Source organism: Callionymus lyra, chromosome 13, assembly GCF_982586985.1.
Source record: "Callionymus lyra chromosome 13, fCalLyr1.hap1.1, whole genome shotgun sequence".
Classification (NCBI taxonomy): domain Eukaryota; kingdom Metazoa; phylum Chordata; class Actinopteri; order Syngnathiformes; family Callionymidae; genus Callionymus; species Callionymus lyra.
The window spans coordinates 1,189,839-1,334,017 of NC_141830.1; the positions used below are offsets into that span (position 1 = coordinate 1,189,839).

Genomic DNA, 144,179 nt, shown 5'->3' on the forward strand with positions numbered 1-144,179 from the left:
GAAGCCGCAGGTGAGACTTCCGGAAGGAAGAGTCTACTCCACCTGCTTGACGGGCGCGTGCGCTCCTCCGGGTCCTCCCGCGAGCTCCGGCAGCTTCCGGCGGCTCAGCAGGTAAACCATCAACACGCACACGCACACGCACGCGCACACAAACACACACCTGCACACACACACCAGCGGCAGCCGCCGACACACGCGCTTCATGGTCGTCAGGAGGAGCCGCCGGCGCGCGCGCGATCCCTCCGTCCCATGATGAAGAAGAGAAGGATGGAGGGAGAGAGAGAAGGATGGAGAGAGAGAGAGAGAGAAGGATGGAGAGAGAGAGAGAGAGAGAGGAGGAGTCCGCTGGATGGATCACCGGAGCAGAGCAGCACCTGCTGGACGCATAAGGTACTGCAACTAGAGCGCGCCACAGAGAAACATAACAAAGACACAAAAAACACGAACGCAGACACAAAACAACTATTGAAGACAAACAGAAAAATCATAAACAGGAACACACACAAAAAACACAAACAAAGATGCAAAACAACAAAGAAGACACACACAAAGAACACAAATTAAGACACAAACAAGGACACACCAAAAAACACAAATGCAGATACAAAACAACAAAGAAGACACACACAAAAAACACAAACAAAGACGCAAAAAAACGAATGAAGACACACACAAAAAACACAAACAAAAACACTGATAAAGACACAAAACAACAAATGAAGACACACAAAAACACTGATAAAGACACAAAACAACAAATGAAGACACACAAAAACACTGATAAAGACACAAAACAACAAATGAAGACACACAAAAACACTGAAAAAGACACAAAACAACAAATGAAGACGCACACAAAAACACAAACAAGGACACACACAAAAACACTGATAAAGACAAAGACGCACACAAAAACACGAACAAGGACACACACAAAAACACTGATAAAGACACAAAACAACAAATGAAGACGCACACAAAAACACAAACAAGGACACACACAAAAACACTGATAAAGACACAAAACAACAAATGAAGACACACAAAAACACACACAAAAACACTGATAAAGACACAAAACAAATGAAGACGCACAAAAACACAAACAAGGACACACACAAAAACACTGATAAAGACACAAAACAACAAATGAAGACACACACAAAAACACAAAAAAGGACACACAGAATCACTCACAAAAAAAAACACACATAAAACAGCGACAACACACACACAGGTCAAGAGGAAAGTGTTTAGAAGGTAAGTTTGCGCTGATGAAGTGTGACGTCATGACGAAACCTCTGAATGTGGTGAGATGGCGCCCCCTGCTGTCGTCACGTTGTTAAACTAAAATATGAAATCACTTCATGAAATAACGAAACACAAAGATAAACAACAAACACTATAAAGACACAAAACAACAAATGAAGACGCACAAAAACACGAACAAGGACACACACAAAAACACTGATAAAGACACAAAACAACAAATGAAGACACACAAAAACACAGATAGACACAAAACAACAAATGAAGACACACAAAAACACAGATAAAGACACAAAGCAACAAATGAAGACACACAAAAACACAAACAAGGACACACACAAAAACACTGATAAAGACACAAAGCAACAAATGAAGACACACAAAAACACAAACAAGGACACACACAAAAACACTGATAAAGACACAAAACAACAAATGAAGACACACAAAAACACAAACAAGGACACACACAAAAACACTGATAAAGACACAAAGCAACAAATGAAGACACACAAAAACACAAACAAGGACACACACAAAAACACAGATAGACAGAAAACAACAAATGAAGACACACAAAAACACAGATAGACACAAAACAACAAATGAAGACACACAAAAACACAGATAGACACAAAACAACAAATGAAGACACACAAAAACACTGATAAAGACACAAAACAACAAATGAAGACACACAAAAACACAGATAAAGACACAAAACAACAAATGAAGACGCACAAAAACACAAACAAGGACACACACAAAAACACTGATAAAGACACAAAGCAACAAATGAAGACTCACACAAAAACACGAACAAGGACACACACAAAAACACAGATAAAGACACACAAAAACACAGATAAAGACACAAAACAACAAATGAAGACGCACAAAAACACAAACAAGGACACACACAAAAACACTGATAAAGACACAAAGCAACAAATGAAGACGCACACAAAAACACGAACAAGGACACACACAAAAACACAGATAAAGACACACAAAAACACAGATAAAGACACAAAACAACAAATGAAGACGCACAAAAACACAAACAAGGACACACACAAAAACACTGATAAAGACACAAAACAACAAATGAAGACACACAAAAACACAAAAAAGGACACACACAAAAACACAAACAAGGACACACACAAAAACACTGATAAAGACACAAAGCAACAAATGAAGACACACAAAAACACAAACAAGGACACACACAAAAACACTGATAAAGACACAAAACAACAAATGAAGACGCACAAAAACACAAACAAGGACACACACAAAAACACTGATAAAGACACAAAACAACAAATGAAGACACACAAAAACACAGATAAAGACACAAAACAACAAATGAAGACGCACAAAAACACAAACAAGGACACACACAAAAACACTGATAAAGACACAAAACAACAAATGAAGACGCACACAAAAACACGAACAAGGACACACACAAAAACACAGATAAAGACACACAAAAACACAGATAAAGACACAAAACAGCAAATGAAGACGCACAAAAACACAAACAAGGACACACACAAAAACACTGATATAGACACAAAACAACAAATGAAGACACACAAAAACACAAAAAAGGACACACACAAAAACACAAACAAGGACACACACAAAAACACTGATATAGACACAAAACAACAAATGAAGACACACAAAAACACAGATAAAGACACAAAACAACAAATGAAGACACACAAAAACACAGATAAAGACACAAAACAACAAATGAAGACGCACACAAAAACACAAACAAGGACACACACAAAAACACTGATAAAGACACAAAGCAACAAATGAAGACACACAAAAACACAAACAAGGACACACAGAATCACTCACAAAAAAACACAAACACACATAAAACAGCGACAACACACACACACAGGTCAAGAGGAAAGTGTTTAGAAAGTAAGTTTGCGCTGATGAAGTGTGACGTCATGACGAAACCTCTGAATGTGGTGAGATGGCGCCCCCTGCTGTCGTCACGTTAAACTAAAATATGAAATCACTTCATGAAATAACGAAACACAAAGATAAACAACAAACACTATAAAGACACAAAACAACAAATGAAGACGCACACAAAAACACGAACAAGGACACACACAAAAACACTGATTAAGACACAAAACAACAAATGAAGACACACAAAAACACAAACAAGGACACACACAAAAACACTGATAAAGACGCAAAACAACAAATGAAGACACACAAACAAGGACACACACAAAAACACTGATAAAGACACAAAACAACAAATGAAGACACACAAAAACACAAACAAGGACACACACAAAAACACTGATAAAGACACAAAACAACAAATGAAGACACACAAACAAGGACACACACAAAAACACTGATAAAGACGCAAAACAACAAATGAAGACACACAAAAACACTGATAAAGACACAAAACAACAAATGAAGACACACAAACAAGGACACACACAAAAACACTGATAAAGACGCAAAACAACAAATGAAGACGCACAAAAACACAAACAAGGACACACACAAAAACACTGATAAAGACGCAAAACAACAAAAGACACACAAAAACACAAACAAGGACACACACAAAAACACTGATAAAGACGCAAAACAACAAATGAAGACACACAAACAAGGACACACACAAAAACACTGATAAAGACACAAAACAACAAATGAAGACACACAAACAAGGACACACACAAAAACACTGATAAAGACACAAAGCAACAAATGAAGACACACAAAAACACAAACAAGGATACACACAAAAACCCTGATAAAGACACAAAACAACAAATGAAGACGCACACAAAAACACAAACAAGGACACACAGAATCACTCACAAAAAAACACAAACACACATAAAACAGCGACAACACACACACACAGGTCAAGAGGAAAGTGTTTAGAAGGTAAGTTTGCGCTGATGAAGTGTGACGTCATGACGAAACCTCTGAATGTGGTGAGATGGCGCCCCCTGCTGTCGTCACGTTAAACTAAAATATGAAATCACTTCATGAAATAACGAAACACAAAGATAAACAACAAACACTGATAAAGACACAAAACAACAAATAAAGACGCACACAAAAACACGAACAAGGACACACACAAAAACACTGATAAAGACACAAAACAACAAATGAAGACACACAAAAACACAAACAAGGACACACACAAAAACATGTGATAAAGACACAAAACAACAAATGAAGACACACAAAAACACAAACAAGGACACACACAAAAACATGTGATAAAGACACAAAACAACAAATGAAGACACACAAAAACACAAACAAGGACACACACAAAAACATGTGATAAAGACACAAAACAACAAATGAAGACACACAAAAACACAAACAAGGACACACACAAAAACACTGATAAAGACACAAAACAACAAATGAAGACACACAAAAACACAAACAAGGACACACACAAAAACATGTGATAAAGACACAAAACAACAAATGAAGACACACAAAAACACAAACAAGGACACACACAAAAACATGTGATAAAGACACAAAACAACAAATGAAGACGCACACAAAAACACTGATAAAGACACAAAACAACAAATGAAGACGCACACAAAAACACGAACAAGGACACACAAAAAAACTGATAAAGACACAAAACAACAAATGAAGACACACAAAAACACAAACAAGGACACACACAAAAACACTGATAAAGACACAAAACAACAAATGAAGACACACAAACAAGGACACACACAAAAACACTGATAAAGACACAAAGCAACAAATGAAGACACACAAAAACACAAACAAGGACACACAGAATCACTCACAAAAAACCACAAACACACATAAAACAGTGACAACACACACACACAGGTCAAGAGGAAAGTGTTTAGAAGGTAAGTTTGCGCTGATGAAGTGTGACGTCATGACGAAACCTCTGAATGTGGTGAGATGGCGCCCCCTGCTGTCGTCACGTTAAACTAAAATATGAAATCACTTCATGAAAGAACGAAACACTATAAAGACACTCGTTTATTTAATAAATAACCGATGACATCACGGCGCCATGACATCACAGCTCCTCGGCGAGACGGTCGGTGTGAGGGCGGCGAGGGAGAAGGCGAGGTCACATGACGACCTGAGGAGCCGCTCGTGGGGGTCATCGGAACCCCGACTGTTCGGCGCCACTTCCTGTTCCGCCCGTGGAGGGGGCGGGGCTAAGGCCGCTCGTGTCGGTCGACGCAGGAAGTCGTCACATCCAGAGCCGCCCCCCCTTCAGAATCCTCCTCCGTGATTGGACGGTCAGGAGCACTCGCGACCCGCCTTACGGTCCATCTTGACCATCTTCAGAACCGCCTCCTCGCGGCCGCGGCGCTGGTGGTCGAACACGCAGTCGTGCTGCTCCGGCAGACGGTGCTTCGGGCAGAACACGTGGCCTGGAGGCAGCGGCTGAGGTCAGTGGCCGGGGTCGGGGGTCAGAGGTCAGAGGGTCACTCACCGCAGCGACACGAGCCCAGTTCCTGCTGGACCAGCACCAGCCGGGTCTGGCAGCGGAAGCAGCGCCGGCGGTTCTTCTGCTTCGGCCGCGACTCCTCGACGCCTCCTGCTGGCTCCTCTGTGCACTGCAGCTTCAGAGGAGGCGTCTCACCCTCCAGGTCTGAGGGAGAGACAGAGGCTGGTGAGACAGACAGACAGACAGACAGACAGACAGACAGACAGACAGACAGACGTACCAAACTCTCCAGGTCTCTTGTTTGACGTGCAGGCTGAGAGGTGAGACAAGTCTGTTGGAGATGAGCCTGCAGCAGACAGACAGGTGAGAGAGACAGACAGGTGTGAGAGACACAGAAAGGTGAGGGAGACAGACAGGTGAGGGAGACAGACAGGTGAGAGACAGACAGGTGAGGGAGACAGACAGGTGAGAGAGACAGACAGGTGAGAGAGACAGACAGGTGAGGGAGACAGACAGGTATGGGAGACAGACAGGTGAGAGAGACAGACAGGTGAGAGAGACAGACAGGTGAGGGAGACAGACAGGTATGGGAGACAGACAGGTGAGGGAGACAGACAGGTGAGAGACAGACAGGTGAGAGACAGACAGGTGAGGGAGACAGACAGGTGAGAGAGACAGACAGGTGAGAGAGACAGACAGGTGAGGGAGACAGACAGGTATGGGAGACAGACAGGTGAGAGAGACAGACAGGTGAGAGAGACAGACAGGTGAGAGACAGACAGGTGAGAGAGACAGACAGGTGAGAGAGACAGACAGGTGAGAGAGACAGACAGGTGAGAGACAGACAGGTGAGGGAGACAGACAGGTGAGAGACAGACAGGTGAGGGAGACAGACAGGTGAGGGAGACAGACAGGTGAGGGAGACAGACAGGTGAGAGAGACAGACAGGTGAGGGAGACAGACAGGTGAGAGAGACAGACAGGTGAGAGAGACAGACAGGTGAGAGAGACAGACAGGTATGGGAGACAGACAGGTGAGAGAGACAGACAGGTGATAGAGACAGACAGGTGAGAGAGACAGACAGGTGATAGAGACAGACAGGTGAGAGAGACAGACAGGTGAGGGAGACAGACAGGTGAGGGAGACAGACAGGTGAGAGAGACAGACAGGTGAGAGACAGACAGGTGAGCGAGACAGACAGGTGAGGGAGACAGACAGGTGTGGGAGACAGACAGGTGAGGGAGACAGACAGGTGAGGGAGACAGACAGGTGAGAGAGACAGACAGGTGAGAGAGACAGACAGGTGAGGGAGACAGACAGGTGAGGGAGACAGACAGGTGAGAGAGACAGACAGGTGAGAGAGACAGACAGGTGAGGGAGACAGACAGGTGAGGGAGACAGACAGGTGAGGGAGACAGACAGGTGAGGGAGACAGACAGGTGAGAGAGACAGACAGGTGAGGGAGACAGACAGGTGTGGGAGACAGACAGGTGAGAGAGACAGACAGGTGAGGGAGACAGACAGGTGTGGGAGACAGACAGGTGTGGGAGACAGACAGGTGAGAGAGACAGACAGGTGAGGGAGACAGACAGGTGTGGGAGACAGACAGGTGAGAGAGACAGACAGGTGAGGGAGACAGACAGGTGTGGGAGACAGACAGGTGAGAGAGACAGACAGGTGTGGGAGACAGACAGGTGTGGGAGACAGACAGGTGTGGGAGACAGACAGGTGAGAGAGACAGACAGGTGAGGGAGACAGACAGGTGTGGGAGACAGACAGGTGAGAGACAGACAGGTGAGGGAGACAGACAGGTGAGGGAGACAGACAGGTGAGGGAGACAGACAGGTGAGAGAGACAGACAGGTGAGAGAGACAGACAGGTGAGAGAGACAGACAGGTGTGTGAGACAGACAGGTAAGGGAGACAGACAGGTGAGAGAGACAGACAGGTGAGAGAGACAGACAGGTGAGAGAGACAGACAGGTGTGGCTGTGTTGGACTCTCAGAGGTCAGAGGTCGTCTCACCTTCTCTTGACGTCACTAATGAAGGTTCTTGTGGTTCATCGTTGATCTGTTGCTTCTGGACGTCTGTGGATCAGAAGAAGAGTCACTGAAGGAGTCATGACTCGTGACTCAGAAGTGACTCAGAAGTGACTCAGAAGTGACTCAGAAGTGACTCAGAAGTGACTCGTGACTCACCAGTGTAACACTGTGAGCAGAGGTTCCTGGTGTCACTGGAGCTGCAGAAGAAAAAGATTCAACAACATATTAGATGTGTGTGTTGATCTGTGTGTTGATGTGTGTGTTCATCTGTGTGTATATGTGTGTTTTCATGTGTGTGTTGATGTGTGTGTTAATGTGTGTTTTCATGTGTGTGTGTTCATGTGTGTGTATATGTGTGTGTTGATGTGTGTGTTCATCTGTGTGTATATGTGTGTTTTCATGTGTGTGTTCATGTGTGTGTTCATGTGTGTGTTAATGTGTGTGTTCATGTGTGTGTTCATGTGTGTGTTCATGTGTGTGTTAATGTGTGTGTTCATGTGTGTGTATATGTGTGTGTTCATGTGTGTGTTAATGTGTGTGTTCATGTGTGTGTATATGTGTGTGTTCATGTGTGTGTATATGTGTGTGTTCATGTGTGTGTATATGTGTGTGTTCATGTGTGTGTATATGTGTGTGTTCATGTGTGTGTATATGTGTGTGTTCATGTGTGTGTATATGTGTGTGTTCATGTGTGTGTTCATGTGTGTGTTCATGTGTGTGTATATGTGTGTGTTCATGTGTGTGTTAATGTGTGTGTTCATGTGTGTGTTAATGTGTGTGTTAATGTGTGTGTTCATGTGTGTGTTAATGTGTGTGTTCATGTGTGTGTTCAACTGTGACATCATCAGTGCCGTCGTCAGTGACGTCATCGGTGCTGAATGTAGGACTTCTTAATGTTCGCTCCATTACTAATAAATCCTTTTCTCTGAATGATCCGTTCACAAGAGTTCGTTTGGATTTATTATGTCTTTCTGAGACTTGGCAGAGAGAGGAAGAGTTTATTCATCTGAACCAACTCTGTCCAGTAGGGAGCGCTGTCCTGGGGAAGCCTCGCCTCTCTGGTCGTGGAGGAGGTCTTGCTACAGGTTTTAGGGAGAGTTGTTCTTGCAAAGTGATTCAAACACAGGAATTCACTTCTTTCGAGTCTCAGATGATCTTGGTTCTACAAGACCTTTCTATTGTGTGTCAATCTACCGCCTGGTCCTTCAGTGTTCTTGAAAGACTTCAGTGACTTTTTATCTTCCATTATTCAAATGAGATGTTTGAGGACCTGAGATGTTCCTGAGATGTTGGAGGACCTGAGATGTTCCTGAGATGTCCCCCCCCCTCGGCCTGCAGCAGCAGCAACAACAACAACAAAGACCCCTGAACCCCCGGCGGGCGAGTCTTACCCCCAGAACCCGCACTGGCAGCGGGGCGGCAGGCTCGGAGTCTTGCTGCGCTCGCTCGTGTCTCCCATGACTTCACAAAGGTCCGCGTCCTGCTCGCTCTCCGGGGACGAACCGGCGACCCGGGTGTGACCAGGAGGTGACCCGGAGGTGACCCGGGTGTGACCAGAGAGACACCAGACCAGCAGGTTCTAGACTGAAGCTCTGGACCCGCTGAGGCGACGAACAACAACGAGTCCCTGGAACACGAGATCAGCTGGACGGACGAGACCACTTTTTTTGGGGGGGGGGGGGTTGGACCGGTTCATTGACGATTAAAACGATCCGCGATAAACCGTAAATATCGCCCAGAAAACTAGTGAAAGAAACACGTGACCAGGTTTAGATCAGCGTTATCAGTGTTATCAGTGTCATCTGTGACCCCCCGAGCTAGAATGGAACAGTCCGGAAACACGTCACTTCAGATCGTTTTCAATATAAAAGTACATCAATAAATAGATCGAACTTTATTGATCCTACGGAGGTAAATATTTATTATACATTTGTTTATTTAAATTATTTTAATTCTTTATTCAATGTCCTTCATATGTGCGTCTTTTAACTTTAATGTAAAGTTCGAACTACTTTCAGCCAATAGTGCGACGTGCAAAGATCACGTGACGACAGACGCACGTGATCAACCCTTTTCGAACGATGAGAATTTTCAAAATAAAGTTTGAAACAAAACGGAAACGAATCAAAAACGAAACATTAAAAACGTCAAACACGGAGTTAAAGACAGAAGAACAAACTTTTTTACTTCAACATACAAAAGTCAGTCACAGGAGAACCTTCCGCTCGCGGCTCCCCCTGCTGGTGGAGCAGAGATGACAAGCCATGGCCAAAACCCTTCAGTCGGTCACAGGTGAAGGTCGCTCAGGTGTGTCCGACCTTCTGAGGTAGATTTCTTTATTATTCAAAACATGCTCAATCCTAACACGATTTTTACCATCTTTGAATAATGAAGAACATTCTACCTCACTGCTGCACCTCCACCCGCGACCACCAGGTGGCACCAGACTCACCCTGGGAGCTCTAGTCACGTGTTCTCCGGACCCTCGGGGTCAGACCAGGACGTAAGTGCTAAGTGGCGGACGAGTCGTGGACCAATGACCCGAGGCGTTCTAGGGAAAAGATCCGCTCCACGACCGACGCTGGCTCCGTCCTCGGGGCGGACGAAGACGTTTTGTTGTGCAAAGATGGCAGTGATCCGGTTGGTCAGGGCTGGACGCTCAGGGCGACGAGCTCGGCGCCGGGACCAGGCTGTGCGAGCGCGCCGGCCGCGGCGGTCGCGTCTCGAGCGGGCCCGACTCGGCGCCGTCTGGACCCGGGCTGCCCTCCCGGACCTCCGAGTCCAGCTGGGCCGGACACTCGAAGTGGACACAGTGGAAGACCTGCGGGGACATCATCATTATCACGTGACGGATCGGTGGCTCGGATGCTCTGTTGCTTTTATTATTGTGTAAATAAAACACGTATACAAGTATTTAGTTACACATGGAGGTCCAGAGACAACACAACGGTTCAAGAAAAGGTGAATATTCTGATGACACCGATACACTTCTGTCCCTAAAGCATCAAGTGACCTCAGCGTGACCTCAGCGTGACCTCAGACTGACCTCGTTAGCCGTGTTGTGAGTCCCGACGATCCTGATGAAGGAGGCCGGCTGTTTGTCGAACTTCAGCGTCTGCCACGACCTGCAGTGAGACGAGTGTGAGGCGAGTTGTCGTCGTTTAGATCTAGCGCTTGTCGAGTTTAGATCTAGCGCTTGTCGCGTTTAGATCTAGCGCTTGTCGAGTTTAGATCTAGCGCTTGTCGAGTGTAGATCTAGCGCTTGTCGTCGTTTAGATCTAGCGCTTGTCGAGTTTAGATCTAGCGCTTGTCGAGTTTAGATCTAGCGCTTGTCGAGTTTAGATCTAGCGCTTGTCGAGTTTGGATCTAGCGCTTGTCGTCGTTTAGATCTAGCGCTTGCCGTTGTTTAGATCTAGCGCTTGTTGCGTTTAGATCTAGCGCTTGTCGAGTTTAGATCTAGCGCTTGTCGAGTTTAGATCTAGCGCTTGTCGAGTTTGGATCTAGCGCTTGTCGAGTTTAGATCTAGCGCTTGTCGAGTTTAGATCTAGCGCTTGTTGCGTTTAGATCTAGCGCTTGTCGTCGTTTAGATCTAGCGCTTGCCGTTGTTTAGATCTAGCGCTTGTTGCGTTTAGATCTAGCGCTTGTCGTCGTTTAGATCTAGCGCTTGCCGTTGTTTAGATCTAGCGCTTGTCGCGTTTAGATCTAGCGCTTGCCGTTGTTTAGATCTAGCGCTTGTTGCGTTTAGATCTAGCGCTTGTCGCGTTTAGATCTAGCGCTTGTCGCGTTTAGATCTAGCGCTTGTCGAGTTTAGATCTAGCGCTTGTCGCGTTTAGATCCAGCGCTTGCCGAGTTTAGATCCAGCGCTTGTCGAGTTTAGATCTAGCGCTTGTCGCGTTTAGATCTAGCGCTTGTCGCGTTTAGATCTAGCGCTTGTCGAGTTTAGATCTAGCGCTTGTCGAGTTTAGATCTAGCGCTTGTCGAGTTTAGATCTAGCGCTTGTCGCGTTTAGATCTAGCGCTTGTCGAGTTTAGATCTAGCGCTTGTCGAGTTTGGATCTAGCGCTTGTCGTCGTTTAGATCTAGCGCTTGCCGTTGTTTAGATCTAGCGCTTGTCGAGTTTAGATCTAGCGCTTGTCGAGTTTAGATCTAGCGCTTGTCGAGTTTAGATCTAGCGCTTGTCGAGTTTGGATCTAGCGCTTGTCGTCGTTTAGATCTAGCGCTTGCCGTTGTTTAGATCTAGCGCTTGTCGCGTTTAGATCTAGCGCTTGCCGTTGTTTAGATCTAGCGCTTGTTGCGTTTAGATCTAGCGCTTGTCGCGTTTAGATCTAGCGCTTGTCGCGTTTAGATCTAGCGCTTGTCGAGTTTAGATCTAGCGCTTGTCGCGTTTAGATCCAGCGCTTGCCGAGTTTAGATCCAGCGCTTGTCGAGTTTAGATCTAGCGCTTGTCGCGTTTAGATCTAGCGCTTGTCGCGTTTAGATCTAGCGCTTGTCGAGTTTAGATCTAGCGCTTGTCGAGTTTAGATCTAGCGCTTGTCGAGTTTAGATCTAGCGCTTGTCGCGTTTAGATCTAGCGCTTGTCGAGTTTAGATCTAGCGCTTGTCGAGTTTAGATCTAGCGCTTGTCGAGTTTAGATCTAGCGCTTGTCGCGTTTAGATCTAGCGCTTGTCGAGTTTAGATCTAGCGATTGTCGAGTTTAGATCTAGCGCTTGTCGAGTTTAGATCTAGCGCTTGTCGAGTTTAGATCTAGCGCTTGTCGAGTTTAGATCTAGCGCTTGTCGCGTTTAGATCTAGCGCTTGTCGAGTTTAGATCTAGCGCTTGTCGAGTTTAGATCTAGCGCTTGTCGAGTTTAGATCTAGCGCTTGTCGAGTTTAGATCTAGCGCTTGTCGAGTTTAGATCTAGCGCTTGTCGAGTTTAGATCTAGCGCTTGTCGAGTTTAGATCTAGCGCTTGTCGAGTTTAGATCTAGCGCTTTTCGAGTTTAGATCTAGCGCTTGTCGAGTTTAGATCTAGCGATTGTCGTCGTTTAGATCTAGCGCTTGTCGTCGTTTAGATCTAGCGATTGTCGAGTTTAGATCTAGCGATTGTCGTCGTTTAGATCTAGCGCTTGTCGTCGTTTAGATCTAGCGCTTGTCGTCGTTTAGATCTAGCGCTTGTCGAGTTTAGATCTAGCGCTTGTCGAGTTTAGATCTAGCGCTTGTCGAGTTTAGATCTAGCGCTTGTCGAGTTTAGATCTAGCGCTTGACGAGTTTAGATCTAGCGCTTGTCGAGTTTAGATCTAGCGCTTGTCGAGTTTAGATCTAGCGCTTGTCGTCGTTTAGATCTAGCGCTTGTCGAGTTTAGATCTAACGCTTGTCGTCGTTTAGATCTAGCGCTTGTCGAGTTTAGATATAACGCTTGTCGTCGTTTAGATCTAGCGCTTGTCGAGTTTAGATCTAGCGCTTGTCGAGTTTAGATCTAGCGCTTGTCGAGTTTAGATCTAGCGCTTGTCGAGTTTAGATCTAGCGCTTGTCGAGTTTAGATCTAGCGCTTGTCGAGTTTAGAACTAGCGCTTGTCGCGTTTAGATCTAGCGCTTGTCGAGTTTAGATCTAGCGCTTGCCGTCATTTAGATCTAGCGCTTGTCGAGTTTAGATCTAGCGCTTGTCGAGTTTAGAACTAGCGCTTGTCGCGTTTAGATCTAGCGCTTGTCGAGTTTAGAACTAGCGCTTGTCGCGTTTAGATCTAGCGCTTGTCGAGTTTAGATCTAGCGCTTGTCGCGTTTAGATCTAGCGTTTGTCGTCGTTTAGATCTAGCGCTTGTCGTCGTTTAGATCTAGCGCTTGTCGTGTTTAGATCTAGCGCTTGTCGAGTTTAGATCTAGCGCTTGTCGAGTTTAGATCTAGCGCTTGTCGAGTTTAGATCTAGCGCTTGTCGAGTTTAGATCTAGCGCTTGTCGAGTTTAGATCTAGCGCTTGTCGTCGTTTAGATCTAGCGCTTGTCGTCGTTTAGATCTAGCGCTTGTCGTCGTTTAGATCTAGCGCTTGTCGAGTTTAGATCTAGCGCTTGTCGCGTTTAGATCTAGCGCTTGTCGAGTTTAGATCTAGCGCTTGTCGTCGTTTAGATCTAGCGATTGTCGTCGTTTAGATCTAGCGATTGTCGTCGTTTAGATCTAGCGCTTGTCGAGTTTAGATCTAGCGCTTGTCGAGTTTAGATCTAGCGCTTGTCGAGTTTAGATCTAGCGCTTGTCGAGTTTAGATCTAGCGCTTGTCGAGTTTAGATCTAGCGCTTGTCGAGTTTAGATCTAGCGCTTGTCGAGTTAAGATCTAGCGCTTGTCGAGTTTAGATCTAGCGCTTGTCGTCGTTTAGATCTAGCGCTTGTCGAGTTTAGAACTAGCGCTTGTCGAGTTTAGATCTAGCGCTTGTCGAGTTTAGATGTAGCGCTTGTCGAGTTTAGATCTAGCGCTTGTCGAGTTTAGATCTAGCGCTTGTCGAGTTTAGATCTAGCGCTTGTCGAGTTTAGATCTAGCGCTTGTCGCGTTTAGATCTAGCGCTTGTCGAGTTTAGATCTAGCGTTTGTCGTCGTTTAGATCTAGCGCTTGTCGCGTTTAGATCTAGCGCTTGTCGCGTTTAGATCTAGCGCTTGTCGCGTTTAGATCTAGCGCTTGTCGAGTTTAGATCTAGCGATTGTCGTCGTTTAGATCAAGCGCTTGTTGAGTTTAGATCTAGCGCTTGTCGCGTTTAGATCTAGCGCTTGTCGAGTTTAGATCTAGCGCTTGTCGCGTTTAGATCTAGCGCTTGTCGAGTTTAGATCTAGCGCTTGTCGCGTTTAGATCTAGCGCTTGTCGAGTTTAGATCTAGCGTTTGTCGTCGTTTAGATCTAGCGCTTGTCGCGTTTAGATCTAGCGCTTGTCGCGTTTAGATCTAGCGCTTGTCGCGTTTAGATCTAACGCTTGTCGAGTTTAGATCTAGCGCTTGTCGAGTTTAGATCTAGCGCTTGTCGCATTTAGATCTAGCGCTTGTCGAGTTTAGATCTAGCGCTTGTCGAGTTTAGATCTAGCGCTTGTCGAGTTTAGATGTAGCGCTTGTCGAGTTTAGATCTAGCGCTTGTCGAGTTTAGATCTAGAGCTTGTCGAGTTTAGATGTAGCGCTTGTCGAGTTTAGATCTAGCGCTTGTCGAGTTTAGATCTAGCGCTTGTCGAGTTTAGATCTAGCGCTTGTCGAGTTTAGATCTAGCGCTTGTCGAGTTTAGATCTAGCGCTTGTCGCGTTTAGATCTAGCGCTTGTCGAGTTTAGATCTAGCGCTTGTCGAGTTTAGAACTAGCGCTTGTCGAGTTTAGATCTAGCGCTTGTCGAGTTTAGATCTAGCGCTTGTCGAGTTTAGATCTAGCGCTTGTCGCGTTTAGATCTAGCGCTTGTCGAGTTTAGATCTAGCGCTTGTCGAGTTTAGATCTAGCGCTTGTCGAGTTTAGATCTAGCGCTTGTCGAGTTTAGATCTAGCGCTTGTCGCGTTTAGATCTAGCGCTTGCCGTCGTTTAGATCTAGCGCTTGTCGAGTTTAGATATAGCGCTTGTCGAGTTTAGATATAGCGCTTGTCGCGTTTAGATCTAGCGCTTGTCGAGTTTAGATCTAGCGCTTGTCGAGTTTAGATCTAGCGCTGTTGTCGAGTTTAGATCTAGCGCTAGTCGAGTTTAGATCTAGCGCTTGTCGAGTTTAGATCTAGCGCTTGTCGCGTTTAGATCTAGCGCTTGTCGAGTTTAGATCTAGCGCTTGTCGAGTTTAGATCTAGCGCTTGTCGCGTTTAGATCTAGCGCTTGTCGCGTTTAGATCTAGCGCTTGTCGAGTTTAGATCTAGCGCTTGTCGCGTTTAGATCTAGCGCTTGTCGCGTTTAGATCTAGCGCTTGTCGAGTTTAGATCTAGCGCTTGTCGAGTTTAGATCTGGCGCTTGTCGAGTTTAGATCTGGCGCTTGTCGAGTTTAGATCTAGCGCTTGTCGTCGTTTAGATCTAGTGCTTGTCGTCGTTTAGATCTAGCGCTTGTCAAGTTTAGATGTAGCGCTTGTCGAGTTTAGATCTAGCGCTTGTCGAGTTTAGATCTAGCGCTTGTCGAGTTTAGATCTAGCGCTTGTCGCGTTTAGATCTAGCGCTTGTCGAGTTTAGATCTAGCGCTTGTCGAGTTTAGATCTAGCGCTTGTCGCGTTTAGATCTAGCGCTTGTCGCGTTTAGATCTAGCGCTTGTCGAGTTTAGATCTAGCGCTTGTCGCGTTTAGATCTAGCGCTTGTCGCGTTTAGATCTAGCGCTTGTCGAGTTTAGATCTAGCGCTTGTCGAGTTTAGATCTGGCGCTTGTCGAGTTTAGATCTGGCGCTTGTCGAGTTTAGATCTGGCGCTTGTCGAGTTTAGATCTAGCGCTTGTCGTCGTTTAGATCTAGTGCTTGTCGTCGTTTAGATCTAGCGCTTGTCAAGTTTAGATCTAGCGCTTGTCGAGTTTAGATCTAGCGCTTGTCGAGTTTAGATCTAGCGCTTGTCGCGTTTAGATCTAGCGCTTGTCGAGTTTAGATCTAGCGTTTGTCGTCGTTTAGATCTAGCGCTTGTCGCGTTTAGATCTAGCGCTTGTCGCGTTTAGATCTAGCGCTTGTCGAGTTTAGATCTAGCGATTGTCGTCGTTTAGATCAAGCGCTTGTCGAGATTAGATCTAGCGCTTGTCGAGTTTAGATCTAGCGCTTGTCGCGTTTAGATCTAGCGCTTGTCGAGTTTAGATCTAGCGCTTGTCGAGTTTAGATCTAGCGCTTGTCGAGTTTAGATGTAGCGCTTGTAGAGTTTAGATCTAGCGCTTGTCGAGTTTAGATCTAGCGCTTGTCGAGTTTAGATGTAGCGCTTGTCGAGTTTAGATCTAGCGCTTGTCGAGTTTAGATCTAGCGCTTGTCGAGTTTAGATGTAGCGCTTGTCGAGTTTAGATGTAGCGCTTGTCGAGTTTAGATCTAGCGCTTGTCGAGTTTAGATCTAGCGCTTGTCGAGTTTAGATGTAGCGCTTGTCGAGTTTAGATGTAGCGCTTGTCGAGTTTAGATCTAGCGCTTGTCGAGTTTAGATCTAGCGCTTGTCGCGTTTAGATCTAGCGCTTGTCGAGTTTAGATCTAGCGCTTGTCGAGTTTAGATCTAGCGCTTGTCGCGTTTAGATCTAGCGCTTGTCGAGTTTAGATCTAGCGCTTGTCGAGTTTAGATCTAGCGCTTGTCGAGTTTAGATCTAGCGCTTGTCGCGTTTAGATCTAGCGCTTGTCGAGTTTAGATCTAGCGCTTGTCGCGTTTAGATCTAGCGCTTGTCGAGTTTAGATCTAACGCTTGTCGAGTTTAGATCTAACGCTTGTCGAGTTTAGATCTAGCGCTTGTCGCGTTTAGATCTAGCGCTTGTCGAGTTTAGATCTAGCGCTTGTCGAGTTTAGATCTAGCGCTTGTCGCGTTTAGATCTAGCGCTTGTCGAGTTTAGATCTAGCGCTTGTCGAGTTTAGATCTAGCGCTTGTCGAGTTTAGATCTAACGCTTGTCGAGTTTAGATCTAACGCTTGTCGAGTTTAGATCTAGCGCTTGTCGCGTTTAGATCTAGCGCTTGTCGCGTTTAGATCTAGCGCTTGTCGAGTTTAGATCTTGTGGTTGCAGTTAGTCCTTCAGGGCCACCGTACTAGTCTCACCGGCAGGCGACGCGGGTGCGGTCGACGACCTTGGTCCACTGCTGCTGGTTGGTGGAGACCTCCACGTAGTAGCTGTAGGATCGCTCGTCACAGTCCCACAGCAGCAGCCTGCGGACGGAGAAGAGGTCCAGTGATCCGGCGCCGCAGCCTCAAGTCTACGCACCTCAGCGAGGACACGGAGAAGGGCTGAGCGAGCTGGATCACGATGGCGCCGGAGCCCAGCTGGTGGCAGGTGTAGCCCGAGTCCCAGTCGTAGTTCCTGGTGTCACCGTTGAGCAAAGCGTTCCTGCTGCGGCTCACGCCCTCGATCACGCTCGCGCACGCCAACACCGTCGCCACGTTCTCCGGAGGAACTGTAGACAGAGGAGGGTGAAAGAGAGGAGGGTGAGAGAGAGAGGGGTGAGAGCGAGAGAGAGAGGGGTGAGAGAGAGAGAGGAGGGAGAGAGAGAGAGGGGTGAGAGAGAGAGGGTTGAGAGAGAGAGAGGGGTGAGAGAGAGAGAGGAGGGTGAGAGAGAGAGAGAGAGAGAGAGAGAGAGGGGTGAGAGCGAGAGAGAGAGGGGTGAGACCGAGAGAGAGAGAGTGGAGGGCGAGAGAGAGAGAGAGGGGTGAGAGCGAGAGGAGGGTGAGAGAGAGAGGGGTGAGAGAGAGAAGGGTGAGAGAGAGAGAGGAGGGCGAGAGAGAGAGAGAGAGAGAGTGGAGGGCGAGAGAGAAAGAGAGAGAGAGCGAGAGAGAGAGTGGAGGGCGAGAGAGAGAAAGAGAGAGAGAGCGAGAGAGAGAGGAGGGTGAGAGAGAGAGAGAGAGGGGGGTGAGACCGAGAGAGAGAGAGTGGAGGGCGAGAGAGAGAGGGGTGAGAGAGTGGAGGCAGGAGAGCGAGAGCGAGACAGAGAGAGAGAGAGAGGGAGAGCGAGACAGAGAGAGAGAGAGAGGGAGAGCGAGACAGAGAGAGAGCGAGAGAGTGAGCGAGAGCGAGCGAGAGAGAGAGAGAGAGAGAGCGAGAGAGAGAGGGGTGAGAGCGAGAGAGAGAGGGGTGAGAGCGAGAGAGAGAGCGAGAGAGAGCGAGAGAGAGAGCGAGAGCGAGAGAGAGCGAGAGAGAGAGCGAGAGAGAGGGCGAGAGCAAGAGAGAGAGCGAGAGAGCGAGCGAGAGAGAGAGAGAGAGAGACTACAACATACCCAGGAGTCCAGTGTCGAGGGTGTAGCTGCTGCGGGTGAACATACACTCGAACGCCACCAGGTGGAAAACCTTGTTGACCGTGTTGTGTGTCCCCACGATGCGGACATACCTGAGACACAAGAGGGCTCAGGTGAGCTTATGATGATGATGATAAGAACAGTCCATGATGACGTCATAATGGCTTCACTCCTCCTCCAGCTGTCATCACGCTTTGTTTATACAACGAGTCCCTTGGAGATGGAGACCACCCTCCATGCTCGACCAATCACAGCAGAGTGGGCGTGGTTATGGTCGACACGATCTCATCTCCAGAACAACAAAGTGCTTTCAGTGGGCGGGGCTTAGGATCAGACGAGGTTCTGTACCTGCAGACGCGGGGCGTGAAGAAGAGGTTCTGCCAGGACCGACAGAGGAACTTGGAGTGGTCGACCACGCGGACCCAGTCCAGCTCGTCCATGGAGACCTCGATGTAGTAGGAGTAAGACCTTCGGACACGGACGGGTCAGAACGCGTCACCAGACCGAGCAGGAGGAGGACCTCACCGGCTGTCCCGGTCCCACAGCAGGAGGCGCACGTGGTTGACGATGGACGGCTGGCCCAGCTTGACCTGGATCCCGGCGCGCCCGTCGTCCTCGATGGGGTGTCTGGAGAAGCCGTGGTCCAGGTCGTAGTTCTGCGTGTCGCCGTCCAGCAGCGCCGACTTCAGCTCGCCCTTCACCACCTGAGCGCCGAACTTCATGGTGGCGATGTTCTCCTCCGGGACTGGATCCAGAGCAAGATATAGAAGAACAGACGCCATGTTTGTTGTGACGCAGGAGCACTATCACTACACCAGAGTCAAGTACTGGACAATACTACACATATATACTTGTTACTACACTATCACTACACCAGAGTCAAGTACTGGACAATACTACACATATATACTTGTTACTACACTATCACTACACCAGAGTCAAGTACTGGACAATACTACACATATATACTTGTTACTACACTATCACAACACCAGAGTCAAGTACTGGACAATACTACACATATATACTTGTTACTACACTATCACTACACCAGAGTCAAGTACTGGACGATACTACACATATATACTTGTTACTACAGTATCACAACACCAGAGTCAAGTACTGGACAATACTACACATATATACTTGTTACTACACTATCACAACACCAGAGTCAAGTACTGGACAATACTACACATATATACTTGTTACTACACTATCACAACACCAGAGTCAAGTACTGGACAATACTACACATATATACTTGTTACTACACTATCACAACACCAGAGTCAAGTACTGGACAATACTACACATATATACTTGTTACTACACTATCACTACACCAGAGTCAAGTACTGGACAATACTACACATGTATACTTGTTACTACACTATCACAACACCAGAGTCAAGTACTGGACAATACTACACATATATACTTGTTACTACACTATCACTACACCAGAGTCAAGTACTGGACAATACTACACATATATACTTGTTACTACACTATCACAACACCAGAGTCAAGTACTGGAGAATATTACACATATATACTTGTTACTACACTATCACAACACCAGAGTCAAGTACTGGACAATACTACACATATATAGTTGTTACGACACTATCACAACACCAGAGTCAAGTACTGGACAATACTACACATATATCCTTGTTACTACACTATCACAACACCAGAGTCAAGTACTGGACAATACTACACATACACTATCACTACACCAGAGTCAAGTACTGGACAATACTACACATATATACTTGTTACTACACTATCACAACACCAGAGTCAAGTACTGGAGAATATTACACATATATACTTGTTACTACACTATCACAACACCAGAGTCAAGTACTGGACAATACTACACATATATAGTTGTTACGACACTATCACAACACCAGAGTCAAGTACTGGACAATACTACACATATATCCTTGTTACTACACTATCACAACACCAGAGTCAAGTACTGGACAATACTACACATATATACTTGTTACTACACTATCACAACACCAGAGTCAAATACTAGACAATACTACACATATATACTTGTTACTACACTATCACAACACCAGAGTCAAGTACTGGACAATACTACACATATATACTTGTTACTACACTATCACAACACCAGAGTCAAGTACTGGACAATACTACACATATATACTTGTTACTACACTATCACAACACTAGAGTCAAGTACTGGACAATACTACACATATATACTTGTTACTACACTATCACAACACCAGAGTCAAGTACTGGACAATACTACACATATATACTTGTTACTACACTATCACAACACCAGAGTCAAGTACTGGACAATACTACACATATATACTTGTTACTACTCTATCACAACACCAGAGTCAAGTACTGGACAATACTACACATATATCCTCGACTCACTCAACATGCCGCGGTAGTTGAGGTCCATGTTGCGACTCTCCGAGCGGATCTTGATGGCGTCCAGCAGGTGGTCGGGGCTCAGCAGGCCAGACGGACGGACCACGTTCAGCATCTCCGTCAGGGTCATGAGGGGCAGCCGCACCGCTGACATCACTTCCTGCGTCTGCGCGTCCTCGCCGTGCTGCCGGCACCAGCGGCACAGCGCCTGGAAGATTTCCTTCTCGCTGGCGGCGAACGAGTCGCGGCGCACCACGGTCAGCAGGGCGGACTGGACGCGGGGAGAAGGTCAAACAACATTTAGAAATCAAGCAGAACCGCGGCGTCGCATGCCTCTGCCAACGTCCTCGTTTGAGCAACTGTAACAATGACGTTTGAAAGGCTCCTAAGGAACAGAAACACAGACGGAGAGTGAGGCAGAGAGACCTTCGAAGTCATTGAAACACCGTTCTAGGCTGGAGTAGAAGAGCAGGTGAAGCGACCTTCAGGTGACAAACCTTGGAGAGCAGCAGGAAGCTGTCGGAGCTCAGAACCTCGGGGGCGTGGCGGTCCATGTAGGCGCAGCAGGCGGTGATGAGGGCGCTCAGAGAGTACAGGCTGGCCACGTCGAAGACCAGGCACACGTTGTTGGTGTGCAGGACGGTGCGCAGGAAGTCCGACGTGGAGTTCTCCAGCAGCTGCAGACCGTAGCGGTGAGCCAGGCCCAGGAAGTCCAGCAGAACCTCCTCGCGGGCCGAGCTGAGGCTGGCCCGACCCGTGTACAGGTAGTTGAGCAGCATGGAGAAGGCCTCGGCTCGCGTCTCCTCCAGACACACCTCGGCCTGAGGCTGCGACTCCTTCATGCCGCCGTACAGCAGAGCTCTGCAGCAGAGGTTCATATGCGTCAAGAACTCGCAAATAATACATTGAATATGAAAATGTACAAATAATTGTAGGATCGCGGAGATAATGTCTTGAATATATTCATTCAACTTTTCCTGAACAGAATCAGTCGATAAAGCGACGCAAGAGAGTCACAGTTACACGTTTTGTCAGGTAGTGTCATAGAGTACCTGAAGTAGTGTCATAGAGTACCTGAGGTAGTGTCATAGAGTACCTGAAGTAGTGTCATAGAGTACCTGAGGTAGTGTCATAGAGTACCTGAAGTAGTGTCATAGAGTACCTGAAGTACTATCATAGAGTACCTGAGGTAGTGTCATAGAGTACCTGAAGTAGTGTCATAGAGTACCTGAAGTAGTGTCATAGAGTACCTAAGGTACTGTCATAGAGTACCTGAGGTAGTGTCATAGAGTACCTGAAGTAGTGTCATAGAGTACCTAAGGTACTGTTATAGAGTACCTGAAGTAGTGTCATAGAGTACCTAAGGTACTGTCATAGAGTACCTGAGGTACTGTCATAGAGTACCTGAAGTAGTGTCATAGAGTACCTGAGGTACTGTCATAGAGTACCTGAAGTAGTGTCATAGAGTACCTGAGGTAGTGTCATAGAGTACCTGAAGTAGTGTCATAGAGTACCTGAAGTAGTGTCATAGAGTACCTGAAGTAGTGTCATAGAGTACCTAAGGTACTGTCATAGAGTACCTGAGGTAGTGTCATAGAGTACCTGAAGTAGTGTCATAGAGTACCTAAGGTACTGTTATAGAGTACCTGAAGTAGTGTCATAGAGTACCTAAGGTACTGTCATAGAGTACCTGAGGTACTGTCATAGAGTACCTGAGGTACTGTCATAGAGTACCTGAAGTAGTGTCATAGAGTACCTGAAGTAGTGTCATAGAGTACCTGAAGTAGTGTCATAGAGTACCTGAGGTACTGTCATAGAGTACCTGAAGTAGTGTCATAGAGTACCTGAAGTAGTGTCATAGAGTACCTGAAGTAGTGTCATAGAGTACCTGAAGTAGTGTCATAGAGTACCTGAAGTAGTGTCATAGAGTACCTGAAGTAGTGTCATAGAGTACCTGAAGTAGTGTCATAGAGTACCTAAGGTAGTGTCATAGAGTACCTGAAGTAGTGTCATAGAGTACCTGAAGTAGTGTCATAGAGTACCTAAGGTAGTGTCATATAGTACCTGAAGTAGTGTCATAGAGTACCTGAAGTAGTGTCATAGAGTACCTGAAGTAGTGTCATAGAGTACCTGAGGTACTGTCATAGAGTACCTGAAGTAGTGTCATAGAGTACCTGAAGTAGTGTCATAGAGTACCTGAAGTAGTGTCATAGAGTACCTGAGGTACTGTCATAGAGTACCTGAAGTAGTGTCATAGAGTACCTGAAGTAGTGTCATAGAGTACCTGAAGTAGTGTCATAGAGTACCTGAAGTAGTGTCATAGAGTACCTGAAGTAGTGTCATAGAGTACCTAAGGTAGTGTCATAGAGTACCTGAAGTAGTGTCATAGAGTACCTGAAGTAGTGTCATAGAGTACCTAAGGTAGTGTCATATAGTACCTGAAGTAGTGTCATAGAGTACCTGAAGTACTATCATAGAGTACCTGAAGTAGTGTCATAGAGTACCTGAAGTAGTGTCATAGAGTACCTGAGGTACTGTCATAGAGTACCTAAGGTAGTGTCATAGAGTACCTGAAGTAGTGTCATATAGTACCTGAAGTAGTGGCATAGAGTACCTGAAGTACTGTCATAGAGTACCTGAAGTACTGTCATAGAGTACCTGAAATAGTGTCATAGAGTACCTGAAGTACTGTCATAGAGTACCTAAGGTAGTGTCATAGAGTACCTGAAGTAGTGTCATAGAGTACCTGAAGTAGTGGCATAGAGTACCTGAAGTACTGTCATAGAGTACCTGAAGTAGTGTCATAGAGTACCTGAAGTAGTGGCATAGAGTACCTGAAGTAGTGTCATAGAGTACCTGAAGTAGTGTCATAGAGTACCTGAAGTAGTGTCATAGAGTACCTAAGGTAGTGTCATGGAGTACCTGAAGTAGTATCATAGAGTACCTGAAGTAGTGTCATAGAGTACCTGAAGTAGTGTCATAGAGTACCTGAAGTAGTGTCATAGAGTACCTGAAGTAGTGTCATAGAGTACCTGAAGGAGTGTCATAGAGTACCTGAAGTAGTGTCATAGAGTACCTGAAGTACTGTCATAGAGTACCTGAAGTAGTGTCATAGAGTACCTGAAGTAGTGTCATAGAGTACCTAAGGTAGTGTCATAGAGTACCTGAAGTAGTGTCATAGAGTACCTGAAGTAGTGTCATAGAGTACCTGAAGGAGTGTCATAGAGTACCTGAAGTAGTGTCATAGAGTACCTGAAGTACTGTCATAGAGTACCTGAAGTAGTGTCATAGAGTACCTGAAGTAGTGTCATAGAGTACCTAAGGTAGTGTCATAGAGTACCTGAAGTAGTGTCATAGAGTACCTGAAGTAGTGTCATAGAGTACCTGAAGGAGTGTCATAGAGTACCTGAAGTAGTGTCATAGAGTACCTGAAGTAGTGTCATAGAGTACCTGAAGTAGTGTCATAGAGTACCTAAGGTAGTGTCATAGAGTACCTGAAGTAGTGTCATAGAGTACCTGAGGTACTGTCATAGAGTACCTAAGGTAGTGTCATAGAGTACCTGAAGTAGTGTCATAGAGTACCTGAAGTAGTGTCATAGAGTACCTGAAGGAGTGTCATAGAGTACCTGAAGTAGTGTCATAGAGTACCTGAAGTACTGTCATAGAGTACCTGAAGTAGTGTCATAGAGTACCTGAAGTAGTGTCATAGAGTACCTAAGGTAGTGTCATAGAGTACCTGAAGTAGTGTCATAGAGTACCTGAAGTAGTGTCATAGAGTACCTGAAGGAGTGTCATAGAGTACCTGAAGTAGTGTCATAGAGTACCTGAAGTAGTGTCATAGAGTACCTGAAGTAGTGTCATAGAGTACCTGAAGTACTGTCATAGAGTACCTAAGGTAGTGTCATAGAGTACCTGAAGTAGTGTCATAGAGTACCTGAAGTAGTGTCATGGAGTACCTGAAGTAGTGTCATAGAGTACCTGAAGTAGTGTCATAGAGTACCTGAAGTACTATCATAGAGTACCTGAAGTAGAGTCATAGAGTATCTAAGGTCGTGTCATAGAGTACCTGAAGTACTTTCATAGAGTACCTGAAGTAGTGTCATAGAGTACCTGAAGTACTGTCATAGAGTACCTGAAGTACTGTCATAGAGTACCTAAGGTAGTGTCATAGAGTACCTGAAGTAGTGTCATAGAGTACCTGAAGTACTGTCATAGAGTACCTAAGGTAGTGTCATAGAGTACCTGAAGTAGTGTCATAGAGTACCTGAAGTAGTGTCATGGAGTACCTGAAGTAGTGTCATAGAGTACCTGAAGTAGTGTCATAGAGTACCTGAAGTACTATCATAGAGTACCTGAAGTAGAGTCATAGAGTATCTAAGGTCGTGTCATAGAGTACCTGAAGTACTTTCATAGAGTACCTGAAGTAGTGTCATAGAGTACCTGAAGTACTGTCATAGAGTACCTGAAGTACTGTCATAGAGTACCTAAGGTAGTGTCATAGAGTACCTGAAGTAGTGTCATAGAGTACCTGAAGTAGTGTCATAGAGTACCTAAGGTAGTGTCATAGAGTACCTGAAGTAGTGTCATAGAGTACCTGAAGTAGTGTCATAGAGTACCTGAAGTACTGTCATAGAGTACCTGAAGTACTGTCATAGAGTACCTAAGGTAGTGTCATAGAGTACCTGAAGTAGTGTCATAGAGTACCTGAAGTACTGTCATAGAGTACCTAAGGTAGTGTCATAGAGTACCTGAAGTAGTGTCATAGAGTACCTGAAGTAGTGTCATGGAGTACCTGAAGTAGTGTCATAGAGTACCTGAAGTAGTGTCATAGAGTACCTGAAGTACTATCATAGAGTACCTGAAGTAGAGTCATAGAGTATCTAAGGTCGTGTCATAGAGTACCTGAAGTACTTTCATAGAGTACCTGAAGTAGTGTCATAGAGTACCTGAAGTACTGTCATAGAGTACCTGAAGTACTGTCATAGAGTACCTAAGGTAGTGTCATAGAGTACCTGAAGTAGTGTCATAGAGTACCTGAAGTAGTGTCATAGAGTACCTAAGGTAGTGTCATAGAGTACCTGAAGTAGTGTCATAGAGTACCTGAAGTAGTGTCATAGAGTACCTGAAGTACTGTCATAGAGTACCTGAAATAGTGTCATAGAGTACCTGAAGTACTGTCATAGAGTACCTAAGGTAGTGTCATAGAGTACCTGAAGTAGTGTCATAGAGTACCTGAAGTAGTGGCATAGAGTACCTGAAGTACTGTCATAGAGTACCTGAAGTAGTGTCATAGAGTACCTGAAGTAGTGGCATAGAGTACCTGAAGTAGTGTCATAGAGTACCTGAAGTAGTGTCATAGAGTACCTGAAGTAGTGTCATAGAGTACCTAAGGTAGTGTCATGGAGTACCTGAAGTAGTATCATAGAGTACCTGAAGTAGTGTCATAGAGTACCTGAAGTAGTGTCATAGAGTACCTGAAGTAGTGTCATAGAGTACCTGAAGTAGTGTCATAGAGTACCTGAAGGAGTGTCATAGAGTACCTGAAGTAGTGTCATAGAGTACCTGAAGTACTGTCATAGAGTACCTGAAGTAGTGTCATAGAGTACCTGAAGTAGTGTCATAGAGTACCTAAGGTAGTGTCATAGAGTACCTGAAGTAGTGTCATAGAGTACCTGAAGTAGTGTCATAGAGTACCTGAAGGAGTGTCATAGAGTACCTGAAGTAGTGTCATAGAGTACCTGAAGTACTGTCATAGAGTACCTGAAGTAGTGTCATAGAGTACCTGAAGTAGTGTCATAGAGTACCTAAGGTAGTGTCATAGAGTACCTGAAGTAGTGTCATAGAGTACCTGAAGTAGTGTCATAGAGTACCTGAAGGAGTGTCATAGAGTACCTGAAGTAGTGTCATAGAGTACCTGAAGTAGTGTCATAGAGTACCTGAAGTAGTGTCATAGAGTACCTAAGGTAGTGTCATAGAGTACCTGAAGTAGTGTCATAGAGTACCTGAGGTAGTGTCATAGAGTACCTAAGGTAGTGTCATAGAGTACCTGAAGTAGTGTCATAGAGTACCTGAAGTAGTGTCATAGAGTACCTGAAGGAGTGTCATAGAGTACCTGAAGTAGTGTCATAGAGTACCTGAAGTACTGTCATAGAGTACCTGAAGTAGTGTCATAGAGTACCTGAAGTAGTGTCATAGAGTACCTAAGGTAGTGTCATAGAGTACCTGAAGTAGTGTCATAGAGTACCTGAAGTAGTGTCATAGAGTACCTGAAGGAGTGTCATAGAGTACCTGAAGTAGTGTCATAGAGTACCTGAAGTAGTGTCATAGAGTACCTGAAGTAGTGTCATAGAGTACCTGAAGTACTGTCATAGAGTACCTAAGGTAGTGTCATAGAGTACCTGAAGTAGTGTCATAGAGTACCTGAAGTAGTGTCATGGAGTACCTGAAGTAGTGTCATAGAGTACCTGAAGTAGTGTCATAGAGTACCTGAAGTACTATCATAGAGTACCTGAAGTAGAGTCATAGAGTATCTAAGGTCGTGTCATAGAGTACCTGAAGTACTTTCATAGAGTACCTGAAGTAGTGTCATAGAGTACCTGAAGTACTGTCATAGAGTACCTGAAGTACTGTCATAGAGTACCTAAGGTAGTGTCATAGAGTACCTGAAGTAGTGTCATAGAGTACCTGAAGTACTGTCATAGAGTACCTAAGGTAGTGTCATAGAGTACCTGAAGTAGTGTCATAGAGTACCTGAAGTAGTGTCATGGAGTACCTGAAGTAGTGTCATAGAGTACCTGAAGTAGTGTCATAGAGTACCTGAAGTACTATCATAGAGTACCTGAAGTAGAGTCATAGAGTATCTAAGGTCGTGTCATAGAGTACCTGAAGTACTTTCATAGAGTACCTGAAGTAGTGTCATAGAGTACCTGAAGTACTGTCATAGAGTACCTGAAGTACTGTCATAGAGTACCTAAGGTAGTGTCATAGAGTACCTGAAGTAGTGTCATAGAGTACCTGAAGTAGTGTCATAGAGTACCTAAGGTAGTGTCATAGAGTACCTGAAGTAGTGTCATAGAGTACCTGAAGTAGTGTCATAGAGTACCTGAAGTACTGTCATAGAGTACCTGAAGTACTGTCATAGAGTACCTAAGGTAGTGTCATAGAGTACCTGAAGTAGTGGCATAGAGTACCTGAAGTAGTGTCATAGAGTACCTGAAGTAGTGTCATAGAGTACCTGAAGTAGTGTCATAGAGTACCTAAGGTAGTGTCATAGAGTACCTGAAGTACTGTCATAGAGTACCTGAAGTAGTGTCATAGAGTACCTGAAGTAGTGTCATAGAGTACCTGAAGTAGTGGCAGCGCGCCGCCAGGATGACTCGGTGCGCCGGGAAGCGCTTCCCCTCCACGACGAAGGTGACGTCACTGTACTCCTCCCCGAGCACCAGGGCTCCGAGCTGCTCCGACAGCAGGTGGATGTGATCGATCTCTGACACCGAGGCCGGCGGGCGCAGCGAGTGACTGTCGGACATGGCGGCTCGGGGAGCGGTGACGTCACACCTGCGGGCCGGAGGGACAACAAGAGGTGATGCTACATGCTAACGGCTAACAACACGGACTCCCATCGTTCCCCGTCTTCGTGCTCGAGGTGACGTTTACACCGCGACAGGTGACGTGTTGCTGACGTCAGACTCCGGAACCGACACCGGCCAGGGGTTCGGTCGGTACTCACCAGACTCGTCCCGCCAGCTCCACACGCGTCCTGCGGAGAAAGTCCGACTGTTGTTGTCCTGCGACGAGAAACACGACAAAACCCGAAGCACAGCCGAGCGCCGGAAACAGATGCTGCTCAGACACAAACACTTCCGGGTCATTACCGGAACTTTCACAACAAACGTTCCCCACAATAATGTGATTTATAATAATATTAAATAATATTAAACGCTGACGGAAGTCTTGGTCCAAACACAGAAGGAAGATCAGAGTGGTAGAAAGTTTATTATTAAAATAATAGTTCAGCACAGACCTGGTTATTAGGCTAAAGCTAGCTGGAGGCCATCTTTGTTGTTATGATTCCTTCCAGATGAAACATTGACACATATTTACAAACATGTCACGTGACTAAATTCAAGCCTTCTTGACGCTGGCATAGAGGACGAACTCGGAGTTTTCACTCTCCACCTCCTCGTCCGCGTGACCTCTGACCTGCAGACACACAGCGCACACTCCAAGTGAAAGAAACATTTTTGGTGCATGAAGAAGCGGCTGTGAACGGGCGCCATGTTTGTTGTGACGCAGGAGCAGGAACGACAATTCACATTTTCAGTGAAAAATGTTGTACACATGCAAAACTACAATGAGCAAAACATGTGTTTTTACATTTACAATTAAGTGTCAGAAGAGGAGTTTGAAAATATACAGTTAAATATTGCAATAACATTTCAGGAATATTGTATGAATATTCAAATGTTTGTACTTATGGTTTATATTTCAATTAAATTGTTTATTAAATAAAATGGATACATTTTAGTTAACATGTAAATAATCACAGCGTTTGTTCATTTATTTGTTGCAATTAAAGTTCCGGCCTCTAGATGGCAGCAGTCATTACGTCCTCCACAGCTAAAGAAACAATGAAATCCTGCAAGATTCCAGTGATGACTGAGGACGAGAGGATACTGTGAGTCTAGCAGCTTTTAAAGCTGATGTTTGGACATATTTTGGTTTGAAAACAAATTAAAGTAGTTACGACTTCATCAAGAGTCATGTGGTCTGTAAATACTACAACACCAGAGTCAAGTACTGGACAATACTACACATATATACTTGTTACTACACTATCACAACACCAGAGTCAAGTACTGGACAATACTACACATATATACTTGTTACTACACTATCACAACACCAGAGTCAAGTACTGGACAATACTACACATATATACTTGTTACTACACTATCACAACACCAGAGTCAAGTACTGGACAATACTACACATTTATACTTGTTACTACACTATCACAACACCAGAGTCAAGTACTGGACAATACTACACATATATACTTGTTACTACACTATCACAACACCAGAGTCAAGTACTGGACAATACTACACATATATATACTTGTTACTACACTATCACAACACCAGAGTCAAGTACTGGACAATACTACACATATATATACTTGTTACTACACTATCAAAACACCAGAGTCAAGTACTGGACAATACTACACATATATACTTGTTACTACACTATCACAACACCAGAGTCAAGTACTGGACAATACTACACATATATATATACTTGTTACTACACTATCACAACACCAAAGTCAAGTACTGGACAATACTACACATATATATACTTGTTACTACACTATCACAACACCAAAGTCAAGTACTGGACAATACTACACGTATATACTTGTTACTACACTATCACAACACCAGAGTCAAGTACTGGACAATACTACACATATATACTTGTTACTATAGAATCACAACACCAGAGTCAAGTACTGGACAATACTACACGTATATACTTGTTACTACACTATCACAACATCAGAGTCAAGTACTGGACAATACTGCACATATATATACTTGTTACTACACTATCACAACACCAGAGTCAAGTACTGGACAATACTACACATATATACTTGTTACTACACTATCACAACACCAGAGTCAAGTACTGGACAATACTACACATATATACTTGTTACTACACTATCACAACACCAGAGTCAAGTACTGGACAATACTACACATATATACTTGTTACTACACTATCACAACACCAGAGTCAAGTACTGGACAATACTACACATATATACTTGTTACTACACTATCACAACACCAGAGTCAAGTACTGGACAATACTACACATATATACTTGTTACTACACTATCAAAACACCAGAGTCAAGTACTGGACAATACTGCACACATATATACTTGTTACTACACTATCACAACACCAGAGTCAAGTAATGGACAATACTACACATATATACTTTTTACTACACTATCACAACACCAGAGTCAAGTACTGGACAATACTACACATATATACTTGTTACTACACTATCACAACACCAGAGTCAAGTACTGGACAATACTACACATATATACTTGTTACTACACTATCAAAACACCAGAGTCAAGTACTGGACAATACTACACACATATATACTTGTTACTACACTATCACAACACCAGAGTCAAGTACTGGACAATACTACACATATATACTTGTTACTACACTATCACAACACCAGAGTCAAGTATTGGACAATAGTACATACATATCCTTGTTACTACACTATCACTACACCAGAGTCAAGTACTGGACAATATTACACATATATACTTGTTACTACACTATCAAAACACCAGAGTCAAGTACTGGACAATACTACACATATATACTTGTTACTACACTATCACAACACCAGAGTCAAGTACTGGACAATACTACACATATATACTTGTTACTACACTATCAAAACACCAGAGTCAAGTACTGGACAATACTACACATATATACTTGTTACTACACTATCAAAACACCAGAGTCAAGTACTGGACAATACTACACATATATACTTGTTATTACACTATCACAACACCAGAGTCAAGTACTGGACAATACTACACATATATATACTTGTTACTACACTATCAAAACACCAGAGTCAAGTACTGGACAATACTACACATATATACTTGTTACTACACTATCACAACACCAGAGTCAAGTAATGGACAATACTGCACATATATATTTGTTACTACACTATCAAAACATCAGAGTCAAGTACTGGACAATACTACACATATATACTTGTTACTACACTATCAAAACACCAGAGTCAAGTACTGGACAATACTACACATATATACTTGTTACTACACTATCACAACACCAGAGTCAAGTAATGGACAATACTGCACATATATATTTGTTACTACACTATCAAAACATCAGAGTCAAGTACTGGACAATACTACACATATATACTTGTTACTACACTATCACAACACCAGAGTCAAGTAATGGACAATACTGCACATATATATTTGTTACTATACTATCAAAACATCAGAGTCAAGTACTGGACAATACTACACATATATACTTGTTACTACACTATCACAACACCAGAGTCAAGTAATGGACAATACTGCACATATATACTTGTTACTACACTATCAAAACACCAGAGTCAAGTACTGGACAATACTACACATATATACTTGTTACTACACTATCACAACACCAGAGTCAAGTACTGGACAATACTACACATATATACTTGTTACTACACTATCACAACACCAGAGTCAAGTAATGGACAATACTGCACATATATACTTGTTACTACACTATCAAAACACCAGAGTCAAGTACTGGACAATACTACACATATATATACTTGTTACTACACTATCACAACACCAGAGTCAAGTACTGGACAATACTACACATATATACTTGTTACTACACTATCACAACACCAGAGTCAAGTACTGGACAATACTACACATATATACTTGTTACTACACTATCACAACACCAGAGTCAAGTACTGGACAATACTACACATATATACTTGTTACTACACTATCAAAACACCAGAGTCAAGTACTGGACAATACTACACATATATATACTTGTAACTACACTATCACAACACCAGAGTCAAGTACTGGACAATACTGCACATATATACTTGTTACTACACTATCAAAACACCAGAGTCAAGTACTGGACAATACTACACATATATACTTGTTACTACACTATCACAACACCAGAGTCAAGTATTGGACAATAGTACATACATATCCTTGTTACTACACTATCACTACACCAGAGTCAAGTACTGGACAATATTACACATATATACTTGTTACTACACTATCAAAACACCAGAGTCAAGTACTGGACAATACTACACATATATACTTGTTACTACACTATCACAACACCAGAGTCAAGTACTGGACAATACTACACATATATACTTGTTACTACACTATCAAAACACCAGAGTCAAGTACTGGACAATACTACACATATATACTTGTTACTACACTATCAAAACACCAGAGTCAAGTACTGGACAACACTACACATATATACTTGTTATTACACTATCACAACACCAGAGTCAAGTACTGGACAATACTACACATATATATACTTGTTACTACACTATCAAAACACCAGAGTCAAGTACTGGACAATACTACACATATATACTTGTTACTACACTATCACAACACCAGAGTCAAGTAATGGACAATACTGCACATATATATTTGTTACTACACTATCAAAACATCAGAGTCAAGTACTGGACAATACTACACATATATACTTGTTACTACACTATCAAAACACCAGAGTCAAGTACTGGACAATACTACACATATATACTTGTTACTACACTATCACAACACCAGAGTCAAGTAATGGACAATACTGCACATATATATTTCTTACTACACTATCAAAACATCAGAGTCAAGTACTGGACAATACTACACATATATACTTGTTACTACACTATCACAACACCAGAGTCAAGTAATGGACAATACTGCACATATATATTTGTTACTACACTATCAAAACATCAGAGTCAAGTACTGGACAATACTACACATATATACTTGTTACTACACTATCACAACACCAGAGTCAAGTAATGGACAATACTGCACATATATACTTGTTACTACACTATCAAAACACCAGAGTCAAGTACTGGACAATACTACACATATATACTTGTTACTACACTATCACAACACCAGAGTCAAGTACTGGACAATACTACACATATATACTTGTTACTACACTATCACAACACCAGAGTCAAGTAATGGACAATACTGCACATATATACTTGTTACTACACTATCAAAACACCAGAGTCAAGTACTGGACAATACTACACATATATATACTTGTTACTACACTATCACAACACCAGAGTCAAGTACTGGACAATACTACACATATATACTTGTTACTACACTATCAAAACACCAGAGTCAAGTACTGGACAATACTACACATATATACTTGTTACTACACTATCACAACACCAGAGTCAAGTACTGGACAATACTACACATATATACTTGTTACTACACTATCACAACACCAGAGTCAAGTACTGGACAATACTACACATATATACTTGTTACTACACTATCAAAACACCAGAGTCAAGTACTGGACAATACTACACATATATATACTTGTAACTACACTATCACAACACCAGAGTCAAGTACTGGACAATACTGCACATATATACTTGTTACTACACTATCAAAACACCAGAGTCAAGTACTGGACAATACTACACATATATACTTGTTACTACACTATCACAACACCAGAGTCAAGTAATGGACAATACTGCACATATATACTTGTTACTACACTATCAAAACACCAGAGTCAAGTACTGGACAATACTACACATATATACTTGTTACTACACTATCAAAACACCAGAGTCAAGTACTGGACAATACTACACATATATACTTGTTACTACACTATCACAACACCAGAGTCAAGTACTGGACAATACTACACATATATATACTTGTTACTACACTATCACAACACCAGAGTCAAGTACTGGACAATACTACACATATATACTTGTTACTACACTATCACAACACCAGAGTCAAGTATTGGACAATAGTACATACATATCCTTGTTACTACACTATCACTACACCAGAGTCAAGTACTGGACAATATTACACATATATACTTGTTACTACACTATCAAAACACCAGAGTCAAGTACTGGACAATACTACACATATATACTTGTTACTACACTATCACAACACCAGAGTCAAGTACTGGACAATACTACACATATATACTTGTTACTACACTATCACAACACCAGAGTCTAGTACTGGACAATACTACACATATATACTTGTTACTACACTATCACAACACCAGAGTCTAGTACTGGACAATACTACACATATATACTTGTTACTACACTATCACAACACTAGAGTCAAGTACTGGACAATACTACACATATATACTTGTTACTACACTATCACAACACTAGAGTCAAGTACTGGACAATACTACACATATATACTTGTTACTACACTATCACAACACTAGAGTCAAGTACTGGACAATACTACACATATATACTTGTTACTACACTATCACAACACCAGAGTCAAGTACTGGACAATACTACACATATATACTTGTTACTACACTATCACAACACCAGAGTCAAGTACTGGACAATACTGCACATATATACTTGTTACTACACTATCACAACACCAGAGTCAAGTACTGGACAATACTACACATATATACTTGTTACTACACCATCACTATATATTGTTACCTTGTTGCGGTTCTTCTTGTAAGTGACTGAGGTGTAGCTGAGCTCGTCGTCAGGATTCATCTAAGTCAGAAAACATCAATCTTAAAAGGACACACCAGTAGAGTACCCGGAGAGGAGCGCAGCATCACATGTGGCTTCTCTGGGGAGAAAGAACATACGATGTTTGATCTTCTAAACCGGACTCACTGGGATGTGATGTGACCCGGCCAGGTCGGCAGGACTCGCGGGGTCAGAGGTCAGGAGGTCATTCGTCTGCGTCTGGTTCCCTGAGCGAGAGGAGAGACGGGTTCAGGTCTCGTCTCCGAATGTCCAGACTCTCTCAAACCTGTCATTGTCCTCCATCTGACCAGTAGAACCACGAGGACCAGCAGAGTCAGAGCAGCTGCTGCACCGACGGCGTACATCCACCAGCTGACTGGAGGCAAGACCACGACCTTCAACGTCAACTCTCACTTGGAGTCACATTCATTCAGAAGGACTTCAAGCGACGCCTCGGAGTTCTTACCTGCCGATGTGTTCATGGCACTCGTTTCTGTAGGTTGTGTTGTTGGTTGTGTTGTTGGTTGTGTTGTTGGTTGTGTTGTTGGTGCTGCAATACAATGTATTGTGAGTAACAGGAACAGGTCTCTCTTGGATCTGATCCACATCAATGACTTACTCAATGAACATCTGTTGTTAGCTCCTCTAACACAACTCAACTGGACTGAAGCTACACACACACACACACACACACTGACGAGTGACACGAGGAGACTCACCTGCTGATCTGAAGACGAAGTTGTGAGCATTTTTGTCGTGTGTGACTTCACAGGTGAAGCTGTTCTTGTTGGAAGAAGAAGGAAAGCTAACAGCAGCATATCTGCAGGCGGTCGACCAGGTCTTCACCTCGGAGTGATCTTCAGGTATTTCTGCACCATCAAACAGCCACTGGACCTTCTCAGGGCATGGACTGTCATGTATGAAGACCTCACAGGTCAAAGTCACGACACCTTGATCCTCCACACGAGTCACTGAGAGAAGAGAACCAACGTCAGCCTAGGAAAAGACAGTTGCCAGCCTGTGTGTGTGCTGAGAACCCAGAGACTGAGCAGCTGAAGCAGCAACATGAAGAAGAAGAAAGATCTCTTGAAGGACACTCACAGGAGACCACGATCAGAGATGTTTCAGGACCATATGTATTTTCTTCTCTACAGAAGTAACGTCCAGCATCTTCAGTCTTCACCTCCTTGATGTGCAGAGAGCAGTCTGGTGTCATACTCAGTCGCTTCCCATCACTGTCGCTCGTAACTACTCCATCTGGTTTTCCATTTAGATCAAAGATCCATTTCAACCGAGCACAGGACACCTGGTCAGGTGTTGTGTGGCTACATGAGAAAGTGACATCATCTCCCTCCCGAACTAAGTGAGTAGTTTGTTCAGTTGCTGCTGTGAAGACAAGAGTTGTGAGTCAACAAGAGCCAAAGATGACAACAAGCGTTTGAGATGCGAGTCCAGATGTGAGTCCAGATGTGAGTCCAGATGTGAGTCCAGATGTGAGTCCAGATGTGAGTCACCTACAGTCCAGTCGTCCAGTCATGTCAAGAGAATAGTCAACACTCACCATTTAAAGGAGGGGTAGGTGTTCTTCTCGGTTTGAATTAAAACATCTGAGCGTACCAAGACTTGTTCTACTTCATGCATGTTTCTGCCCTCGAGAAGCTGAGGCTCTAAGAAAGATAGTTGCTCGTGGTGGTGTTTGGGGGGCGACACCTGTACAGGCCTCACCTGCCAGGGAGACGTCGGTTTCATGGAGACGTCGGTTTCATGGAGACGTCGGTTTCATGGAGACGTCGGTTTCATGGAGACGTCGGTTTCATGGAGACGTCGGTTTCATGGAAACGTCGGTTTCATGGAAACATCGGTTTCATGGAGACGTCGGTTTCATGGAAACATCGGTTTCATGGAAACGTCGGTTTCATGGAGACGTCGGTTTCATGGAGACGTCGGTTTCATGGAAACGTCGGTTTCATGGAGACGTCGGTTTCATGGAGACGTCGGTTTCATGGAGACGTCGGTTTCATGGAGACGTCGGTTTCATGGAGACGTCGGTTTCATGGAAACGTCGGTTTCATGGAGACGTCGGTTTCATGGAAACGTCGGTTTCATGGAAACGTCGGTTTCATGGAGACGTCGGTTTCATGGAGACGTCGGTTTCATGGAAACGTCGGTTTCATGGAGACGTCTGTTTCATGGAAACGTCGGTTTCATGGAAACGTCGGTTTCATGGAAACGTTGGTTTCATGGAAACGTCGGTTTCATGGAAACATCGGTTTCATGGAAACATCGGTTTCATGGAAAGGTAACAACAAGGCAACAGCTGCTCAGGAAGTCTACAGTATTCAGTGTTGGTCTCGGCGCCTCTCGTTTCCTGAGCGACGGTGTTCCTCATCAGGACCTTCATGTCAGCAGAGGCTGAAGGTGGACCTGTCTGCAGGAAGCCATGGCACCAGTAGAGGGAGGAGGACGGTTACACACAGATGTTCTGGTGGTTCAGACGATTCAGCACCGGCAGAACCTGGTCCCCTGTGGACTTGTTTGCCAGCAGGGACACTGTTCCGTGTGTCAGATGCTGCTTCAGCCTCAGCCAAACAGAAGGTCCGCTGACTTCATTCTGCGTCTGGACTGATCGAAGGGTTGAGTGAAAGTGATTCCAGATCCATGAGAAAAACCAACCGGTTTGTGTGACGTGAGGCTTCTGGTCCTACACCCTCACTTTGACAGATGTTTTCTACAGACGCGACTGCAGGGTCCCTGTCCCAAGCAACGCAAAGACACCCAGAGTTCTTGGCGCTGAGGGGTTGCATGATGGTTTCCTGGTGGTATGTTTATCTTGAGATGACGTTGTTATGATAAGACACTTTAAATACAATGGAATTGAATGTTCCTACAGCAGCTGGTCTCGTTGAGATACGAGACACAGGGATGTGAGCTGTATACGTGGCAGCCTCCAGTCCTCGGTGCGAAAGAATTGATCTTGATTGATGGGGCGTCATAGCTCAGATGGTAGAGTGGTTGCCTGCAGTCCAAGAGGTTGCAGGTTCAATCCCAGCTCCAGACAAGCTTGTGTCGTTGTGTCCCTGAGCAAGACACTTTACCCTGATTGCTCCTGATGGCAGATTCGGCAACATGTGGTGCAGCCTACAGCCTACTCCCATCAGTATGTGTGAATGCTGGTCTAGAAAGGCGCTCTATAAATAGACATTATTATTATCTTTATCAGTGACATGCCTCTTGTTACCCACACAACTGCTTGTAGAGGGTGTTGTAGAACCACAGTTATATAGATAACCTGTACTTTGATAATGTGGTCAACAAGTAGAAATGGAGTCTTCCTTGGAAGTCGTGAACACTTCACAGTACTTGCTCAAAGGCAGGGTTGCCAGAGATTTGTCTTTCCAGTCCAAAGAAACATGAACGAGATCAATAATTAAAGAAGAACTTCTTGAAAACTCTTCACGTCAACATGTCCTTCAGAGACTCAACAGTCTGTGTGTCCATCACTGACCTGAAGACTTGGACCTTCACAGGTTTTAGACTCTTGTTCACGTGGATAGAAGCCGTTTCGTCTGCTCAGTCCACAAGGTGGCGCTGTTGTACCTGATGCTAGATGTTCATCACTGAGGTTTGTATACATGTTTTAAACCATTCTTTCTCTGCTGAGCTCATCATGACGCACCGACACAGCGGTGAATAAAAGGAAACACATTCGTCTCGAGCTGTGACGTCACTTCTCTTTCTTTAGTTTCACACTCGCTCAAGTGAACCGAGATCAGAACAACTTTAAAAAAAAAACTTGCGCTTCTGTGAAGGTGTTACGGTAATGAGAGAGAAGTCAAACGCGGAAGGATCTACGTCACTATCAGTGATAGAGTCTCAAAAATACTCTGATATGATGACATTAAAGTATCTTTTCTTTCAATAGATTCTCAAAAATACTCTGATATAATGACATTAAAGTGTCTTTTCTTTCAATAGATTCTCAAAAATACTCTGATATGATGACATTAAAGTATCTTTTATCAATAGATTCTCAAAAATACTCTGATATGACGACATTAAAGTATCTTTTCTCTCAATAGATTCTCAAAAATACTCTGATATGATGACATTAAAGTATCTTTTCTCTCAATAGATTCTCAAAAATACTCTGATATGATGACATTAAAGTATCTTTTCTCAATAGATTCTCAAAAATACTCTGATATGATGACATTAAAGTATCTTTTCTCTCAATAGATTCTCAAAAATACTCTGATATGATGACATTAACGTATCTTTTCTCAATAGATTCTCAAAAATACTCTGATATGATGACATTAAAGTATCTTTTCTCAATAGATTCTCAAAAATACTCTGATATGATGACAGTAAAGTATCTTTTCTCTCAATAGATTCTCAAAAATACTCTGATATGATGACATTAAAGTATCTTTTCTCTCAATAGATTCTCAAAAATACTCTGATATGATGACATTAAAGTATCTTTTCTCAATAGATTCTCAAAAATACTCTGATATGATGACATTAAAGTATCTTTTCTCTCAATAGATTCCCAAAAATACTCTGATATGATGACATTAACGTATCTTTTCTCAATAGATTCTCAAAAATACTCTGATATGATGACATTAAAGTATCTTTTCTCTCAATAGATTCTCAAAAATACTCTGATATGATGACATTAAAGTATCTTTTCTCTCAATAGATTCTCAAAAATACTCTGATATGATGACATTAAAGTATCTTTTCTCAATAGATTCTCAAAAATACTCTGATATGATGACATTAAAGTATCTTTTCTCAATAGATTGTCAAAACTACTCTGATATGATGACATTAAAGTATCTTTTCTCTCAATAGATTCTCAAAAATACTCTGATATGATGACATTAAAGTATCTTTTCTCAATAGATTCTCAAAAATACTCTGATATGATGACATTAAAGTATCTTTTATCAATAGATTCTCAAAAACACTCTGATATGATGACATTAAAGTATCTTTTCTCAATAGATTCTCAAAAATACTCTGATATGATGACATTAAAGTATCTTTTCTCAATAGATTCTCAAAAATACTCTGATATGATGACATTAAAGTATCTTTTCTCAATAGATTCTCAAAAACACTCTGATATGATGACATTAAAGTATCTTTTCTCAATAGATTCTCAAAAATACTCTGATATGATGACATTAAAGTATCTTTTATCAATAGATTCTCAAAAATACTCATATATGGTGACATTAAAGTATCTTTTCTCTCAATAGATTCTCAAAAATACTCATATATGGTGACATTAAAGTATCTTTTCTCTCAATAGATTCTCAAAAATACTCTGATATGATGACATTAAAGTATCTTTTCTCAATAGATTCTCAAAAATACTCTGATATGATGACATTAAAGTATCTTTTCTCAATAGATTCTCAAAAATACTCTGATATGATGACATTAAAGTATCTTTTATCAATAGATTCTCAAAAATACTCTGATATGATGACATTAAAGTATCTTTTCTCTCAATAGATTCTCAAAAATACTCTGATATCATGACATTAAAGTATCTTTTCTCAATAGATTGTCAAAAATACTCTGATATGATGACATTAAAGTATCTTTTCTCAATAGATTGTCAAAAATACTCTGATATGATGACATTAAAGTATCTTTTCTTTCAATAGATTCTCAAAAATACTCTGATATGATGACATTAAAGTATCTTTTCTCAATAGATTGTCAAAAATACTCTGATATGATGACATTAAAGTATATTTTCTTTCAATAGATTCTCAAAAATACTCTGATATGATGACATTAAAGTATCTTTTCTCAATAGATTGTCAAAAATACTCTGATATGATGACATTAAAGTATCTTTTCTCTCAATAGATTGTCAAAAATACTCAGATATGGTGACATTAAAGTATCTTTTCTCAATAGATTCTCAAAAATACTCTGATATGATGACATTAAAGTATCTTTTCTCTCAATAGATTCTCAAAAATACTCTGATATGATGACATTAAAGTATCTTTTCTCAATAGATTCTCAAAAATAATCTGATATGATGACATTAAAGTATCTTTTATCAATAGATTCTCAAAAATACTCTGATATGATGACATTAAAGTATATTTTCTCAATAGATTCTCAAAAATACTCTGATATGATGACATTAAAGTATCTTTTCTCAATAGATTCTCAAAAATACTCAGATATGGTGACATTAAAGTATCTTTTATCAATAGATTCTCAAAAATAATCTGATATGATGACATTAAAGTATCTTTTATCAATAGATTCTCAAAAATACTCAGATATGGTGACATTAAAGTATCTTTTCTCTCAATAAATTCTCAAAAATACTCTGATAAGATGACATTAAAGTATCTTTTCTCAATAGATTCTCAAAAATACTCTGATATGATGACATTAAAGTATCTTTTCTCTCAATAGATTCTCAAAAATACTCTGATATGATGACATTAAAGTATCTTTTATCAATAGATTCTCAAAAATACTCTGATATGATGACATTAAAGTATCTTTTCTCAATAGATTCTCAAAAATACTCTGATATGATGACATTAAAGTATCTTTTCTCAATAGATTCTCAAAAATACTCTGATATGATGACATTAAAGTATCTTTTCTCAATAGTTTCTCAAAAATACTCTGATATGATGACATTAAAGTATATTTTCTCTCAATAGATTCTCAAAAATACTCTGATATGATGACATTAAAGTATATTTTCTCAATAGATTCTCAAAAATACTCTGATATGATGACATTAAAGTATCTTTTCTGAATAGATTGTCTAGAAAACTCTGATATGATGACATTAAAGTATCTTTTCTCTCAATAGATTCTCAAAAATACTCTGATATGATGACATTAAAGTATATTTTCTCAATAGATTCTCAAAAATACTCTGATATGATGACATTAAAGTATCTTTTCTCTCAATAGATTCTCAAAAATACTCTGATATCATGACATTAAAGTATCTTTTCTCAATAGATTCTCAAAAATACTCTGATATGATGACATTAAAGTATCTTTTCTCTCAATAGATTGTCAAAAATACTCAGATATGGTGACATTAAAGTATCTTTTATCAATAGATTCTCAAAAATAATCTGATATGATGACATTAAAGTATCTTTTCTCAATAGATTCTCAAAAATACTCTGATATGATGACATTAAAGTATCTTTTCTCTCAATAGATTCTCAAAAATACTCTGATATGATGACATTAAAGTATCTTTTCTCAATAGATTCTCAAAAATAATCTGATATGATGACATTAAAGTATCTTTTATCAATAGATTCTCAAAAATACTCTGATATGATGACATTAAAGTATATTTTCTCAATAGATTCTCAAAAATACTCTGATATGATGACATTAAAGTATCTTTTCTCAATAGATTCTCAAAAATACTCAGATATGGTGACATTAAAGTATCTTTTATCAATAGATTCTCAAAAATAATCTGATATGATGACATTAAAGTATCTTTTATCAATAGATTCTCAAAAATACTCAGATATGGTGACATTAAAGTATCTTTTCTCTCAATAAATTCTCAAAAATACTCTGATAAGATGACATTAAAGTATCTTTTCTCAATAGATTCTCAAAAATACTCTGATATGATGACATTAAAGTATCTTTTCTCTCAATAGATTCTCAAAAATACTCTGATATGATGACATTAAAGTATCTTTTATCAATAGATTCTCAAAAATACTCTGATATGATGACATTAAAGTATCTTTTCTCAATAGATTCTCAAAAATACTCTGATATGATGACATTAAAGTATCTTTTCTCAATAGATTCTCAAAAATACTCTGATATGATGACATTAAAGTATCTTTTCTCAATAGTTTCTCAAAAATACTCTGATATGATGACATTAAAGTATATTTTCTCTCAATAGATTCTCAAAAATACTCTGATATGATGACATTAAAGTATATTTTCTCAATAGATTCTCAAAAATACTCTGATATGATGACATTAAAGTATCTTTTCTCAATAGATTGTCTAGAAAACTCTGATATGATGACATTAAAGTATCTTTTCTCTCAATAGATTCTCAAAAATACTCTGATATGATGACATTAAAGTATATTTTCTCAATAGATTCTCAAAAATACTCTGATATGATGACATTAAAGTATCTTTTCTCTCAATAGATTCTCAAAAATACTCTGATATCATGACATTAAAGTATCTTTTCTCAATAGATTCTCAAAAATACTCTGATATGATGACATTAAAGTATCTTTTCTCTCAATAGATTGTCAAAAATACTCAGATATGGTGACATTAAAGTATCTTTTATCAATAGATTCTCAAAAATAATCTGATATGATGACATTAAAGTATCTTTTCTCAATAGATTCTCAAAAATACTCTGATATAATGACATTAAAGTATCTTTTCTCAATAGATTCTCAAAAATACTCTGATATGATGACATTAAAGTATCTTTTCTCAATAGACTCTCAAAAATACTCTGATATGATGACATTAAAGTATCTTTTCTCTCAATAGATTCTCAAAAATACTCTGATATGATGACATTAAAGTATCTTTTCTCTCAATACATTATGAGTATTTTTGAGAATCTATCACTGATAGTGACGTAGATCCTTCCGCATATGACGCCTCTCTCATTACCGTAACACCTTCACAAAAGCGCAAGTTGTTTTAAAGTTGTTCTGATCACTTGAGTGCAGTAGCTTCAGCAGTTCGTGAAGATAAAGATCTTATTAAAGTCACAGTCAGAGTAGAATGTTGTTGACAAAATAGATCTGAAGTACAAACGTCTCAGTGTTCGTTGATAAAAGTACATTTGATTGAACTTTTAAATGTTAATCACTGAGAGATGAATAAATAGGTATCAGTTGAATCTCACCGTCGCAGCAGAGCAGCACGATATGAAGAAAAACTCTTTCCTTCCAGCATCTCATCCTCCAGCTGTGAGTCCGAGTCTCAACTTCTTCAATCTTTTGCAATAAAAAAGTTTCAGCTTCCTGTGCCGAGAGCCAACGACTTCCTGTTACCACGTAGAGTTACGACATTTAGACACACACGGCAAACTAGAGAGAAAACCACGTGAGAGTCGGACCTGCAGAGAAACGAGTCCATGTGTCAGGATTAACGTCTTCTCTGAGAACATGATCAGATCCAAATGGTGCGTCGGAGAAAAGGGACCTCCATGTTTCCAGGGGCCTCCATGTTTCCAGGGGCCTCCATGTTTCCAGGGACCTCCATGTTTCCAGGGACCTCCATGTTTCCAGGGACCTCCATGTTTCCAGGGACCTCCATGTTTCCAGGGGCCTCCATGTTTCCAGGGACCTCCATGTTTCCAGGGACCTCCATGTTTCCAGGGGCCTCCATGTTTCCAGGGTCCTCCATGTTTCCAGGGACCTCCATGTTTCCGTAGTAGTGTACGTACTAACTAGTAACTAATCCTCCACAGATAGTATGTCTCAAACATACTTCTCTTAGTATACTAGAAGTTAGTATGCATCAGGATAGTGTACGTACTAACTAGTAACTAATCCTCCACAGATAGTATGTCTCAAACATACTTCTCTTAGTATACTAGAAGTTAGTATGCATCAGGATAGTGTACGTACTAACTAGTAACTAATCCTCCACAGATAGTATGTCTCAAACATACTTCTCTTAGTATACTAGAAGTTAGTATGCATCAGGATAGTGTACGTACTAACTAGTAACTAATCCTCCACAGATAGTATGTCTCAAACATACTTCTCTTAGTATACTAGAAGTTAGTATCATCAGAATAGTGTACGTACTAACTAGTAACTAATTCTCCACAGATAGTATGTCTCAAACATACTTCTCTTAGTATACTAGAAGTTAGTATCATCAGAATAGTGTACGTACTAACTAGTAACTAATCCTCCACAGATAGTATGTCTCAAACATACTTCTCTTAGTATACTAGAAGTTAGTATGCATCAGGATAGTGTACGTACTAACGAGTAACTAATCCTCCACAGATAGTATGTCTCAAACATACTTCTCTTAGTATACTAGAAGTTAGTATGCATCAGGATAGTGTACGTACTAACTAGTAACTAATCCTCCACAGATAGTATGTCTCAAACAAACTTCTCTTAGTATACTAGAAGTTAGTATAATCAGGATAGTGTACGTACTAACTAGTAACTAATCCTCCACAGATAGTATGTCTCAAACATACTTCTCTTAGTATACTAGAAGTTAGTATCATCAGGATAGTGTACGTACTAACTAGTAACTAATCCTTCACAGATAGTATGTCTCAAATCACATACTTCTCTTAGTATACTAGAAGTTAGTATCATCAGGATAGTGTACGTACTAACTAGTAACTAATCCTCCACAGATAGTATGTCTCAAATCACATACTTCTCTTAGTATACTAGAAGTTAGTATCATCAGGATAGTGTACGTACTAACTAGTAACTAATCCTCCACAGATAGTATGTCTCAAACATACTTCTCTTAGTATACTAGAAGTTAGTATCATCAGGATAGTGTACGTACTAACTAGTAACTAATCCTCCACAGATAGTATGTCTGAAACATACTTCTCTTAGTATACTAGAAGTGTATGCATCAGGATAGTGTACGTACTAACTAGTAACTAATCCTCCACAGATAGTATGTCTCAAACATACTTCTCTTAGTATACTAGAAGTTAGTATCATCAGGATAGTGTACGTACTAACTAGTAACTAATCCTCCACAGATAGTATGTCTCAAATCACATACTTCTCTTAGTATACTAGAGGTTAGTATCATCAGGATAGTGTACGTACTAACTAGTAACTAATCCTCCACAGATAGTATGTCTGAAACATACTTCTCTTAGTATACTAGAAGTTAGTATCATCAGGATAGTGTACGTACTAACTAGTAACTAATCCTCCACAGATAGTATGTCTCAAACATACTTCTCTTAGTATACTAGAAGTTAGTATGCATCAGGATAGTGTACGTACTAACTAGTAACTAATCCTCCACAGATAGTATGTCTCAAACATACTTCTCTTAGTATACTAGAAGTTAGTATCATCAGGATAGTGTACGTACTAACTAGTAACTAATCCTCCACAGATAGTATGTCTGAAACATACTTCTCTTAGTATACTAGAAGTTAGTATGCATCAGGATAGTGTACGTACTAACTAATAACTAATCCTCAATCCCCATCACAATATATATATATATATATATATATATATATATATTGTAAGGATGACAACTTTACTGTAATCAATCATCTAGATTTAACACACATTTCAAATAGTCACTTGATTAACTGATAATCTTTCATATTTAATTCATATTAAATAATCATTGTCTTGCATTGCATTCACTTAAACTAAACTCAGGTTCACAACTCAAAGGTCGAGGTCACAAAGCCTCACACACACAGAAAGATTAAACAATCCCAGATTCCCAGCAGGTCTGTGGACAACTGTTTGAGAACTCGCACTGAAAGACACAACAGTCCAGCAAGTCGCTGGGAACAGACAGATTCTTGAAGACAACAACCTTCAGTAAGTTTCCACTACGATCACGTGCGACGGCCATCTTAGAATCAAGTGTTTACAGTCACTGACCAATCCTACATGTACATTTGACTAGAGGCGTTAACCTGAATATTCTACTATAAAAGATCCACCATTTTGTCTGATCTTTGCGTTCTGGCATTTGAAGACGTCTGCGATAGATCTCTCTGCTTGCTAGCGCTACGTTCACGTAAGTTTGTCTCTGACTTTTGCATAATTCACTAAACGAGCATTTTTCTTAAACTCATCCATGTGTCTGTCCTTCATTCCACCGCCACATACGAGGCTGAGGAGGGGTCGGTTCATCGGAGTTGTTAGATTGGAAATTATTATACACTATACGTATAAACCATAGTTAAATGAATGCTAAAAAGATAATCAAAATATAAAGTATAAATTACTAGCTTCATCTAAGAGCTTAAACATTTGAATACACATTGACAATCAACATTCCACTCAGACTGATTCACACTGGTCCAAGCTTGGATCAGACTAGAGCTAAAAACAGCGATTACTCCAAACATCTGTCTGCTCTGTTCACACCTGTGGGCGTGAAACAAAAGAGCAAAATGGAACACACCCAAAAAAGGGGGGCTGGAAGACAAAGGAACTTGCCCACACAACAGGGAAGCAAGGAAGTTACTCTCCAGGTGACCCGAGACAGGAACTAACTTGAAAGAACCACTGCCCTGGAAGAGGCGACCCCCTGGACAGGAAACTTTCCCTTAAATAACGAGATGTTCTTTAATGCGGGACCGTCTTTCCCGGAGCTATTGACCTGTAGAGCTGCCGGCAAAGAGCGAGTCCTTTCGATCGTAAAGTTTGTATCTTTGTTTGACTTGAAGCGGCGAATAAACGACCCGTACACTCTGCATTTTGACCTTTTCTCTCCATAAAGCAAAGTATTAAGACCCGGACGAGACGTCGTGTTGGAGCGACAGAAACGGACTAGTTTTAATCGTTTTAATTGGTGCCGTGACCCGGATTTGTTTGGAGATTCTTGGACGGAAAGACGGCGACTGAGGCCAGTCAGACGAACGGACCCAAAATATGGTAAGCAGAAAACCTTTTATTTAATTTCTGCATTTAGTTTCGTCTGGCTGAGTTAATCGATTTAGAAGCCGTATGAGTGGATGGGTTGTGCGTTGGTTCCGCTTGTAAGGCAAACAAACATATAACTTGATGTTTTGGTTTTGTTTTCCGTTACGACTCTTGGCACCTAAAGTAATCACAGACAGAACATAATTGGCCGGGGGTTCTGTCGAGTGACAAACATATCTCTATTAGCACGTTTTAAAGGCATTTAATTCACCCTTTTCAGAGATGCTTAACCCCCTTGAGTACGGATGGTGTGTGAATGGGAAAAAATAGAGCTTTTTATAGGTTACGCTGCCTTATGAATACTTATATTATGATAAAAAAACAAAAAACAACTTTCTTTATTAAAGCAACGTTAACGCTAATGTGTGTTTTTCAAGTTTTAAATAAAGAAATTTATAGCTTTCTTAAATTTCTATTGGCTAAAAAAGATTTTTTCTTGTAAGTTTTTATGCTTTTAATTGCTCCGTTGGATCGGAAAAATGTTGTAAAAAACTGGTATAAATGGGCTAAAAAGCAAAGAAAGGTTGGAAATCTGCCTGATTGGGGCGTGCCTATGCCTGAAGAAGACATTCTTGGTGAAAATGTGAAAAATATTAATCTAGAACTTGAAGTCATTAGGAGGAGAAAAACAAGCATGTTGTTTAGTGAAATATAAGTTAAATACTGAAGTGATGGCACCAGTGAAAGCTGTTAAAAAGGAAGTTGTTGATGAAAATAATGGTACTGAAAAAACGGATTCACCACCACCTTACCTAGAAGGTGGAAACCAAAATGTAAACTCACAAATGTTGTCTGATAGATTGCGAAAATTGGTAATGAAAGAGAAAGTGAACACCCAGGCTCCAGTGTTCAATGTTACAGGAGGGCAGCTGATGATGGATCAAGATGGTAATAAAATAGATAAAATGATACATTTAAAAGAGATTATGGATAATGTAGCAATAATAAAACACAGGCAAGACATTCTCACAAGAGATCTGGTAGACACAGCAGAAGAGACACTTAGCAGATCAGTTGAGATAGATAAGACGAGGACAGGATAAAGAAGATAAAGAGTGCAGCCATGACAAGTGCACTAGAGACTATAGAGCAGCTGCGTGAGGAAGTAAATGACTAATCAGAAAAATTGAAAGAGAAAAAGTACAATGAGGAAGGAAGCAGCAGTGAGAATGAGGAACAAGACAAAGATTGTAAGACTTGACCCAGGCACGCCACTGACACCCTCTAAACATGAAGTTCAAACTAGAAAAGGGTGAGAAAGGGAGATCAGATGGATTGGAAACAAACCTTTGTGGACAGTTCCCTCTAGTGGTGAAGAGTGGAAGAAAGAGGGATTACACTGATTACATCTCAGCGAGTGAGATGTTTGAAAGAAGAACTTCCGCATTTAGAAATAGGAGCAAGTCTATGGATACGGGTCTACATCAAGAAAATGGAAGGGTTTGCTTTGGCTGTTGGAGACAAATTGTTATGGCATGTGTGGGTTTTGATGATTTTAAAAAATAGTGTAAAAAGCAGGAACCTGTAGGGAGCCATATCAAGCACTTCTTTCTCATCGTGCAAAAAGAATATGGAGGGTCATGAGAAAGGTGTTCCCTACAAAGATGGATGTAACCCTAACCCTAACCCTAACCCTAAACCCTAACCCTAACCCTAACCCTAACCCTAAACCCTAACCCTAACCCTAACCCTAACCCTAACCCTAAACCCTAACCCTAACCCTAACCCTAACCCTAACCCTAAACCCTAACCCTAACCCTAACCCTAACCCTAACCCTAACCCTGTTTTATTACAAATCTCCTAAAATAAAAGGGGGATGTAGAGGTTTTAGTTGGCTGAGCGGAAGGAGCCGACATCACCTTCCCACACCTGATATGAATCCTCAGCCCTCATCAAACTAGTGGCAGCAGAAAGAAAAGCTTGACCGATTGGTTATCAGAAAGACAAAGGAATTCAATGTAATGGTTATTACTAACTAATGTGTTGAGTTGTGTAATTACAGGACAGGAGATGTTTTGAGTCAGACTTGCTGCTCAGAGGCTGGAGCGAGTTGTGTTGTGAGGACAGTATGGAACCGAGGACACAGACCCCCTGCTGACATTCCACAGGTTGTAAACAATTCCACATGAGCTCTGGTGCATCAGAGGAGATGATGTCAGGCTCATGGAGAGAGTGACTCCTGTGTCCATCACTTGTAAGTAAGGAGAAGGATTTTGAGTAGAAGTTAAGAAGTCAATCAGTTGCTGAAAGAGGTACAACATTGCATTACAAAGCCCATGAGATATATACGTTTTTTTAAATCAGGAATTGGTTAATTACAGAAGTTGAATTTATCAAAATAAACCTAAAAAGATTTCATATAAAATAGATGTCGTTTTTGATTGAATGGTAAAGGAATGATTTCCAAGGTTCAGCACAGGTGAGGTCAGACAGGTGAGGTCAGACAGGTGAGGTCAGACAGGTGAGGTCAGACAGGTGAGGTCAGACAGGTGAGGTCAGACAACATAACACCCCAGTTTCAATTCTGCTGAAATAAAAGTTGTATGTTTTGCTTGTATTTAACCAATATGTGTCTAGTCCTCCTTTGCAGGATATAGTTGAAGGAGACGAAGCCTAAACACTGACCTAACGAAGGTCATGGAGGATCCAGGTTTGAATTTGCAGAATTTGAGATACCTGGGATTGGACACAGCAGGTGATGTCACCAACACCAGTGCAGAACAGTCTCACCACCATGAGAAGAAAACCTGGTAAAATAACATCTTAAGACTCTCACAAGGTTCCTCAAGGAGGACTACAGGGGAGACGGTGTAGTTAAACAGGGGGAGTTGGATCAAGGTGATCTATGAGTGGATCAGACAACAGGAGGCCAAAGGACAGGTAACATAAAAAGATGTTATGTGTCTCTAGGGGAGGTTGATGTATGAATGGAATGAATGAGCAATGAATGAGATCCCGAGTTCTCTCCAGCACCCCCATGGACCCTCCTACACTCTCCTCTTTTCTCTCACTCTATCCTCCCTCACTCCTCTCCTTATCCATCTGTCTACCCCCCCATCCTTCCTCCCAGCCGGTCAAAGCGGCAGGCCGTCAACAATGAGTCTGGTTCCGCTCGAGGTTTCTGCTTCTAAAAGGAAGTTTTTCCTCGCCATTGCTCACTGTACAGTGTTTTGTTTCTTGCTCTTTGTTGAATTGCTGGATCTATTTTTCCTTAATCAACTGTAGTCTTATTTCAACTGTATAGTGTCTTAAGATAACTTTGTTATGATAAGACACTTGAAATAAAATTGAATTGAATTGAATTGACACGAGAGGAGGACACGAGAAGAGGACACAAGAAGAGGACACAAGAAGAGGACACGAGAAGAGGAAGAGGACACGAGAAGAGGACACGAGAAGAGGACACGAGAAGAGGACACAAGAAGAGGACACGAGAAGAGGAAGAGGACACGAGAAGAGGACACGAGAAGAGGACACGAGAAGAGGACACGAGAAGAGGACACGAGAAGAGGACACGAGAAGAGGACACGAGAAGAGGACACGAGAAGAGGAAGAGGACACGAGAAGAGGACACGAGAAGATGACACGAGAAGAGGAAGAGGACACGAGAAGAGGAAGAGGACACGTCATCAGATCGTCATCAGATCCCGAGTTCTCTCCAGCACCCCCATGGACCCTCCTACACTCTCCTCTTTTCTCTCACTCTATCCTCCCTCACTCCTCTCCTTATCCATCTGTCTACCCCCCCATCCTTCCTCCCAGCAGGCCGTCAACAATGAGTCTGGTTCCGCTCCAGGTTTCTGCTTCTAAAAGGAAGTTTTTCCTCTCCATTGCTCACTGTACAGTGTTTTGTTTCTTGCTCTTTGTTGAATTGCTGGATCTATTTTTCCTTAATCAACTGTAGTCTTATTTCAACTGTATAGTGTCTTGAGATAACGTTGTTATGATAAGACACTTGAAATAAAATTGAATTGAATGAGCAGTGAACAGTATTGATGACAGTGATGTTCCTAATTTGGGGATTCCTGGTTGTATGTCCTAATGGGGGACGCCCCGGGTAAATCAAAGTGAAAAAGAAAAGAAAAATGAAAAGAAAAGCAAGCCAAAACTAAGAATGAACCTAAACTAAAACTACACTAAAGATAAGAATTAACTCATTTAGATTAAAACTGATCCATCATCAACAACATCCCGCTATCCGAAGAAACACACGGAAAAGTACACGTGGAAAATACCCACTTTTATTACATTAATCAAATATTCATGATCAGAGCTACTCCTGAATGAAGGTTGTTTGTGTGTCGGTTGAAGAAGATGGACTCGGAGGAGATCGAAGAAGACGCATTTCTGGGATCGAACAGTCACACCGACTCTGGAAGAGGAAGAACAGTCAGACCGACTGAAGATGATGATGATGATGGTGATGATGATGCTGATGGACTGGACTACTGAGGAACATGATAAAAAGACCACTTCTGAAAAGGGCCAAACCTTGTGTCACCGTTTAGAAAAGATTAATATTGCAGACAGATGATTATACTTTCGGTTACACATATAGCGTGTGCAGGTACATGATGGTGATATGTTGTTGGGAAGATGATGCAACATTCCACTCAGACTGATCCACTGGTTCAAGACAAGCTTGGATCAGAATTAGATACGACACCAGTGATTTAAAACATCTGAAAGGGGGGATAAAAGCTGGAAGAGAAGATAACCCCCACCCAAGAACATTTGAATGACTAGATTACAAGAAGACAAATCAGGATGTCTCTCTGCGGGGGATCGGGACACAGGGAACTTGAAAGGACCATTTGGCCGGAAAGGGACGACCTCCCGGACGGGAAATTTGCCTTAAATATAGCGATGTTTCTACAGATTGGGACCTTTTCTCCGTGACGATTGACCTGTACAGTCGCCGGGAGAAAGTGTGTCCGATCGATCGTAATTGAAAGCTTGTCTTTTGTTTGACTTGAAGCGGCGAATAAACGACTGTGACACACTCTGGATTGTTCATCTTTCTCCACGAAGCATAAGAAGTATAAGACCCGGGACTGAACTGAAGTCGTGTTGGAGCGACGGAACAGACTCCGTGTTTTGGATCCTGCATGATCCCAGTGATAACTGAGGACGAGAGGATACTGTGAGTCCATCACTGATGGAGCTCCTCAATGCCCTCAGCACACACTGAGGGCATTGAGGAGCTCCATCAGTGATAGGATGCTCCATCCCAGGTGTGTGAGGGAGAGGTACCTCCTTCTCCCTGCTGCCATCAGACTCCACAACAAGAACACACCAAGATAATTATTTAACTGCACCTTTCTTGTTATTTTTGTAAATATGATTGTGTATATAATATAGTGCAGATTTATTTTCTATTCTATTTAGATGTTTTCTTTTCTTTTCAATATTTTATTTCTGGGTGTTTTATTTTTTGATATATTGCTCTTGCTGTTGTTAAAACGAATTTCCCGTCGCGGGACAATAAAGGGATTCTGATTCTGATTCTGATTCTGATTCTGATTCTGATTCTGATTCTGATTCTGAACTTTTAAAGCTGATGTTTAGACATATTTTGGTTTGAAAACAAATGAAAGTAGTTACGACTTCGTCAAGAGACATGTGGTCTGTAAATACTACAACACCAGAGTCAAGTACTGGACAATACTACACATATATACTTGTTACTACACTATCACAACACCAGAGTCAAGTACTGGACAATACTACACATATATACTTGTTACTACACTATCACAACACCAGAGTCTAGTACTGGACAATACTACACATATATACTTGTTACTACACTATCACAACACCAGAGTCAAGTACTGGACAATACTACACATATATACTTGTTACTACACTATCACAACACTAGAGTCAAGTACTGGACAATACTACACATATATCCTTGTTACTACACTATCACAACACCAGAGTCAAGTACTGGACAATACTACACATATATACTTGTTACTACACTATCACAACACCAGAGTCAAGTACTGGACAATACTACACATATATCCTTGTTACTACACTATCACAACACCAGAGTCAAGTACTGGACAATACTACACATATATACTTGTTACTACACTATCACAACACCAGAGTCAAGTACTGGACAATACTACACATATATACTTGTTACTACACTATCACAACACCAGAGTCAAGTACTGGACAATACTACACATATATCCTTGTTACTACACTATCACAACACCAGAGTCAAGTACTGGACAATACTACACATATATACTTGTTACTACACTATCACAACACCAGAGTCAAGTACTGGACAATACTACACATATATCCTTGTTACTACACTATCACAACACCAGAGTCAAGTACTGGACAATACTACACATATATACTTGTTACTACACTATCACAACACCAGAGTCAAGTACTGGACAATACTACACATATATCCTTGTTACTACACTATCACAACACCAGAGTCAAGTACTGGACAATACTACACATATATACTTGTTACTACACTATCACAACACCAGAGTCAAGTACTGGACAATACTACACATATATCCTTGTCACTACACTATCACTATATATTGTGTCCTTGTATCGTGATACGTTACCTTGTTGCTGTTCTTCTTGTAGGCGACCGAGGTGTAGCTGCGTCTGGTTCCCTGAGCGAGAGGAGAGACGGGTTCAGTTCTCGTCTCCGAATGTCCAGACTCTCTCAAACCTGTCATTCTGGTCTCCATCTGACCAGTAGAACCACGAGGACCAGCAGAGTCAGAGCAGCTGCTGCATCGACGGCGTACATCCACCAGCTGACTGGAGGCAAGACCACGACCTTCAACGTCAACTCTCACTTGGAGTCACATTCATTCAGAAGGACATGTCGAGACTTCATGTGACGCCTCAGAGTTTTTACCTGCCGATGTGTTCATGGCACTCGTTTCTGTAGGTTGTGTTGTTGGTTGTGTTGTTGGTTGTGTTGTTGGTGCTGCAATACAATGTATTGTGAGTAACAGGAACAGGTCTCTCTTGGATCTGATCCACATCAATGACTTACTCAATGAACATCTGTTGTTAGCTCCTCTAACACAACTCAACTGGACTGAAGCTACACACACACACACACACACACTGACGAGTGACACAAGGAGACTCACCTGCTGATCTGAAGACGAAGTTGTGAGCCTTGTTGTCGTGTGTGACTTCACAGGTGAAGCTGTTCTTGTTAGAAGAAGAAGGAAAGCTAACAGCAGCATATCTGCAGGCGGTCGACCAGGTCTTCACCTCGGAGTGATATTCAGGTATTTCTGCACCATCAAACAGCCACTGGACCTTCTTAGGGCATGAACGGTCATGTATGAAGACCTCACAGGTCAAAGTCACGACACCTTGATTCTTCACACGAGTCACTGAGAGAAGAGAACCAACGTCAGCCTAGGAAAAGACAGTTGCCAGCCTGTGTGTGTGCTGAGAACCCAGAGACTGAGCAGCTGAAGCAGCAACATGAAGAAGAAGAACGTTCTCTTGAAGGACACTCACAGGAGACCACGATCAGAGATGTTTCAGGACCATCTGTACCATCCTTTCTACAGAAGTAACATCCAGCATCTTCAGTCTTCACCTCCTTGATGTGCAGAGAGCAGTCTGGTGTCAAACTCAGTCGCTTCCCATCACTGTCGCTCGTAACTACAAATAATTCTCCTTTTAGATCAAAGATCCATTTCAACCGAGCACAGGACACCTGGTCAGGTGTTGTGTGGCTACATGAGAAAGTGACATCATCTCCCTCCCGAACTAAGTGAGTAGTTTGTCCAGTTGCTGCTGTGAAGACAAGAGTTGTGAGTCAACAAGAGCCAAAGATGACAACAAGCGTTTGAGATGCGAGTCCAGATGTGAGTCCAGATGTGAGTCCAGATGTGAGTCCAGATGTGAGTCCAGATGTGAGTCCAGATGTGAGTCCAGATGTGAGTCCAGATGTGAGTCCAGATGTGAGTCCAGATGTGAGTCACCTACAGTCCAGTCGTCCAGTCATGTCAAGAGAATAGTCAACACTCACCATTTAAAGGAGGGGTAGGTGTTCTTCTCGGTTTGAATTAAAACATCTGAGCGTACCAAGACTTGTTCTACTTCATGCATGTTTCTGCCCTCGAGAAGCTGAGGCTCTAATAAAGATAGTTGCTCGTGGTGGTGTTTGGGCGGCGACACCTGTACAGGCCTCACCTGCCAGGGAGACGTCGGTTTCATGGAGACGTCGGTTTCATGGAGACGTCGGTTTCATGGAGACGTCGGTTTCATGGAGACGTCGGTTTCATGGAAACGTCGGTTTCATGGAGACGTCGGTTTCATGGAAACGTCGGTTTCATGGAAACGTCGGTTTCATGGAAACGTCGGTTTCATGAAAACATCGGTTTCATGGAGACGTCGGTTTCATGGAGACGTCGGTTTCATGGAGACGTCGGTTTCATGAAAACATCGGTTTCATGAAAACATCGGTTTCATGGAAACATCGGTTTCATGGAAAGGTAACAACAAGGCAACAGCTGCTCAGGAAGTCTACAGTATTCAGTGTTGGTCTCGGCGCCTCTCGTTTCCTGAGCGACGGTGTTCCTCATCAGGACCTTCATGTCAGCAGAGGCTGAAGGTGGACCTGCCTGCAGGAAGCCATGGCACCAGTAGAGGGAGGAGGACGGTTACACACGGATGTTCTGGTGGTTCAGACGATTCAGCACCGGCAGAACCTGGTCCCCTGTGGACTTGTTTGCCAGCAGGGACATTGTCCCACATTGAAGGTCCGCTGACTTCACTCTGCGTCTGGACTGATCGAAGGGTTGAGTGAAAGTCATTCCAGATCCATGAGAAAAACCAACTGGTTTGTGTGACGTGAGGCTTCTGGTCCTACACCCTCACTTTGACAGATGTTTTCTACAGAAAGCGACTGCAGCGTCCCTGTCCCAAGCAACGCAAAGACACCCAGAGTTCTTGGCGCTGAGGGGTTGCATGATGGTTTCCTGGTGGTATGTTTATCTTGAGATGACTTTGTTATGATAAGACACTTTAAATACAATGGAATTGAATGTTCCTACAGCAGCTGGTCTCGTTGAGATACGAGACACAGGGATGTGAGCTGTATACGTGGCAGCCTCCAGTCCTCGGTGCGAAAGAATTGATCTTGATTGATGGGGCGTCATAGCTCAGATGCTAGAGTGGTTGCCTGCAGTCCAAGAGGTTGCAGGTTCAATCCCAGCTCCAGACAAGCTTGTGTCGTTGTGTCCCTGAGCAAGACACTTTACCCTGATTGCTCCTGATGGCAGATTCGGCACCATGTGGTGCAGCCTACAGCCTACTCCCATCAGTATGTGTGAATGCTGGTCTAGAAAGGCGCGCTATAAATAGACATTATTATTATCTTTATCAGTGACATGCCTCTTGTTACCCACACAACTGCTTGTAGAGGGTGTTGTAGAACCACAGTTATATAGATAACCTGTACTTTGATAATGTGGTCAACAAGTAGAAATGGAGTCTTCCTTGGAAGTCGTGAACACTTCACAGTACTTGCTCAAAGGCAGGGTTGCCAGAGATTTGTCTTTCCAGTCCAAAGAAACATGAACGAGATCAATAATTAAAGAAGAACTTCTTGAAAACTCTTCACGTCAACATGTCCTTCAGAGACTCAACAGTCTGTGTGTCCATCACTGACCTGAAGACTTGGACCTTCACAGGTTTTAGACTCTTGTTCACGTGGATAGAAGCCGTTTCGTCTGCTCAGTCCACAAGGTGGCGCTGTTGTACCTGATGCTAGATGTTCATCACTGAGGTTTGTATAAATGTTTTTAAACCATTCTTTCTCTGCTGAGCTCATCATGACGCACCGACACAGCGGTGAATAAAAGGAAACACATTCGTCTCGAGCTGTGACGTCACTTCTCTTTCTTTAGTTTCACACTCGCTCAAGTGAACCGAGATCAGAACAACTTTAAAAAAAACTTGCGCTTCTGTGAAGGTGTTACGGTAATGAGAGAGAAGTCAAACGCGGAAGGATCTACGTCACTATCAGTGATAGATTCTCAAAAATACTCTGATATGATGACATTAAAGTATCTTTTCTTTCAATAGATTCTCAAAAATACTCTGATATAATGACATTAAAGTGTCTTTTCTTTCAATAGATTCTCAAAAATACTCTGATATGATGACATTAAAGTATCTTTTCTTTCAATAGATTCTCAAAAATACTCTGATATAATGACATTAAAGTGTCTTTTCTTTCAATAGATTCTCAAAAATACTCTGATATGATGACATTAAAGTATCTTTTATCAATAGATTCTCAAAAATACTCTGATATGACGACATTAAAGTATCTTTTCTCTCAATAGATTCTCAAAAATACTCTGATATGATGACATTAAAGTATCTTTTCTCTCAATAGATTCTCAAAAATACTCTGATATGATGACATTAAAGTATCTTTTCTCAATAGATTCTCAAAAATACTCTGATATGATGACATTAAAGTATCTTTTCTCTCAATAGATTGTCAAAAATACTCAGATATGGTGACATTAAAGTATCTTTTATCAATAGATTCTCAAAAATAATCTGATTTGATGACATTAAAGTATCTTTTATCAATAGATTCTCAAAAATACTCAGATATGGTGACATTAAAGTATCTTTTATCAATAGATTCTCAAAAATAATCTGATATAATGACATTAAAGTATCTTTTATCAATAGATTCTCAAAAATACTCTGATATGATGACATTAAAGTATCTTTTCTCAATAGTTTCTCAAAAATACTCTGATATGATCACATTAAAGTATCTTTTCTCAATAGTTTCTCAAAAATACTCTGATATGATGACATTAAAGTATCTTTTCTCAATAGATTGTCAAAAATACTCTGATATGATGACATTAAAGTATCTTTTCTCAATAGTTTCTCAAAAATACTCTGATATGATCACATTAAAGTATCTTTTCTCAATAGTTTCTCAAAAATACTCTGATATGATGACATTAAAGTATCTTTTCTCAATAGATTGTCAAAAATACTCTGATATGATGACATTAAAGTATATTTTCTCTCAATAGATTCTCAAAAATACTCTGATATGATGACATTAAAGTATCTTTTATCAATAGATTCTCAAAAATACTCTGATATGATGACATTAAAGTATCTTTTCTCAATAGATTCTCAAAAATACTCTGATATGATGACATTAAAGTAACTTTTCTCTCAATAGATTCTCAAAAATACTCTGATATGATGACATTAAAGTATCTTTTCTCAATAGATTCTCAAAAATACTCTGATATGATCACATTAAAGTATCTTTTCTCAATAGATTCTCAAAAATACTCTGATATGATGACATTAAAGTATCTTTTCTCAATAGATTCTCAAAAATACTCTGATATGATGACATTAAAGTATCTTTTCTCAATAGATTCTCAAAAATACTCTGATATCATGACATTAACGTATATTTTCTCAATAGATTCTCAAAAATACTCTGATATTATGACATTAAAGTATCTTTTCTCAATAGATTCTCAAAAATACTCTGATATGATGACATTAAAGTATCTTTTCTCTCAATAGATTGTCAAAAATACTCTGATATGATGACATTAAAGTATCTTTTCTCAATAGATTCTCAAAAATACTCTGATATGATGACATTAAAGTATCTTTTCTCAATAGTTTCTCAAAAATACTCTGATATGATGACATTAAAGTATCTTTTCTCAATAGATTGTCAAAAATACTCTGATATGATGACATTAAAGTATATTTTCTCTCAATAGATTCTCAAAAATACTCTGATATGATGACATTAAAGTATCTTTTATCAATAGATTCTCAAAAATACTCTGATATGATGACATTAAAGTATCTTTTCTCTCAATAGATTCTCAAAAATACTCTGATATGATGACATTAAAGTATCTTTTCTCTCAATAGATTCTCAAAAATACTCTGATATGATGACATTAAAGTATCTTTTCTCAATAGATTCTCAAAATACTCTGATATGATGACATTAAAGTATCTTTTCTCAATAGATTCTCAAAAATACTCTGATATCATGACATTAAAGTATCTTTTCTCAATAGATTCTCAAAAATACTCTGATATGATGACATTAAAGTATCTTTTCTTTCAATAGATTCTCAAAAATACTCTGATATGATGACATTAAAGTATCCTTTCTCAATAGATTCTCAAAAATACTCTGATATGATGACATTAAAGTATCTTTAATCAATAGATTCTCAAAAATACTCTGATATGATGACATTAAAGTATCTTTTCTTTCAATAGATTCTCAAAAATACTCTGATATGATGACATTAAAGTATCTTTTCTTTCAATAGATTCTCAAAAATACTCTGATATGATGACATTAAAGTATCTTTTCTCAATAGATTCTTAAAAACACTCTGATATGATGACATTAAAGTATATTTTATCAATAGATTCTCAAAAATACTCTGATATGATGACATTAAAGTATCTTTTCTCTCAATAGATTCTCAAAAATACTCTGATATGATGACATTAAAGTATCTTTTCTCTCAATAGATTCTCAAAAATACTCTGATATGATGACATTAAAGTATCTTTTCTCTCAATAGATTCTCAAAAATACTCTGATATGATGACATTAAAGTATCTTTTCTCAATAGATTCTCAAAAATACTCTGATATAATGACATTAAAGTATCTTTTCTCAATAGTTTCTCAAAAATACTCTGATATGATGACATTAAAGTATCTTTTCTTTCAATAGATTCTCAAAAATACTCTGATATCATGACATTAAAGTATCTTTTCTCTCAATAGATTCTCAAAAATACTCTGATATGATGACATTAAAGTATCTTTTCTCAATAGATTCTCAAAAATACTCTGTTATGATGACATTAAAGTATCTTTTCTCTCAATAGATTCTCAAAAATACTCTGATATAATGACATTAAAGTATCTTTTCTCTCAATAGATTCTCAAAAATACTCTGATATGATGACATTAAAGTATCTTTTCTCTCAATAGATTCTCAAAAATACTCTGATATGATGACATTAAAGTATCTTTTCTCAATAGATTCTCAAAAATACTCTGATATGATGACATTAAAGTATCTTTTCTCAATAGATTCTCAAAAATACTCTGATATCATGACATTAAAGTGTCTTTTCTTTCAATAGATTCTCAAAAATACTCTGATATAATGACATTAAAGTATCTTTTCTCTCAATAGATTCTCAAAAATACTCTGATATGATGACATTAAAGTATCTTTTCTCAATAGTTTCTCAAAAATACTCTGATATGATCACATTAAAGTATCTTTTCTCAATAGTTTCTCAAAAATACTCTGATATGATGACATTAAAGTATCTTTTCTCAATAGTTTCTCAAAAATACTCTGATATGATCACATTAAAGTATCTTTTCTCAATAGTTTCTCAAAAATACTCTGATATGATGACATTAAAGTATCTTTTCTCAATAGATTGTCAAAAATACTCTGATATGATGACATTAAAGTATATTTTCTCTCAATAGATTCTCAAAAATACTCTGATATGATGACATTAAAGTATCTTTTCTCAATAGATTGTCAAAAATACTCTGATATGATGACATTAAAGTATCTTTTCTCAATAGTTTCTCAAAAATACTCTGATATGATCACATTAAAGTATCTTTTCTCAATAGTTTCTCAAAAATACTCTGATATGATGACATTAAAGTATCTTTTCTCAATAGATTGTCAAAAATACTCTGATATGATGACATTAAAGTATATTTTCTCTCAATAGATTCTCAAAAATACTCTGATATGATGACATTAAAGTATCTTTTATCAATAGATTCTCAAAAATACTCTGATATGATGACATTAAAGTATCTTTTCTCAATAGATTCTCAAAAATACTCTGATATGATGACATTAAAGTAACTTTTCTCTCAATAGATTCTCAAAAATACTCTGATATGATGACATTAAAGTATCTTTTCTCAATAGATTCTCAAAAATACTCTGATATGATCACATTAAAGTATCTTTTCTCAATAGATTCTCAAAAATACTCTGATATGATGACATTAAAGTATCTTTTCTCAATAGATTCTCAAAAATACTCTGATATGATGACATTAAAGTATCTTTTCTCAATAGATTCTCAAAAATACTCTTATATCATGACATTAACGTATATTTTCTCAATAGATTCTCAAAAATACTCTGATATTATGACATTAAAGTATCTTTTCTCAATAGATTCTCAAAAATACTCTGATATGATGACATTAAAGTATCTTTTCTCTCAATAGATTGTCAAAAATACTCTGATATGATGACATTAAAGTATCTTTTCTCAATAGATTCTCAAAAATACTCTGATATGATGACATTAAAGTATCTTTTCTCAATAGTTTCTCAAAAATACTCTGATATGATGACATTAAAGTATCTTTTCTCAATAGATTGTCAAAAATACTCTGATATGATGACATTAAAGTATATTTTCTCTCAATAGATTCTCAAAAATACTCTGATATGATGACATTAAAGTATCTTTTATCAATAGATTCTCAAAAATACTCTGATATGATGACATTAAAGTATCTTTTCTCTCAATAGATTCTCAAAAATACTCTGATATGATGACATTAAAGTATCTTTTCTCTCAATAGATTCTCAAAAATACTCTGATATGATGACATTAAAGTATCTTTTCTCAATAGATTCTCAAAATACTCTGATATGATGACATTAAAGTATCTTTTCTCAATAGATTCTCAAAAATACTCTGATATCATGACATTAAAGTATCTTTTCTCAATAGATTCTCAAAAATACTCTGATATGATGACATTAAAGTATCTTTTCTTTCAATAGATTCTCAAAAATACTCTGATATGATGACATTAAAGTATCCTTTCTCAATAGATTCTCAAAAATACTCTGATATGATGACATTAAAGTATCTTTAATCAATAGATTCTCAAAAATACTCTGATATGATGACATTAAAGTATCTTTTCTTTCAATAGATTCTCAAAAATACTCTGATATGATGACATTAAAGTATCTTTTCTTTCAATAGATTCTCAAAAATACTCTGATATGATGACATTAAAGTATCTTTTCTCAATAGATTCTTAAAAACACTCTGATATGATGACATTAAAGTATATTTTATCAATAGATTCTCAAAAATACTCTGATATGATGACATTAAAGTATCTTTTCTCTCAATAGATTCTCAAAAATACTCTGATATGATGACATTAAAGTATCTTTTCTCTCAATAGATTCTCAAAAATACTCTGATATGATGACATTAAAGTATCTTTTCTCTCAATAGATTCTCAAAAATACTCTGATATGATGACATTAAAGTATCTTTTCTCAATAGATTCTCAAAAATACTCTGATATAATGACATTAAAGTATCTTTTCTCAATAGTTTCTCAAAAATACTCTGATATGATGACATTAAAGTATCTTTTCTTTCAATAGATTCTCAAAAATACTCTGATATCATGACATTAAAGTATCTTTTCTCTCAATAGATTCTCAAAAATACTCTGATATGATGACATTAAAGTATCTTTTCTCAATAGATTCTCAAAAATACTCTGTTATGATGACATTAAAGTATCTTTTCTCTCAATAGATTCTCAAAAATACTCTGATATAATGACATTAAAGTATCTTTTCTCTCAATAGATTCTCAAAAATACTCTGATATGATGACATTAAAGTATATTTTCTCTCAATAGATTCTCAAAAATACTCTGATATGATGACATTAAAGTATCTTTTCTCATTAGATTCTCAAAAATACTCTGATATGATGACATTAAAGTATCTTTTCTCAATAGTTTCTCAAAAATACTCTGATATGATGACATTAAAGTATCTTTTCTCAATAGATTCTCAAAAATACTCTGATATGATGACATTAAAGTATCTTTTCTCAATAGATTCTCAAAAATACTCTGATATGATGACATTAAGTATCTTTTCTTTCAATAGATTCTCAAAAATACTCTGATATGATGACATTAAAGTATCTTTTCTTTCAATAGATTCTCAAAAATACTCTGATATCATGACATTAAAGTATCTTTTCTCAATAGATTCTCAAAAATACTCTGATATGATGACATTAAAGTATCTTTTCTCTCAATAGATTGTCAAAAATACTCAGATATGGTGACATTAAAGTATCTTTTATCAATAGATTCTCAAAAATAATCTGATATGATGACATTAAAGTATCTTTTATCAATAGATTCTCAAAAATACTCAGATATGGTGACATTAAAGTATCTTTTCTCTCAATAGATTCTCAAAAATACTCTGATATGATGACATTAAAGTATCTTTTCTCAATAGATTCTCAAAAATACTCTGATATGATGACATTAAAGTATCTTTTCTCAATAGATTCTCAAAAATACTCTGATATGATGACATTAAAGTATCTTTTCTCTCAATAGATTCTCAAAAATACTCTGATATGATGACATTAAAGTATCTTTTCTCAATAGATTCTCAAAAATACTCTGATATGATAACATTAAAGTATCTTTTCTCTCAATACATTATGAGTATTTTTGAGAATCTATCACTGATAGTGACGTAGATCCTTCCGCATATGACGCCTCTCTCATTACCGTAACACCTTCACAAAAGCGCAAGTTGTTTTAAAGTTGTTCTGATCACTTGAGTGCAGTAGCTTCAGCAGTTCGTGAAGATAAAGATCTTATTAAAGTCACAGTCAGAGTAGAATGTTGTTGACAAAATAGATCTGAAGTACAAACGTCTCAGTGTTCGTTGATAAAAGTACATTTGATTGAACTTTTAAATGTTAATCACTGAGAGATGAATAAATAGGTATCAGTTGAATCTCACCGTCGCAGCAGAGCAGCAGGATATGAAGAAAAACTCTTTCCTTCCAGCATCTCATCCTCCAGCTGTGAGTCCGAGTCTCAACTTCTTCAATCTTTTGCAATAAAAAAGTTTCAGCTTCCTGTGCCGAGAGCCAACGACTTCCTGTTACCACGTAGAGTTACGACATTTAGACACACACGGCAAACTAGAGAGAAAACCACGTGAGAGTCGGACCTGCAGAGAAACGAGTCCATGTGTCAGGATTAACGTCTTCTCTGAGAACATGATCAGATCCAAATGGTGCGTCGGAGAAAAGGGACCTCCATGTTTCCAGGGACCTCCATGTTTCCAGGGACCTCCATGTTTCCAGGGGCCTCCATGTTTCCAGGGACCTCCATGTTTCCAGGGACCTCCATGTTTCCAGGGACCTCCATGTTTCCAGGGACCTCCATGTTTCCAGGGACCTCCATGTTTCCAGGGACCTCCATGTTTCCAGGGACCTCCATGTTTCCAGGGGCCTCCATGTTTCCAGGGGCCTCCATGTTTCCGTAGTAGTGTACGTACTAACTAGTAACTAATCCTCCACAGATAGTATGTCTGAAATCACATACTTCTCTTAGTATACTAGAAGTTAGTATCATCAGGATAGTGTACGTACTAACTAGTAACTAATCCTCCACAGATAGTATGTCTGAAACATACTTCTCTTAGTATACTAGAAGTTAGTATCATCAGGATAGTGTACGTACTAACTAGTAACTAATCCTCCACAGATAGTATGTCTCAAACATACTTCTCTTAGTATACTAGAAGTTAGTATGCATCAGGATAGTGTACGTACTAACTAGTAACTAATCCTCCACAGATAGTATGTCTCAAACATACTTCTCTTAGTATACTAGAAGTTAGTATCATCAGGATAGTGTACGTACTAACTAGTAACTAATCCTCCACAGATAGTATGTCTGAAACATACTTCTCTTAGTATACTAGAAGTTAGTATGCATCAGGATAGTGTACGTACTAACTAATAACTAATCCTCAATCCCCATCACAATATATATATATATATATATATATATATATATATTGTAAGGAAATGACAACTTTACTGTAATCAATCATCTAGATTTAACACACATTTCAAATAGTCACTTGATTAACTGATAATCTTTCATATTTAATTCATATTAAATAATCATTGTCTTGCATTGCATTCACTTTAACTAAACTTAAACTAAACTCAGGTTCACAACTCAAAGGTCGAGGTCACAAAGCCTCACACACACAGAAAGATAAAACAATCCCAGATTCCCAGCAGGTCTGTGGACACCTGTTTGAGAACTCGCACTGAAAGACACAACAGTCCAGCAAGTCGCTGGGAACAGACAGATTCTTGAAGACAACAACCTTCGGTCAGTTTCCACTACGATCACGTGCGACGGCCATCTTAGAATCAAGTGTTTACAGTCACTGACCAATCCTACATGTACATTTGACTAGAGGCGTTAACCTGAATATTACTATAAAAGATCCGCCATTTTGTGAGATCTTTGCGTTCTGGCATTCGAAGACGTCTGCGATAGATCTCTCTGCTTGCTAGCGCTACGTTCACGTAAGTTTGTCTCTGACTTTTGCATAATTCACTAAACGAGCATTTTTCTTAAACTCATCCATGTGTCTGTCCTTCATTCCACCACCACATACGAGGCTGAGGAGGGGTCGGTTCATCGGAGTTGTTAGATTGGAAATTATTATACACTATACGTATAAACCATAGTTAAATTAATGCTAAAAAGATAATCAAAATATAAAGTATAAATTACTAGCTTCATCTAAGAGCTTAAACATTTGAATACACATTGACAATCAACATTCCACTCAGACTGATTCACACTGGTCCAAGACAAGCTTGGATCAGACTAGAGCTAAAAACAGCGATTACTCCAAACATCTGTCTGCTCTGTTCACACCTGTGGGCGTGAAACAAAAGAGCAACACGGAACACACCCAAAAAAGGGGGGCTGGAAGACAAAGGAACTTGCCCACACAACAGGGAAGCAAGGAAGTTACTCTCCAGGTGACCCGAGACAGGAACTAACTTGAAAGAACCACTGCCCTGGAAGAGGCGACCCCCTGGACAGGAAACTTTCCCTTAAATAACGAGATGTTCTTTAATGCGGGACCGTCTTTCCCGGAGCTATTGACCTGTAGAGCTGCCGGCAAAGAGCGAGTCCTTTCGATCGTAAAGTTTGTATCTTTGTTTGACTTGAAGCGGCGAATAAACGACCCGTACACTCTGCATTTTGACCTTTTCTCTCCATAAAGCAAAGTATTAAGTAAGACCCGGACGTGACGTCGTGTTGGAGCGACAGAAACGGACTTTTTTTTTTTTAGTTTCAATCGTTTTAATTGGTGCCGTGACCCGGATTTGTTTGGAGATTCTTGGACGGAAAGACGGCGACTGAGGCCAGTCAGACCAACGGGCCCAAAATATGGTAAGCAGAAAACCTTTTATTTAATTTCTGCATTTAGTTTCGTCTGGCTGAGTTAATCGATTTAGAAGCCGTATGAGTGGATGGGTTGTGCGTTGGTTCCGCTTGTAAGGCAAACAAACATATAACTTGTTGTTTTGGTTTTGGTTTTGTTTTCCGTTACGACTCTTGGCACCTAAAGTAATCACAGACAGAACATAATTGGCCGGGGGTTCTGCCGAGTGACAAACATATCTCTATTAGCACGTTTTAAAGGCATTTAATTCACCCTTTTCAGAGATGCTTAACCCCCGAGAGTACGGATGGTGTGTGAATGGGAAAAAATAGAGCTTTTTATAGGTTACGCTGCCTTATGAATACTTATATTATGATAAAAAACAAAAACCAACTTTCTTGATTAATGCAACGTTAACGCTAATGTGTGTTTTTCAAGTTTTAAATAAAGAAATTTATAGCTTTCTTAAATTTCTATTGGCTAAAAAAGATGGTTTTTATGCTTTTAATTGCTCCGTTGGATCGGAAAAATGTTGTAAAAAACGGGTATAAATGGGCTAAAAAGCAAAGAAAGGTGAAAAATATTAATCTAGAACTTGAAGTCATTAGGAGGAGAAAAACAAGCATGTTGTTTAGTGAAATATAAGTTAAATACTGAAGTGATGGCACCAGTGAAAGCTGTTAAAAAGGAAGTTGTTGATGAAAATAATGGTACTGAAAAAAACTGATTCACCACCACCTTACCTAGAAGGTGGAAACCAAAATGTAAACTCACAAATGTTGTCTGATAGATTGCGAAAATTGGTAATGAAAGAGAAAGTGAACACCCAGGCTCCAGTGTTCAATGTTACAGGAGGGCAGCTGATGATGGATCAAGATGGTATTAAAATAGATAAAATGATACATTTAAAAGAGATTATGGATAATGTAGCAATAATAAAACACAGGCAAGACATTCTCACAAGAGATCTGGTAGACACAGCAGAAAAGACACTTAGCAGATCAGTTGAGATAGATAAGACGAGGACAGGATAAAGAAGATAAAGAGTGCAGCCATGACAAGTGCACTAGAGACTACAGAGCAGCTGCGTGAGGAAGTAAATGACTAATCAGAAAAATTGAAAGAGAAAAAGTACAATGAGGAAGGAAGCAGCAGTGAGAATGAGGAACAAGACAAAGATTGTAAGACTTGACCCAGGCACGCCACTGACACCCTCTAAACATGAAGTTCAAACTAGAAAAGGGTGAGAAAGGGAGATCAGATGGATTGGAAACAAACCTTTGTGGACAGTTCCCTCTAGTGGTGAAGAGTGGAACAAAGAGGGATTACACTGATTACATCTCAGCGAGTGCGATGTTTGAAAGAAGAACTTCCGCCGTTAGAAATAGGAGCAAGTCTATGGATACGGGTCTACATCAAGAAAATGGAAGGGTTTGCTTTGGCTGTTGGAGACAAATTGTTATGGCATGTGTGGGTTTTGATGATTTTTTAAAAATAGTGTAAAAAGCAGGAACTTGTAGGGAGCCATATCAAGCACTTCTTTCTCATCGTGCAAAAAGAATATGGAGGGTCATGAGAAAGGTGTTCCCTACAAAGATGGATGTAACCCTAACCCTAACCCTAAACCCTAACCCTAACCCTAAACCCTAACCCTAACCCTAACCCTAACCCTAAACCCTAACCCTAACCCTTACCCTAACCCTAACCCTAACCCTAAACCCTAACCCTAACCCTAACCCTAACCCTAACCCTAAACCCTAACCCTAACCCTAACCCTAACCCCTAACCCTAACCCTAACCCCTAACCCTAACCCTAACCCTAAACCCTAACCCTGTTTTATTACAAATCTCCTAAAATAAAAGGGGGATGTAGAGGTTTTAGTTGGCTGAGCGGAAGGAGCCGACATCACCTGCCCACACCTGATATGAATCCTCAGCCCTCATCAAACTAGTGGTAGCAGAAAGAAAAGCTTGACCGATTGGTTATCAGAAAGACAAAGGAATTCAATGTAATGGTTATTACTAACTAATGTGTTGAGTTGTGTAATTACAGGACAGGAGATGTTTTGAGTCAGACTTGCTGCTCAGAGGCTGGAGCGAGTTGTGTTGTGAGGACAGTATGGAACCGAGGACACAGACCCCCTGCTGACATTCCACAGGTTGTAAACAATTCCACATGAGCTCTGGTGCATCAGAGGAGATGATGTCAGGCTCATGGAGAGAGTGACTCCTGTGTCCATCGCTTGTAAGTAAGGGGAAGGATTTTGAGTAGAAGTTAAGGAGTCAATCAGTTGCTGAAATGGTCGGTTAAGAAAGGCCTCTGGATAAGTAATGATAAAAACAATTGGTCAGAAGGAAAGATGTTTTTCAGGGCAAGACGGTGATGCACAGAGGATTCTAGTTGACTTTGAAAAAGAGGTACAACATTGCATTACAAAGCCCATGAGATACAGTATATATACGTTTTTTTAAATCAGGAATTGGTTAATTATAGAAGTTGAATTTATCAAAATAAACCTAAAAAGATTTCATATAAAATAGATGTAGTTTTTGATTTAATGGTAAAGGAATGATTTCCAAGGTTCAGCACAGGTGAGGTCAGACAGATGAGGTCAGACAGGTGGGGTCAGACAGGTGAGGTCAGACAACATAACACCCCAGTTTCAATTCTGCTGAAATAAAAGTTGTATGTTTTGCTTGTATTTAACCAATATGTGTCTAGTCCACCTTTGCAGGATATAGTTGAAGGAGACAAAGGAAGCCTAAACACTGACCTAACGAAGGTCATGGAGGATCCAGGTTTGAATTTGCAGAATTTGAGATACCTGGGATTGGACACAGCAGGTGATGTCACCAACACCAGTGCAGAACAGTCTCACCACCATGAGAAGAAAACCTGGTAAAATAACATCTTAAGACTCTCACAAGGTTCCTCAAGGAGGACTACAGGGGAGACGGTGTAGTTAAACAGGGGGAGTTGGATCAAGGTGATCTATGAGTGGATCAGACAACAGGAGGCCAAAGGACAGGTAACATAAAAAGATGTTATGTGTCTCTAGGGGAGGTTGATGTATGAATGGAATGAATGAGCAATGAATGAGATCCCGAGTTCTCTCCAGCACCCCCATGGACCCTCCTACACTCTCCTCTTTTCTCTCACTCTATCCTCCCTCACTCCTCTCCTTATCCATCTGTCTACCCCCCCATCCTTCCTCCCAGCCGGTCAAAGCGGCAGGCCGTCAACAATGAGTCTGGTTCCGCTCGAGGTTTCTGCTTCTAAAAGGAAGTTTTTCCTCTCCATTGCTCACTGTACAGTGTTTTGTTTCTTGCTCTTTGTTGAATTGCTGGATCTATTTTTCCTTAATCAACTGTAGTCTTATTTCAACTGTATAGTGTCTTGAGATAACTTTGTTATGATAAGACACTTGAAATAAAATTGAATTGAATTGAATTGAATTGACACGAGAGGAGGACACGAGAAGAGGACACGAGAAGAGGACACGAGAAGAGGAAGAGGACACGAGAAGAGGACACGAGAAGAGGACACGAGAAGAGGAAGAGGACATGAGAGGAGGACACGAGAAGAGGACATGAGAAGAGGACACGAGAAGAGGAAGAGGACACGAGAGGAGGACACGAGAAGAGGACACGAGAAGAGGACACGAGAAGAGGACACGAGAAGAGGAAGAGGACATGAGAGGAGGACACGAGAAGAGGACACGAGAAGAGGAAGAGGACACGAGAGGAGGACACGAGAAGAGGACACAAGAAGAGGAAGAGGACACGAGAGGAGGACACGAGAAGAGGACACGAGAAGAGGACATGAGAAGAGGAAGAGGACACGAGAGGAGGACACGAGAAGAGGACACGAGAAGAGGAAGAGGACACGAGAGGAGGACACGAGAAGAGGACACGAGAAGAGGACACGAGAAGAGGAAGAGGACATGAGAGGAGGACACGAGAAGAGGACATGAGAGGAGGACACGAGAAGAGGACATGAGAAGAGGAAGAGGACACGAGAGGAGGACACGAGAAGAGGACACGAGAAGAGGACATGAGAAGAGGAAGAGGACACGAGAGGAGGACACGAGAAGAGGACACAAGAAGAGGAAGAGGACACGAGAGGAGGACACGAGAAGAGGACACAAGAAGAGGAAGAGGACACGAGAGGAGGACACGAGAAGAGGACACGAGAAGAGGACATGAGAAGAGGAAGAGGACACGATAGGAGGACACGAGAAGAGGACACGAGAGGAGGACACGAGAAGAGGACACAAGAAGAGGAAGAGGACACGAGAAGAGGACACGAGAAGAGGACACGAGAAGAGGAAGAGGACACGAGAGGAGGACACGAGAAGAGGACACGAGAAGAGGACACGAGAAGAGGAAGAGGACACGTCATCAGATCGTCATCAGATCCCGAGTTCTCTCCAGCACCCCCATGGACCCTCCTACACTCTCCTCTTTTCTCTCACTCTATCCTCCCTCACTCCTCTCCTTATCCATCTGTCTACCCCCCCATCCTTCCTCCCAGCCGGTCAAAGCGGCAGGCCGTCAACAATGAGTCTGGTTCCGCTCGAGGTTTCTGCTTCTAAAAGGAAGTTTTTCCTCGCCATTGCTCACTGTACAGTGTTTTGTTTCTTGCTCTTTGTTGAATTGAATCTATTTTTCCTTAATCAACTGTAGTCTTATTTCAACTGTATAGTGTCTTGAGATAACTTTGTTATGATAAGACACTTGAAATAAAATTGAATTGAATTGAATTGAATTGACACGAGAGGAGGACACGAGAAGAGGACACAAGAAGAGGACACGAGAAGAGGACACGAGAAGAGGAAGAGGACACGAGAAGAGGACGCAAGAAGAGGACACGAGAAGAGGAAGAGGACACGAGAGGAGGACACGAGAAGAGGACACGAGAAGAGGACACGAGAAGAGGACACGAGAAGAGGACACGAGAAGAGGAAGAGGACACGAGAAGAGGACGCAAGAAGAGGACACGAGAAGAGGAAGAGGACACGAGAGGAGGACACGAGAAGAGGACACGAGAAGAGGAAGAGGACATGAGAGGAGGACACGAGAAGAGGACACGAGAAGAGGACACGAGAAGAGGACATGAGAAGAGGAAGAGGACACGAGAGGAGGACACGAGAAGAGGAAGAGGACACGAGAGGAGGACACGAGAGGAGGACACGAGAAGAGGACATGAGAAGAGGAAGAGGACATGAGAGGAGGACACGAGAAGAGGACACGAGAAGAGGACACGAGAAGAGGAAGAGGACATGAGAGGAGGACACGAGAAGAGGACACGAGAAGAGGACATGAGAAGAGGAAGAGGACACGAGAGGAGGACACGAGAAGAGGAAGAGGACACGAGAGGAGGACACGAGAAGAGGACATGAGAAGAGGAAGAGGACACGAGAGGAGGACACGAGAAGAGGACACGAGAGGAGGACACGAGAAGAGGACACAAGAAGAGGAAGAGGACACGAGAGGAGGACACGAGAAGAGGACACGAGAAGAGGACATGAGAAGAGGAAGAGGACACGAGAGGAGGACACGAGAAGAGGACACGAGAAGAGGACACGAGAAGAGGAAGAAGACACGAGAGGAGGACACGAGAAGAGGACACGAGAAGAGGAAGAGGACACGTCATCAGATCGTCATCAGATCCAGAGTTCTCTCCAGCACCCCCATGGACCCTCCTACACGCTCCTCTTTTCTCTCACTCTATCCTCCCTCACTCCTCTCCTTATCCATCTGTCTACCCCCCCATCCTTCCTCCCAGCCGGTCAGAGCGACAGGCCGTCAACAATGAGTCTGGTTCCGCTCGAGGTTTCTGCTTCTAAAAGGAAGTTTTTCCTCTCCATTGCTCACTGTACAGTGTTTTGTTTCTTGCTCTTTGTTGAATTGCTGGATCTATTTTTCCTTAATCAACTGTAGTCTTATTTCAACTGTATAGTGTCTTGAGATAACTTTGTTATGATAAGACACTTGAAATAGAATTGAATTGAATTGAATTGAATTGACACGAGAGGAGGACACGAGAAGAGGACACGAGAAGAGGACACGAGAAGAGGACACGAGAGGAGGACACAAGAAGAGGAAGAGGACACGACAGGAGGACGCAAGAAGTGGACACGAGAAGAGGACACAAGAAGAGGAAGAGGACACGAGAAGAGGACACAAGAAGAGGAAGAGGACACGAGAGGAGGACACGAGAAGAGGACACGAGAAGAGGACATGAGAAGAGGAAGAGGACACGAGAGGAGGACACGAGAAGAGGACACGAGAGGAGGACACGAGAAGAGGACACAAGAAGAGGAAGAGGACACGAGAAGAGGACACGAGAAGAGGACACGAGAAGAGGACACGAGAAGAGGAAGAGGACACGAGAGGAGGACACGAGAAGAGGACACGAGAAGAGGACACGAGAAGAGGAAGAGGACACGAGAAGAGGACACGAGAAGAGGACACGAGAAGAGGAAGAGGACACGAGAAGAGGAAGAGGACACGAGAAGAGGACACGAGAAGAGGACACGAGAAGAGGAAGAGGACACGAGAAGAGGACACGAGAAGAGGACACGAGAAGAGGAAGAGGACAAGAGAAGAGGACACGAGAAGAGGACACGAGAAGAGGACACGAGAAGAGGAAGAGGACACGAGAGGAGGACACGAGAAGAGGACACGAGAAGAGGACACGAGAAGAGGAAGAGGACACGAGAAGAGGACACGAGAAGAGGACACGAGAAGAGGAAGAGGACACGAGAAGAGGACACGAGAAGAGGACACGAGAAGAGGAAGAGGACACGAGAAGAGGACACGAGAAGAGGACACGAGAAGAGGAAGAGGACAAGAGAAGAGGACACGAGAAGAGGACACGAGAAGAGGACACGAGAAGAGGAAGAGGACACGAGAAGAGGACACGAGAAGAGGACACGAGAAGAGGAAGAGGACACGAGAGGAGGACACGAGAAGAGGACACGAGAGGAGGACACGAGAAGAGGACACGAGAAGAGGACACGAGAAGAGGACACGAGAAGTGGAAGAGGACACGTCATCAGATCGTCATCAGATCCCGAGTTCTCTCCAGCACCCCCATGGACCCTCCTACACTCTCCTTTTTTCTCTCACTCTATCCTCCCTCACTCCTCTCCTTATCCATCTGTCTACCCCCCCATCCTTCCTCCCAGCAGGCCGTCAACAATGAGTCTGGTTCCGCTCCAGGTTTCTGCTTCTAAAAGGAAGTTTTTCCTCTCCATTGCTCACTGTACAGTGTTTTGTTTCTTGCTCTTTGTTGAATTGCTGGATCTATTTTTCCTTAATCAACTGTAGTCTTATTTCAACTGTATAGTGTCTTGAGATAACGTTGTTATGATAAGACACTTGAAATAAAATTGAATTGAATGAACAGTGAACAGTATTGATGACAGTGATGTTCCTAATTTGGGGATTCCTGGTTGTATGTCCTAATGGGGGACGCCCCGGGTAAATCAAAGTGAAAAAGAAAAGAAAAATGAAAAGAAAAGCAAGCCAAAACTAAGAATGAACCTAAACTAAAACTACACTAACGATAAGAATGAACTCATTTAGATTAAAACTGATCCATCATCAACAACATTCCGCTATCCGAAGAAACACACGGAAAAGTACACGTGGAAAATACCCACTTTTATTACATTAATCAAATATTCATGATCAGAGCTACTCCTGAATGAAGGTTGTTTGTGTGTCGGTTGAAGAAGATGGACTCGGAGGAGATCGAAGAAGACGCATTTCTGGGATCGAACAGTCACACCGACTCTGGAAGAGGAAGAACAGTCAGACCGACTGAAGATGATGATGATGATGGTGATGATGATGCTGATGGACTGGACTACTGAGGAACATGATAAAAAGACCACTTCTGAAAAGGGCCAAACCTTGTGTCACCGTTTAGAAAAGATTAATATTGCAGACAGATGATTATACTTTCGGTTACACATATAGCGTGTGCAGGTACATGATGATGATATGTTGTTGGGAAGATGATGCAACATTCCACTCAGACTGATCCACTGGTTCAAGACAAGCTTGGATCAGAATTAGATACGACACCAGTGATTTAAAACATCTGAAAGGGGGGATAAAAGCTGGAAGAGAAGATAACCCCCACCCAAGAACATTTGAATGACTAGATTACAAGAAGACAAATCAGGATGTCTCTCTGCGGGGGATCGGGACACAGGGAACTTGAAAGGACCATTTGGCCGGAAAGGGACGACCTCCCGGACGGGAAATTTGCCTTAAATATAGCGATGTTTCTACAGATCGGGACCTTTTCTCCCGCGACTATTGACCTGTACAGTCGCCGGGAGAAAGTGTGTCCGATCGATCGTAATTGAAAGCTTGTCTTTTGTTTGACTTGAAGCGGCGAATAAACGACTGTGACACACTCTGGATTGTTCATCTTTCTCCACGAAGCGAAGTATAAGACCCGGGACTGAACTGAAGTCGTGTTGGAGCGACGGAACAGACTCCGTGTTTTGGATCCTGCAAGATCCCAGTGATAACTGAGGACGAGAGGATACTGTGAGTCCATCACTGATGGAGCTCCTCAATGCCCTCAGCACACACTGAGGGCATTGAGGAGCTCCATCAGTGATAGGATGCTCCATCCCAGGTGTGTGAGGGAGAGGTACCTCCTTCCTCCTGCTGCCATCAGACTCCACAACAAGAACACGCCAAGATAATTACTTAACTGCACCTTTCTTGTTATTTTTGTAAATATGATTGTGTATATAATATAGTGCAGATTTATTTTCTATTCTATTTAGATGTTTTCTTTTCTTTTCAATATTTTATTTCTGGGTGTTCTATTTTTTGATATATTGCTCTTGCTGTTGTTAAAACGAATTTCCCCTCGCGGGACAATAAAGGGATTCTGATTCTGATTCTGATTCTGATTCTGATTCTGATTCTGATTCTGATTCTGATTCTGAACTTTTAAAGCTGATGTTTAGACATATTTTGGTTTGAAAACAAATGAAAGTAGTTACGACTTCGTCAAGAGTCATGTGGTCTGAAAATACTACAACACCAGAGTCAAGTACTGGACAATACTACACATATATACTTGTTACTACACTATCACAACACCAGAGTCAAGTACTGGACAATACTACACATATATACTTGTTACTACACTATCACAACACCAGAGTCAAGTACTGGACAATACTACATATATATACTTGTTACTACACTATCACAACACCAGAGTCAAGTACTGGACAATACTACACATATATACTTGTTACTACACTATCACAACACCAGAGTCAAGTACTGGACAATACTACACATATATACTTGTTACTACACTATCAGAACACCAGAGTCAAGTACTGGACAATACTACACATATATACGTGTTACTACACTATCACAACACCAGAGACAAGTACTGGACAATACTACACATATACACTTGTTACTACACTATCACAACACCAGAGTCTAGTACTGGACAATACTACACATATATACTTGTTACTACACTATCACAACACCAGAGTCAAGTACTGGACAATACTACACATATATCCTTGTTACTACACTATCACAACACCAGAGTCAAGTACTGGACAATACTACACATATATCCTTGTTACTACACTATCACAACACCAGAGTCAAGTACTGGACAATACTACACATATATCCTTGTTACTACACTATCACAACACCAGAGTCAAGTACTGGACAATACTACACATATATCCTTGTTATTACACTATCACAACACCAGAGTCAAGTACTGGACAATACTACACATATATCCTTGTCACTACACTATCACTATATATTGTGTCCTTGTATCGTGATACGTTACCTTGTTGCTGTTCTTCTTGTAGGCGACCGAGGTGTAGCTGCGTCTGGTTCCCTGAGCGAGAGGAGAGACGGGTTCAGTTCTCGTCTCTGAATGTCCAGACTCTCTCAAACCTGTCATTCTGGTCTCCATCTGACCAGTAGAACCACGAGGACCAGCAGAGTCAGAGCAGCTGCTGCATCGACGGCGTACATCCACCAGCTGACTGTAGGCAAGACCACGACCTTCAACGTCAACTCTCACTTGGAGTCACATTCATTCAGAAGGACATGTCGAGACTTCATGTGACGCCTCGGAGTTCTTACCTGCCGATGTGCTCATGGCACTCGTTTCTGTAGGTTGTGTTGTTGGTTGTGTTGTAGGTTGTGTTGTAGGTTGTGTTGTTGGTGCTGCAATACAATGTATTGTGAGTAACAGGAACAGGTCTCTCTTGGATCTGATCCACATCAATGACTTACTCAATGAACATCTGTTGTTAGCTCCTCTAACACAACTCAACTGGACTGAAGCTACACACACACACACACACTGACGAGTGACACGAGGAGACTCACCTGCTGATCTGAAGACGAAGTTGTGAGCCTTGTTCTTGTGTGTGACTTCACAGGTGAAGCTGTTCTTGTTGGAAGAAGAAGGAAAGCTAACAGCATATCTGCAGTCGGTCGACGTGATCTTCACCTCGGAGTGATCTTCAGGTATTTCTGCACCATCAAACAGCCACTGGACCTTCTCAGGGCATGGACTGTCATGTATGAAGACCTCACAGGTCAAAGTCACGACACCTTGATCCTCCACACGAGTCACTGAGAGAAGAGAACCAACGTCAGCCTAGGAAAAGACAGTTGCCAGCCTGTGTGTGTGCTGAGAACCCAGAGACTGAGCAGCTGAAGCAGCAACATGAAGAAGAAGAAAGATCTCTTGAAGGACACTCACAGGAGACCACGATCAGAGATGTTTCAGGACCATATGTACTGTTCTTTCTACAGAAGTAACGTCCAGCATCTTCAGTCTTCACCTCCTTGATGTGCAGAGAGCAGTCTGGTGTCAAACTCAGTCGCTTCCCATCACTGTCGCTCGTAACTACAAATAATTCTCCTTTTAGATCAAAGACCCATTGGAACCGAGCACAGGACACCTGGTCAGGTGTTGTGTGGCTACATGAGAAAGTGACATCATCTCCCTCCTGAACTAAGTGAGTAGTTTGTCCAGTTGCTGCTGTGAAGACAAGAGTTGTGAGTCAACAAGATCCAGAGATGAAAAAACTTGCACTACTGTAATTAAAGTGTATTTTCTCTCAATAGATTCTCAAAAATACTCTGATATGATGACATTAAAGTATCTTTTCTTTCAATAGATTCTCAAAAATACTCTGATATGATGACATTAAAGTATGGCGCCGACAGGACGGCGACTTTAACAGCAGCTCCGAGTGTTTTTTGGGTTTATTACTTTTTTTCCGAGGTTTGCCTCTGTCTTTTCAAACTTTTCTTTTCATCATACTGTCTCTTTAAGACTCGCGGACAGTTTTCTATAAAAATTGGAAACTTTCAGTGAAAAAGGAAAGTTTTTCATCGCCTTTTCTGGTGCGCAACGGGCGTCCTGCGCGCGTAATGGCCATCGTCTACAGTCGGGATCAGCTGCTGGCGCTGCGTTTCTCCGCGGTGCGGCCGGAGGAGCGACCCATCATCCCCCGGGATATTATGAAGCGGAGACGGGGACGCCGCGCCGGAGTTAAACGCCGGGAGCTGAGGAGAGCTTATCGACCGGCGCTGCCGTCCGTCGTCATGGGCAACGTGAGATCTCTGCCAAACAAGATGGACGAACTCGCGGCGGCGACAAGGTTCGACCCGGAATATCGACGGTGCAGCATGTTGATGCTCACGGAGACGTGGCTGAACCAGAACCACACGGACGCGATTGCTGCGCTGGATGGATTCTGCTTATTACGCGCGGACCGGACGGAGATGAGCGGAAAGAGAAAGGGCGGAGGACTGGCAGTGTTCGTCAACGAGAAGTGGTGCCTTCCCGGGCACGTTACTTTAAAGGATCAACACTGCTGTCCTGACATTGAACTTTTGGCGCTGAGTCTGAGACCCTTCTACTTGCCACGGGAGTTTTCACATGTTGTCGCGGTGCTTGTGTACATCCCACCGTCGGCGAGTGCGGAGGTAGCATGTGACGTCATCACTGGAGTAGTGAACGGGTTACAGACTCAGAGCCCTCAGGCCCTCTTTATTATCTCCGGTGATTTTAATCACGCATCTCTTTCCTCCTGTCTGCCCAAATTCACGCAGTACGTCACTTGTGCCACCAAAGACAATAACACACTGGACCTTTTCTATGCGAACACTAAAGACGCTTATTTATCATCCCCCCTTCCTCCTTTGGGACGAGCTGACCACTGTCTGGTCCATCTCCTACCTGTTTACAAGCCACTTGTGAGCAGGCAACCAGCAGTGACTCGCTCAGTCAAGAAGTGGTCTGAAGAAGCTGAGGAAGCTCTGCAGGTCTGCTTTGAGACCACGGACTGGAGCATCTTCAGTGAGTCCCACAAGGAGGATATTGACGGACTAACTTCATGTGTCACGGACTACATAAACTTCTGTGGGGAGAGCATTGTACCAACCAGAACTGTACGATGCTTCTCCAACAACAAACCCTGGATTAATCCTGATATAAAGGCTCTCCTAAAGGAGAAGAAGAGAGTCTTTAGGTCAGGAAACAAAGAGGATCTGATGGCAGTCCAGAGGGAGCTGAGAAGAAAGATCAGGGAGGGAAAGGGGAGGTACAGGAGGAGGATGGAAGAGAGTCTGGCCAACAACAACACCAGAGATGTCTGGAGAGGTTTGAAATCCATATCCGGACATCAGACCAGGCTCTCTGTAGCGGCGGGGGATAAAAATTGGGCCGACAACTTAAACAGTTATTTTTCAAGGTTTGAGGTGTCGGCTCCCCCCCCTGCTCAACCATTCACACCTCTACACTTACCTTCTCCTCTCCCCCGAGCTTGTATTGTCTCAGCCCCCCCGCTGACTCCACAGGGGACAATGCCCCCCCACCCCAGCCTGTCCCTCACACCTCTCCAGGTGAGAAATCAGCTTAGGAGAACCAAGACAACAAAGGCCCCTGGACCAGACGGCATCGGTGGCAAAGTACTCAGGACGTGCTCTGACCAGTTAAGTGAAATTGTTGGACTTCTGTTCAACATGAGCTTGACCCTGGGAAGAGTTCCACTACTGTGGAAGACGTCCTGTGTGGTACCGGTGCCGAAGACTCAGCACCCTAAGGATCCCAGCTGCTACAGACCTGTGGCCTTGACATCCCACCTTATGAAGGCTCTGGAGCGGCTGGTCCTTAGTTACCTGAGTCCTCTGGTGCGCTCCTCCATGGATCCGTTGCAGTTTGCCTACCAACCTGACATCGGCGTGGAGGACGCCATCATCTTCCTTCTCCACCGAGCACTTTCTCACCTGGAGTCGCCTGGAAGCACTGTGAGGATCCTTTTCCTGGATCTAAGCAGTGCTTTCAATACCATCAGGTCAAACATCCTGAGGGACAAGCTGGAGCTGTCTGGAGCGGACACTCACCTCACGGACTGGATTGTGGACTACCTCACCAACCGTCCACAGTTCGTGAGGACCCGGGATGGTGTTTCGAGGACTGTACTGTGCAGTGTAGGGGTCCCCCAGGGAACAGTGTTAGCACCGTTCCTCTTTTCACTGTACACTGCAGACTTCCAACACCTGTCTCCCACCAGTCACCTGCAGAAGTTCTCGGACGACTCCGCCATCGTCGGCCTCATTAAGGACGGGGATGACGGGCCGTACCGGGGACTTGTCCAGGACTTTGTTGACTGGTGCCTGGAAAACCACCTTCAGATCAACTCCAGCAAAACTAAGGAGTTGATTGTGGATTTCCGGCGGTGTCCCTCCATCTCCCCCTCACCACTGAACATCCAGGGACAGGACATTGAGATTGTCACGACTTACAAGTTCCTGGGTGTTCACCTCAACAACCGCCTGGACTGGGTGGATAACACTGCTGCTCTTTATAAAAAGGGGCGGAGTAGAATCTACCTGCTCCGGAGGTTGAGGTCGTTTGGTGTCCGGGGGCCACTCCTGAAGTCATTCTATGACTCAGTAGTGGCCTCTGCCATCTTCAACGGTGTGGTCTGCTGGGGGAGCAGCATGACAGCAAAGGATAGGGCTAAACTGGACAGCCTTATTAAGAAGGCCAGTTACGTCCTAGGGCGCCCCCTGGATCCTGTGGAGGAAGTGACTGGAGGGAGGATGCGGAGCAAGCTGGGCTCCATGAGGAGGAACTTGTCTCACCCTCTCCAGCACACACTGAGGGCATTGAGGAGCTCCATCAGTGATAGGATGCTCCATCCCAGGTGTGTGAGGGAGAGGTACCGCAGGTCTTTCCTCCCTGCTGCCATCAGACTCCACAACAAGAACACACCAAGATAACTATTTAACTGCACCTCTTGTTATTTATGTAAATATGATTGTGTATATATTATATAGCGCAGATTTATCTTTTATTCTATTTCTCGTTTTTATTTCTGGGTGTTTTTATTTCTCTTGCTGCTGTTAAACCGAATTTCCCCTCGCGGGACTAATAAAGGTTTTCTGATTCTGATTCTGATTCTGATTCTATTTTCTTTCAATAGATTCTCAAAAATACTCTGATATGATGACATTAAAGTATATTTTCTCTCAATAGATTCTCAAAAATACTCTGATATGATGACATTAAAGTATCTTTTCTTTCAATATATTCTCAAAAATACTCTGATATGATGACATTAAAGTATCTTTTCTCAATAGATTCTCAAAAATACTCTGATATGATGACATTAAAGTATCTTTTCTCTCAATAGATTCTCAAAAATACTCTGATATGATGACATTAAAGTATCTTTTCTCAATAGATTCTCAAAAATACTCTGATATGATGACATTAAAGTATCTTTTCTTTCAATAGATTCTCAAAAATACTCTGATATGATGACATTAAAGTATCTTTTCTCTCAATGGATTCTCAAAAATACTCTGATATGATCACATTAAAGTATCTTTTCTCTCAATACATTATGAGTATTTTTGAGAATCTATCACTGATAGTGACGTAGATCCTTCCGCATATGACGCCTCTCTCATTACCGTAACACCTTCACAAAAGCGCAAGTTGTTTTAAAGTTGTTCTGATCACTTGAGTGCAGTAGCTTCAGCAGTTCGTGAAGATAAAGATCTTATTAAAGTCACAGTCAGAGTAGAATGTTGTTGACAAACTAGATCTGAAGTACAAACGTCTCAGTGTTCGTTGATAAAAGTACATTTGATTGAACTTTTAAATGTTAATCACTGAGAGATGAATAAATAGGTATCAGTTGAATCTCACCGTCGCAGCAGAGCAGCACGATATGAAGAAAAACTCTTTCCTTCCAGCATCTCATCCTCCAGCTGTGAGTCCGAGTCTCAACTTCTTCAATCTTTTGCAATAAAAAAAGTTTCTTCTTCCTGTGCCGAGAGCCAACGACTTCCTGTTACCACGTAGAGTTACGACATTTAGACACACACCGCAAACTAGAGAGAAAACCACGTGAGAGTCGGACCTGCAGAGAAACGAGTCCATGTGTCAGGATTAACCCTGTAACACCCAAATATAGAAAAACCTAAAAAAAAATAAATAATTGACCTTTCAGATGTTGTTTTAGGAGGCCTTTGATGCAGAAATTAAAGAGTTTTTAAAAAATGTTTATGTACGTTTTTAGAGAAATGTTGTAATATTGCAACATTAGGGTTAGTTGGGAGCAGGATTTCTGTTGTCTGAACAATTCAGAACAACTAGGCTAAGACTAAGACTAGACTTTCATTGGTGGTGAAAGTCCCAAAAACAGTCCCTGTCGTCTGTAAAGCAAAGGCGAACATCACACTTTCTGCATTGTGTGTTGGTGTATCCTTTATTGCAGTGTCTGCAGCGTCCTCTCCCTGTCTTCCTTGGGAAATGGGCAACTAGATCGTTGCGTACATCCAATGGGAGGTGGGCACATCTCTTGGATGGCCTCTTCTGAGCATTCAGAGGGCTTCCTTTGCCTGAAGATGGCCGTCCTCTCTTTGGAGTTTGAAGTGTTGCGTTTACCAGGATGAGAGAGGATGCTAGCTGTGCCTGAAATTGTCTCCTGTTCATTGTCTCTTTGCTAGACATCTTGAGCGCTTGAGGCATTGACCACAGCGAGGATGATGGTGTGCCAGAAGATGTACATGTTGTACCAGCGACGGGATTTGATGGGGAACTTATATTTGGCTGTAAATGAGTCCGACAAATCCACACCTCCCATGTACTTGTTGTAGGCACCGACAATGTAAGGCCTCTCAACTTCAAACGTAGGTTCTGTTGGCTTTTTCCCAGCGTTGAATCTTCTGCACAGGGTTCAGGTCCAGCAAAGGATGACACAAGTGTGACTTCTCTTAGTATACTAGTAAGTTAGTATCATCAGGATAGTGTACGTACTAACTAGTAACTAATCCTCCACAGATAGTATGTCTCAAACATACTTCTCTTAGTATACTAGAAGTTAGTATGCATCAGGATAGTGTACGTACTAACTAGTAACTAATCCTCCACAGATAGTATGTCTCAAACATACTTCTCTTAGTATACTAGAAGTTAGTATGCATCAGGATAGTGTACGTACTAACTAGTAACTAATCCTCCACAGATAGTATGTCTCAAACATACTTCTCTTAGTATACTAGAAGTTAGTATCATCAGGATAGTGTACGTACTAACTAGTAACTAATCCTCCACAGATAGTATGTCTCAAACATACTTCTCTTAGTATACTAGAAGTTAGTATCATCGGGATAGTGTACGTACTAACTAGTAACTAATCCTCCACAGATAGTATGTCTCAAATCACATACTTCTCTTAGTATACTAGAAATTAGTATCATCAGGATAGTGTACGTACTAACTAGTAACTAATCCTCCACAGATAGTATGTCTCAGATCACATACTTCTCTTAGTATACTAGAAGTTAGTATCATCAGGATAGTGTACGTACTAACTAGTAACTAATCCTTCACAGATAGTATGTCTCAAATCACATACTTCTCTAAGTATACTAGAAGTTAGTATGCATCAGGATAGTGTATGTACTAACTAGTAACTAATCCTCCACAGATAGCATGTCTCAAACATACTTCTCTTAGTATACTAGAAGTTAGTTTGCATCAGGATAGTGTACATACTAACTAGTAACTAATCCTCCACAGATAGTATGTCTCAAACATACTTCTCTTAGTATACTAGAAGTTAGTATCATCAGGATAGTGTACGTACTAACTAGTAACTAATCCTCCAAAGATAGTATGTCTCAAATCACATACTTCTCTTAGTATACTAGAAGTTAGTATGCATCAGGATAGTGTACGTACTAACTAGTAACTAATCCTGCACAGATAGTATGTCTCAAATCACATACTTCTCTTAGTATACTAGAAGTTAGTATCATCAGGATAGTGTACGTACTAACTAGTAACTAATCCTCCACAGATAGTATGTCTCAAACATACTTCTCTTAGTATACTAGAAGTTAGTATCATCAGGATAGTGTACGTACTAACTAGTAACTAATCCTCCACAGATAGTATGTTTCAAACATACTTCTCTTAGTATACTAGAAGTTAGTATCATCAGGATAGTGTACGTACTAACTAGTAACTAATCCTCCACAGATAGTATGTCTCAAACATACTTCTCTTAGTATACTAGAAGTTAGTATCATCAGGATAGTGTACGTACTAACTAGTAACTAATCCTCCACAGATAGTATGTCTCAAACATACTTCTCTTAGTATACTAGAAGTTAGTATCATCAGGATAGTGTACGTACTAACTAGTAACTAATCCTCCACAGATAGTTTGTCTCAAACATACTTCTCTTAGTATACTAGAAGTTAGTATCATCAGGATAGTGTACGTACTAACTAGTAACTAATCCTCCACAGATAGTATGTCTCAAATCACATACTTCTCTTAGTATACTAGAAGTTAGTATCATCAGGATAGTGTACGTACTAACTAGTAACTAATCCTCCACAGATAGTATGTCTCAAACATACTTCTCTTAGTATACTAGAAGTTAGTATCATCAGGATAGTGTACGTACTAACTAGTAACTAATCCTCCAAAGATAGTATGTCTCAAATCACATACTTCTCTTAGTATACTAGAAGTTAGTATGCATCAGGATAGTGTACGTACTAACTAGTAACTAATCCTGCACAGATAGTATGTCTCAAACATACTTCTCTTAGTATACTAGAAGTTAGTATCATCAGGATAGTGTACGTACTAACTAGTAACTAATCCTCCACAGATAGTATGTTTCAAACATACTTCTCTTAGTATACTAGAAGTTAGTATCATCAGGATAGTGTACGTACTAACTAGTAACTAATCCTCCACAGATAGTATGTCTCAAACATACTTCTCTTAGTATACTAGAAGTTAGTATCATCAGGATAGTGTACGTACTAACTAGTAACTAATTCTCCACAGATAGTATGTCTCAAACATACTTCTCTTAGTATACTAGAAGTTAGTATCATCAGGATAGTGTACGTACTAACTAGTAACTAATCCTCCACAGATAGTATGTCTCAAATCACATACTTCTCTTAGTATACTAGAAGTTAGTATGCATCAGGATAGTGTACGTACTAACTAGTAACTAATCCTGCACAGATAGTATGTCTCAAATCACATACTTCTCTTAGTATACTAGAAGTTAGTATCATCAGGATAGTGTACGTACTAACTAGTAACTAATCCTCCACAGATAGTATGTCTCAAACATACTTCTCTTAGTATACTAGAAGTTAGTATCATCAGGATAGTGTACGTACTAACTAGTAACTAATCCTCCACAGATAGTATGTTTCAAACATACTTCTCTTAGTATACTAGAAGTTAGTATCATCAGGATAGTGTACATACTAACTAGTAACTAATTCTCCACAGATAGTATGTCTCAAACATACTTCTCTTAGTATACTAGAAGTTAGTATCATCAGGATAGTGTACGTACTAACTAGTAACTAATCCTCCACAGATAGTATGTCTCAAACATACTTCTCTTAGTACACTAGAAGTTAGTATCATCAGGATAGTGTATGTACTAACTAGTAACTAATCCTCCACAGATAGTTTGTCTCAAACATACTTCTCTTAGTATACTAGAAGTTAGTATCATCAGGATAGTGTACGTACTAACTAGTAACTAATCCTCCACAGATAGTATGTCTCCAACATACTTCTCTTAGTATACTAGAAGTTAGTATCATCAGGATAGTGTACGTACTAACTAGTAACTAATCCTCCACAGATAGTATGTCTCAAACATACTTCTCTTAGTATACTAGAAGTTAGTATCATCAGGATAGTGTACGTACTAACTAGTAACTAATCCTCCACAGATAGTATGTCTCAAATCACATACTTCTCTTAGTATACTAGAGGTTAGTATCATCAGGATAGTGTACGTACTAACTAGTAACTAATCCTCCACAGATAGTATGTCTCAAACATACTTCTCTTAGTATACTAGAAGTTAGTATCATCAGGATAGTGTACGTACTAACTAGTAACTAATCCTCCACAGATAGTATGTCTCAAACATACTTCTCTTAGTATACTAGAAGTTAGTATCATCAGGATAGTGTACGTACTAACTAGTAACTAATCCTCCACAGATAGTATGTGTACATGTACCAGCGACGGGATTTGATGGGGAACTTATATTTGGCTGTAAATGAGTCCAACAAATCCACACCTCCCATGTACTTGTTGTAGGCACCGACAATGTAAGGCCTCTCAACTTCAAACGTAGGTTCTGTTGGCTTTTTCCCAGCGTTGAATCTTCTGCACAGGGTTCAGGTCCAGCAAAGGATGACACAAGGGTGACGGCCCTGCTGTCATACCATTTGACAGCACAGATGTTGTGATTCCCCTCCACTCTGACGTCATAGCTTCCTCCACCCCTTTTCCTTCAAGCTCTTCTCGTCTTCAAGGTTACAGTTGGGTAGGCGCACCTGCCTGGCTGTTCCCACATAAGGAATTCCCCGATCAAGGAGCTTCACTAATAATGGAACACAGGTGAAGTAGTCGTCTGCATACAGTTTGTAGTTCTGACCTTCTGGAAGTGGGCCTCCATGTTTCCAGGGACCTCCATGTTTCCAGGGGCCTCCATGTTTCCAGGGACCTCCATGTTTCCAGGGACCTCCATGTTTCCAGGGACCTCCATGTTTCCAGGGGCCTCCATGTTTCCAGGACCTCCATGTTTCCAGGGACCTCCATGTTTCCAGGGACCTCCATGTTTCCAGGGGCCTCCATGTTTCCAGGGACCTCCATGTTTCCAGGGACCTCCATGTTTCCAGGGGCCTCCATGTTTCCAGGACCTCCATGTTTCCAGGGACCTCCATGTTTCCAGGGACCTCCATGTTTCCAGGGGCCTCCATGTTTCCAGGGACCTCCATGTTTCCAGGGACCTCCATGTTTCCAGGGACCTCCATGTTTCCAGGGACCTCCATGTTTCCAGGGACCTCCATGTTTCCAGGGACCTCCATGTTTCCAGGGACCTCCATGTTTCCAGGGGCCTCCATGTTTCCAGGGGCCTCCATGTTTCCAGGGACCTCCATGTTTCCAGGGACCTCCATGTTTCCAGGGACCTCCATGTTTCCAGGGACCTCCATGTTTCCAGGGGCCTCCATGTTTCCAGGGACCTCCATGTTTCCAGGGGCCTCCATGTTTCCAGGGACCTCCATGTTTCCAGGGACCTCCATGTTTCCAGGGACCTCCATGTTTCCAGGGACCTCCATGTTTCCAGGCACCTCCATGTTTCCAGGGACCTCCATGTTTCCAGGGACCTCCATGTTTCCAGGGGCCTCCATGTTTCCAGGGGCCTCCATGTTTCCAGGGACCTCCATGTTTCCAGGGGCCTCCATGTTTCCAGGGACCTCCATGTTTCCAGGGGCCTCCATGTTTCCAGGGGCCTCCATGTTTCCAGGGACCTCCATGTTTCCAGGGACCTCCATGTTTCCAGGGACCTCCATGTTTCCAGGGACCTCCATGTTTCCAGGGGCCTCCATGTTTCCAGGGACCTCCATGTTTCCAGGGGCCTCCATGTTTCCAGGGATCTCCATGTTTCCAGGGACCTCCATGTTTCCAGGGACCTCCATGTTTCCAGGGACCTCCATGTTTCCAAGGACCTCCATGTTTCCAGGGACCTCCATGTTTCCAGGGGCCTCCATGTTTCCAGGGACCTCCATGTTTCCAGGGGCCTCCATGTTTCCAGGGGCCTCCATGTTTCCAGGGACCTCCATGTTTCCAGGGACCTCCATGTTTCCAGGGACCTCCATGTTTCCAGGCACCTCCATGTTTCCAGGGACCTCCATGTTTCCAGGGACCTCCATGTTTCCAGGGGCCTCCATGTTTCCAGGGGCCTCCATGTTTCCAGGGACCTCCATGTTTCCAGGGGCCTCCATGTTTCCAGGGACCTCCATGTTTCCAGGGGCCTCCATGTTTCCAGGGGCCTCCATGTTTCCAGGGACCTCCATGTTTCCAGGGACCTCCATGTTTCCAGGGACCTCCATGTTTCCAGGGACCTCCATGTTTCCAGGGGCCTCCATGTTTCCAGGGACCTCCATGTTTCCAGGGGCCTCCATGTTTCCAGGGATCTCCATGTTTCCAGGGACCTCCATGTTTCCAGGGACCTCCATGTTTCCAGGGACCTCCATGTTTCCAAGGACCTCCATGTTTCCAGGGACCTCCATGTTTCCAGGGGCCTCCATGTTTCCAGGGACCTCCATGTTTCCAGGGGCCTCCATGTTTCCAGGGGCCTCCATGTTTCCAGGGACCTCCATGTTTCCAGGGGCCTCCATGTTTCCAGGGACCTCCATGTTTCCAGGGACCTCCATGTTTCCAGGGGCCTCCATGTTTCCAGGGACCTCCATGTTTCCAGGGGCCTCCATGTTTCCAGGGACCTCCATGTTTCCAGGGACCTCCATGTTTCCAGGGGCCTCCATGTTTCCAGGGACCTCCATGTTTCCAGGGGCCTCCATGTTTCCAGGGACCTCCATGTTTCCAGGGGCCTCCATGTTTCCAGGGGCCTCCATGTTTCCAGGGACCTCCATGTTTCCAGGGACCTCCATGTTTCCAGGGACCTCCATGTTTCCAGGGACCTCCATGTTTCCAGGGGCCTCCATGTTTCCAGGGACCTCCATGTTTCCAGGGGCCTCCATGTTTCCAGGGATCTCCATGTTTCCAGGGACCTCCATGTTTCCAGGGACCTCCATGTTTCCAGGGACCTCCATGTTTCCAAGGACCTCCATGTTTCCAGGGACCTCCATGTTTCCAGGGGCCTCCATGTTTCCAGGGACCTCCATGTTTCCAGGGGCCTCCATGTTTCCAGGGGCCTCCATGTTTCCAGGGACCTCCATGTTTCCAGGGACCTCCATGTTTCCAGGGGCCTCCATGTTTCCAGGGACCTCCATGTTTCCAGGGGCCTCCATGTTTCCAGGGACCTCCATGTTTCCAGGGACCTCCATGTTTCCAGGGACCTCCATGTTTCCAGGGACCTCCATGTTTCCAGGGACCTCCATGTTTCCAGGCACCTCCATGTTTCCAGGGACCTCCATGTTTCCAGGGACCTCCATGTTTCCAGGGACCTCCATGTTTCCAGGGGCCTCCATGTTTCCAGGGGCCTCCATGTTTCCAGGGACCTCCATGTTTCCAGGGGCCTCCATGTTTCCAGGGACCTCCATGTTTCCAGGGGCCTCCATGTTTCCAGGGGCCTCCATGTTTCCAGGGACCTCCATGTTTCCAGGGACCTCCATGTTTCCAGGGACCTCCATGTTTCCAGGGACCTCCATGTTTCCAGGGGCCTCCATGTTTCCAGGGACCTCCATGTTTCCAGGGGCCTCCATGTTTCCAGGGATCTCCATGTTTCCAGGGACCTCCATGTTTCCAGGGACCTCCATGTTTCCAGGGACCTCCATGTTTCCAAGGACCTCCATGTTTCCAGGGACCTCCATGTTTCCAGGGGCCTCCATGTTTCCAGGGACCTCCATGTTTCCAGGGGCCTCCATGTTTCCAGGGGCCTCCATGTTTCCAGGGACCTCCATGTTTCCAGGGGCCTCCATGTTTCCAGGGACCTCCATGTTTCCAGGGGCCTCCATGTTTCCAGGGACCTCCATGTTTCCAGGGACCTCCATGTTTCCAGGGACCTCCATGTTTCCAGGGGCCTCCATGTTTCCAGGGACCTCCATGTTTCCAGGGACCTCCATGTTTCCAGGGACCTCCATGTTTCCAGGGACCTCCATGTTTCCAGGGACCTCCATGTTTCCAGGGGCCTCCATGTTTCCAGGGACCTCCATGTTTCCAGGGACCTCCATGTTTCCAGGGACCTCCATGTTTCCAGGGGCCTCCATGTTTCCAGGGACCTCCATGTTTCCAGGGACCTCCATGTTTCCAGGGGCCTCCATGTTTCCAGGGGCCTCCATGTTTCCAGGGGCCTCCATGTTTCCAGGGACCTCCATGTTTCCAGGGGCCTCCATGTTTCCAGGGGCCTCCATGTTTCCAGGGACCTCCATGTTTCCAGGGACCTCCATGTTTCCAGGGACCTCCATGTTTCCAGGGACCTCCATGTTTCCAGGGACCTCCAGGGGCCTCCATGTTTCCAGGGGCCTCCATGTTTCCAGGGGCCTCCATGTTTCCAGGGACCTCCATGTTTCCAGGGACCTCCATGTTTCCAGGGACCTCCATGTTTCCAGGGACCTCCATGTTTCCAGGGACCTCCATGTTTCCAGGGGCCTCCATGTTTCCAGGGACCTCCATGTTTCCAGGGGCCTCCATGTTTCCAGGGACCTCCATGTTTCCAGGGACCTCCATGTTTCCAGGGACCTCCATGTTTCCAGGGACCTCCATGTTTCCAGGGACCTCCATGTTTCCAGGGGCCTCCATGTTTCCAGGGACCTCCATGTTTCCAGGGGCCTCCATGTTTCCAGGGACCTCCATGTTTCCAGGGACCTCCATGTTTCCAGGGACCTCCATGTTTCCAGGGACCTCCATGTTTCCAGGGACCTCCATGTTTCCAGGGACCTCCATGTTTCCAGGGGCCTCCATGTTTCCAGGGACCTCCATGTTTCCAGGGACCTCCATGTTTCCAGGGGCCTCCATGTTTCCAGGGACCTCCATGTTTCCAGGGACCTCCATGTTTCCAGGGGCCTCCATGTTTCCAGGGACCTCCATGTTTCCAGGGACCTCCATGTTTCCAGGGGCCTCCATGTTTCCAGGGACCTCCATGTTTCCAGGGACCTCCATGTTTCCAGGGACCTCCATGTTTCCAGGGGCCTCCATGTTTCCAGGGACCTCCATGTTTCCAGGGACCTCCATGTTTCCAGGGACCTCCATGTTTCCGTAGTAGTGTACGTACTAACTAGTAACTAATTCTCCACAGATAGTATGTCTCAAACATACTTCTCTTAGTATACTAGAAGTTAGTATCATCAGGATAGTGTACGTACTAACTAGTAACTAATCCTCCACAGATAGTATGTCTCAAACATACTTCTCTTAGTATACTAGAAGTTAGTATCATCAGGATAGTGTACGTACTAACTAGTAACTAATCCTCCACAGATAGTATGTCTCAAACATACTTCTCTTAGTATACTAGAAGTTAGTATGCATCAGGATAGTGTACATACTAACTAGTAACTAATCCTCCACAGATAGTATGTCTCAGACATAATTCTCTTAGTGTACTAGAAGTTAGTATCATCAGGATAGTATAAGTACTAACTAGTAACTAATCCTCCACAGACAGTATGTCTCAAATCACATACTTCTCTTAGTATACTAGAAGTTAGTATCATCAGGATAGTATACGTACTAACTAGTAACTAATCCTCCACAGATAGTATGTCTCAAACATACTTCTCTTAGTATACTAGAAGTTAGTATGCATCAGGATAGTGTATGTACTAACTAGTAACTAATCCTCCACAGATAGTATGTCTCAGACATACTTCTCTTAGTATACTAGAAGATAGTATCATCAGGATAGTGTACGTACTAACTAGTAACTAATCCTCCACAGATAGTATGTCTCAGACATACTTCTCTTAGTATACTAGAAGTTAGTATCATCAGGATAGTGTACGTACTAACTAGTAACTAATCCTCCACAGATAGTATGTCTCAGACATACTTCTCTTAGTATACTAGAAGTTAGTATGCATCAGGATAGTGTACATACTAACTAGTAACTAATCCTCCACAGATAGTATGTCTCAAACATACTTCTCTTAGTATACTAGAAGTTAGTATGCATCAGGATAGTGTATGTACTAACTAGTAACTAATCCTCCACAGATAGTATGTCTCAAACATACTTCTCTTAGTATACTAGAAGTTAGTATCATCGGGATAGTGTACGTACTAACTAGTAACTAATCCTCCACAGATAGTATGTCTCAAACATACTTCTCTTAGTATACTAGAAGTTAGTATGCATCAGGATAGTGTACGTACTAACTAGTAACTAATCCTCCACAGATAGTATGTCTCAAATCACATACTTCTCTTAGTATACTAGAAGTTAGTATCATCAGGATAGTGTACGTACTAACTAGTAACTAATCCTCCACAGATAGTATGTCTCAAACATACTTCTCTTAGTATACTAGAAGTCAGTATGCATCAGGATAGTGTACGTACTAACTAGTAACTAATCCTCCACAGATAGTATGTCTCAAATCACATACTTCTCTTAGTATACTAGAAGTTAGTATCATCAGGGTAGTGTACGTACTAACTAGTAACTAATCCTCCACAGATAGTATGTCTCAAACATACTTCTCTTAGTATACTAGAAGTTAGTATGCATCAGGATAGTGTACGTACTAACTAGTAACTAATCCCCCACAGATAGTATGTCTCAAATCACATACTTCTCTTAGTATACTAGAAGTTAGTATCATCAGGATAGTGTACGTACAAACTAGTAACTAATCCTCCACAGATAGTTTGTCTCAAACATACTTCTCTTAGTATACTAGAAGTTAGTATCATCAGGATAGTGTACGTACTAACTAGTAACTAATCCTCCACAGATAGTATGTCTCAAACATACTTCTCTTAGTATACTAGAAGTTAGTATGCATCAGGATAGTGTACGTACTAACTAGTAACTAATCCCCCACAGATAGTATGTCTCAAATCACATACTTCTCTTAGTATACTAGAAGTTAGTATGCATCAGGATAGTGTACGTACTAACTAGTAACTAATCCTCCACAGATAGTAAGTCTCAAACATACTTCTCTTAGTATACTAGAAGTTAGTATGCATCAGGATAGTGTACATACTAACTAGTAACTAATCCTCCACAGATAGTATGTCTCAAATCACATACTTCTCTTAGTATACTAGAAGTTAGTATGCATCAGGATAGTGTACGTACTAACTAGTAACTAATCCCCCACAGATAGTATGTCACAAATCACATACTTCTCTTAGTATACTAGAAGTTAGTATCATCAGGATAGTGTACGTACTAACTAGTAACTAATCCCCCACAGATAGTATGTCACAAATCACATACTTCTCTTAGTATACTAGAAGTTAGTATCATCAGGATAGTGTACGTACTAACTAGTAACTAATCCTCCACAGATAGTATGTCTCAAATCACATACTTCTCTTAGTATACTAGAAGTTAGTATCATCAGGAAAGTGTACGTACTAACTAGTAACTAATCCTCCACAGATAGTATGTCTCAAACATACTTCTCTTAGTATACTAGAAGTTAGTATGCATCAGGATAGTGTACGTACTAACTAGTAACTAATCCCCCACAGATAGTATGTCTCAAATCACATACTTCTCTTAGTATACTAGAAGTTAGTATGCATCAGGATAGTGTACGTACTAACTAGTAACTAATCCTCCACAGATAGTATGTCTCAAACATACTTCTCTTAGTATACTAGAAGTTAGTATGCATCAGGATAGTGTACGTACTAACTAGTAACTAATCCTCCACAGATAGTATGTCTCAAATCACATACTTCTCTTAGTATACTAGAAGTTAGTATGCATCAGGATAGTGTACGTACTAACTAGTAACTAATCCCCCACAGATAGTATGTCACAAATCACATACTTCTCTTAGTATACTAGAAGTTAGTATCATCAGGATAGTGTACGTACTAACTAGTAACTAATCCTCCACAGATAGTATGTCTCAAATCACATACTTCTCTTAGTATACTAGAAGTTAGTATCATCAGGATAGTGTACGTACTAACTAGTAACTAATCCTCCACAGATAGTATGTCTCAAATCACATACTTCTCTTAGTATACTAGAAGTTAGTATCATCAGGATAGTGTACGTACTAACTAGTAACTAATCCTCCACAGATAGTATGTCTCAAACATACTTCTTTTAGTATACTAGAAGTTAGTATCATCATGATAGTGTACGTACTAACTAGTAACTAATCCTCCACAGATAGTATGTCTCAAACATACTTCTCTTAGTATACTAGAAGTTAGTATCATCAGGATAGTGTACGTACTAACTAGTAACTAATCCTCCACAGATAGTTTGTCTCAAACATACTTCTCTTAGTATACTAGAAGTTAGTATCATCAGGATAGTGTACGTACTAACTAGTAACTAATCCTCCACAGATAGTATGTGTACATGTACCAGCGACGGGATTTGATGGGGAACTTATATTTGGCTGTAAATGAGTCCAACAAATCCACACCTCCCATGTACTTGTTGTAGGCACCGACAATGTAAGGCCTCTCAACTTCAAACGTAGGTTCTGTTGGCTTTTTCCCAGCGTTGAATCTTCTGCACAGGGTTCAGGTCCAGCAAAGGATGACACAAGGGTGACGGCCCTGCTGTCATACCATTTGACAGCACAGATGTTGTGATTCCCCTCCACTCTGACGTCATAGCTTCCTCCACCCCTTTTCCTTCAAGCTCTTCTCGACTTCAAGGTTACAGTTGGGTAGGCGCACCTGCCTGGCTGTTCCCACATAAGGAATTCCCCGATCAAGGAGCTTCACTAATAATGGAACACAGGTGAAGTAGTCGTCTGCATACAGTTTGTAGTTCTGACCTTCTGGAAGTGGGCCTCCATGTTTCCAGGGACCTCCATGTTTCCAGGGGCCTCCATGTTTCCAGGGACCTCCATGTTTCCAGGGATCTCCATGTTTCCAGGGACCTCCATGTTTCCAGGGACCTCCATGTTTCCAGGGACCTCCATGTTTCCAGGGGCCTCCATGTTTCCAGGGACCTCCATGTTTCCAGGGGCCTCCATGTTTCCAGGGACCTCCATGTTTCCAGGGACCTCCATGTTTCCAGGGACCTCCATGTTTCCAGGGACCTCCATGTTTCCAGGGGCCTCCATGTTTCCAGGGGCCTCCATGTTTCCAGGGGCCTCCATGTTTCCAGGGGCCTCCATGTTTCCAGGGACCTCCATGTTTCCAGGGACCTCCATGTTTCCAGGGACCTCCATGTTTCCAGGGGCCTCCATGTTTCCGTAGTAGTGTACGTACTAACTAGTAACTAATCCTCCACAGATAGTATGTCTCAAACATACTTCTCTTAGTATACTAGAAGTTAGTATGCATCAGGATAGTGTACGTACTAACTAGTAACTAATCCTCCACAGATAGTATGTCTCAAACATACTTCTCTTAGTATACTAGAAGTTAGTATCATCAGGATAGTGTACGTACTAACTAGTAACTAATCCTCCACAGATAGTATGTCTCAAACATACTTCTCTTAGTATACTAGAAGTTAGTATCATCAGGATAGTGTACGTACTAACTAGTAACTAATCCTCCACAGACAGTATGTCTCAAATCACATACTTCTCTTAGTATACTAGAAGTTAGTATGCATCAGGATAGTGTACGTACTAACTAGTAACTAATCCTCCACAGATAGTATGTCTCAAATCACATACTTCTCTTAGTATACTAGAAGTTAGTATGCATCAGGATAGTGTACGTACTAACTAGTAACTAATCCTCCACAGATAGTATGTCTCAGACATACTTCTCTTAGTATACTAGAAGTTAGTATCATCAGGATAGTGTACGTACTAACTAGTAACTAATCCTCCACAGATAGTAAGTCTCAAATCACATACTTCTCTTAGTATACTAGAAGTTAGTATCATCAGGATAGTGTACGTACTAACTAGTAACTAATCCTCCACAGATAGTATGTCTCAGACATACTTCTCTTAGTATACTAGAAGTTAGTATGCATCAGGATAGTGTACATACTAACTAGTAACTAATCCTCCACAGATAGTATGTCTCAGACATACTTCTCTTAGTGTACTAGAAGTTAGTATCATCAGGATAGTATAAGTACTAACTAGTAACTAATCCTCCACAGACAGTATGTCTCAAATCACATACTTCTCTTAGTATACTAGAAGTTAGTATCATCAGGATAGTATACGTACTAACTAGTAACTAATCCTCCACAGATAGTATGTCTCAAACATACTTCTCTTAGTATACTAGAAGTTAGTATCATCAGGATAGTGTACGTACTAACTAGTAACTAATCCTCCACAGATAGTATGTCTCAAACATACTTCTCTTAGTATACTAGAAGTTAGTATCATCAGGATAGTGTACGTACTAACTAGTAACTAATCCTCCACAGACAGTATGTCTCAAATCACATACTTCTCTTAGTATACTAGAAGTTAGTATGCATCAGGATAGTGTACGTACTAACTAGTAACTAATCCTCCACAGATAGTATGTCTCAAATCACATACTTCTCTTAGTATACTAGAAGTTAGTATGCATCAGGATAGTGTACGTACTAACTAGTAACTAATCCTCCACAGATAGTATGTCTCAGACATACTTCTCTTAGTATACTAGAAGTTAGTATCATCAGGATAGTGTACGTACTAACTAGTAACTAATCCTCCACAGATAGTAAGTCTCAAATCACATACTTCTCTTAGTATACTAGAAGTTAGTATCATCAGGATAGTGTACGTACTAACTAGTAACTAATCCTCCACAGATAGTATGTCTCAGACATACTTCTCTTAGTATACTAGAAGTTAGTATGCATCAGGATAGTGTACATACTAACTAGTAACTAATCCTCCACAGATAGTATGTCTCAGACATACTTCTCTTAGTGTACTAGAAGTTAGTATCATCAGGATAGTATAAGTACTAACTAGTAACTAATCCTCCACAGACAGTATGTCTCAAATCACATACTTCTCTTAGTATACTAGAAGTTAGTATCATCAGGATAGTATACGTACTAACTAGTAACTAATCCTCCACAGATAGTAAGTCTCAAATCACATACTTCTCTTAGTATACTAGAAGTTAGTATCATCAGGATAGTGTACGTACTAACTAGTAACTAATCCTCCACAGATAGTAAGTCTCAAATCACATACTTCTCTTAGTATACTAGAAGTTAGTATCATCAGGATAGTGTACGTACTAACTAGTAACTAATCCTCCACAGATAGTATGTCTCAGACATACTTCTCTTAGTATACTAGAAGTTAGTATGCATCAGGATAGTGTACATACTAACTAGTAACTAATCCTCCACAGATAGTATGTCTCAGACATACTTCTCTTAGTGTACTAGAAGTTAGTATCATCAGGATAGTATAAGTACTAACTAGTAACTAATCCTCCACAGACAGTACGTCTCAAATCACATACTTCTCTTAGTATACTAGAAGTTAGTATCATCAGGATAGTATACGTACTAACTAGTAACTAATCCTCCACAGACAGTATGTCTCAAATCACATACTTCTCTTAGTATACTAGAAGTTAGTATCATCAGGATAGTGTACGTACTAACTAGTAACTAATCCTCCACAAATAGTATGTCTCAAACATACTTCTCTTAGTATACTAGAAGTTAGTATGCATCAGGATAGTATACGTACTAACTAGTAACTAATCCTCCACAGATAGTATGTCTCAAACATACTTCTCTTAGTATACTAGAAGTTAGTATCATCAGGATAGTGTACGTACTAACTAGTAACTAATCCTCCACAGATAGTATGTCTCAAACATACTTCTCTTAGTATACTAGAAGTTAGTATCATCAGGGTAGTGTACGTACTAACTAGTAACTAATCCTCCACAGATAGTATGTCTCAAACATACTTCTCTTAGTATACTAGAAGTTAGTATCATCAGGATAGTATACGTACTAACTAGTAACTAATCCTCCACAGATAGTATGTCTCAAACATACTTCTCTTAGTATACTAGAAGTTAGTATCATCAGGATAGTGTACGTACTAACTAGTAACTAATCCTCCACAGATAGTATGTCTCAAACATACTTCTCTTAGTATACTAGAAGTTAGTATCATCAGGATAGTGTACGTACTAACTAGTAACTAATCCTCCACAGATACTTTGTCTCAAACATACTTCTCTTAGTATACTAGAAGTTAGTATCATCAGGATAGTGTACGTACTAACTAGTAACTAATCCTCCACAGATAGTATGTCTCAAATCACATACTTCTCTTAGTATACTAGAAGTTAGTATGCATCAGGATAGTGTACGTACCAACTAGTAACTAATCCTCCACAGATAGTTTGTCTCAAATCAAACTCTGCTGCTACACACTAACAGGAAACGACGCGACAGTTTCTTCTTCTACTACTATTTAACGATGGTTTCAACCAGCTGTAGGAACACTAGCGCCACCTGCTGGCAGCACGTTTGGTAAGTTTGGAAAAAGAAATAAAGAAAAAATATGAGAATCGGAATATTGACGAGATATTTATATATTATATATATATTTATTTACTGCGATTTATTGATCGAGTTACTGCGACGTTATTGATCGTGTTACTGCGACGTTATTGATCGTGTTGCTGCGACGTTATTGATCGTGTTACTGCGACGTTATTGATCGTGTTACTGCGACTTTATTGATCGAGTTACTGCGACGTTATTGATCGTGTTACTGCGACGTTATTGATGGAGTTACTGCGACGTTATTGATCGAGTTACTGCGGCGTTATTGATCGTGTTACTGCAACATTATTGATAGTGTTACTGCGACATTATTGATCGAGTTACCGCGACGTTATTGATCGTGTTACTGCGACGTTATTGATCGAGTTACCGCGACTTTATTGATCGAGTTACTGCGACGTTATTGATCGCTGTTACTGCGACGTTATTGATGGAGTTACTGCGACGTTATTGATCGAGTTACTGCGGCGTTATTGATCGAGTTACTGCGACGTTATTGATCGAGTTACTGCGACGTTATTGATCGTGTTACTGCGACTTTATTGATCGAGTTACTGCGACGTTATTGATCGTGTTACTGCGACGTTATTGATCGAGTTACCGCGACTTTATTGATCGAGTTACTGCGACGTTATTGATCGCTGTTACTGCGACGTTATTGATGGAGTTACTGCGACGTTATTGATCGAGTTACTGCGGCGTTATTGATCGAGTTACTGCGACGTTATTGATCGAGTTACTGCGACGTTATTGATCGAGTTACTGCGACGTTATTGATCGAGTTACTGCGGCGTTATTGATCGAGTTACTGCGGCGTTATTGATCGAGTTACTGCGGCGTTATTGATCGCGTTACTGCGACGTTATTGATCGAGTTACTGCGACGTTATTGATCGAGTTACTGCGACGTTATTGATCGAGTTACTGCAGCGTTATTGATCGTGTTACTGCGACGTTATTGATCGAGTTACTGATCGTGTTGCTGCGACATTATTGATCGTGTTACTGCGACGTTATTGATCGTGTTACTGCGACGTTATTGATCGTGTTACTGCGACTTTATTGATCGTGTTACTGCGACGTTATAGATCGTGTTACTGCGACGTTATTTATCGTGTTAATGCGACGTTATTGATCGAGTTACTGCGACGTTATTGATCGTTTTACTGCGACTTTATTGATCGTGTTACTGCGACTTTATTGATCGTGTTACTGCGACTTTATTGATCTAGTTACTGCGACGTTATTGATCGTGTTACTGCGACTTTATTGATCGTGTTACTGCGACGTTATTGATCGAGTTACTGCGACTTTATTGATCGTGTTACTGCGACTTTATTGATCGAGTTACTGCAACGTTATTGATCGAGTTACTGCGACGTTATTGATCGAGTTACTGCGACGTTATTGATCGAGTTACTGCAACGTTATTGATCGAGTTACTGCAGCGTTATTGATCGTGTTACTGCGACGTTATTGATCGAGTTACTGATCGTGTTGCTGCGACATTATTGATCGTGTTACTGCGACGTTATTGATCGTGTTACTGCGACGTTATTGATCGTGTTACTGCGACTTTATTGATCGTGTTACTGCGACGTTATAGATCGTGTTACTGCGACGTTATTTATCGTGTTACTGCGACGTTATTGATCGTGTTAATGCGACGTTATTGATCGAGTTACTGCGACGTTATTGATCGTTTTACTGCGACTTTATTGATCGTGTTACTGCGACTTTATTGATCGTGTTACTGCGACTTTATTGATCGTGTTACTGCGACGTTATTGATCGAGTTACTGCGACTTTATTGATCGTGTTACTGCGACGTTATTGATCGAGTTACTGCGACTTTATTGATCGTGTTACTGCGACGTTATTGATCGTGTTACTGCGACGTTATTGATCGTGTTACTGCGACTTTATTGATCGTGTTACTGCGACGTTATTGATCGAGTTACTGCGACTTTATTGATCGTGTTACTGCGACTTTATTGATCGAGTTACTGCAACGTTATTGATCGAGTTACTGCGACGTTATTGATCGTGTTACTGCGACGTTGTTGATCGTGTTACTGCGACTTTTTTGATCGTGTTACTGCGACGTTATTGATCGTGTTACTGCGACGTTATTGATCGTGTTACTGCGACTTTATTGATCGTGTTACTGCGACGTTATTGATCGTGTTACTGCGACGTTATTGATCGTGTTACTGCGACGTTATTGATTGTGTTACTGCGACGTTATTGATCGTGTTACTGCGACGTTATTGATCTTGTTACTGCGACTTTATTGATCGTGTTACTGCGACGTTATTGATCGTGTTACTGCGACGTTATTGATCGTGTTACTGCGACGTTATTGATCGTGTTACTGCGACTTTATTGATCGTGTTACTGCGACGTTATTGATCGTGTTACTGCGACGTTATTGATTGAGTTACTGCGACGTTATTGATCGTGTTACTGCGACTTTATTGATCGTGTTACTGCGACGTTATTGATCGTGTTACTGCGACGTTATTGATCGTGTTGCTGCGACGTTATTGATCGTGTTACTGCGACTTTATTGATCGTGTGACTGCGACATTATTGATCGAGTCACTGCGACATTATTGATCGAGTTACTGCGACGTTATTGATCGCGTTACTGCGACTTTATTGATCGCGTTACTGCGACTTTATTGATCGTGTTACTGCGACGTTATTGATCGTGTTGCTGCGACGTTATTGATCGAGTCACTGCGACGTTATTGATCGTGTAACTGCGACATTATTGATCGTGTTACTGCGACGTTATTGATCGTGTTACTGCGACGTTATTGATCGAGTTACCGCGACTTTATTGATCGAGTTACTGCGACGTTATTGATCGCTGTTACTGCGACGTTATTGATGGAGTTACTGCGACGTTATTGATCGAGTTACTGCGGCGTTATTGATCGAGTTACTGCGACGTTATTGATCGAGTTACTGCGACGTTATTGATCGAGTTACTGCGACGTTATTGATCGAGTTACTGCGGCGTTATTGATCGAGTTACTGCGGCGTTATTGATCGAGTTACTGCGGCGTTATTGATCGCGTTACTGCGACGTTATTGATCGAGTTACTGCGACGTTATTGATCGAGTTACTGCGACGTTATTGATCGAGTTACTGCAGCGTTATTGATCGTGTTACTGCGACGTTATTGATCGAGTTACTGATCGTGTTGCTGCGACATTATTGATCGTGTTACTGCGACGTTATTGATCGTGTTACTGCGACGTTATTGATCGTGTTACTGCGACTTTATTGATCGTGTTACTGCGACGTTATAGATCGTGTTACTGCGACGTTATTTATCGTGTTAATGCGACGTTATTGATCGAGTTACTGCGACGTTATTGATCGTTTTACTGCGACTTTATTGATCGTGTTACTGCGACTTTATTGATCGTGTTACTGCGACTTTATTGATCTAGTTACTGCGACGTTATTGATCGTGTTACTGCGACTTTATTGATCGTGTTACTGCGACGTTATTGATCGAGTTACTGCGACTTTATTGATCGTGTTACTGCGACTTTATTGATCGAGTTACTGCAACGTTATTGATCGAGTTACTGCGACGTTATTGATCGAGTTACTGCGACGTTATTGATCGAGTTACTGCAACGTTATTGATCGAGTTACTGCAGCGTTATTGATCGTGTTACTGCGACGTTATTGATCGAGTTACTGATCGTGTTGCTGCGACATTATTGATCGTGTTACTGCGACGTTATTGATCGTGTTACTGCGACGTTATTGATCGTGTTACTGCGACTTTATTGATCGTGTTACTGCGACGTTATAGATCGTGTTACTGCGACGTTATTTATCGTGTTACTGCGACGTTATTGATCGTGTTAATGCGACGTTATTGATCGAGTTACTGCGACGTTATTGATCGTTTTACTGCGACTTTATTGATCGTGTTACTGCGACTTTATTGATCGTGTTACTGCGACTTTATTGATCGTGTTACTGCGACGTTATTGATCGAGTTACTGCGACTTTATTGATCGTGTTACTGCGACGTTATTGATCGAGTTACTGCGACTTTATTGATCGTGTTACTGCGACGTTATTGATCGTGTTACTGCGACGTTATTGATCGTGTTACTGCGACTTTATTGATCGTGTTACTGCGACGTTATTGATCGAGTTACTGCGACTTTATTGATCGTGTTACTGCGACTTTATTGATCGAGTTACTGCAACGTTATTGATCGAGTTACTGCGACGTTATTGATCGTGTTACTGCGACGTTGTTGATCGTGTTACTGCGACTTTTTTGATCGTGTTACTGCGACGTTATTGATCGTGTTACTGCGACGTTATTGATCGTGTTACTGCGACTTTATTGATCGTGTTACTGCGACGTTATTGATCGTGTTACTGCGACGTTATTGATCGTGTTACTGCGACGTTATTGATCGTGTTACTGCGACGTTATTGATCGTGTTACTGCGACGTTATTGATCTTGTTACTGCGACGTTATTGATCGTGTTACTGCGACGTTATTGATCGTGTTACTGCGACGTTATTGATCGTGTTACTGCGACGTTATTGATCGTGTTACTGCGACTTTATTGATCGTGTTACTGCGACGTTATTGATCGTGTTACTGCGACGTTATTGATTGAGTTACTGCGACGTTATTGATCGTGTTACTGCGACTTTATTGATCGTGTTACTGCGACGTTATTGATCGTGTTACTGCGACGTTATTGATCGAGTTACTGCGACGTTATTGATCGTGTTACTGCAACGTTATTGATCGTGTTGCTGCGACGTTATTGATCGTGTTACTGCGACTTTATTGATCGTGTTACTGCGATGTTATTGATCGTGTTACTGCGACTTTATTGATCGTGTTACTGCGACATTATTGATCGTGTTACTGCGACGTTATTGATCGTGTTGCTGCGACGTTATTGATCGTGTTACTGCGACTTTATTGATCGTGTGACTGCGACATTATTGATCGAGTCACTGCGACATTATTGATCGAGTTACTGCGACGTTATTGATCGCGTTACTGCGACTTTATTGATCGCGTTACTGCGACTTTATTGATCGTGTTACTGCGACGTTATTGATCGTGTTGCTGCGACGTTATTGATCGAGTCACTGCGACGTTATTGATCGTGTAACTGCGACATTATTGATCGTGTTACTGCGACGTTATTGATCGTGTTACTGCGACGTTATTGATCGAGTTACTGCGACTTTATTGATCGTGTGACTGCGACGTTATTGATCGTGTTACTGCGACTTTATTGATCGTGTGACTGCGACATTATTGATCGAGTTACTGCAACGTTGTTGATCGTGTTACTGCGACGTTATTGATCGTGTTACTGCGACATTATTGATCGTGTTACTGCGACGTTATTGATCGTGTTACTGCGACGTTATTGATCGAGTTACTGCGACTTTATTGATCGTGTTACTGCGACGTTATTGATCGAGTTACTGCGACGTTATTGATCGTGTTACTGCGACGTTATTGATCGTGTTACTGCGACGTTATTGATCGAGTCAGTGCGACGTTATTGATCGTGTTACTGCGACGTTATTGATCGAGTCACTGCGACGTTATTGATCGTGTTGCTGCGACGTTATTGATCGTGTTGCTGCGACGTTATTGATCGTGTTACTGCGACGTTATTGATCGAGTCACTGCGACGTTATTCATCGTGTTACTGCGACGTTATTGATCGAGTTACTGCGACGTTATTGATCGAGTTACTGCGGCGTTATTGATCGAGTCACTGCGACATTATTGATCGAGTCACTGCGACGTTATTGATCTCTTGGATCCTTCAAGACGACTCTAGACGAACCTCAGATCAGCGACGGTCGGTTTGATGGCAGCACGATCTGGACTCGATCAAGGTCATGAACCTCGTCCTTCGAGGCGACGATAACGCCGACGAACTCGTGGTCAACCGTCTCGCACGTGGACACGACACAGTCACAGCTTCGACAGACTTTAATGAGACGCTGACATCTGAAGGTTAAAAAACGAGAACCTGGAGACGACTCGCTCGACCAGACGACCAACGATGTCCTCGGCGTCGGCGAATGGATGGAGGTCTCTTGAAGAAGATCAGGAGGGCGCGAGGTCACGACCCCTACTGAGCGTGCTCAGTAAGACAACAGGTAATACAATGACATTAAAAATCGTTTTCGACATTTCGTGATCGACTCGCCGTCGCATGATTCGCTCGTTCGATGCGTGCTGGCGTTTTGTTCGTCGCTCGGCAGAACCAGCTCCGGTCACCGTGACGACCCCGGGTCGGGATCGATTGGACCAGGAAGGGGTTAAAGTTCAGAGAGCTCCCCCTGGTGGAGCAGGTCGGTGCATGTCACACGCAAAAGTCTTTCTCCGCCTTTAAAACATAGCGATATGTTTACACAGAAGACCGCATCACAGGTCGAGGAGGTCCAGGAGGTCCAGGAGGTCCAGGAGGTCCAGGAGGTCCAGGAGGTCCCGGGTCAGACGTGAACCTTCAGCAGAGACTTGAGGTGGACGCTCATGCGCTCCGGACCGGGCCTGCTCAGCGGACTCTCGTCGTCCACCCAGCGCCTCGGGGGCTTCGGCAGGAGGCTCGGCGAGGGCGGCTCGCTGAACTTGGCTCCGGCGTAGACCTTCTCCGCGACCTTCAGGAGCTCCGGACCGAGGTCAGGAGGCCGCGGCGCTCGCTGACACGCGCCCTGGTCGTCTCCGAGGTGCAGCCGCCCGGCCTGGACCTGCTGACCCGCCATGGACCGAACACACCTGGACCCGAGAGCCTGGAGAGTCGTTGGACCGAGTTTGTCAACAAGAAACATTTCACTGTGTGTGTGTGTGTGTGTGTGTGTGTGTGTGTGTGTGTGTGTGTGTGTGTGCGTGTGTTTCATACAAACACACACATTTCACACAATATTCATACAAACACAATATTCACACAAATACACGTTTCATACAAACACACACAATTCACACAAACACACACAATTCATACAAACACACAATTCATACAAACATACACAATTCACACAAACACACACAATTCACACAAACATACAGAATTCACACAAACACACACAAACACACACAAACATACACAATTCACACAAACACACACAATTCATACAAACACACACAATTCACACAAACACACACAAACATACACAATTCACACAAACACATACAAACACACACAATTCACACACAAACACACACAATTCACACACAAACACACACAATTCACACACACAATTCATACAAACACACGCAATTCACACAATTCATACAAACACACACAATTCATACAAACACACATACTTAACACAAACACACACAATTCATACAAACGCACGCAATTCACACAATTCATACAAACACACACAATTCACACAAACACACATAATTCATACAAACACACACAATTCACACAAACACACGCAATTCACACAAACACACACAATTCACACATAATTCACACAAACACAGACATTTCATACAGACACACACAATTCACACACAATTCACACAAACACACACAATTCATACAAACACAGACATTTCATACAAACACACACAATTCACAAACAATTCACACAAACACACACAATTCATATAAACACACACAATTCACACACAATTCACACAAACACAGACATTTTACACAAACACACACAATTCATACAAACACAGAAATTTCATACAAACACACAATTCACACAAACACACACAATTCATACAAACACAGACATTTCATACAAACACAGACATTTCATACAAACACACACAATTCACACACAATTCACACAAACACACACAATTCATACAAACACACACAATTCACACAAACACAGACATTTCACACAAACACACACAATTCACACAAACACACACAATTCATACAAACACACACAATTCACACAAACACACACAATTCATACAAACACACACATTTCACACAAACACACACAATTCACACACATTTCACACAAACACACACACTTCATACAAACACACACACTTCATACAAACACACACAATTCATACAAACACACACAATTCACACAAACACACACAATTCATACAAACACACACAATTCATACAAAAACACACACTTCATACAAACACACACACTTCATACAAACACACACAATTCATACAAACACACACAATTCATACAAACACACACAATTCATACAAACACACACAATTCATACAAACACACACACTTCATACAAACACACACAATTCATACAAACACAGACATTTCATACAAACACAGACATTTCATACAAACACAATTCATACAAACACACACAATTCACACAAACACACACAATTCATACAAACATACACAATTCATACAAACACACACAATTCACACACACACACACAAACACACACAATTCATACAAACACAGACATTTCATACAAACACACACAATTCACACACAATTCACACAAACACACGCAATTCACACAAACACAGACATTTCATACAAACACACACAATTCACACACAATTCACACAAACACACACACAAACACAAACACACACACAAACACACACAATTCACACACAATTCATACAAACACAGACATTTCATACAAACACACACAATTCACACACAATTCACACAAACACACACAATTCATACAAACACAGACATTTCATACAAACACACACAATTCACACAAACAGACACAATTCATACAAACACACACAATTCACACAAACACACACAATTCATACAAACACAGACATTTCATACAAACACACACAATTCACACAAACACACACAATTCATACAAACACAGACATTTCACACAAACACACACAATTCACACAAACACACACAATTCATACAAACACAGACATTTCACACAAACACACACAATTCACACAAACACACACAATTCATATAAACACACACAATTCACACAAACACACACAATTCATACAAACACAGACATTTCATACAAACACACACAATTCACACAAACACACACAATTCACACACACAATTCATAAAAACACACACAATTCATACAAACACACACAATTCACACAAACACACACAATTCATACAAACACACACAATTCACACAAACACACACAATTCATACAAACACACACAATTCATACAAACACAGACAATTCACACAAACACACATAATTCACACAAACACAGACATTTTACACAAACACACACAATTCATACAAACACAGACATTTCATACAAACACAGACATTTCATACAAACACACACAATTCACACACAATTCACACAAACACACACAATTCACACAAACACACACAATTCATACAAACACAGACATTTCATACAAACACACACAATTCACACAAACACACACAATTCATACAAACACAGACATTTTACACAAACACACACAATTCATACAAACACAGACATTTCATACAAACACACACAATTCACACACAATTCACACAAACACAGACATTTCACACAAACACACACAATTCACACGAACACACACAATTCATACAAACACACACACTTCATACAAACACACACAATTCACACAAACACACACAATTCATACAAACACACACAATTCACACAAACACACACAATTCATACAAACACACACACTTCACACAAACACACACAAACACACACAATAACATTAAACACGGTTACCTCTTTCTTACTTCCGGGTCTGACGTCACGCAGCGCAGCAAGAACCACGAACACCGGGCCTCTGGTCCTCATGACGTCATCGCTGTGCGTGGCGTCTAGCATGGCTGCAGGGACAACAGGTCCGGTCTCTGCTCAGAAGTCTGGACCCAAAGTCCCGCTCGACCTGAACCGTGAAGCGAGACCCTCACGTACACAAGTCAAGCGCAGCTTCCGGTCGGTTTTTCAACGTAAGACGAAGGTTTCCTTAAAGTCTCCCGCCTGCCGCTCAAGTTCTTTTAAAGCTGCTTCTTTTATTTAAAGCTGCTTCTAAGATTATTCTTCTAACTTCACTCTCTGGTTCAACTCCCGGCGTTTGGTTTGAACCGAACGACTGCGTTCACGCAACTTCCGGTGTTGTTCTCGTGCGCTTCACTAAAGCTCATTTCCGGTTCCTGTTCCAAGTAAACAAGTTCACGTGTGACGTAGAATCTTCTTTAAATGTCGTCAGACATGAAAGTTGAGCCTTTTTCTATTTTGACTTTAACTATAAATGTTTTCATAGCATTAAAATCTGACCAACAATAAAATCTCCAGCTGCGTTATTTATTTGAACAAATCCAGTGTAAATTAAATGTGTAAATAAATGACCAAATTGTCCAAACTGAATGGGTTAGTTTAGGTTGGTTAGGTTAGGTTGGTTAGGTTAGGTTAGGTTGGTTAGGTTAGGTTAGGTTGGTTAGGTTAGGTTAGTTTAGGTTGGTTAGGTTAGGTTAGTTTAGGTTGGTTAGGTTAGGTTGGTTAGGTTAGTTTAGGTTGGTTAGGTTAGTTTGGTTAGGTTACGTTGGTTAGGTTAGGTTAGGTTGGTTAGGTTAGTTTAGGTTGGTTAGGTTAGTTTGGTTAGGTTACGTTGGTTAGGTTAGGTTAGGTTGGTTAGGTTAGTTTAGGTTGGTTAGGTTAGGTTGGTTAGGTTAGTTTAGGTTGGTTAGGTTAGGTTGTTAGGTTAGTTTAGGTTGGTTAGGTTAGGTTGGTTAGGTTAGTTTAGGTTGGTTAGGTTAGTTTGGTTAGGTTACGTTGGTTAGGTTAGGTTAGGTTGGTTAGGTTAGGTTAGGTTGGTTAGGTTAGTTTAGGTTGGTTAGGTTAGGTTAGGTTGGTTAGGTTAGGTTAGGTTGGTTAGGTTAGTTTAGGTTGGTTAGGTTAGGTTGGTTAGGTTAGGTTAGGTTGGTTAGGTTGGTTAGGTTAGGTTGGTTGGTTAGGTTGGTTAGGTTAGGTTGGTTAGGTTAGTTTAGGTTGGTTAGGTTAGGTTGGTTAGGTTAGGTTAGGTTGGTTAGGTTGGTTAGGTTAGGTTGGTTAGGTTAGTTTAGGTTGGTTAGGTTAGGTTGGTTAGGTTAGGTTGTTATGTTAGTTTAGTCATAACAAGTTTAGTCTATTTATTTAGTTTATTCTTAACTTATTTATATTTATACTTTATATACATTCATTGTTATACGCAATATTTAAATATTATGTATTTATTCTATTTATAACATATTAGCACTATTCTTAACTTATTTATATTTATACTTTATATACATTCATTGTTATACGCAATATTTAAATATTATGTATTTATTCTATTTATAACATATTAGCACTATTCTTAACTTATTTATATTTATACTTTATATACATTCATTATTATACGAAATATTTAAATATTATGTATTTATTCTATTTATAACATATTAGCACTATTCTTAACTTATTTATATTTATACTTTATATACATTCATTGTTATATGCAATATTTAAATATTATGTATTTATTCTATTTATAACATATTAGCACTATTCTTAACTTATTTATATTTATACTTTATATACATTCATTATTATACGCAATATTTAAATATTATGTATTTATTCTATTTATAACATATTAGCACTATTCTTAACTTATTTATATTTATACTTTATATACATTCATTATTATATGCAATATTTAAAGTATTATGTATTTATTCTATTTATAACATATTAGCACTATTCTTAACTTATTTATATTTATACTTTATATACATTCATTGTTATACGCAATATTTAAATATTATGTATTTATTCTATTTATAACATATAAGCACTATTCTTAACTTATTTATATTTATACTTTATATACATTCATTATTATACGCAATATTTAAATATTATGTATTTATTCTATTTATAACATATTAGCACTATTCTTAGCTTATTTATATTTATACTTTATATACATTCATTATTATATGCAATATTTAAATATTATGTATTTATTCTATTTATAACATATTAGCACTATTCTTAACTTATTTATATTTATACTTTATATGCATTCATTATTATACGCAATATTTAAATATTATGTATTTATTCTATTTATAACATATTAGCACTATTCTTAACTTATTTATATTTATACTTTATCTACATTCATTATTATACGCAATATTTAAATATTATGTATTTATTCTATTTATAACATATTAGCACTATTCTTAACTTATTTATATTTATACTTTATCTACATTCATTATTATATGCAATATTTAAATATTATGTATTTATTCTATTTATAACATATTAGCACTATTCTTAACTTATTTATATTTATACTTTATATACATTCATTATTATACGCAATATTTAAATATTATGTATTTATTCTATTTATAATATATTAACACTATTCTTAACTTATTTATATTTATACTTTATATACATTCATTATTATACGCAATATTTAAATATTATGTATTTATTCTATTTATAACATATTAGCACTATTCTTAACTTATTTATATTTATACTTTATATACATTCATTGTTATACGCAATATTTAAATATTATGTATTTATTCTATTTATAACATATTAGCACTATTCTTAACTTATTTATATTTATACTTTATATACATTCATTATTATACGCAATATTTAAATATTATGTATTTATTCTATTTATAAAATATTAGCACTATTCTTAACTTATTTATATTTATACTTTATATACATTCATTATTATACACAATATTTAAATATTATGTATTTATTCTATTTATAACATATTAGCACTATTCTTAACTTATTTATATTTATACTTTATATACATTCATTATTATACGCAATATTTAAATATTATGTATTTATTCTATTTATAATATATTAACACTATTCTTAACTTATTTATATTTATACTTTATATACATTCATTATTATACGCAATATTTAAAGTATTATGTATTTATTCTATTTATAACATATTAGCACTATTCTTAACTTATTTATATTTATACTTTATATACATTCATTATTATACGCAATATTTAAATATTATGTATTTATTCTATTTATAACATATTAGCACTATTCTTAACTTATTTATATTTATACTTTATATACATTCATTATTATACGCAATATTTAAATATTATGTATTTATTCTATTTATAACATATTAGCACTATTCTTAACTTATTTATATTTATACTTTATATACATTCATTATTATACGCAATATTTAAATATTATGTATTTATTCTATTTATAACATATTAGCACTATTCTTAACTTATTTATATTTATACTTTATATACATTCATTATTATACACAATATTTAAATATTATGTATTTATTCTATTTATAACATATTAGCACTATTCTTAACTTATTTATATTTATACTTTATATACATTCATTATTATACGCAATATTTAAATAGTATGTATTTATTCTATTTATAACATATTAGCACTATTCTTAACTTATTTATATTTATACTTTATATACATTCATTGTTATACGCAATATTTAAATATTATGTATTTATTCTATTTATAACATATTAGCACTATTCTTAACTTATTTATATTTATACTTTATATACATTCATTATTATACGCAATATTTAAATATTATGTATTTATTCTATTTATAATATATTAACACTATTCTTAACTTATTTATATTTATACTTTATATACATTCATTATTATACGCAATATTTAAAGTATTATGTATTTATTCTATTTATAACATATTAGCACTATTCTTAACTTATTTATATTTATACTTTATATACATTCATTATTATACGCAATATTTAAATATTATGTATTTATTCTATTTATAACATATTAGCACTATTCTTAACTTATTTATATTTATACTTTATATACATTCATTATTATACGCAATATTTAAATATTATGTATTTATTCTATTTATAACATATTAGCACTATTCTTAACTTATTTATATTTATACTTTATATACATTCATTATTATACGCAATATTTAAATATTATGTATTTATTCTATTTATAACATATTAGCACTATTCTTAACTTATTTATATTTATACTTTATATACATTCATTATTATACGCAATATTTAAATATTATGTATTTATTCTATTTATAACATATTAGCACTATTCTTAACTTATTTATATTTATACTTTATATACATTCATTATTATACGCAATATTTAAATATTATGTATTTATTCTATTTATAAAATATTAGCACTATTCTTAACTTATTTATATTTATACTTTATATACATTCATTATTATACACAATATTTAAATATTATGTATTTATTCTATTTATAACATATTAGCACTATTCTTAACTTATTTATATTTATACTTTATCTACATTCATTATTATACGCAATATTTAAAGTATTATGTATTTATTCTATTTATAACATATTAGCACTATTCTTAACTTATTTATATTTATACTTTATATACATTCATTATTATACGCAATATTTAAAGTATTATGTATTTATTCTATTTATAACATATTAGCACTATTCTTAACTTATTTATATTTATACTTTATATACATTCATTATTATATGCAATATTTAAATATTATGTATTTATTCTATTTATAACATATTAGCACTATTCTTAACTTATTTATATTTATACTTTATATACATTCATTATTATACGCAATATTTAAATATTATGTATTTATTCTATTTATAACATATTAGCACTATTCTTAACTTATTTATATTTATACTTTATATACATTCATTATTATACGCAATATTTAAATATTATGTATTTATTCTATTTATAAAATATTAGCACTATTCTTAACTTATTTATATTTATACTTTATATACATTCATTATTATACACAATATTTAAATATTATGTATTTATTCTATTTATAACATATTAGCACTATTCTTAACTTATTTATATTTATACTTTATCTACATTCATTATTATACGCAATATTTAAATATTATGTATTTATTCTATTTATAACATATTAGCACTATTCTTAACTTATTTATATTTATACTTTATATACATTCATTATTATACGCAATATTTAAATATTATGTATTTATTCTATTTATAACATATTAGCACTATTCTTAACTTATTTATATTTATACTTTATATACATTCATTATTAAACGCAATATTTAAATATTATGTATTTATTCTATTTATAACATATTAGCACTATTCTTAACTTATTTATATTTATACTTTATATACATTCATTATTAAACGCAATATTTAAATATTATGTATTTATTCTATTTATAACATATTAGCACTATTCTTAACTTATTTATATTTATACTTTATATACATTCATTATTAAACGCAATATTTAAATATTATGTATTTATTCTATTTATAACATATTAGCACTATTCTTAACTTATTTATATTTATACTTTATATACATTCATTATTATACGCAATATTTAAATATTATGTATTTATTCTATTTATAACATATTAGCACTATTCTTAACTTATTTATATTTATACTTTATATACATTCATTATTAAACGCAATATTTAAATATTATGTATTTATTCTATTTATAACATATTAGCACTATTCTTAACTTATTTATATTTATACTTTATATACATTCATTATTAAACGCAATATTTAAATATTATGTATTTCTTCTATTTATAACATATTAGCACTATTCTTAACTCATTTATATTTATACTTTATATACATTCATTGTTATACGCAATATTTAAATATTATGTATTTATTCTATTTATAACATATTAGTACTATTCTTAACTTATTTATATTTATACTTTATATACATTCATTATTAAACGCAATATTTAAATATTATGTATTTATTCTATTTATAACATATTAGCACTATTCTTAACTCATTTATATTTATACTTTATATACATTCATTGTTATACGCAATATTTAAATATTATGTATTTATTCTATTTATAACATATTAGCATTATTCTTAACTTATTTATATTTATACTTTATATACATTCATTATTATACGCAATATTTAAATATTATGTATTTATTCTATTTATAACATATTAGCACTATTCTTAACTTATTTATATTTATACTTTATATACATTCATTATTATACGCAATATTTAAAGTATTATGTATTTATTCTATTTATAACATATTAGCACTATTCTTAACTTATTTATATTTATACTTTATATACATTCATTATTATACGCAATATTTAAATATTATGTATTTATTCTATTTATAACATATTAGCACTATTCTTAACTTATTTATATTTATACTTTATCTACATTCATTATTATACGCAATATTTAAAGTATTATGTATTTATTCTATTTATAACATATTAGCACTATTCTTAACTTATTTATATTTATACTTTATATACATTCATTATTATACGCAATATTTAAAATGTTATTTATTTATTCTGTTTATACTATATTGCACTATTTTTTAACTTATTAATATTAATATTTATTTTTAACGGTTGCCAAGCAACGGAATGTCTGCCAGTTTCACGGTGTTTTCTGTACGATGACAATAAAAGAAAGTTTTAAAGTGTAATTAGACGGAACATTAGAAACGTGAGATAAGGTACAACTTTATTGATGTATATACAGTATGTATATATATATATATTTATAGATGTTGACAAACGTTGAATCATTTGCATCAAGTATTTACATCGACAAACCAAAGTTAAATCCAAATAAAGCCTCCCGAGTTAGCGAAGCAGTTAGAGGGCAGAGCACCAAATGACGTAGAACCCCTGAGTTATCATCATAATCCCAGGTTCTACGAATTTGAGTTTTAAGTTGGAGGAAGTGCGGCGGGTGTTTCCCGCCTTTATAGGGAGTGGACTGCCCCCTGCTGGGTGGCGAGTTCATCAAGCTTTCTCGGGGGCCTCGAGGACAAACCAACAGCGAAGCGGTTAGAGGGCGGAGCACCAAATGACGTAGAACCCCTGAGTTATCATCATAATCCCAGGTTCTACGAATTGGGAGTTTTCAGTTGGAGGAAGTGCGGCGGGTGTTTCCCATCCTTTATAGGGAGTGGACTGCCCCCTGCTGGGTGGCGAGTTCATCAAGCTTTCTCGGGGGCCTCGAGGACAAACCAACAGCGAAGCGGTTAGAGGGCGGAGCACCAAATGACGTAGAACCCCTGAGTTATTATCATAATCCCAGGTTCTACGAATTGGGAGTTTTCAGTTGGAGGAAGTGCGGCGGGTGTTTCCCGCCTTTATAGGGAGTGGACTGCCCCCTGCTGGGTGGCGAGTTCATCAAGCTTTCTCGGGGGGCCTCGAGGACAAACCAACAGCGAAGCGGTTAGAGGGCGGAGCACCAAATGACGTAGAACCCCTGAGTTATCATCATAATCCCAGGTTCTACGAATTTGAGTTTTAAGTTGGAGGAAGTGCGGCGGGTGTTTCCCGCCTTTATAGGGAGTGGACTGCCCCCTGCTGGGTGGCGAGTTCATCAAGCTTTCTCGGGGGCCTCGAGGACAAACCAACAGCGAAGCGGTTAGAGGGCGGAGCACCAAATGACGTAGAACCCCTGAGTTATCATCATAATCCCAGGTTCTACGAATTGGGAGTTTTCAGTTGGAGGAAGTGCGGCGGGTGTTTCCCATCCTTTATAGGGAGTGGACTGCCCCCTGCTGGGTGGCGAGTTCATCAAGCTTTCTCGGGGGCCTCGAGGACAAACCAACAGCGAAGCGGTTAGAGGGCGGAGCACCAAATGACGTAGAACCCCTGAGTTATTATCATAATCCCAGGTTCTACGAATTGGGAGTTTTCAGTTGGAGGAAGTGCGGCGGGTGTTTCCCGCCTTTATAGGGAGTGGACTGCCCCCTGCTGGGTGGCGAGTTCATCAAGCTTTCTCGGGGGGCCTCGAGGACAAACCAACAGCGAAGCGGTTAGAGGGCGGAGCACCAAATGACGTAGAACCCCTGAGTTATTATCATAATCCCAGGTTCTACGAATTGGGAGTTTTCAGTTGGAGGAAGTGCGGCGGGTGTTTCCCGCCTTTATAGGGAGTGGACTGCCCCCTGCTGGGTGGCGAGTTCATCAAGCTTTCTCGGGGGCCTTGAGGACAAACCAACAGCGAAGCGGTTAGAGGGCGGAGCACAAAATGACGTTGAACCCCTGAGTTATTATCATAATCCCAGGTTCTACGAATTGGAGTTTTCAGTTGGAGGAAGTGCGGCGGGTGTTTCCCGCCTTTATAGGGAGTGGACTGCCCCCTGCTGGGTGGCGAGTTCATCAAGCTTTCTCGGGGGGCCTTGAGGACAAACCAACAGCGAAGCGGTTAGAGGGCGGAGCACCAAATGACGTAGAACCCCTGAGTTATCATCATAATCCCAGGTTCTACGAATTGGGAGTTTTCAGTTGGAGGAAGTGCGGCGGGTGTTTCCCGCCTTTATAGGGAGTGGACTGCCCCCTGCTGGGTGGCGAGTTCCTCAAGCTTTCTCGGGGGGCCTCGAGGACAAACCAACAGCGAAGCGGTTAGAGGGCGGAGCACCAAATGACGTAGAACCCCTGAGTTATTATCATAATCCCAGGTTCTACGAATTGGAGGTTTTCAGTTGGAGGAAGTGCGGCGGGTGTTTCCCGCCTTTATAGGGAGTGGACTGCCCCCTGCTGGGTGGCGAGTTCATCAAGCTTTCTCGGGGGCCTCGAGGACAAACCAACAGCGAAGCGGTTAGAGGGCGGAGCACCAAATGACGTAGAACCCCTGAGTTATCATCATAATCCCAGGTTCTACGAATTGGGAGTTTTCAGTTGGAGGAAGTGCGGCGGGTGTTTCCCGCCTTTATAGGGAGTGGACTGCCCCCTGCTGGGTGGCGAGTTCATCAAGCTTTCTCGGGGGCCTCGAGGACAAACCAACAGCGAAGCGGTTAGAGGGCGGAGCACCAAATGACGTAGAACCACTAATCCCATGTTTCAAAGTTTCTACCAAATACTACACTTTAATACCATGGTTGTGTAACGATGATTCATTCAATCACTTGTTTATTCATTTTCATTTAAATCAACATTTAAATCATAGACCTGCAGATGAACGTTCAAACAATATAACTTTATTTAACAGAAAGACTTCTTCTCAGGCGTTCACTTCTGGGTGACGGGGAAAGAGTTCTGGTCCATGAGCTCGCCCACCCTCTCCTGCAGGGTCTGGACCACCTCGGCCAGGATGAAGACGTGAGTGTCGTCCAGATCCTTGAGCACGAACTTCTTCCCCAGAGCCATCGTCTCGTCCAGGTACAGCAGGAACTGCTTCATCGCCGGGTCACTGGAACCAGAACTGTGGTCACACACGTGTGGACCGACACACAACACTTACAACTACACACACAACACTTACAACTGCACACATGACACTTACAACTGCACACATGACACTCACAACTGCACACACAACACTTACAACTACACACATGACACTCACAACTGCACACATGACACTCACAACTGCACACATGACACTCACAACTGCACACATGACACTTACCACTCCACACACACACACAACACTTACAACTGCACACACAACACTTACAACTGCACACACAACACTCACAACTACACACATGATGACACTTACAACTGCACACACACACACACGTGTGGACCGACACACAACACTCACAACTACACACATGACACTTACAACTGCACACACACACACACGTGTGGACCGACACACAACACTCACAACTACACACACACGACACTTACCAATCCACACAAACACACAACACTCACAACTACACACACAACACTTACAACTGCACACACAACACTCACAACTACACACATGACACTTACAACTGCACACACAACACTCACAACTACACACATGACACTTACAACTGCACACACACACGTGTGGACCGACACACAACACTCACAACTACACACATGACACTCACAACTGCACACATGACACTTACAACTACACACATGACACTCACAACTGCACACATGACACTCACAACTGCACACATGACACTTACAACTGCACACACAACACTCACAACTACACACATGACACTCACAACTGCACACATGACACTCACAACTGCACACATGACACTTACCACTCCACACACACACACAACACTTACAACTGCACACACAACACTTACAACTGCACACACAACACTCACAACTACACACATGATGACACTTACAACTGCACACACACACACACGTGTGGACCGACACACAACACTCACAACTACACACACACGACACTTACCAATCCACACAAACACACAACACTCACAACTGCACACACAACACTTACAACTGCACACACAACACTCACAACTACACACATGACACTTACAACTGCACACACACACACACGTGTGGACCGACACACAACACTCACAACTACACACACACGACACTTACCAATCCACACAAACACACAACACTCACAACTACACACACAACACTTACAACTGCACACACAACACTCACAACTACACACATGACACTTACAACTGCACACACAACACTCACAACTACACACATGACACTTACAACTGCACACACAACACTCACAACTGCACACACACACGTGTGGACCGACACACAACACTCACAACTGCACACATGACACTTACAACTACACACATGACACTCACAACTGCACACATGACACTCACAACTGCACACATGACACTTACAACTGCACACACAACACTCACAACTACACACATGACACTTACAACTGCACACACAACACTCACAACTGCACACACACACGTGTGGACCGACACACAACACTCACAACTACACACATGACACTCACAACTACACACATGACACTTACAACTGCACACACAACACTCACAACTACACACATGACACTTACAACTGCACACACAACACTCACAACTGCACACACACACGTGTGGACCGACACACAACACTCACAACTACACACATGACACTTACAACTGCACACACACACACACGTGTGGACCGACACACAACACTCACAACTACACACAGACACAACACTTACAACTGCACACACAACACTCACAACTACACACACACGACACTTACCAATCAACACAAACACACAACACTTACAACTGCACACACAACACTTATAACTACACACTTACAGACACACTTACACACGCACTTACACAACAACACTTACACACACACTTACACAACAACACTTACACACACACTTACACAACAACACTTACACACACACTTACACAACAACACTTACACACACACTTACACACACACTTACCACTCCACACACTTACACACACACTTACACACACACTTACCACTCCACACACTTACACACACACTTACACAACAACACTTACACACACACTTACCACTCCACACACTTACACAACAACACTTACACACACACTTACACACACACTTACCACTCCACACACTTACACAACAACACTTACACACACACTTACACACACACTTACACAACAACACTTACACACACACTTACCACTCCACACACTTACACAACAACACTTACACACACACTTACCACTCCACACACACACACAACACTTACACACACACTTACACACACACTTACACACACACAACAACACTTACACACACACTTACACACACACTTACACACACACTTACCACTCCACCAACACGCCCTTGTGCACGTTCACCATCTTTGTTCTGATCCTGACTAAACACACACTTGTTTACAACGTTAGCTTCAGGCTAATGATGACGTCACTCGCTACACCGTCATAAACCAACACGAGAATCAACTGATGGTCAGAAAACAAACAACTCTAACGATCACTTCCTTGTTACGGAGGCCGACGAAGGACAATTCTCAGTGTAAACGCGATCGCCCATCGATTTTTCCGCGCGATGTCGCCATCTAGTGGCTCGTTGCTGTTAGTTCAGCATCTTGTTTTATTTAAATGATTAGTAGCTTCATTAACATATTCATCAGAGGATTAGTTTTCAAACAGTTCGATTTAGAGACACAAACTCTTCTCTGATTGATTGATTGATTGATTGATTGATTGATTGACAGGCAGACAGAAATATACATTTCTTACTTATTGATCCAATTGTTTTTCCAGCTCACAGTAACAGACGATAGATTCATAAAAACAAGAACAAAGTGCAATAAAAAAGTACAAGATAACATAATCTAAGTCTAAAGATAAAGAACTCACAACTACACACATGACACTTACAACTGCACACACAACACTTACAACTGCACACACAACACTTACAACTGCACACAAACACACAACACTTACAACTCCACACACACAACACAACTCCTCGCACACAACTCCACACACACAACACACCTCCACACACACAACATTTACAACTCCACACACACAACACAACTCCACACACACACACACTTACAACTCCACACACACAACATTTACAACTCCACACACACAACACAACTCCACACACACACAACACTTACAACTCCACACACACAACACTTACAACTCCACACACACAACACTTACAACTACACACACAACACAACTCCACGCACACAACTCCACACACACAACACTCACAACTCCACACACACAACACTTACAACTCCACACACACAACACTTACAACTGCACACACAACACTCACAACTCCACACACACAACACAACTCCACACACACACAACACTTACAACTCCACACACACAACACTTACAACTCCACACACACAACACTTACAACTACACACACAACACAACTCCACGCACACAACTCCACACACACAACACTTACAACTCCACACACACAACACTTACAACTCCACACCACAACACTTACAACTCCACACACACAACACTTACAACTGCACACACAACACTCACAACTACACACACAACACAACTCCACACACACAACACAACTCCACACACACACAACACTTACAACTTCACACACACACACACACACAACACAACTCCACACACACACAACACTTACAACTCCACACACACAACTCCACACACACAACACAACTCCACACACACAACACTTACAACTCCACACCCACAACTCCACACACACAACACAACTCCACACACACAACTCCACACACACAACACGTACAAGATAACATAATCTAAGTCTAAAGATAAAGAACACAAAGATTAACAAAGAATCTTCTTCAAACTCAGAAGTAAACATTCTAATAACACGAGGAATGAATGAGTCCCTGAGTCTATGAGTGTTGCATCATGGGAGGAGCGTTGATGCTCCATGTGTTCACTGATGACAGTGTTGCATCATGGGAGGAGCATTGATGCTCCATGTGTTCACTGATGACAGTGTTGCATCATGGGAGGAGCGTTGATGCTCCATGTGTTCACTGATGACAGTGTTGCATCATGGGAGGAGCATTGATGCTCCATGTGTTCACTGATGACAGTGTTGCATCATGGGAGGAGCATTGATGCTCCATGTGTTCACTGATGACAGTGTTGCATCATGGGAGGAGCATTGATGCTCCATGTGTTCCCTGATGACAGTGTTGCATCATGGGAGGAGCATTGATGCTCCATGTGTTCACTGATGACACTGTTGCATCATGGGAGGAGCATTGATGCTCCATGTGTTCCCTGATGACAGTGTTGCATCATGGGAGGAGCGTTGATGCTCCATGTGTTCACTGATGACACTGTTGCATCATGGGAGGAGCATTGATGCTCCATGTGTTCACTGATGACAGTGTTGCATCATGGGAGGAGCATTGATGCTCCATGTGTTCCCTGATGACAGTGTTGCATCATGGGAGGAGCATTGATGCTCCATGTGTTCACTGATGACACTGTTGCATCATGGGAGGAGCATTGATGCTCCATGTGTTCCCTGATGACAGTGTTGCATCATGGGAGGAGCATTGATGCTCCATGTGTTCACTGATGACACTGTTGCATCATGGGAGGAGCCTTGGTGCTCCATGTGTTCACGGATGACAGTGTTGCATCATGGGAGGAGCATTGGTGCTCCATGTGTTCACGGATGACAGTGTTGCATCATGGGAGGAGCATTGGTGCTCCATGTGTTCACTGATGACAGTGTTGCATCATGGGAGGAGCGTTGGTGCTCCATGTGTTCCCTGATGACACTGTTGCATCATGGGAGGAGCATTGGTGCTCCATGTGTTCCCTGATGACACTGTTGCATCATGGGAGGAGCGTTGATGCTCCATGTGTTCACGGATGACAGTGTTGCATCATGGGAGGAGCATTGATGCTCCATGTGTTCACTGATGACAGTGTTGCATCATGGGAGGAGCGTTGATGCTCCATGTGTTCTCTGATGACAGTGTTGCATCATGGGAAGAGCATTGATGCTCCATGTGTTCACTGATGACAGTGTTGCATCATGGGAGGAGCGTTGATGCTCCATGTGTTCACGGATGACAGTGTTGCATCATGGGAGGAGCGTTGATGCTCCATGTGTTCTCTGATGACAGTGTTGCATCATGGGAAGAGCATTGATGCTCCATGTGTTCACTGATGACAGTGTTGCATCATGGGAGGAGCGTTGATGCTCCATGTGTTCACGGATGACAGTGTTGCATCATGGGAGGAGCGTTGATGCTAAGAAAACCACGGATGTAAGTTCTCTTATGACGTTCACCCTCATGTATCTGAAGACAAAACACACACTAAAGCCTCCAACTTTTATTGTGTCGTACGAAGTGTGTACAGAAGAACACAACGAGTACATTTGTAATACTTCAGGTGTCGCGTCGGAGTATTTGTGGCACAAGAGAGGATCGATAAAAACACATAGAAACATGAGGAGGTAACACTGGTAACCATGGCGACCACTGAGGATCAAACGGTTCAGAGCAGGAAACTGACAAATAAAACGAATGAATAAACGATCTGGACTCGTTCAGTGTCTGATGAAGTTCTGCAGCGACTCCAGGATGAACTGGAGGCTTCGCTTGTAGAGGAAGGAGTTCTTCTTCTCCGGCTTGCAGATGCTCAGGTGGTCCACGTCCACCTCGATCAGCTCCCCGACGCCGACACCTGAGAGGCACAGGTGAGGAGGAGACACAGGTGAGGAGGACGCACAGGTGAGGAGGACGCACAGGTGAGGAGGACGCACAGGTGAGGAGGACGCACAGGTGAGGAGGAGGCACAGGTGAGGAGGACGCACAGGTGAGGAGGACGCACAGGTGAGGAGGAGACACAGGTGAGGAGGACGCACAGGTGAGGAGGACGCACAGGTGAGGAGGACGCACAGGTGAGGAGGACGCACAGGTGAGGAGGAGACACAGGTGAGGAGGACGCTCAGGTGAGGAGGAGACACAGGTGAGGAGGAGACACAGGTGAGGAGGAGACACAGGTGAGGAGGAGACACAGGTGAGGAGGACGCTCAGGTGAGGAGGACGCACAGGTGAGGAGGAAGCACAGGTGAGGAGGAAGCACAGGTGAGGAGGAGACGCAGGTGAGGAGGACGCACAGGTGAGGAGGAAGCACAGGTGAGGAGGAAGCACAGGTGAGGAGGAGACGCAGGTGAGGAGGACGAACAGGTGAGGAGGACGCACAGGTGTGGAGGAGGCACAGGTGAGGAGGACGTACAGGTGAGGAGGACGCACAGGTGAGGAGGACGCACAGGTGAGGAGGATGCGCAGGTGAGGAGGACGCACAGGTGAGGGGGAGACACAGGTGAGGAGGAGACACAGGTGAAGAGGACGCACAGGTGAGGAGGACGCACAGGTGAGGAGGAGACACAGGTGAGGAGGACGCACAGGTGAGGAGGAGACACAGGTGAGGAGGACGCACAGGTGAGGAGGACGCACAGGTGAGGAGGACGCACAGGTGAGGAGGACGCACAGGTGAGGAGGAGGCACAGGTGAGGAGGACGCGCAGGTGAGGAGGACGCGCAGGTGAGGAGGACGCGCAGGTGAGCAGGAGACACAGGTGAGGAGGACGCACAGGTGAGGAGGACGCACAGGTGAGACACGAAGGACTTACTGGCCGACTGCGGCGGGACGACCACGGCCTTGAGCATCGGACCGATGTTCGTGGGCAGAGTCTCGGCGAAGCTCAGCACCTGGATCTGCTGCTCTTTGGCGATCTTTAAGAAGCTCTCGTTCAGATCTCGAAGGGCTGGAGAATCTGAGGAACACGTGGACGTGAAGCTTCACTGACACACACACACACACACACACACACTGACCTTTACACAGTTCTCTGACCTCGATGGAGGGGAAGAGAAGGTAGCGCACGTTGACAGAATACTCGGCCATGAAGGTTCCGTGGTGAGGAACGCTGTAGAACAAGATGCCTTTGGTGTTCTTCAGCAGCTCCTGCATCTCAGGGTCGGCGGACGCGTCCTGCAGCATCCGCTTCACCAGCAAACCTGTGACGGATCCCGAACCATCAAGTCGACGAACGAGCGCCGCCGTGACCTCCGTACCTCCCATGCTGTGAGCCACCCACACCAGAGGTCGCTCCCCCACGCCCGCCACCTTCAGCTTCTTCAGCAGCTCCTGGCTCCTGAAGGCCAGAGACTTCCTGGTTTCGGAGGAGCAAGAGATGGTTTCGCTCGCAGCGGCCACTTCCGACGGTGAGTTCTACCTCTGGTTCTCCGCGGGACACTTGGCCGCCCAGTCGCTCAGGTGACTGTCGTACTCCACCGACAGCACCCTCAGGTCCGGACAGTCCGCCGCCAGCCACGACTGGACAGACCAGCGTCAACATCTGCCGCGTCCATCCGGACCTCCAGGACTCACCTTCGGCCAGCACTCTGCGTAATCGCGGTCCGGGTCCTTCTCGCCCGGGTCCCGGTCCCTCTGCCTCCAGGTCTTGAACGCGGCTCCCAGGACCCCGTGGACGAAGAGCACGTCCGCCCTGACGGGGCGCCTGTGACGGGCAAAGACCAGATCTTCAAACCGCCGCCATCTTGAAGGCGGAGGAGCGACTTACGCGCCGCGGGTCTGCGGGTGAAGCACGTAGACGCCGTCCGGGTACTTCTCGCCCACCGCCTCGCGGTCCAGGTTGGCCAGAGCTCGCGCCGCATGCGACGCCTGCATGACGTACGGCGACTGCATCATCTCCGCCAGCACCGACACCCACCCTGAGGACCACCAGAGCTGAGGACTCGCCAGACGCCGGCGTCTGCACCGGACTCACCGGCCTGCACGATGGCCTGGTGGAGCGTCTCGTTCAGGGCCAGGTTCCCTACGATGCGGGCGACGTTCCTCTGGATCTTCAGGGAGTCTCGGCGAAGTTGATAGACCCTCTGCAGCAGCTGAAGACCTCCGCTCGCCACGATGGGCTCGCAGTGGCTCTGGACCTGCAGGTCATGTGATCCCATTAGTGACGTCTTTTCTCAACTTCTCAGGCTGTGTCTCAAATCACACACTTGTGTACTTAAAGTTAGTATTTTTAGTGCGTAAGTGCGTCTCAAATTCTCTAAATGCAGTGCTCCATACACATTAGATTGTTACTAAAACACACACAAAACTGAGTATGGATCGATGGACACTTTCTACACTAAACGACTCCATCTTAGTGACGTTGTAAACGTCTTTTTCCAAACTTGCAAAATGTGCTGCCAGCAGGTGTCGCTAGTGTTCCTACAGCTGGTTGAAACCATCCTTAAATAGTAGTAGAAGAAGAAGCTGTCGCGTCATTTCCTGTTAGTGTGTAGCAGCAGAGTTTGATTTGAGACATACTATCTGTGGAGGATTAGTTACTAGTTAGTACGTACACTATCCTGATGATACTAACTTCTAGTGTACTAAGAGAAGTATGTTTGAGACATACTATCTGTGGAGGATTAGTTACTAGTTAGTACATACACTATCCTGATGCATACTAACTTCTAGTATACTAAGAGAAGTATGTTTGAGACATACTATCTGTGGAGGATTAGTTACTAGTTAGTACGTACACTATCCTGATGATACTAACTTCTAGTATACTAAGAGAAGTATGTTTGAGACATACTATCTGTGGAGGATTAGTTACTAGTTAGTACGTACACTATCCTGATGATACTAACTTCTAGTATACTAAGAGTAGTATGTTTGAGACATACTATCTGTGGAGGATTAGTTACTAGTTAGTACGTACACTATCCTGATGAGACTAACTTCTAGTATACTAAGAGAAGTATGTTTGAGACATACTATCTGTGGAGGATTAGTTACTAGTTAGTACGTACACTATCCTGATGCATACTAACTTCTAGTATACTAAGAGAAGTATGTTTGAGACATACTATCTGTGGAGGATTAGTTACTAGTTAGTACGTACACTATCCTGATGCATACTAACTTCTAGTATACTAAGAGAAGTATGTTTGAGACAAACTATCTGTGGAGGATTAGTTACTAGTTAGTACGTACACTATCCTGATGATACTAACTTCTAGTATACTAAGAGAAGTATGTTTGAGACATACTATCTGTGGAGGATTAGTTACTAGTTAGTACGTACACTATCCTGATGCATACTAACTTCTAGTATACTAAGAGAAGTATGTGATTTGAGACATACTATCTGTGCAGGATTAGTTACTAGTTAGTACGTACACTATCCTGATGATACTAACTTCTAGTATACTAAGAGAAGTATGTGATTTTAGACATACTATCTGTGGAGGATTAGTTACTAGTTAGTACGTACACTATCCTGATGATACTAACTTCTAGTATACTAAGAGAAGTATGTTTGAGACATACTATCTGTGGAGAATTAGTTACTAGTTAGTACATACACTATCCTGATGATACTAACTTCTAGTATACTAAGAGAAGTATGTTTGAGACATACTATCTGTGGAGGATTAGTTACTAGTTAGTACGTACACTATCCTGATGCATACTAACTTCTAGTATACTAAGAGAAGTATGTTTGAGACATACTATCTGTGGAGGATTAGTTACTAGTTAGTACGTACACTATCCTGATGATACTAACTTCTAGTATACTAAGAGAAGTATGTGATTTGAGACATACTATCTGTGGAGGATTAGTTACTAGTTAGTACGTACACTATCCTGATGCATACTAACTTCTAGTATACTAAGAGAAGTATGTTTGAGACAAACTATCTGTGGAGGATTAGTTATTAGTTAGTACGTACACTATCCTGATGCATACTAACTTCTAGTATACTAAGAGAAGTATGTGATTTGAGACATACTATCTGTGGAGGATTAGTTACTAGTTAGTATGTACACTATCCTGATGCATACTAACTTCTAGTATACTAAGAGAAGTATGTGATTTGAGACATACTATCTGTGGAGGATTAGTTACTAGTTAGTACGTACACTATCCTGATGATACTAACTTCTAGTATACTAAGAGAAGTATGTTTGAGACATACTATCTGTGGAGGATTAGTTACTAGTTAGTACGTACACTATCCTGATGCATACTAACTTCTAGTATACTAAGAGAAGTATGTTTGAGACATACTATCTGTGGAGGATTAGTTACTAGTTAGTACGTACACTATCCTGATGATACTAACTTCTAGTATACTAAGAGAAGTATGTTTGAGACATACTATCTGTGGAGAATTAGTTACTAGTTAGTACGTACACTATCCTGATGATACTAACTTCTAGTATACTAATAGAAGTATGTTTGAGACATACTATCTGTGGAGGATTAGTTACTAGTTAGTACGTACACTATCCTGATGATACTAACTTCTAGTATACTAAGAGAAGTATGTTTGAGACATACTATCTGTGGAGGATTAGTTACTAGTTAGTACGTACACTATCCTGATGATACTAACTTCTAGTATACTAAGAGAAGTATGTTTGAGACATACTATCTGTGGAGGATTAGTTACTAGTTAGTACGTACACTATCCTGATGATACTAACTTCTAGTATACTAAGAGAAGTATGTTTGAGACATACTATCTGTGGAGAATTAGTTACTAGTTAGTATGTACACTATCCTGATGATACTAACTTCTAGTATACTAGGAGAAGTATGTTTGAGACATACTATCTGTGGAGGATTAGTTACTAGTTAGTACGTACACTATCCTGATGCATACTAACTTCTAGTATACTAAGAGAAGTATGTTTGAGACATACTATCTGTGGAGGATTAGTTACTAGTTAGTACGTACACTATCCTGATGCATACTAACTTCTAGTATACTAAGAGAAGTATGTGATTTGAGACATACTATCTGTGGAGGATTAGTTACTAGTTAGTACGTACACTATCCTGATGCATACTAACTTCTAGTATACTAAGAGAAGTAAGTTTGAGACATACTATCTGTGGAGGATTAGTTACTAGTTAGTACGTACACTATCCTGATGCATACTAACTTCTAGTATACTAAGAGAAGTATGTTTGAGACATACTATCTGTGGAGGATTAGTTACTAGTTAGTACGTACACTATCCTGATGATACTAACTTCTAGTATACTAAGAGAAGTATGTTTGAGACGTACTATCTGTGGAGGATTAGTTACTAGTTAGTACGTACACTATCCTGATGATACTAACTTCTAGTATACTAAGATAAGTATGTGATTTGAGACATACTGTCTGTGGAGGATTAGTTACTAGTTAGTACGTACACTATCCTGATGCATACTAACTTCTAGTATACTAAGAGAAGTATGTGATTTGAGACATACTATCTGTGGAGGATTAGTTACTAGTTAGTACGTACACTATCCTGATGCATACTAACTTCTAGTATACTAAGAGAAGTATGTTTGAGACATACTATCTGTGGAGGATTAGTTACTAGTTAGTACGTACACTATCCTGATGATACTAACTTCTAGTATACTAAGAGAAGTATGTTTGAGACAAACTATCCGTGGAGGATTAGTTATTAGTTAGTATGTACACTATCCTGATGCATACTAACTTCTAGTATACTAAGAGAAGTATGTTTGAGACATACTATCTGTGGAGGATTAGTTACTAGTTAGTACGTACACTATCCTGATGCATACTAACTTCTAGTATACTAAGAGAAGTATGTGATTTGAGACATACTATCTGTGGAGGATTAGTTACTAGTTAGTACGTACACTATCCTGATGCATACTAACTTCTAGTATACTAAGAGAAGTATGTTTGAGACATACTATCTGTGGAGGATTAGTTACTAGTTAGTACGTACACTATCCTGATGATACTAACTTCTAGTATACTAAGAGAAGTATGTGATTTGAGACATACTATCTGTGGAGGATTAGTTACTAGTTAGTATGTACACTATCCTGATGATACTAACTTCTAGTATACTAAGAGAAGTATGTGATTTGAGACATACTATCTGTGGAGGATTAGTTACTAGTTAGTACGTACACTATCCTGATGATACTAACTTCTAGTATACTAAGAGAAGTATGTTTGAGACATACTATCTGTGGAGGATTAGTTACTAGTTAGTACGTACACTATCCTGATGATACTAACTTCTAGTATACTAAGAGAAGTATGTGATTTGAGACATACTATCTGTGGAGGATTAGTTACTAGTTAGTACGTACACTATCCTGATGATACTAACTTCTAGTATACTAAGAGAAGTATGTTTGAGACATACTATCTGTGGAGGATTAGTTACTAGTTAGTACGTACACTATCCTGATGCATACTAACTTCTAGTATACTAAGAGAAGTATGTTTGAGACATACTATCTGTGGTGGATTAGTTACTAGTTAGTACGTACACTATCCTGATGATACTAACTTCTAGTATACTAAGAGAAGTATGTTTGAGACATACTATCTGTGGAGGATTAGTTACTAGTTAGTACGTACACTATCCTGATGCATACTAACTTCTAGTATACTAAGAGAAGTATGTGATTTGAGACATACTATCTGTGGAGGATTAGTTACTAGTTAGTACGTACACTATCCTGATGATACTAACTTCTAGCATACTAAGAGAAGTATGTTTGAGACATACTATCTGTGGAGGATTAGTTACTAGTTAGTACGTACACTATCATGATGATACTAACTTCTAGTACACTAAGAGAAGTATGTTTGAGACATACTATCTGTGGAGGATTAGTTACTAGTTAGTACGTACACTATCCTGATGATACTAACTTCTAGTATACTAAGAGAAGTATGTTTGAGACATACTATCTGTGGAGGATTAGTTACTAGTTAGTACGTACACTATCCTGATGCATACTAACTTCTAGTATACTAAGAGAAGTATGTTTGAGACATACTATCTGTGGAGGATTAGTTACTAGTTAGTACGTACACTATCCTGATGATACTAACTTCTAGTATACTAAGAGAAGTATGTGATTTGAGACATACTATCTGTGGAGGATTAGTTACTAGTTAGTACGTACACTATCCTGATGATACTAACTTCTAGTATACTAAGAGAAGTATGTGATTCGAGACACAGCAACACTTACGTACCTTGGAGTGCTGCACCAGGGCCTGCAGACAGAAGGACTCCACCTTCTCATTAGGAACCGAGGTGAGGCTCTGAGCGTAGGGCAGCCCGTTCCCTCCGAAGCACCAGAGTCCACCCTAGTGTGCGGGACTCAGTTAAGAACCTCTGGTGACACGTCGTGTGGCGGCGTTTACCCGCTGAGCTGCCAGCGCCTGCGAGCTCTCCCGGAGCGCCAGGGACGTGAAGTACTGGACGCATCGGTCCACCTCGGACTGAGGGAGCGACGCCAGCAGCTGCCGCAGTTCGTCTTCCAAAGACCATCCCTGTCGAGACCGAGACCAGGTTAGTCACCGGATCGCAGAGTCGGGACTCGGGACACGTACGTCCTCCAGGAGCGGCAGAGCGGGAGGAGGCCTGAAGAACTTCAGGTGGACGTCAGGAGTCCTGGCCAGACCCACGGCCGTCCTCGGGTCGATGACCTGAGCCGCGGTCTGGTACTGGTAGTCTGACGGGATCGGATGTTAGCAGCAGATCTTCGGTGGATGGGCGCTCACGTACCACGCCAGTGTCGGTGGTCTGCCAGATCCTGCACCGCCTGGAGTCGGACCCTCTTGTCCTCGGACTTGGTTCTCTTGAGCAGGATCCAGAGAGCCACCTCGTGCGGGTCGGCGTCCATGTTGATGAGCCGCTCTGAGACCCGAGAAGAAGACGAGTCAGTCCATCGAACAAGTGTCTAACATTTACGATCAATATCTAGTGGAAAACAATAACTATAACTATAACTATAACTATAACAATAACCATAACTACAACTATAATAACTATAACCATAACCATAACCATAACTAACTATAACAATAACAATAACCATAACTATAACCATAACAATAACTTTAACAATAACAATAACAATAACAATAACTTTAACTACAACAATAACAATAACAATAACTATAACTATAACTATAACAATAACTATAACCATAACCATAACTAACTATAACTATAACAATAACTATAACTATAACTATAACAATAACTTTAACAATAACAATAACTTTAACTATAACTATAACAATAACAATAACTATAACCATAACTATAACCATAACTATAACCATAACTATAACCATAACTATAACCATAACTATAACCATAACTATAACCATAACTATAACCATAACTATAACCATAACAATAACAATAACAATAACAATAACAATAACAATAACTTTAACTACAACAATAACAATAACAATAACCATAACCATAACTATAACTATAACTATAACAATAACTTTAACTTTAACTATAACCATAACCATAACTATAACTATAACCATAACTAACAATAACAATAACAATAACCATAACTATAACCATAACTATAACTATAACTATAACTATAACAATAACTTTAACTATAACTATAACTATAACTATAACCATAACTTTAACTATAACTATAACTATAACTATAACCATAACTATAACTATAACTATAACAATAACTTTAACTATAACTATAACTATAACTATAACTATAACTATAACAATAACTTTAACTATAACTATAACTATAACTATAACTATAACTATAACCATAACCATAACCATAACTATAACTATAACAATAACAATAACTATAACTATAACTATAACCATAACTATAACAATAACTTTAACTATAACTATAATTGTAACTATAACAATAACAATAACTTTAACCATAACTATAACTATAACCATAACTATAACTATAACTATAACTATAACAATAACTTCAACCATAACCATAACCATAACCATAACAATAACTTTAACTATAACTATAACTATAACTGTAACTGTAACTATAACAATAACTTTAACCATAACTATAACTATAACCATAACTATAACAATAACTATAACTATAAGAATAACTTTAACCATAACTATAACCATAACTATAACTTTAACTATAACCATAACTATAACCATAACTTTAACTATAACCATAACTATAACTATAACTATAACAATAACTTTAACTATAACCATAACCATAACTTTAACTATAACTTTAACTATAACTCGGATACAAACCTTCTCTCACTAGTTCAGCAGCTGATGATGAAAATGTCAGATTGAGGATCGACACAAAAACAGGTCATAAGATCTTCTCACGTATTTAGTGTGAAGATGACATTCAAGTCGTATTAAATATGAGCTTTTAGTGTTTCTGTTCAACATGTTCTTCCATTTAAATGACTGAACCGATCACTGTACCGTCTAAAGATGACAGCAACAGTCTGGAGGAGAGTTCCAGAAAGCGCCGAGCTGCTTTATGAAGTTCCCTCCGGACCTTCTGCGTGGCCCCTGAACAGAAGGAAGACAAACATCTACAGACGTTAGAGCCACTGACTCGTCAGAGAGAAGGTCGAACAGGAAGGAGAGAAGGCCGAACAGGAAGGAGAGAAGGTCGAACAGGAAGGAGAGAAGGTCGAACAGGAAGGAGAGAAGGTCGAACAGGAAGGAGAGAAGGTCGAACAGGAAGGAGAGAAGGTCGAACAGGAAGGAGAGAAGGTCGAACAGGAAGGAGAGAAGGTCGAACAGGAAGGAGAGAAGGTCGAACAGGAAGGAGAGAAGGTCGAACAGGAAGGAGAGAAGGTCGAACAGGAAGGAGAGAAGGTCGAACAGGAAGGAGAGAAGGTCGAACAGGAAGGAGAGAAGGTCGAACAGGAAGGAGAGAAGGCCGAACAGGAAGGAGAGAAGGCCGAACAGGAAGGAGAGAAGGCCGAACAGGAAGGAGAGAAGGTCGAACAGGAAGGAGAGAAGGTCGAACAGGAAGGAGAGAAGGTCGAACAGGAAGGAGAGACGGTCGAACAGGAAGGAGAGAAGGCCGAACAGGAAGGAGAGAATGCCGAACAGGAAGGAGAGAAGGCCGAACAGGAAGGAGAGAAGGCCGAACAGGAAGGAGAGAAGGCCGAACAGGAAGGAGAGAAGGTCGAACAGGAAGGAGAGAAGGTCGAACAGGAAGGAGAGAAGGTCGAACAGGAAGGAGAGAAGGTCGACAGGAAGGAGAGAAGGTCGAACAGGAAGGAGAGAAGGTCGAACAGGAAGGAGAGAAGGTCGAACAGGAAGGAGAGAAGGTCGACAGGAAGGAGAGAAGGTCGACAGGAAGGAGAGAAGGTCGAACAGGAAGGAGAGAATGTCGAACAGGAAGGAGAGAAGGTCGAACAGGAAGGAGAGAAGGTCGAACAGGAAGGAGAGAAGGCCGAACAGGAAGGAGAGAAGGTCGAACAGGAAGGAGAGAAGGCCGAACAGGAAGGAGAGAAGGCCGAACAGGAAGGAGAGAAGGTCGAACAGGAAGGAGAGAAGGCCGAACAGGAAGGAGAGAAGGCCGAACAGGAAGGAGAGAAGGCCGAACAGGAAGGAGAAAGAAGACAGGAAATGACGAGTCGAGGAATGACTGAGCGACTTGTCTGTTTGTGTAGATACTGGATGTTTGTGTAGATACTGTCTGTTTGTGTAGATATTGGATGTTTGTGTAGATACTGTCTGTTTGTGTAGATACTGGATGTTTGTGTAGATACTGGATGTTTGTGTAGATACTGTCTGTTTGTGTAGATATTGGATGTTTGTGTAGATACTGTCTGTTTGTGTAGACACTGGATGTTTGTGTAGACACTGGATGTTTGTGTAGACACTGGATGTTTGTGTAGATACTGGATATTTGTGTAGATATTGGATGTTTGTGTAGATACTGTCTGTTTGTGTAGATACTGGATGTTTGTGTAGATACTGGATGTTTGTGTAGATACTGTCTGTTTGTGTAGATATTGGATGTTTGTGTAGATACTGTCTGTTTGTGTAGACACTGGATGTTTGTGTAGACACTGGATGTTTGTGTAGACACTGGATGTTTGTGTAGACACTGGATGTTTGTGTAGATACTGGATATTTGTGTAGATACTGGATGTTTGTGTAGACACTGGATGTTTGTGTAGACACTGGATGTTTGTGTAGATACTGGATATTTGTGTAGATACTGGATGTTTGTGTAGATACTGGATGTTTGTGTAGATACTGGATGTTTGTGTAGATACTGTCTGTTTGTGTAGACACTGGATGTTTGTGTAGACACTGGATGTTTGTGTAGACACTGGATGTTTGTGTAGACACTGGATGTTTGTGTAGATACTGGATGTTTGTGTAGATACTGTCTGTTTGTGTAGATATTGGATGTTTGTGTAGATACTGTCTGTTTGTGTAGATACTGGATGTTTGTGTAGATACTGGATGTTTGTGTAGATACTGTCTGTTTGTGTAGATATTGGATGTTTGTGTAGATACTGTCTGTTTGTGTAGACACTGGATGTTTGTGTAGACACTGGATGTTTGTGTAGACACTGGATGTTTGTGTAGATACTGGATATTTGTGTAGACACTGGATGTTTGTGTAGACACTGGATGTTTGTGTAGACACTGGATGTTTGTGTAGATACTGGATATTTGTGTAGATACTGGATGTTTGTGTAGATACTGGATGTTTGTGTAGATACTGGATGTTTGTGTAGATACTGTCTGTTTGTGTAGACACTGGATGTTTGTGTAGACACTGGATGTTTGTGTAGACACTGGATGTTTGTGTAGACACTGGATGTTTGTGTAGATACTGGATATTTGTGTAGATACTGGATGTTTGTGTAGACACTGGATGTTTGTGTAGACACTGGATGTTTGTGTAGATACTGGATGTTTGTGTAGACACTGGATGTTTGTGTAGATACTGGATATTTGTGTAGATACTGGATGTTTGTGTAGACACTGGATGTTTGTGTAGACACTGGATGTTTGTGTAGATACTGGATATTTGTGTAGATACTGGATGTTTGTGTAGATACTGGATGTTTGTGTAGATACTGGATGTTTGTGTAGATACTGTCTGTTTGTGTAGACACTGGATGTTTGTGTAGACACTGGATGTTTGTGTAGACACTGGATGTTTGTGTAGACACTGGATGTTTGTGTAGACACTGGATATTTGTGTAGATACTGGATGTTTGTGTAGACACTGGATGTTTGTGTAGACACTGGATGTTTGTGTAGACACTGGATGTTTGTGTAGATACTGGACGTTTGTGTAGATACTGTCTGTTTGTGTAGATACTGTCTGTTTGTGTAGATACTGGATGTTTGTGTAGATGCTGGATGTTTGTGTAGACGCTGGATGTTTGTGTAGATACTGGATGTTTGTGTAGATGCTGGATGTTTGTGTAGACGCTGGATGTTTGTGTAGACACTGGATGTTTGTGTAGACACTGGATGTTTGTGTAGATATTGTCTGTTTGTGTAGATACTGGATGTTTGTGTAGATACTGGATGTTTGTGTAGATACTGGATGTTTGGGTAGATGCTGGTTGTTTGTGTAGATACTGGATGTTTGTGTAGACGCTGGATGTTTGTGTAGATGCTGGTTGTTTGTGTAGATACTGGATGTTTGTGTAGATGCTGGATGTTTGTGTAGACGCTGGATGTTTGTGTAGATGCTGGATGTTTGTGTAGATACTGGATGTTTGTGTAGATACCGTCTGTTTGTGTAGATACTGGATGTTTGTGTAGATACTGTCTGTTTGTGTAGATACTGGATGTTTGTGTAGATGCTGGTTGTTTGTGTAGATACTGGATGTTTGTGTAGATACTGGATGTTTGTGTAGATGCTGGTTGTTTGTGTAGATACTGGATGTTTGTGTAGATACTGTCTGTTTGTGTAGATACTGGATGTTTGTGTAGATGCTGGTTGTTTGTGTAGATACTGGATGTTTGTGTAGATACTGGATGTTTGTGTAGATACTGGATGTTTGTGTAGATACTGGATATTTGTGTAGATACTGGATGTTTGTGTAGATACTGGATGTTTGTGTAGATACTGGATGTTTATGTAGATACCGTCTGTTTGTGTAGATACTGTCTGTTTGTGTAGATACTGGATGTTTGTGTAGATACTCTCTGTTTGTGTAGATACTGGATGTTTGTGTAGATACTGGATGTTTGTGTAGATACTGGATGTTTGTGTAGATACTGGATGTTTATGTAGATACTGCATGTTTGTGTAGATACTGTCTGTTTGTGTAGATACTGGATGTTTGTGTAGATACTGGATGTTTGTGTAGATACTGGATATTTGTGTAGATACTGGATGTTTGTGTAGATACTGTCTGTTTGTGTAGATACTGGATGTTTGTGTAGATGCTGGATGTTTGTGTAGACGCTGGATGTTTGTGTAGACACTGGATGTTTGTGTAGACACTGGATGTTTGTGTAGATATTGTCTGTTTGTGTAGATACTGGATGTTTGTGTAGATACTGGATGTTTGTGTAGATACTGGATGTTTGGGTAGATGCTGGTTGTTTGTGTAGATACTGGATGTTTGTGTAGACGCTGGATGTTTGTGTAGATGCTGGTTGTTTGTGTAGATACTGGATGTTTGTGTAGATACTGGATGTTTGTGTAGATGCTGGATGTTTGTGTAGACGCTGGATGTTTGTGTAGATACTGGATGTTTGTGTAGATACCGTCTGTTTGTGTAGATACTGGATGTTTGTGTAGATACTGTCTGTTTGTGTAGATACTGGATGTTTGTGTAGATGCTGGTTGTTTGTGTAGATACTGGATGTTTTTGTAGATACTGGATGTTTGTGTAGATACTGGATGTTTGTGTAGATACTGGATGTTTGTGTAGATACTGGATGTTTGTGTAGATACTGGATATTTGTGTAGATACTGGATGTTTGTGTAGATACCGTCTGTTTGTGTAGATACTGGATGTTTGTGTAGATACTGTCTGTTTGTGTAGATACTGGATGTTTGTGTAGATGCTGGTTGTTTGTGTAGATACTGGATGTTTTTGTAGATACTGGATGTTTGTGTAGATACTGGATGTTTGTGTAGATACTGGATGTTTGTGTAGATACTGGATATTTGTGTAGATACTGGATGTTTGTGTAGACACTGGATGTTTGTGTAGATACTGGATGTTTATGTAGATACCGTCTGTTTGTGTAGATACTGTCTGTTTGTGTAGATACTGGATGTTTGTGTAGATACTCTCTGTTTGTGTAGATACTCTCTGTTTGTGTAGATACTGGATGTTTGTGTAGATACTGGATGTTTGTGTAGATACTGGATGTTTGTGTAGATACTGTCTGTTTGTGTAGATACTGGATGTTTGTGTAGATACTGGATGTTTATGTAGATACTGCATGTTTGTGTAGATACTGGATGTTTGTGTAGATACTGTCTGTTTGTGTAGATACTGTCTTTCGCATTTTAATAGCCTTTTAGTCAGAAAAGTGAGGCTTTTGTTGACACAGTAACTCCAGAGCAGTAACTCCACAAACACAATGACGCACCTGCTGTGTTGAGTTCACCGTCATGGCAGGGATTGTCCTTCAGATAGATGTAGGATCTGTGTTTCTCCTGCAGGATCACACTGGTGTCCACCGTCATCGCCTTCCCCAGAGCAGAGACCTCGTAGGTGACGAAGAGAAACCCCCTGTGGAGCAACATGATTCTTTCAAACTCAACATTCAGTGGTTAAAGATCAACTCACCCCAGAACAACAGCACGTGTTAAAGATCAACTCACCCCAGAACAACAGCACTTGTTAAAGATCAACTCACCCCAGAACAACAGCACTTGATAAAGATCAACTCACCCCAGAACAATAGCACTTGTTAAAGATCAACTCACCCCAGAACAACAGCACGTGTTAAAGATCAACTCACCCCAGAACAACAGCACTTGTTAAAGATCAACTCACCCCAGAACAACAGCACTTGATAAAGATCAACTCACCCCAGAACAACAGCACTTGTTAAAGATCAACTCACCCCAGAACAACAGCACGTGTTAAAGATCAACTCACCCCAGAACAACAGCACGTGTTAAAGATCAACTCACCCCAGAACAACAGCACTTGTTAAAGATCAACTCACCCCAGAACAACAGCACTTGTTAAAGATCAACTCACCCCAGAACAACATCACTTGTTAAAGATCAACTCACCCCAGAACAACAGCACTTGTTAAAGATCAACTCACCCCAGAACAACAGCACTTGATAAAGATCAACTCACCCCAGAACAACAGCACTTGATAAAGATCAACTCACCCCAGAACAACAGCACTTGTTAAAGATCAACTCACCCCAGAACAACAGCACGTGTTAAAGATCAACTCACCCCAGAACAACAGCACGTGTTAAAGAACAACTCACCCCAGAACAACAGCACGTGTTAAAGATCAACTCACCCCAGAACAACAGCACTTGTTAAAGATCAACTCACCCCAGAACAACAGCACTTGTTAAAGATCAACTCACCCCAGAACAACAGCACGTGTTAAAGATCAACTCACCCCAGAACAACAGCACTTGATAAAGATCAACTCACCCCAGAACAACAGCACTTGTTAAAGATCAACTCACCCCAGAACAACAGCACTTGTTAAAGATCAACTCACCCCAGAACAACAACACTTGTTAAAGATCAACTCACCCCAGAACAACAGCACTTGTTAAAGATCAACTCACCCCAGAACAACAGCACGTGTTAAAGATCAACTCACCCCAGAACAACAGCACTTGTTAAAGATCAACTCACCCCAGAACAACAGCACTTGATAAAGATCAACTCACCCCAGAACAACAGCACTTGTTAAAGATCAACTCACCCCAGAACAACAGCACTTGTTAAAGATCAACTCACCCCAGAACAACAGCACTTGATAAAGATCAACTCACCCCAGAACAACAGCACTTGATAAAGATCAACTCACCCCAGAACAACAGCACTTGTTAAAGATCAACTCACCCCAGAACAACAGCACTTGTTAAAGATCAACTCACCCCAGAACAACAGCACTTGTTAAAGATCAACTCACCCCAGAACAACAGCACTTGTTAAAGATCAACTCACCCCAGAACAACATCACTTGATAAAGATCAACTCACCCCAGAACAACAGCACTTGTTAAAGATCAACTCACCCCAGAACAACATCACTTGATAAAGATCAACTCACCCCAGAACAACAGCACTCGTTAAAGATCAACTCACCCCAGAACAACAGCACTTGTTAAAGATCAACTCACCCCAGAACAACAGCACGTGTTAAAGATCAACTCACCCCAGAACAACAGCACTTGATAAAGATCAACTCACCCCAGAACAACAGCACTTGTTAAAGATCAACTCACCCCAGAACAACAGCACTTGTTAAAGATCAACTCACCCCAGAACAACAGCACTTGATAAAGATCAACTCACCCCAGAACAACAGCACTTGATAAAGATCAACTCACCCCAGAACAACAGCACTTGTTAAAGATCAACTCACCCCAGAACAACAGCACTTGTTAAAGATCAACTCACCCCAGAACAACAGCACTTGTTAAAGATCAACTCACCCCAGAACAACAGCACTTGTTAAAGATCAACTCACCCCAGAACAACAGCACTTGATAAAGATCAACTCACCCCAGAACAACAGCACTTGTTAAAGATCAACTCACCCCAGAACAACAGCACTTGATAAAGATCAACTCACCCCAGAACAACAGCACTTGATAAAGATCAACTCACCCCAGAACAACAGCATGTGTTAAAGATCAACTCACCCCAGAACAACAGCACTTGATAAAGATCAACTCACCCCAGAACAACAGCACTTGTTAAAGATCAACTCACCCCAGAACAACAGCACTTGTTAAAGATCAACTCACCCCAGAACAACAGCACTTGTTAAAGATCAACTCACCCCAGAACAATAGCACTTGTTAAAGATCAACTCACCCCAGAACAACAGCACTTGTTAAAGATCAACTCACCCCAGAACAACAGCACTTGTTAAAGATCAACTCACCCCAGAACAACAGCACTTGTTAAAGATCAACTCACCCCAGAACAACAGCACTTGTTAAAGATCAACTCACCCCAGAACAACAGCACTTGTTAGAGATCAACTCACCCCAGAACAACAGCACTTGATAAAGATCAACTCACCCCAGAACAACAGCACTCGTCACTTTGGCCACTTTCCCTGCGGATGAACTCGGTGTTACATCAGCTTTTGTTCGTGTTTTAAAAGCTACTCACGAAAGTTCCTCCACGTTAGAACCTTCCTGGCCGCGTTTGCTCTGGCGGTGCTGAGCCGCTGACAGCGGATCATCCTCAGGACAGACACGGACATCCTTCAGCGATCGATCCACAGCCGCCATGAATCACATTGTTATTGTTGCAGCAACAGAGCTAACAGCCGTTAGCTTAGCAAGGAGCTACTAGCAACAGAGCTAACAGTCGTTAGCTTAGCAAGGAGCTACTAGCAACAGAGCTAACAGCCGTTAGCTTAGCAAGGAGCTACTAGCGAAGCCACTAATACTAAACTATAACTGTAGTTTCGTAACGCATTATTAAGACGCAAAAATATAAATAATAATCATTAAAAAAAAAGCTCAAATGACGAGGATTTGTTGTGTTTAAACACCGGCAAAAAAAAGTTTCCGAGGTTGTTCCACATAAACAAACCGTCGCTCAATGACTACGTCACGAGAGCGACGCGTCACGAGATGAACCTGAACTCTCGCCTGATAATTATTATTATTATATTTAATTGTATTTCATGTTTGTATTTATATTGTGTAGATACTGGATGTTTGTGTAGATACTGGATGTTTGTGTAGATGCTGGATGTTTGTGTAGATGCTGGATGTTTGTGTAGATACTGGATGTTTGTGTAGATACTGGATGTTTGTGTAGATACTGGATGTTTGTGTAGATGCTGGATGTTTGTGTAGATGCTGGATGTTTGTGTAGATGCTGGATGTTTGTGTAGATACTGTCTGTTTGTGTAGATGCTGGATGTTTGTGTAGATACTGTCTGTTTGTGTAGATACTGGATGTTTGTGTAGATACTGTCTGTTTGTGTAGATACTGGATGTTTGTGTAGATACTGGATGTTTGTGTAGATGCTGGATGTTTGTGTAGATGCTGGATGTTTGTGTAGATGCTGGATGTTTGTAGATACTGGATGTTTGTGTAGATACTGGATGTTTGTGTAGATACTGGATGTTTGTGTAGATACTGGATGTTTGTGTAGATACTGGATGTCTGTGTAGATGCTGGATGTTTGTGTAGATACTGGATGTTTGTGTAGATACTGGATGTCTGTGTAGATGCTGGATGTTTGTAGATACTGGATGTTTGTGTAGATACTGGATGTTTGTGTAGATACTGGATGTTTGTGTAGATGCTGGATGTTTGTGTAGATACTGGATGTTTGTGTAGATACTGGATGTTTGTGTAGATGCTGGATGTTTGTGTAGATGCTGGATGTTTGTGTAGATACTGGATGTTTGTGTAGATACTGGATGTTTGTGTAGATACTGGATGTTTGTGTAGATGCTGGATGTTTGTGTAGATACTGTCTGTTTGTGTAGATACTGTCTGTTTGTGTAGATACTCTCTGTTTGTGTAGATACTCTCTGTTTGTGTAGATACTGGATGTTTGTGTAGATACTGTCTGTTTGTGTAGATACTGGATGTTTGTGTAGATACTGTCTGTTTGTGTAGATACTGGATGTTTGTGTAGATACTGGATGTTTGTGTAGATGCTGGATGTTTGTGTAGATACTGGATGTTTGTGTAGATACTGGATGTTTGTGTAGATGCTGGATGTTTGTGTAGATGCTGGATGTTTGTGTAGATGCTGGATGTTTGTGTAGATGCTGGATGTTTGTGTAGATACTGGATGTTTGTGTAGATGCTGGATGTTTGTGTAGATGCTGGATGTTTGTGTAGATACTGGATGTTTGTATAGATGCTGGATGTTTGTGTAGATACTGGATGTTTTTGTAGATACTGGATGTTTGTGTAGACACTGGATGTTTGTGTAGATACTGGATGTTTGTGTAGATACTGGATGTTTGTGTAGATGCTGGATGTTTGTGTAGATACTGGATGTTTGTGTAGATACTGGATGTTTGTGTAGATGCTGGATGTTTGTGTAGATGCTGGATGTTTGTGTAGATACTGTCTGTTTGTGTAGATGCTGGATATTTGTGTAGATACTGGATGTTTGTGTAGATACTGTCTGTTTGTGTAGATACTGTCTGTTTGTGTAGATACTGTCTGTTTGTGTAGATGCTGGATGTTTGTGTAGATGCTGGATGTTTGTGTAGATACTGGATGTTTGTGTAGATACTGTCTGTTTGTGTAGATACTGTTT

General features: G+C 40.9%; 8 protein-coding genes across 16 annotated transcripts; all 8 read right to left on the reverse strand.

Annotated features, from left to right (window-relative positions):
- Window positions 1–5,333: 5,333 nt before the first annotated feature.
- On the reverse strand, window positions 5,334–9,572 carry LOC148066933 (AN1-type zinc finger protein 3-like). The gene is made up of 6 exons (XM_087805868.1): window positions 9,194–9,572; window positions 7,959–7,999; window positions 7,785–7,847; window positions 6,042–6,107; window positions 5,807–5,965; window positions 5,334–5,744 (listed from the first exon to the last, which is right to left on the reverse strand). The coding sequence occupies exons 1-6, from the start codon at window positions 9,259–9,261 to the stop codon at window positions 5,611–5,613; spliced, it is 531 nt and encodes a 176-aa protein (XP_087661994.1). The 5' UTR covers window positions 9,262–9,572; the 3' UTR covers window positions 5,334–5,610.
- Window positions 9,573–9,961: 389 nt separating this feature from the next.
- btbd9 (BTB domain containing 9) lies at window positions 9,962–28,914 on the reverse strand. The gene is made up of 11 exons (XM_087806531.1): window positions 28,813–28,914; window positions 28,428–28,640; window positions 21,581–21,944; window positions 21,087–21,354; window positions 19,173–19,392; window positions 18,996–19,115; window positions 18,630–18,739; window positions 17,623–17,812; window positions 17,460–17,567; window positions 10,849–10,927; window positions 9,962–10,623 (listed from the first exon to the last, which is right to left on the reverse strand). The coding sequence occupies exons 2-11, from the start codon at window positions 28,610–28,612 to the stop codon at window positions 10,462–10,464; spliced, it is 1,806 nt and encodes a 601-aa protein (XP_087662657.1). The 5' UTR covers window positions 28,613–28,640; window positions 28,813–28,914; the 3' UTR covers window positions 9,962–10,461.
- A 145-nt stretch (window positions 28,915–29,059) lies between these two features.
- On the reverse strand, window positions 29,060–44,609 carry LOC148066935 (uncharacterized). 3 transcript variants are annotated; one of them, XM_087806535.1, is made up of 8 exons: window positions 44,491–44,609; window positions 36,654–36,935; window positions 36,272–36,523; window positions 36,019–36,102; window positions 35,839–35,928; window positions 35,700–35,779; window positions 35,514–35,573; window positions 29,060–29,285 (listed from the first exon to the last, which is right to left on the reverse strand). In XM_087806535.1, exons 1-8 carry the CDS (start codon window positions 44,543–44,545, stop codon window positions 29,208–29,210), a joined length of 981 nt encoding a protein of 326 aa, XP_087662661.1. In that variant the 5' UTR covers window positions 44,546–44,609; the 3' UTR covers window positions 29,060–29,207. The 3 variants fall into 3 exon arrangements, with proteins under 3 accessions (XP_087662661.1, XP_087662660.1, XP_087662662.1); XM_087806534.1 differs by having other exon boundaries at window positions 36,654–36,938; window positions 44,491–44,602; XM_087806536.1 differs by having other exon boundaries at window positions 36,654–36,800; window positions 44,491–44,587.
- Window positions 44,610–52,494: 7,885 nt separating this feature from the next.
- On the reverse strand, window positions 52,495–65,338 carry LOC148066936 (uncharacterized). Of its 3 annotated transcripts, none has more exons than XR_015713232.1 (7): window positions 65,221–65,338; window positions 55,812–56,093; window positions 55,430–55,681; window positions 55,189–55,260; window positions 54,997–55,088; window positions 54,887–54,937; window positions 52,495–52,641 (listed from the first exon to the last, which is right to left on the reverse strand). XR_015713232.1 is itself a non-coding variant. In XM_087806171.1 (7 exons), the coding sequence occupies exons 1-7, from the start codon at window positions 65,273–65,275 to the stop codon at window positions 52,631–52,633; spliced, it is 834 nt and encodes a 277-aa protein (XP_087662297.1). In that variant the 5' UTR covers window positions 65,276–65,338; the 3' UTR covers window positions 52,495–52,630. The 3 variants fall into 3 exon arrangements, 2 of the variants coding, with proteins under 2 accessions (XP_087662297.1, XP_087662299.1); XM_087806171.1 differs by having other exon boundaries at window positions 54,997–55,107; XM_087806173.1 differs by having other exon boundaries at window positions 54,997–55,107; window positions 55,812–56,090; window positions 65,221–65,300.
- A 10,005-nt stretch (window positions 65,339–75,343) lies between these two features.
- LOC148066937 (uncharacterized) lies at window positions 75,344–84,105 on the reverse strand. Of its 3 annotated transcripts, none has more exons than XM_087806066.1 (7): window positions 82,964–84,105; window positions 78,494–78,640; window positions 78,115–78,363; window positions 77,866–77,949; window positions 77,674–77,765; window positions 77,564–77,614; window positions 75,344–75,492 (listed from the first exon to the last, which is right to left on the reverse strand). In XM_087806066.1, exons 1-5 carry the CDS (start codon window positions 83,016–83,018, stop codon window positions 77,677–77,679), a joined length of 624 nt encoding a protein of 207 aa, XP_087662192.1. In that variant the 5' UTR covers window positions 83,019–84,105; the 3' UTR covers window positions 75,344–75,492; window positions 77,564–77,614; window positions 77,674–77,676. The 3 variants fall into 3 exon arrangements, with proteins under 3 accessions (XP_087662192.1, XP_087662191.1, XP_087662190.1); XM_087806065.1 differs by having other exon boundaries at window positions 78,494–78,772; window positions 82,964–84,104; XM_087806064.1 differs by having other exon boundaries at window positions 78,494–78,775; window positions 82,964–84,102.
- Window positions 84,106–105,461: 21,356 nt separating this feature from the next.
- pnrc1 (proline-rich nuclear receptor coactivator 1) lies at window positions 105,462–109,514 on the reverse strand. The gene is made up of 2 exons (XM_087806174.1): window positions 109,179–109,514; window positions 105,462–106,279 (listed from the first exon to the last, which is right to left on the reverse strand). The coding sequence occupies exons 1-2, from the start codon at window positions 109,278–109,280 to the stop codon at window positions 105,983–105,985; spliced, it is 399 nt and encodes a 132-aa protein (XP_087662300.1). The 5' UTR covers window positions 109,281–109,514; the 3' UTR covers window positions 105,462–105,982.
- An 8,950-nt stretch (window positions 109,515–118,464) lies between these two features.
- On the reverse strand, window positions 118,465–121,320 carry gtf2h5 (general transcription factor IIH, polypeptide 5). Its single transcript, XM_087805832.1, has 2 exons — window positions 121,149–121,320; window positions 118,465–118,779 (listed from the first exon to the last, which is right to left on the reverse strand). The coding sequence occupies exons 1-2, from the start codon at window positions 121,181–121,183 to the stop codon at window positions 118,599–118,601; spliced, it is 216 nt and encodes a 71-aa protein (XP_087661958.1). The 5' UTR covers window positions 121,184–121,320; the 3' UTR covers window positions 118,465–118,598.
- Window positions 121,321–124,218: 2,898 nt separating this feature from the next.
- On the reverse strand, window positions 124,219–142,479 carry serac1 (serine active site containing 1). Of its 3 annotated transcripts, XM_087806179.1 has the most exons (16): window positions 142,052–142,479; window positions 141,959–141,995; window positions 139,309–139,451; window positions 134,182–134,271; window positions 132,469–132,600; window positions 132,294–132,415; window positions 132,105–132,233; window positions 131,934–132,047; window positions 126,668–126,830; window positions 126,461–126,611; window positions 126,268–126,397; window positions 126,113–126,213; window positions 125,952–126,049; window positions 125,712–125,894; window positions 125,507–125,650; window positions 124,219–124,555 (listed from the first exon to the last, which is right to left on the reverse strand). In XM_087806179.1, the coding sequence occupies exons 1-16, from the start codon at window positions 142,143–142,145 to the stop codon at window positions 124,419–124,421; spliced, it is 1,968 nt and encodes a 655-aa protein (XP_087662305.1). In that variant the 5' UTR covers window positions 142,146–142,479; the 3' UTR covers window positions 124,219–124,418. The 3 variants fall into 3 exon arrangements, with proteins under 3 accessions (XP_087662305.1, XP_087662303.1, XP_087662304.1); XM_087806177.1 differs by having other exon boundaries at window positions 125,712–126,049; XM_087806178.1 differs by lacking the exon at window positions 141,959–141,995 and having other exon boundaries at window positions 125,712–126,049.
- Between the last annotated feature and the right edge of the window lie 1,700 nt (window positions 142,480–144,179).

Coding starts and splice junctions, on each gene's coding strand:
- btbd9 (XM_087806531.1), bottom strand. CDS start 28,612: ATGTCCGACAGTCACTCGCTGCGCCCGCCGGCCTCGGTGTCAGAGATC. Junction 19,393..21,086: donor CAACTACCGCGGCATGTTGA/GTGAGTCGAGGA, acceptor CTCTGGATCCAG/TCCCGGAGGAGAACATCGCC. Junction 19,116..19,172: donor CTGTGGGACCGGGACAGCCG/GTGAGGTCCTCC, acceptor CCGTGTCCGAAG/GTCTTACTCCTACTACATCG.
- LOC148066936 (XM_087806171.1), bottom strand. CDS start 65,275: ATGAGATGCTGGAAGGAAAGAGTTTTTCTTCATATCCTGCTGCTCTGC. Junction 55,108..55,188: donor TGCCATGAACACATCGGCAG/GTAAAAACTCTG, acceptor TTGACGTTGAAG/GTCGTGGTCTTGCCTCCAGT. Junction 54,938..54,996: donor GATGGAGACCAGAATGACAG/GTTTGAGAGAGT, acceptor CCTCTCGCTCAG/GGAACCAGACGCAGCTACAC.
- LOC148066935 (XM_087806534.1), bottom strand. CDS start 44,545: ATGAGATGCTGGAAGGAAAGAGTTTTTCTTCATATCGTGCTGCTCTGC. Junction 36,524..36,653: donor ATCTCTGATCGTGGTCTCCT/GTGAGTGTCCTT, acceptor CTCTTCTCTCAG/TGACTCGTGTGGAGGATCAA. Junction 35,574..35,699: donor CCGGGTCACATCACATCCCA/GTGAGTCCGGTT, acceptor TTTCTGACTTAG/ATGAATCCTGACGACGAGCT.
- pnrc1 (XM_087806174.1), bottom strand. CDS start 109,280: ATGCTAGACGCCACGCACAGCGATGACGTCATGAGGACCAGAGGCCCG. Junction 106,280..109,178: donor GACCCGGAAGTAAGAAAGAG/GTAACCGTGTTT, acceptor ACGACTCTCCAG/GCTCTCGGGTCCAGGTGTGT.
- LOC148066937 (XM_087806064.1), bottom strand. CDS start 83,018: ATGAGATGCTGGAAGGAAAGAGTTTTTCTTCATATCGTGCTGCTCTGC. Junction 78,776..82,963: donor CGTGCTGCTCTGCTGCGACG/GTGAGATTCAAC, acceptor TTGTCTTCACAG/CAGCAACTGGACAAACTACT. Junction 77,950..78,114: donor CTTCGTCTTCAGATCAGCAG/GTGAGTCTCCTC, acceptor ATTGTATTGCAG/CACCAACAACACAACCTACA.
- gtf2h5 (XM_087805832.1), bottom strand. CDS start 121,183: ATGGTGAACGTGCACAAGGGCGTGTTGGTGGAGTG. Junction 118,780..121,148: donor AAGGGCGTGTTGGTGGAGTG/GTAAGTGTGTGT, acceptor TTCTGGTTCCAG/TGACCCGGCGATGAAGCAGT.
- LOC148066933 (XM_087805868.1), bottom strand. CDS start 9,261: ATGGGAGACACGAGCGAGCGCAGCAAGACTCCGAGCCTGCCGCCCCGC. Junction 7,848..7,958: donor CTGCTCACAGTGTTACACTG/GTGAGTCACGAG, acceptor TCTGATCCACAG/ACGTCCAGAAGCAACAGATC. Junction 5,745..5,806: donor ACTGGGCTCGTGTCGCTGCG/GTGAGTGACCCT, acceptor CGCTGCCTCCAG/GCCACGTGTTCTGCCCGAAG.
- serac1 (XM_087806177.1), bottom strand. CDS start 142,145: ATGTCCGTGTCTGTCCTGAGGATGATCCGCTGTCAGCGGCTCAGCACC. Junction 132,048..132,104: donor AGGCGCTGGCAGCTCAGCGG/GTAAACGCCGCC, acceptor CCCGCACACTAG/GGTGGACTCTGGTGCTTCGG. Junction 126,214..126,267: donor ACGCAGAGTGCTGGCCGAAG/GTGAGTCCTGGA, acceptor TGGTCTGTCCAG/TCGTGGCTGGCGGCGGACTG.